This window comes from Schistocerca cancellata, chromosome 2 (genome assembly GCF_023864275.1).
Source record: "Schistocerca cancellata isolate TAMUIC-IGC-003103 chromosome 2, iqSchCanc2.1, whole genome shotgun sequence".
Taxonomy (NCBI): Eukaryota; Metazoa; Arthropoda; class Insecta; order Orthoptera; family Acrididae; genus Schistocerca; species Schistocerca cancellata.
In genome coordinates this window covers 971,018,478-971,156,381 of record NC_064627.1, presented here as the reverse complement: position 1 = coordinate 971,156,381, position 137,904 = coordinate 971,018,478, and the positions used below count along the sequence as shown (strand labels likewise).

General features: G+C 41.3%; 1 protein-coding gene and 1 non-coding gene across 2 annotated transcripts; both read left to right on the top strand.

Annotated features, from left to right (window-relative positions):
* Window positions 1–18,753: 18,753 nt before the first annotated feature.
* Window positions 18,754–117,567, top strand: LOC126162931 (serpin B6-like). The gene is made up of 9 exons (XM_049919754.1): window positions 18,754–18,824; window positions 70,010–70,099; window positions 82,162–82,341; window positions 84,587–84,794; window positions 92,800–93,014; window positions 93,484–93,669; window positions 105,441–105,579; window positions 117,104–117,226; window positions 117,380–117,567. Exons 2-9 carry the CDS (start codon window positions 70,022–70,024, stop codon window positions 117,403–117,405), a joined length of 1,155 nt encoding a protein of 384 aa, XP_049775711.1. The 5' UTR covers window positions 18,754–18,824; window positions 70,010–70,021; the 3' UTR covers window positions 117,406–117,567.
* Window positions 117,568–133,194: 15,627 nt separating this feature from the next.
* Trnas-uga (transfer RNA serine (anticodon UGA)) lies at window positions 133,195–133,269 on the top strand. Its single transcript has one exon. It is a non-coding gene; the product is annotated as a tRNA-Ser (tRNA).
* The last annotated feature ends 4,635 nt before the right edge of the window (window positions 133,270–137,904 follow it).

Below are 137,904 nucleotides of genomic sequence, written 5' to 3'. Positions count from 1 at the left end.
CTACTAGGAGTGCCAGTCTCGCAATAAGGCTGAATCGTGACTGGATAACTCAGTGTTTATGAACCTGAAATTTGGGAATATTTTAGTTTAATGAAATAGCATGGTCGCCCGTCCACTTACAAACGACAGATACGAAAGTTACTATCTTTAGTGAAAATATGAATTTTCGTAACAATTACTGAAAATTATGTAGGCAGTTAAAATGAAAGATGTTATAAGATGTTTGAAAGTTGATTAACATGCGACTGAACAGTCCTAATAAATTGTCATTTACTATGACATCGAACGTGCTAACGACACAAATACAGAGATAAAATTAAAAAGTAATGTTATTAGAGGTTTGAATTTTACTTTTTCCAGAATAAATATTGCAGTATTAATTAGTGGTTTCTCACGGAAGTAATGAATACAATGAAATTCAAAAAGATTTTAAAAAATAGTTGCAATTAAGTTTCGAAGTTTGTTTCCAATGGAACAGCAAAATTTTCAGATTAATTTTCGAGCTCTTTCACGAATTTAGTATGCAAGTCTCTCTCACTAATGTGACACTCAGTTATTATTTAAAACTGGCTCGGAATTTAAACCAACCAACCAAAAATTATTTCATTCAGTAAAATCAATCAGCGACACAGGCAGACCTTAATTTCTAAACTTATGAAATGGTACAGTCTTACTTTGTGCCTACAGCAGCTCCACTTCAATGTAATGATTTGACGACGATTTAGGCAAAAGGCTCTTCTCCTTATGAACAGAATTAAATACATTTGGTCACACAGTATTCTTCCATCAGTACACTTGAAATTCTTCCCAAATAGTTAGTCTACTGTGGCCCAACTATTTATCACAATGAAGTTGACAAACTAAGTTTCATGTGCACTTTTTGTAGTTACTTATATCCTACTTCATTTACTGTCATCTTCTAAAAATGTCTCCATGCTCTTGTGTACCAGTGATGTATTATTATACATAGCAAAATTCCTAACTGTGGCACCACATCTACTGCATTTTTACAATACTGTCTTAAAATTATTTGTAATAAGTTAGTCTTATAATACTTCAAAAATTAGTGTTGACAATAAAATTACGATAATCTGAAATTACTATATAAGCTATGGAACGAAACGTACCTGAAATACTGTCTTGTAATGTTATACATGTCCCATGTTTCATTGTTTTGTACTTGCAATAAATTCAGACATATACATACTGTGTTGAATAAAATATAGAGAAATAAAAGTGCATACATAACAGCCTAAGTAACTGCATTCTGAATTTGAAATAATGTTTGTTTGAATATCCCAAATTTTATTTATTTATATATATATATATATATATATATATATATATATATATGTCTATATATATATATATATATATATGTCATAACTTGAAAAACTCTTGTTTGCCAGAAAAAGTATTTCCCAGTGTAGCGTTTTGTTAGTCTTACTGTGAGGTTACCCTCATGTAAGCGATTTTATGATTTTATTCGTCATTTTTAAATAGCACAATATGTTTTCATTAATGACTTCATGCACTGCAAATTACTAGTGTTTGTCATGGTAAAGTCACTATCTATATACGCTTCAATGGGATTTAGTGTTAGAGTGTGGATAAAATATTTTTGTCCTCTTCAAAACGTCTGTGTCGTCTATCATTTTGATCCTCTAAGTAAGTTACAGATTTATACATGTTATGTCTAATAAAAACTATCTTTCCTTGGAGGAGAAAGTAATTAGAGATCGAGACATTGCATTGGTATGGGTATCCACTGTCAATGCTCATTCCACTACTAATCCATGATTGGCTGAATTGAAATAAACAGGAAAATGTTCAAACGTGTGTGAATTCCTAAGGCAACAAGCTGCTGAAGTCATCGGTCCCTACACTTACACGCTATTTAAACCAACTTATGCTAAGAACAACAAACACAACCATGTCCGATACAGGACTCGAACCTCTGGCGGGAGGGGCTTCGCAATCCCTGACGTGGCACCCCAGAAAAATCAGTGGCCGACTAAGATGCTTACGCAACACGGAAGTGTGTCGAGCAACAATATTCAAGAGAAAAAGATCAAGCTCTGGGAGCAATGTTTGCGTAACTATATCATAGCCAGTGGTCCAAGTTCCACCCCACAAAAGGTTGAGAGTATCAGTCATCCAAAATTAGGAAGAAAGCGGGCAGCGCAGAAATAAGTGCAGACAACACCATATGGGACACTTCACTATCAGGTGCGAGATAGAAATTACAGACGTCAAAATCAGGCGACGTCCTCACATGAACAGCAACAGCCTCCAAAGTTGTATCAACTGCAGGTATTCTCTGTAGAGTGTCCAGAATGAACATGCAAAATTCACCAGACACTTTGTCATAGTCTTCTCTGTTCCAAAAGTAAACCTGATAGCTGCAAAGGGTACTGGGAGGTCAATGCAGAAAGTAGGGGAAATGTACAAAGTACAGAATAGCTCAGTCAGATGGTAGAGAAAACCGCTCCATTTCCACTGGAGGGTCACACTACCGGTATCCTGTGGGGAATTTGAAATGGGCAATGGAGACAAGTCATTCTCTAGGGTCACCTACTGCCAAAGGGTGCCGATTACAGCATTTTTTTTTAGGTTCTTCAAGCTTTGACTGGTGTTCCTCTTGCGACAAATTTTCGAAGAGATCTTTGTGACAAGTATTAAATTGCCGTTCAATCGAGTGCTTTCTTAAATACATGAGGTTCCGATGACATACTAAACATTTGGCATGATTTTCGACAGCAGTACAAAAGAAATTAATTTCCCATTCGGGTTTAAACAGTGTAAATAGTACCTCTCCTTTTTTTTCTGCTGCTGTTGACCATCCATCTGGATCCACTGTAGCCTTAGTCTGTTGAGTAACGGCTTTGTGTGGTATCAACGCTTTTGACTGCTGCTGGCACGGTGGTCTGTCTTCCGTACGAATCGCGCGTACAGCGGTATGACGAGGCGCTGCGTGCAAGAGCGTACGGTCAGCTAAGCGACGTGACCACTGCGACAACATACGAATTCGCCCGGGGCGCTGGCCTCGGGCGATCGCGGGCGCTAGCGCCCCAGGGGCACAGTTTGGACGACCCTGAATTAGAGCGTGCAACAGGTCTAACTACACTTGCCCGTCCTCGTACAGAGCATTGGTTAGCGGTATATGATACGTCAGATTAAATTGCCGGAGGACAATTAAACAGTTTAAAGAAGGGCAGCTCGTTTCTTTCATCTCCAAATAGGGCAGAGAGTGTCACGCATATGATATACGAGTTGGGATGGCAATCGTTAAAACAGTGTTTTTCATTGCAGCGAGAACTTATCCCTAAATTTTCATTGCCAACTTTCTCCTCCGAATACGGAAAGATTTTGTTGGCTTCCAACCATATATGGAGAATGGATCATCTCAATGAAATAAGAGAAATCAGAGCTGGCACGATAAGATATGTGTGTTCGTTTTTCCCGAGCGCTGTTCGACGGTAGAGCGCTAGAGAAATACACTGGAGCGCCAAAGAAACTGGTATACGCATGCGTATTCAAATACAGAGACATGTAAACAGGCAGATTACGGCGCTGCTGTCGGCTACGCCTATGTAAGACAACAAGTGTTTGGCGCAGTTGTTAGATCGGTTTCTGCTGCTACTATGGCAGGTTATCAAGATGTGAGTTTGAACGTGGTGTTACAGTCGGAGCACGAGCGGTGGGGCACAGCATCTCGGAGGTAGCGACGAAGAGGGGATTTTCCCGTACGACCATTTCACGAGTGTACCGTGAATATCAGGAATCCGGTAAAACATCTAATCTCCGATATCGCTGTGGCGGAAAGAGATCTTGAAAGAACGCGACCAACGACGAATTAAGAGAATCGTTCAACGTGACAGAAGTGCAACCCTTCCGCAAATTGCTGTAGATTTCAGTACTGGGCGATTAACAAGTGTCAGCGTGCGAACCATTCAACGAAACATCGCCAGTATGGGCTTTCGTAATCGAAGGCCCAATCGTGTACCCTTAATGATTGCACGAGACAAAACTTTACGCCTCGCCTGGGCCCGTCAACACCGACATTTGACTGTTGTTGACTGAAAACATGTGCCTGTTCGGACGAGTCTCGTTTCAGATTGTATGGAGCGGATGGACGTGTAAGGGTATAGAGACGAACTCATGAATTCATGGACCCTGGATGTCAGCAGGGGACTGTTCAAACTGGTGGAGCCTCTGTAATGGTGTGGGGCGTGTGTAGTTGGAGTGATATAGGACTCCTGATACGTCTAGGTACGACTGTGAGGTCACACGTACGTAAGCATCCCGTCTGATCACCTGCATCTGTTCATGTCCATTGTGCATTCCGACTTGGGCAATTCCAGCAGGACAGTGCGACACCCCACACGTCAGAATTGCTACAGAGTGGCTCCAGGTACACTCTTCTGCCTGGCCACCAAAGTCCCCAGACATGAACATTATTGAGCATATCTGGGATGCTTTGCAACGTGTTGTTCAGAAGAGGTCTCCACTCCCTCGTACTCTTGCGGATTAATGGCCAGCCATGCAGGATTCATGGTGTTATTTCCCTCCAGCAGTACTTCAGACATTAGTCGACTCCATGCCACGTCGTTTTGCGGCACTTCTGCGTGCTCGCGGGGGCCCTACACGATATTTGCAGGCGTACCAGTGTCTTCGGCTCTGCAATATAGCTTGAAGATGGTTCGATGACCCAACAGCCAGGCACTAATTGTGAACTGCTGACTAGTCATGTAGAATATCTTATCATGACCATCACTTACATATCTGCAACTATCCCGAGTGATTGTTAGATGATTCAAGTCCAATGACGACAGTAGGTCTCTGGAACGTTTTTACCAGCGAACTAAGGTTTTAAGTTGTCAGTAACGCCTGGGGATGGGTCTGATGATTACAGAAGGCCCCGAGTGCAGGTTTGTTCACGTCCTTTACTGTGAATCTCGCCTGAAAAATACCATTGTTGTCAGTTTCGTTTATCACGCGCTCTCTTTACATATTATTACGAGCTCGACTCCTTTCTGGCACTTTTTCAAACTATGGACTTGGCGAATCTTTGAAAATTTATCACTAGTGTTTTAAGTAAAGTTAAATAAGTAAAATAGAGCGAGTAAATACATTTACGTATCTTGGATAGACTATACAACAGAATAGACTACAAAAATCTGCAATAGATGCACGAATTAATAAAATTGAAAGAGCATATGGTTTGATCAAAAATATTTACAACAGGAAACGTATATGTAGAAAAACTAAACTAAAACACTACATCACATTGGTACGACCAGAATATTTATGTTGTTGTTGTGTTGTTGTTGTCTTCAGTCTTGAGACTGGTTTGATGCAGCTCTCCATGCTACTCTATCCTGTGCAAGCTTCTTCATCTCCCAGTACGTACTGCAGCCTACATCCCTCTGAATCTGCTTAGTGTATTCATCTCTTGGTCTCCCTCTACGATTTTTACCCTCCACGCTGCCCTCCAATGCTAAATTTGTGATCCCTTGATACCTCAGAACATGTCCTACCAGCCGGTCCCTTCTTCTTGTCAAGTTGTGCCACAAACTTCTCTTCTCCCCAATCCTATTCAATACTTCCTCATTAGTTATGTGATCTACCCATCTAATCTTCAGCATTCTTCTGTAGCACCAGATTTCGAAAGCTACTATTCTCTTCTTGTCCAAACTATTTATCGTCCACGTTTCACTTCCATACATGGCTACACTCCATACTAACACTTTCAGAATCGACTTCCTGACACTTAAATCTATACTCGATGTTAACCAATTTCTTTTCTTCAGAATCTCTATCCTTGCCATTGCCAGTCTACATTTTATATCTTATCTACTTCGACCATAATCAGTTATTTTGCTCCCCAAATAGCAAAACTCCTTTACTACTTTAAGTGTCTCATTTCCTAATCTAATTCCCTCAGCATCACCCGACGTAATTCGACTGCATTCCATTATCCTTGTTTTGCTTTTGTTGATGTTCATCTTATATCCTCCTTTCAAGACACTGCCCATTCCGTTCAACAGCTCTTCCAAGTCCTTTGCTGTCTCTGACACAATTACAATGTCATCGGCGAACCTCAACGTTTTTATTTCTTCTCCATGGACTTTAATACCTACTCCGAATTTTTCTTTTGTTTCCTTTACTGCTTGCTCAATATACAGATTGAATAACATCGGGGACAGGCTACAACCCTGTCTCACTCCCTTCCCAACCGCTGCTTCCCTTTCATGCCCCTCGACTCTTATACCTGCCATCTGGTTTCTGTACAAATTGTAAATAGCCTTTCGCTCCCTGTATTTTACCCCTGCCACCTTTAGAATTTGAAAGAGAGTATTCCAGTCAACATTGTCGAAAGCTTTCTCTAAGTCTACAAATGCCAGAAATGTAGGTTTGCCTTTCCTTAATCTAGCTTCTAAGATTAGTCGTAGGGTCAGCATTGCCTCACGTGTTCCAACATTTATTTATATGGATTATTTCATATTATTTTATATTATATATTTACTTATATGGATCGGAATGTCTAACGATGAACTACAAGATGGACAGAGTAGAGGTACTGGAAAGAAGGATTATTAGAAAAATAATGGGTGTAATAAGAACTGCAGATGGTTAGAAAATCAGAAGTAATGAGGAGATCTACAAAAATATAGAAAAATGTCTGAAGTAATGGCCCAACGACGATTAACCTTTTTCGGAAACCTCTACCGAATGGATATAAATAGACTAACACAACAAATATTCTTATATTTCCGGAAGAAGAAATCGACAAATAGCACGGATTACAGAAGGAAGGAAAGGTCTAGAAAGAAACAGCATCAAGGAATCAGAAATAGCAGGAAGAAACCATTTTAAAAATAAAATACTAAATCTGAAAGGCTTTCAAAGCAGAAGAAATAAAAAATCGGGAACAACAAGGACAGAAGACATGAAGAGACTTCATGGGGAGAAAATGAGGGAATACTGGAAAAATAGGAAACAACAACAAAGGAAGAAGAGGAACAGAAATTGTTAACGTGATCCTAGTTGGTCAATAAGATTGTAAAAAAAGGAAAAAAAGACCCTTTCAATTTAGCAACAAGCATTCGTCTTGCAGTTTTCACAAATGAGAATCAAACAGAAAGAAAACTGATCTCCCTTTACAAAACTAAAGGAAATCGTGATTGGTCTTTCCTTCTTACTTTTGGAAACCTTGCTTCTGCCAGCAAGCTCCCAGCATCTTTAAACAGTGAATGTTTAACGATGCACCAACTCGACTGTTCCGCAAAGGCAGACATAGTGTCTTCTGCGAATATTCGGAGCAACTTGTACGAAATATTTCATTGTCCGTTGAGATTCCTTTCATGTTTTTTTAAATGATCAGTTACGGTTGCACGTGAAGCATCTTCAGATCTGTAGGTAATAGTAAAATAAGTGACCAATAAATAATCTACACCATACAACGTTGCTATTACATTATATGTAAAACCAAATATACTAGAATGTACGCGATTGTACCGATTACGAGAGTAACACGTCCAAGTTCTCACAAAATTTACGTGGTCCCCCACCAGATAATGTACTACCTACGCAGCGTCCACACTATCCATTCAGCCCGCATTACAACTGTCAACGTATGGCTGGTGCAACATTCGGAAGGATAGGGTTGACGAAAGACCGTGACCTTCTTGAGGGAAACTTTGAAACGTTGGAACTATGTGTGAAGTAACTTAGGAAAATCATTAAAAGCTTTAATTTGGATGACCGTAAGTCATTGTTTCAAATTATGAATGAAGTACCATAATCACCCACGTGTGAGTATGAATGTAGTCTGACTCTTCATATGAATTGATAACCCTCAGATTACGAAACATCAGTATTTCCGACGTACCGGAAGATAATGAAGCAGATAAGGATAACAGCGTCACTGATAAGCTGTGACAGGAAACGACTCCAGTCATTCAGCACAATCGCATCTGCGCTGCCACAGAGGAAGCCATGCAAAAGACTTCGTCAGAATCGACACCTTATTGCCAGCCTTCGTCAAAGGTAACACACCTTCTAATTTGCGAATTTATCTTTTATGTAATACGAAGTTGTCATTTCCAAAATATTGCAGTACAGTGGACGCAACAAAAAGGAACATAATCGAGGTGTAAGCATTTATGTGCACATCCTCGTATAGAGGGTTTCCATAGTTAAAGTTCCAGTTTCAAAGAGAACCCCTGGTCAGAATTACGTCAAATTTGAGCAGGAAATTATTGACACGGTGGGAAACGTCCAGGAAACAAATTAACGAAAATTTGACCGATAGATGACGCTGTAAGCACCACAACATGCACACCAACACACGCTCGGCACAAAGCTCTTCCTCAGTTTCTGTCCGAGACAACCACCATGACTATCTCCGTGAAGAATCGCACTTTGCTGATAAAGCTCTTTTACAAGAACAGTGACTGTACGTCAGTAGCCCTGAAGAAGTTTCGGACACTCCAAAAATGGTTCAAATGGCTCTGAGCACTATGGGACTTAACTGCTGAGGTCATCAGTCCCCTGGAACTTAGAGATCTTAAACCTAACTAACCTAAGGCCATCACACACATCCATGCCCGAGGCAGGATTCAAACCTGCTACCGTAGCAGTCGCTCTGTTCCAAACTGAAGCGCCTAGAAGCGCTCGGCCATAGCAGCCGGCCTTAACTAACAATTCCACAGCTGTTCACTACCGAACTTGTGCAGTCATGCACACTAAATAGAACGGATGGTAGTAATGTGCAACTCAAGCCGCAGCCGACGAAATGCAATTCATATGTCATTTGTAGCCGCCTCCATTTATGTCAAGATGCTTGCAGCGTCTGTATTGCTAAAATTTTGGTTAATTTTTCCTTCCATCGACATGTGCAGACTAAAGCGACGAATGGAAATTTGTACGAAGGCTGAGATTCGAGCCTGTGTCTCCTGCTCAACACGCAGACGCTCAAAGCACTACGCCATCCGGGCTCGGTGACTCTGCATAACTGCACTGACTGCTCTAGTACGCCTGCCTCCCCAACCCCTTTTACGCCTCAGCCCAGATTCTGGGGTTGTCGCCCAGGCTGGAGGTAGTTTACTGATGTTTCAGGGATGTTTTTCGTACCACGACTTGTAACGTCTAGAGAAACAAAAACAATATATTATGTAGTAATTAGAGAATTAGATGTATCATATTGTGTCATTGCATAAAATTATGTATTTTTTTTATTATTTATTTTTGAAAACGTCTGCGTCGGCGAGTAATAAAACCGACACAGAAGATAAATGTTAAACAGAGATTAAAAAAGGAACTAGTATATAATGCGTGATGTAGATTAATGTCTTTGTCTTCTTAAGTTGGAAGTTGTGCGAGTAAGATCTCCTGTTGTTGTCGTAGAGAACGCCAATGTAGCACTCTTTTGTCGAGACTAAGCAATGTACGCCATTACGTGTGAATTCACAAAGGTCTGTAATCACTGAGATATTTAAAGGTTTTAATAGAGTTGTATAAATGAAAACTTGTATTATTTATTGTTAAGCTTGCTTGCATATTATCCCATCCTGTTGAGACATTTTTCAGTTATATAAATATTATCTGTGGTGCTGAGCTGCGTGGAGAACGAAGAGCCGCTACCGCGGCGTATTTAAACGACTTACAATATAGTCGACCATACCGCAAGGAAGCGGTAAAATAATAGTAAAATAATATTATTTCTTTTAGCTCCCAGACTGGCAGTGAAGATCAGCAGATTTTATGATGTATTGCAGGTTGACGCGGGCTGCTGATAGGATATAATTTACAGTGCAAATAATTTAATGTACCTTCAGAATCTGATAGGAATCTTGCTGTACTCCGTTCTGATCTGGCAAACTTTATAGTGACAACGTATTTTTTAATGAGAGTCTCATGTTCTTGGGCTAGTCGTGGTATGAAATAGCATTTTAACGAGAAATAAAATCCACTGCGAACTTGTGTTTTCGAACGATCATACGAACTGTAACATCAGTGTTCAGAACAAAGTAATTTCAACTTTTAATCACTATGAAGTAGGGAAGATATATTGATTCTTAGCATGAGTTGCAGTTACGAAAAATCGTTCCTTAAATTGTAGGCCAGATACAGAACAATAAGACTTCCATATATACATTTTATTCCGCTAAAAGGTAATGATGATAAAGAAAAGCAAAGCACAGCATTGATAAAAGTATTTCACGTAACTCTTTTCGTAAATGTGTTGTTACAAAGAGAATAAATAAACCAAAGAGCAACAATTTTACAATTCGCGAGAGAGTTATACGCGAAAGACTTGAGCCCACTCATTGAGTTCACCACGTAAGTGAAACAGGTTATTTATTTCTATGCACTCCTTGTTCAAATGTTGCCCTTTCTTCCACATCTTCACAGAGTATAATAACGATATTTCCAAGCATTTGCCTCTTTAGAGGGCTTCACGTATGGTTTTACATACACTGGGGCACCCTACCGCGTCCCTAGATCTTATTCTCATAAAAAATGTCTGCGATTGTTTGGAACAGTTGGTAAAACGCCGCAACGAACATCCCGTCAGTTTATTAGCTCTAAGGGATCTTATTACCAATGAGTGGCTTCTGGTGTATTTGGTACACATGGAGAATCTTTTCAAGGCTAGAGGCGGATTTACACAATATTCGCGTGATAACCTTCAGGAGCGATTGACATTTTGATCGATGCGCTTCTGACCAGTAATAAAGAACTTTATACTGATACAACGAAACCGGGCACCTATTACTCGACATTAAGGACGCTATTACACTGGTGTGCAAAACGTAAGCATGAAAGTAACTTTCCCATCGTGTGTCACTCGCCCGTAACAGTTTGATGAAACTTGGACCATATGTAGAAAGAACAGTTAACATATGGTGAAGGAGGCAGCTGAGAGAAATGTGCAATGAGACGAAGAGAAATGACACGTTTATTCTAACAAAGAGAGATTCTCAGAGGTTGGATCGAGTTTTTGGAACCATCTATACACTGATGTAAGGTATCACTAACTGCCTGATGCTCTACAGCTGTAAATATGGAAACGCTATACAGAGAGGTTGTGTAGTGTGAAACGTCCCTTAGAAAAATTATGATTGACCGTGCTGGTAAACCTCTTACGCTATTTGATTTTCAAACATCTGAGCAAAACTGAACGTACTCAGACATTTCTCTCTTTACTTATTCTGATCATCATTAAACTGACACACAATATTTTTAGCGCAACGCAATCTTTCAATAATCCCTACAAAACAATGGCCCTGACTAACAATAACCTATACCTTTCATCAATCACTTGCCTCACAAAAATCTTCGTTACTCGATCTATTTCAATACAGTGAGCGCCAATAGTGCCAGCTAAAAAAAATATTCTAACTACTGAAGGCACTAACTACTGAAAGGCATAGTTAGCAAATGAAAGATTTTGATAGAGAACAATGTATTTACCTTAATAATGTTCAAAAGTCATCATATATATCAATACATGACAACCATCTTTACAAATTTCCTTTTTCTGGCAGACACCAGACACACGTCCAGATACTCCGCTTATAGCAACCTCTCAAAACTCTGGCATCTCTCTCTCTCTCTCTCTCTCTCTCTCTCTCTCTCTCTCTCTCTCCATATCCACCATTGCTGGCGGCTCACCTCCAACTGCCCAACGCTATGCGCTGTTAACATCCAACTGCCCAACACTACACTAGCGAATGTTCCAACAATGAGTCCAACCAGCCACAGACTGCACACAGCACAGTCAGTGATTTTCATACAGAGCGCTACGTGGCGTTACCAACATAAAAAACTAAACAGCCTACTTACATAGTAACGTTTAAAGTATAATCTTCAAATGCGAAAGCTTGTTAATTGGAATCTAATCAGGTACTTACAAAATTATTTATTTTTATATTATTATAGAATGATTTTGATCATTATTTTTATTCAGTTACTTGCTTTAAATGTATTTTTTTTGTTTCTATTCTTTTGTAACGTCATATTAATCATCATATTAACTGTTTCAATTTCTCTCATTATTTCTTCCTATCATTCTTTTTCCAGTTGGAATATTTTTGCTTCTGAATTTAATTATTTTAATCTATGAATGATTATATTTATACATTTGAAATAGCGGACCTGTTAGTTGAAAAACGAAAGACGAAATAATATGTTTCTATTGCCTGTGAATTAGTGTAAGAAATGTATTTTTTTCGTTAGAAGATATAAATTTTTCATATGGAAATCGTTAAGCAAACATTAAAAACAAAACATCAATTCTTATTGCACTGTGGACACAATAACGCAGATGAGGACTTAAAGGAAAGAAGGCTTTATAAGTAAAACGAAATTTCAACAACAACAAAATACAATAATGAATATATTAAAATGAGAGAAAATATAAGATTATAAAATGGAAGAAACAAAATCGAAATTGACACAGAATAATAATTTAAATTACGCGAACAACTGTTACAAGTGGAAAAAGAACGAAAGAAATAAAAATAAGAGTAAATGAAAAAGTTAATGTGATGATTAGTATGATTTCATAGAAGGAAAAGAAATAAAATATGAACTAATTAAGTGAATAAATATAATGATGAAAATAAATTCAGAGAAGATTTAAAAATAAAAAAATTCAGATCAAGTGACGAGATTCGAACCCAAAATCTTTTTCTTGTGTACACTGCATATTAACATTTATGCTGCGCAACCATACACTTCACGATATCTACTTTTTACGTATGTAAAGTACCAGGCAAAATTCCGAAGTTTTTTTCGTCGTTTACTGACAAACCAGGGTCCAGTTTCAAAAAGTTGATCCCACCGCTTTGGACCTCTGTTTGTAAGACAGTAATTGCATGGAAGTCAACGTGATTTATTACTTTCTTCTGGACGTTAAAAAAAGCGGGACATGGTTCGTAATAGGCAACGTGATGACAATCACCACCGACAGCAGTGTATGCTCTTCAAGTGCTCCCAAGCGGGCTACAAGTTAGATAAAGATTTCTTATGGTAGGCCGTTCCATTCTTCCACCGCTGCTGTTCAAAGTTGCTGTTTGTAAGACAGTAATTGCATGGAAGTCAACGTGATTTATTACTTTCTTCTGGACGTTAAAAAAAGCGGGACATGGTTCGTAATAGGCAACGTGATGACAATCACCACCGACAGCAGTGTATGCTCTTCAAGTGCTCCCAAGCGGGCTACAAGTTAGATAAAGATTTCTTATGGTAGGCCGTTCCATTCTTCCACCGCTGCTGTTCAAAGTTGCTGGATGACGGTTGGTACATCTGGATGTGCTGCAATATGTCTGCCCCACGCTTCCCACACGTGCTCGATGGGATTTAAGTCGGGGCGACGGGCAGACCATTCCCCGAGTATCATCTCGTTCCAAAAGCTCCTCCACCTGAGCTATTTGCAGCGGTCGCGCACTTTCATCTGTAAAAATGGAGTCAGCGCCGAATGCACCCCTGAAAAGACGCACATGTGGAAGGAGTGCAGTCTCTAAATAACTTTGACCTCTGACTGTACCGTGTTCAAACATATGTAGGTCAGTATTATGCCTCCCCACACCATAACACTTGTACCACTAAAGCGACGTACCCTAAAGCGATGCCGGCCGCGGTGGTCTAGCGGTTCTAGGCGCGCAGTCCAACCGCGCGACTGCTACGGTCGCCGGTTCGAATCCTGCCTCGGGCATGGATGTGTGTGATGTCCTTAGGTTAGTTAGGTTTAAGTAGTCCTAAGTTCTAGGGGACTGATGACCACAGTAGTTAAGTCCCATAGTGCTCAGAGCCATTTGAACCATTTTGAACACTAAAGCGATGATCGGCAATGTTCCTGAGTCCATTATGTACCCTCGTATGGCGCGAGGTGGGATCACGTAATGCATGAAGGGCCACTGCCGAACATGGTCACTTTGATGATCAAGCCATTAAGGTGTGGGAAAACATAATGTTGCATCGGCGTACTCGCATCCAAATCTTTGAGCACAGTATACTCACATCTAAACATTATTGTGACACTTTCGTCCCATAGTTTTGCACACCAACCTATGTTCTCCGTATATGCACTGACATACCTTAACATAAACACTGTCTGACAGTAGGTTAATAACATGGACATTATTACACTGGCGTTCAAATGAGAAGCTAGGTAATAATTACAAGAGACGTATTAATACAGCGCTTCCTATCAAAGTTAACTACACATTGTCTTAAAACTCACGTGCACATCACTTTCGTGAAGGGCGTATCGCAGAATAACAAATGGGAACTTAGTAACAGAACACCATGCACTAATACGGTATCTGACCTTCGTTTGCCTGCCATGGTGCAGTAATTCGAGATGGCATGGGCTCGTCAAGTTGTTGGAAGACCCCAGCAGAACTACTGAACCATGCAGCCTATAAAGCCGTCTGTAATTGCGGAAATGTTGCCGGTGCAGGGTTTCGTGGACGGACTGACCCCTGGATTACGTCCCATAAATGTACAGTGAGATTCGTGTCGGGTGATCTGGGTGGTCAAATCATTCGCTCAAAGTGTCCAGAACGTTCTGACATGGCGTATTGTCATTCATAAAAATTCCATCGTCGTCTGGGAATTTGGAGTCGATTAACAGCTGCAAATGGTCTCAAAGTAGTCCAACGTAGCTATTTCCAGCCGTTGATCGGTTCAGTTGCTCCAGAGGACGCAGTCCATTCCATGCAAATACAGCGCACACCTTTACGGAGCAACCATAACCTTGCACAGTGCCTTGTTAACAACTTGAGTCAGTGGCTTCCGTGGAGTCTACGCACACTTGAAGAACCCCACAAGCAGCTCTTACCAGCTGAAATCGGGACTCACCTGAGCAGGCTACGGTTTCCCAGTCGTCTATGTTTCAGTCGATATGGTCACGAGCAGAGGAGAGGCACTGCAGGTGATGTCGTGCTGTTACCAAAGGCCCTCGAGTCAGCCGTCTGCTGCCACAACACATAAATGCCACATTTGGACGCACTGTCCTGAAGGATACGTTCGTCGTGCGGCCAGCACTGATTCTGCTGTTATTTCACCCAATGTTGCTTGTCTATTAGCAATGAAAACTCTTGGTCGTTAACTGAAGGGGATATATATATATATATATATATATATATATATATATATATATATATATATATATATATAATAGAGAGAGAGAGAGAGAGACGTTCCACTGCACCAGGACATACGGATAATTCTGACGTAAATTACATACTACAGAACTGAAAGCATTAATTAGACCAGTTTAGCACATAAGGCGTCACATTTATCAGCAGTGGCTGCCGTGAGGCCATCGCAGCTGCACTGAGTGCAGCAATCAGCCAATGAAAGCAAGTGCTGGGTTCTCTGGGGCTCTCCACAGTAGCACAGAATAGACACTGATGTGGATCCCCATTTTTGAAGATTTGCCATGTCTCTTGTCGTTCCTGTCCGCTGTGTGTTAAGGCATTTTTAGAGTTATCAGCTTTCGTGATGGCCAGGGCGCTAGTTTTCTGAAGGCTCCCTCCAGCGATGGGCTTTTGAAGTACAAGCTAAGTTTGTTCTTCGCTGTCCTCGGTTGCTCGTAGGAAACGAATTCTTCATAACAGCTTTTGAGTATCCGGTCGAATGTGAACAAATGTCAGATAGAAACGCAGTAATATGGTGGTTCTTGTCACTAATAAGAGTTTCTCTTTGCAATTGGGACTCGGTGTTTCAGGTAGCGAACTTCAGTCTCTGTAAAAGCGGCACTTTGTTTTCTCATTGAACTGTACAGTTCTCTCCGTCTTGGCTACTCATTCTCCCTCCTCCCCTCAAATACAGGCTTGATGAAACGAGTCGTTGTCTATGAGAAGCAAGGGTATACCACCTCCATTATGACAGGGTTTAGTAAAGAATTGCTGTGATTACCTAAGTCTTTAAATACTTTTCAGAAATGGTTCGCTGAATATATTTATAACTGTGCTGTGTGCCAGGGAGTTCCTGCTGTGTCAGAAGTCTAAAGTGCTTAACACAAGGAGAAGCTAACCCTTAATCACGCAGGTAAAGAAAATATATATTCTAGACGAGATCCAAGTATGTGTAAATTTGAAAATCAATGATCAAACTCATGCACAAAATAGAAAGTTCCTTCGTAATTTTAGCCACATTCTGCATATAGCTAACAAAAATCGCTGTAAATATTCTACTCGTAGCTTTTACAGTGAAAAGCAGGATTATTTGTATCGTGTATACTCTGGGTTGAAATTTAAAATTTTTGAAACCGTAGTCACACTTTACAGTACCATACATTTAAATAATTACGTGTGTATACTCATTTTATTAGTTCTTATTTCCGTGTAGGCATAAATATACGTGGATAATCTCTCCAATAGAAAGGCGAAAGTCCCGTGTTCTAGTCTCGGTCCGGCACACTGTTTTAATCTGTCAGGAAGTTTCAATCTCTCCAATAGTTAGACAATCCTCAAAATTATTCTTTGGTCGACGTCATATCATTGCCCATCTTTTCCCGCTGTAAGAGCGCCGAGTAATTATCAAAGTATCGCCGGCCGTTGTGGCAGAGCGGTTCTAGGCGCTTCAGTCTGGAACTGCGCGACCGCTACGGTCGCAGGTTCGAATCCTGCCTCGGGCATGGAAGTGTGTGATGTCCTTAGGTTACTTAGGTTTAAGTAGTTCTAAGTTCTAAGGGAACGGATGACCTCAGATGTCAAGTCCCATAGTGCTCAGAGCCATTTGAACCATCAAAGCATCACGAATAGTGTAACTTTGAAATAACTATGAACGCTAGTGTATCGTCTGTTTTCACTACCGTTTTCATGTGTTTATCACCTTGTTCTGCACATCTCTCCTTGCATTATGTTACATTCACATTACTGTGTTTCCGTTTCGTGGCAGTAATATAACGTGCTTTTTATAAAGTTTAACAGTCGAAATTGGTTTTTCAAGCCGAATTAACTGTGTAACTAAGAGAAGGTCTTAATAAATACACTGTAAATGGCAAAACGTGATCTTGATTCTAGAAATTCACTGTTGTACGGGCTAAGAACAGCATTAGGGACTTAATCTCCCATCGATAATGAGGTTATCAGAGATACAACACAATGGGGATCGGGTAGGGATGAAGAGTCATTTCGACCATGGAATTTAACGAAGAAAACTACCAACGCTTCCAGTGAGTACCTTTAAGGTACCACATAAAAGCGAAAACTTGACGAGTGCTAATCTCAAATGCATTTTCAATGAATTAATTAGTGCGTCACGGTGTTCATGCTATTGAGTGTTATTGACAAGGGATTTAAGATGGATTCCGTATTCCTGGATTTCCGGAAGGCTTTTGACACTGTACCACACAAGCGGCTCGTAGTAAAATTGCGTGCTTATGGAATATCGTCTCAGTTATGTGACTGGATTTGCGATTTTCTGTCAGAGGGGTCACAGTTCGTAGTAACTAACGGAAAGTCATCAATTAAAACAGAAGTGATTTCAGGCGTTCCCCAAGGTTGTGTTATATGCCCTTTACTGTTCCTTATCTATATAAACGATTTGGGAGACAATCTGAGCAGCTGTCTTCGGTTGTTTGGAGATGACGCTGTCGTTTAGCGACTAATAAAGTCATCAGAATATCAAAACAAACTGCAAGACGATTTAGAAAAAATATCTGAATGGTGCCAAAATTGGCAGTTGAACCTAAATAACGAAAAGTATGAGGTCATCCACATGAGTGCTAAAAGGAACTCGTTAAACTTCGGTTACACGATAAATCAGTCTAATCTAAGAGCCGTGAATTCAGCTAAATACCTAGATATTACAATTACGAACAACTTAAACTGGAAAGAACACATAGAAAATGTTGTGGGGAAAGCTAACTAAAGGCTGCGTTTTATTGGCGGGACGCTTAGAAAATGTAACAGACTTACTAAGGAGACTGCCTTACACTACGCTTGTCCGTCCTCTTTTAGAATACTGCTGCGCGGTGTGGGATCCTTACCAGGTAGGACTGACGGAGTACGTCGAAAAAGTTCAAAGAAGGGCAGCACGTTTTGTATTATCGCGAAATATGGGAGTGAGTGTTACAGAAATGATACATGATATGGGCTGGAAATCATTAAAAGGAAGGCGTTTTTCGTTGCGACGGAATCTTCTCACGAAATTCCAGTCAGTAACTTTCTCCTCCGAATGCGAAAATATTTTGTTGACACCGACGTACATAGGGCGGAACGATCACCACGATAAAATAAGGGAAATCAGAGCTCGTACGCAAACATATAGGTGTTCATTCTTTCCGCACGCTATACGAGATTGGAATAATGGAGAATTGTGAAGGTGGTTCGATGAACCCTCTGCCAGGCACTTAAATGTGATTTGTTGAGTATCCATGTAGATGTAGATGTAGATGCTCTCTTTGGAGAAGCTGTTTGGTTATTATTACAGCACTGTGAAAGTAAGAAACACGATGAAGTGATACTGTGAAGCAGACAGTGTGTTACTTGAAACACTGAGACACCTAGAGAGTTTGACACCGCTTGACCGTCAGCTTCATGTAAAACATAAAAGGCTAAGTCATAACCCAAATGTATTTCGGTCGCTGACAATGCGTATGCGTCAATCGAAATGAATACTTTTCACGGTCTTGTAGCTTCGGCCTTGGCAGAGAACTCTGCTCGGGAAACGATGACGTCACGATTGCTGGAGTAAAACGGCAGAGCTAACTAGTGGGAGGATGCTTAAATACAGGAGCGCGGCTCAACACGACGCAGTCCTGTTCCGCCGAGGCAGGTCAGCTGGAGTGGATTCCACAGGTACGTACCACCACGTCTTGCTTCGTAAATGTAAGAATACAAACAAAACCCACGTTTCTCTTCACAGGACACCCACAAGTATTCATTGTCAGTGATAAAATTTATTGTTGACAAACAAAACCGTCAGTCTGCGTTCCGAACTCACCGCTCTGTCTAGCACAGTTGTATCGGTATGCGCCTACGCGTGCACACTAAGAGTGCTGGTCGGCCCGCTGGTCAAGGTGTGGCGGTTCCATTACAGATAGTACACTACGTGGTCAAAAGTATCCGGACACCTGGCTGAAAATGACTTACAAGTTCGTGGCGCCTTCCATCGATAATGCTGCAATTCAGTACGGTGTTGGCGCACCTTTAGCCTTAATAACAGCTTCCACCAGCATATACGTTCAATCAGGTGCTGGAAGGTTTCTTTGGGAATGGCAGCCCATTCTTCACGGAATGCTGCACTTAGGAGAGGTATCGATATCGGTCGGTCAGGCCTGGCACGAAGTCAGCGTTCCAAAAAATCCCAAAGGTATTCTATAGGGTTCAGGTCAGGGCTCTGTGCAGGCCAATCCATTACAGTGATGTTATTGTCGTGTAACCACTCCGCCACAGGCCGTGCATTATGAACAGGTGCTCGATTGTGTTGAAAGATGCAACCGCCATCCCCGTAGTGCTCTTCAACAGTGGGAAGTAAGAAGGTACTTCAAACACCGATGTAGGCCTGTGCTGTGATAGTGCCACGCAAAACAACAAGGGATGCAAGCCCCCTCCATGAAAAACACGACCACACCATGACACCACCGCCTCCGAATTTTACTGTTAGCACTACACATGCTGGCAGATGACGTTCACTGGGCATTTGCCATACCCACACCTTGCTATCGGATCGCCACAATGAGTACCATGATTCGTCACTCCAAACAATGTCTTTCCACTGTTCAATCGTCCAATGTTTACGCTCTTTACAACAAGCGAGGCGTCGTTTGGCATTTACCGGCGTTTGGCATTCACCGGCGTGATGCATGGCTTATGAGCAGCCGGTCGACAATGAAATCCAAGTTTTCGCACGTCCTGCCTAACTGTCATAGTACTTGCAGTGGATCCTGTTGCAGTTTGGAATTACTGTGTGGTCTTCTGGATAGATGTCTTCCTATTACACATTATGACCCTATAACACTACTGCTCCGCTTGTTATACCGGCATGCAGTTTACCTAGTGACGACAAGGTTTATTTTTGTCACAAGGCAGTCACGTATAACACTACAGCGGTAGTAAATTTGCCAAATGTGGCCTAAACTTGCAGTAAATGTTACCATGTGAGAGAAATTTAGAAATTTGACCGAGTTTATCTAACGGAAAATTGGAATCGAACCTTAACTGTAGGTAGCTTTAGGTAGATGACAGAAAGAAATAATTTTGCAAGGAGTCACAGTAAGAGATTACTGTTAAATGAAATAGTTATACAGTCGCCAGCCTAATTAGGCATAACAATGAAAAAGCATTATTAATCAAGAACCTATTTTTACTTCTTCAAGGCAAACTTTCATTAAATGCACTATGAAGTGTGTAACGGAACTGAAATGATGGTGGGCTGACAGTAATTTGGAGCCCGCGCGTCGGAAACGGGCGCGCTTGTGTGAGACTGCCAGGGAGTGCACCCTGATGCCATCTATTGGCGAAACTGGGAATTAGCGCTGTCAGACAATGCACTAAGCTCTCAGAGTCAAATGTATTCTTTTTCTTGGTAATTATAAGTTATTACTGTATAATTTAATGTTGTAAAACGCTAGTAGTAAATTATTATGACTGGTATGGACTCCAGGGTAGTAAATATAAATATTCTTAAATACTAAATGATTTCGGTAAAAAGGTGGTAGGGGAACGCCCCCACTCTTGGTGATACGAGCGTAGCTAGGGGTAGCTGGAGACACAGGGACTGAACAAGAGATGGCCTGGGGAGTGTTGACGTGATCGGACGTGCGTAGCTGTGCTCAGGCAAAAGTGATTGTGCAACAGCGAAGAGGCGAATATCGTCGCCGTTTGTGGAGTAGAACGCGACGAATGGTTGTCGAAGCCGCCTCTATGCCACTGGGGCTGATTGTAAGAGTTCCTGCGCCCAGAATTTATGGCGGACGTGCAGTAGCTTATACGAGTGCTACAGCTCGTAGTTCCAGCCGCCATTAAGGGCATGAGGCGTGAAGAGCTGCGTTAGCCACGTGCATCTCACCACCAGCACCGACACGTCTACCCAAGGCAAGACTGCTTGCAATTGTTAAGTCGAACTTTGTATACATGTAAAAGGAGAATACCAGTTTTCTTTTATGCAAGTGCAGAGGACAGAATATAGTAATGAGTAAAATTACGACGCATGTTGTTCATTGTAAAGTGTAGTAACCTCAAACATAGTATAGTGAAATCAGACTGAGGCCACCATCGCCTCTTTCATTTACAATTCTTTTGGTTGTAGAATACTTTAGCGTATAAGAATGTTGAAAAGAGCAATGGTCACACTAGAATGAGTCGCCTATTTACAGTTACTTAAATTTTTCTGAGCAACCTTTCAAGTAAAGTCACTTAACTAATTCTGTATCAATGGTCCAAAGAGTAATATCCAGAATAATTAAATAAGTTGAAGGATAGAATTTTGTTAACCAAAGTTGCATAACCTGTCTTGGTAGTAATTACCAAGCCAACTCACAGAAATTGAGAGAGTATTTGCTTTGTAGAATCATCTAGAATGATCAGAAATAGTAATATTCAGAATTAAGTTTAAATTCAACTCAAGCCATTTCACTTTGAAACGAGCCCAAAAATTGATTTATTCTTTTGCTCCTTCAGAGCTGGCGACCGTAGTTATAAGTATTTTCAGGAGGATTCGACGGTAAGTCTGCTGCTCTTGTCGTGCTGATAGGATTATCCACTGCTGCTAGCAGTGGTGATTGGATACATAAGCTCACTACCAAGTTAAGTGGGTCAGGTAGGCAGTGTTACCGTGTGAACTGTAAGGCACTGTAGGCCGTGGATCGAACCCGTTGAATCATCACAGCTCTTAGGGAAATAGTCCGGTTAGGAGTGTACTATTCATTAGGTAAATACTGGCGAGTAACGGTCAAAAATGTATACGCAAGTGAATTTAGCAAGGTCCACGTAGCACCTAGTTAATGTGGTGCAATGGCGAGGGTAGGAGTGGAGTAAAAGTGAGCTGAGCTTGTGGCAGCTGTACTGGATTCAAATATTAACTACGTGAATTCACTACTGCCTCTTACCATTGGGACTGAGCTATTTACAGTTGAAATACGTAGCAGTAAGCGCAAAGGCGTGACAGCTACAAGTCCGTATTGGTTTTACACATACGGAATTGGGAAGTGGGTCATTCCGTCAGTGGAGGGGGTTAAAACAACCGAGTCAGTGGAGAACATACCCCATTTACTGATGGAAAGATTCAGCAGTTCGGTCGCATGTGGCGACCGTGACAGGACTAACCAAGTTTGTAGAATAATGGCTGCAATAAAAGTGTTTTATATAAACTTGTAGTTTCAAGAAAATTTTAAATTTAAAATTCTGTTGTAGACAAATATACCACAATTGGTAAGTTCAAGAAGACAACCTGCAAAGCAGCAAAAGAAAGTCCAATAGTAGGAGTTAAACAAGTAATACTTGGTTTAATAAACATTTCTATTAGGCACGAAATACAACAGCATAGGATGGAGTCGAATAGTAACAAGCAAGACGAAAACATTACAAGGTCAGACCCAGAATTAGGGACCATAGATACTGTTGTAGGGTTGGAAAATCTTATAGATGAATCCACACCCATAAGACAGGAGGAACGGGAAGTGAAACCAAAGGTAGTGAAAAGTGAACCCAATGTATCTGTGGATGCAAGTCACAAGGGAGAGGATATGGAATTAACAAGTTTGTTAAATAGGATGATGGCACAAATTCAAGAAGGGAATGCTAGTTTGAAAGCAGAAATGGCTAGTCATATATCCCAATTGGATGAAAACCTATCTGGTAAAATAAAAGCCAATTTAGATATTTTGAATACGCAAAGCCAACGTATCACAGAGGTAAACAAATCAGTAAATAGCATTAGGGCTGAAATAACAAATGTTCAGAGAAAAGTCACAGAAATAGAGAAAAGATTTGATACCGAAATTCAGAGAATAGAGAAATCAGTGGAACCTTTTGTTAGTGAAAAATTAGAACCGATAATTGAAAGTAAATTACAGGTGATAGTACCAGTTCTAAAGAAAGAGATTGTTAAAGAAACGGCAGCTGATATTGAAACACTGCGCAATACCATGTTGAGTTTTGATGCATGTGTGCAGGAGCAGGAAAATACACTGCGTAATGAGATAAAATTAAGTCAGCAAGTTCAGAATCAGACGTTTCTTAACTGTAGTGGTATCCCATTGGTAATGCAAAAATCGGAAATACTGAGTAGGGAGGAAAAATACGATCCTCAAAAGAAACAAGGTGGATGGCATCCAATGGATTTTATAAAAAATTGTGAACGTGTCTTACCAACAGACATGTCGGATAAAGAAAAAATTAATTTAGTAATAGACGCTTTAGCAGGTCATGCTAAACGTTGGGGATTGAATTTGGATATCGACAATTTGAAGTTTACAGACTTCAAAGAAAAGTTCCTTGAGGAATTCTGGAGCACACAACAGAGAGATAGGTTGTGGAGAGAATTCGTTGTCGCCAGAATGCCAGAACATGGGCGTGGGCTCATGAAAAAATACTGTGAAGGATGGTTCAAGCGTTTGGAGTATCTTAAAGATCGTAGATCAGAATCGGAGATAGTGTGGGAGTTGTGGAAAAAGCTACCTGACGATTCAAAGCGTTATGTAGGAGGCACTCATCGAACATTCGATGAATTTTTAGAAAAAATCGAGAATGAAGATAGGTGGCGTGAAACTAGAGAGTTTCGAGGTTTCAGAAATCAGAATGAAATAGTAAAAGGTGGTAGGAATGAACCGCAAATTAACATGATGAGAGGAAGAGGTCAAGAAGGTAACTCTCAGCGAGGGAGAGGACACTATCAGGGAAACAGGATGCATTATCAAAATCAGGAAAACTAAATACCGCGCAGGTCAAGGGCCTAACGCGCGCGGAAAGAAAGAAATGGCCCAAATATAGGGAAGATCGGAGTAGGCAGTACTATAGTAGGATAGTGCGTCGTTCGCCTGAAGAGCAGTTACATAAACGAAACTTTGCGAAGTATAATGCAGGGATACAAACAGAGGAGAGAGAGCAGGGAGGAATTATTAAGGGAAATGAAGTAGGAAAAGAATATCGGTCGGATGTGAAGGCTCACGTGAATGAAATAAGTACAATTCGCGGTCAGAGTGACGAATTGATGAAGGAAGAGTCAGAGAAGGCGTTGTTTGTCGGTAGGGATGGCAACTGTGCAGAGAGGCAGGGGCAAGGGAGGAGTGATGTGACTTATGGTAAAAGGTTCGTACGAATAGTCGACGAATCGCATCGAGAAGTAATTAAAGAGGAAAGGGTGGATAAGAAAAAGGGGCATAGTGCAGAGACGCATGCCGATTCAGAAATTACCTCGTATGCAGAATATGTACATCAGCTCAAAAGCCAGCCAGCACAATTAGAAAGATCTTCCACTCAAGTGATTAATTTGGACCCGAATATGACAGTGTTAGAGAGCCATACCGATTATGATGTGTACCTAGTGACAGGAAGAGTACATGACTGTGATGAAGATTCTTTTAAAGAAATTAGAGAAAGTGTATCTAACCAAGGGAAAGAGTGTTGTGATCCCTGTAGTACTGAAGCAAATGAGTTGAGTGAGACTGGAATTCCATTAGTAGGGGAAAATAATGAAAGTAAGAGTGGCGAATGCACTGTCCAACAAAGGGAAAGTATTGAAATGGATTATAATTTGCGAGAATTATTTGAACCCGAAGAAGGTCATATTTCTAAGGAGGAGGAATTATCGTCAGAATCATCAGAAAGCATCCAGGGAGAAAAAGAAATAGAGGAAGTTTCCGATTCCGCAACCGAGAGTTCAGGCATGACAGATTCGAATGAGAACGTGATGGCATTAAAGAGCCTAGACGAAGGACTATTGGAAAAAGTGGTGAAAGAATTTAGGATGAAAAGGAGAAAGAAACCTCCGGATGGAATGGTCAGTATAAAAACCGGAAAAATAATATGGCAAGACTTGGCGGTGGAAAAGGATTTATTATGGGAAGATAAAGAAAGTATGAAAGAGGACAATAGGATGTAAACAATCCTACCTATTAATGTATGTGGGTACGATTTATATGTATTGTTGGATACGGGTGCTCAAATAAGTGCTATTTCGCACGCATTTTTTGAGATGATCAAAGAGCAACGAGGAGTAGTCATGATGCCAGTAACAGGTGTTAAAGTGATAGGGGCGACAGGGAAATGTAGTAAACCTGTTAAACATCAAGTGATGATGGAATTTAAGATAAAAAACAAGCTATTTTCTAATGCATTTTTAGTAGTTCCAGAGCTCAGTGCTGAGATCATTTTAGGCATTGACTGGTTAATAAAACAAAAAGTAATTATAGATTGTGACAGAGGGATAATAGTTTGTAAAGTTGATAGTGCGGTATTAGAAATACCATTTGAATCATCTAGAGTAATGGAAGAGAACCAGCTGAGATGGGTAGAATTTAGAGATGATCATGATTCAGGAATAGGTCAAAAATTCGATTGGTTTCTGGTGAGGCAGATAGTTGAAGATGGAAATAAGGAGACACTCCTTCGAAATGTAGTGGATAAAACGGAAGGACTATCTGATGCCCAAAGGGAGGATCTATGGCAAATTCTGAAAGAAAATCAGGAGGTATTTTCGGACAAACCGGGATGAGTGATAAATTATAAGTACTGCATGGAGGTAGAGGAGCATGAACCTTTCTTTAAACCACCATATAATGTACCCTTGTCTAAGAAAGAAGCAGTTCAAAAAGAAATAGATAAAATGGTTTCATGTGGGGTCATTGAACGGAGTTCTAGCCCATATAATAACCCATTGGTGATAGTAGGTAAGAAGGATGGAAGTGTACGAATAGTGATAGATGCTCGTACTCTGAATAAAGTAGTGAAGAGGGAGTTGGATCGTCCAGAGAACATAGATAATTTATTGCAGAAGTTTAATGGTGTAAAGTACATGACTAGTTTAGACCTAACGGCAGGATACTGGCAAATCCCATGAAGTGAGGAGTCTAGGAAGTACACAGCATTTTTATTCAATGGCAAATGCTACCATTACACAGTGGTACCATTTGGCCTAAATACTTCCGTTTCAGTGTTCATTCGGGCTTTAGACAAAATTTTAGGGAGTGAACTTAGTTCGCTAATCACGGTTTATGTAGGTGATCTGTTAATTGCTACAAGGACATGGGAAGAGCACATGGAGTTATGCGACAGGGTGTTCAAAGCTTTAATTAAAGGAGGAATGACCCTGAACCTGAAAAAATGCGAGTTTGTGAAGAAAGAAATAAAGTTTTTAGGTCACATAGTAACACCAGAGGGAATTGAAAAGGATCCCAACAAAGTCAAAGCAATAAGAAATTGTCCAGCTCCCAAGAATAAAAAACAACTAAAGTCGTTTATAGGACTTTGTTCCTTTTATCGTAAGTATGTGGATGATCAGGCGTTCAATAGCCCACATCTGAACAACCTACTTAAGAAGAACAGTGTGTATATATGGACTGAGGAATGTGAAACAGCATTCAACCGGCTAAAAGACAATTTGGCTAAAAACATAAAGTTATGACACCCTGACCTGTGAGAACCATTCCACATGGCAACAGATAGTTCAGATTATGGATTGGGAGTATCCATATTTCAGGAGGTAATGATAGATGGGGAAAAAACTCATAGACAAATAGCATTTGCGAGTAGAACCATGTCTAAGTACGAAAGAAACTATACAGTTTCAGAGAAGGAGGCTTTAGCTATAGTATGGGGTTTCAGGAAATTTCAACTTTTCTTATGGGGACATAAGACTGTGGTCCATACAGACCACAAAGCTTTAATATTTTTGAAGGACTGCAGATTGTTACATAACAGGTTGACCAGATGGGCGCTGTTTTTACAACAATTTGACATAGAGATCAAGTATGTTAAAGGGAAAGAACATGCAGTACCGGATGCTTTGTCGAGATTACCGAAAGGATGTGAGACACTAGAAAGTGTAAAGAATAGGGAAGATGTTTTTGAGGTGAATTACTTCAAAAAAGCGGAAGGAAGAGAAAAAAATAGGGAAATATGTCGCAATATGCGAAGATATCAAAGTGATGATGATGCACTCAAGTCGGTAAAGGTCAAGTTTGACAATCCGGACGCAACTAACATAAGGGCTTCATATAAAATACATAAAGGTGTACTGTATCTTCAAAGATAAATAATCCAGGGAAGTGGAGAGTATGTTGGCCGGAACAACACACTGAAGTGCTGATAGATTATGTTCACTTGGCATATGGCCATTGTGGTGTACGGAAGTGTACCGATAAGTTAGATGAATGCATTACCTTTAACAACATGGCACGAAGGGTAGCACAGAGGATAAGATCTTGTGATCTATGCCAAAAGGCGAAAGTAACAAATGCAACTAATCAAGGGCCCATGCAATCAATAAAACCTGATGAAGTATTAGAAATAGTAGCAGTAGATATCTTTGGACCATTACCGAAAACCATGGGGGGTTTTGTGTACATATTTGTAGCAGTTGAACTTTTCTCAAAGTATATAAAGCTTTATCCCTTGAGAAAAGCTACTGCCAGAGCTGTGTATGATAAAATGGTGTGTGATTATTTTGTGAAAGTAGGGAAGCCAAAGAGAATACTATCAGATAATGGTGTTCAGTTTTGCTCAAAAATGTGGAAGGATGGGATAACTGAGAAACAGGTAGAAGTGGTACATATCTCAGCTTATCACCCATCAAGCAATCCAGCAGAAAGATATATGCATGAGATAGGTCGGTTATTTAGGACGTACTTCCATAGTAACCACAAGAAGTGGGGCATGTATGTGAGTGAATTCGAAGAAATCATGAATTCATTAACAAACGAGAGCACTGGATTTACTCCAGAAGAAATCCTGAAAAAGACAAGGAGTAAAAGTCTAGTAGAAGACCTACTAGAATTTCCAAATAGAGTTGAATTAGATTATGATAGTAAAAAGAACTTAGTAAAAGACAAGATGAGAAAACAAGCAGATGCGAGAATTCGTCATCACGACGAAAGAGTAAGGAATCCCAAATTCAAAATAGGTGATCTCGTTCTTGTAAAAACACATGAAAAGTCAAGTGAAATTAATAACGAGATCAGCAAATTTAAATATATATATAATGGACCATTTAAAATAGTGTCCATACCCAATGTGAATGCTTATTATTTAGAGTACCCATTAACAGGCAAACGCCTGGGAGTAAGAAACATAGTGGATCTCAAAAGGTATGAACCACGAATTCTACCAGATTGAAAATAAATATATAAATAAATATTAAAGTAGACCAATACGTAAATAGTTGTGCTTCTTTTGTTCTATGTGAAAGGTAGATGCTGATTAAAATATATTGCAGTATTCTAATGAGACTTCTAGTTTAAGTAGAGACTAAACGGACTGGGAAAGACTGAGCTTCTAAGAAAGCCTTAATAGATGTGTAAATAAGTGTTGTGGAAGAGGTAGAAAAGTGAGGAGGTAAAGTGAAAAGGACGGGCTACAAAGTAATAGGCGCATAACGTGTGTTTTACTTGCCTGAGATAAAAGAAGTGTATTTAAAACTTTGTAAAACTTTGAAAAAAAAAGATGTTTAAAGTGTACTGTGTTTAGAAGTAAGAAAATTGGAAAGAATATATGTAAATCACTTATGTAATGTTTAGCAGGAAAGAGAGAAAGAATTGGTGTTTCATTTTAAATATGTAATATAAGTATCGAGGTGTATCAGTAAGAAAGGGAAAACCCTTGGTAAAAAGCTTATCGAACATTTCAGATTCATTATAGGAGAGACTTCTTATTGAATTATCACTGTAAGATACTTCAATAAGAAGTGGGGCATGTGTAACGGAACTGAAATGATGGTGGGCTGACAGTAATTTGGAGCCCGCGCGTCGGAAACGGGCGCGCTTGTGTGAGACTGCCAGGGAGTGCACCCTGATGCCATCTATTGGCGAAACTGGGAATTAGCGCTGTCAGACAATGCACTAAGCTCTCAGAGTCAAATGTATTCTTTTTCTTGGTAATTATAAGTTATTACTGTATAATTTAATGTTGTAAAACGCTAGTAGTAAATTATTATGACTGGTATGGACTCCAGGGTAGTAAATATAAATATTCTTAAATACTAAATGATTTCGGTAAAAAGGTGGTAGGGGAACGCCCCCACTCTTGGTGATACGAGCGTAGCTAGGGGTAGCTGGAGACACAGGGACTGAACAAGAGATGGCCTGGGGAGTGTTGACGTGATCGGACGTGCGTAGCTGTGCTCAGGCAAAAGTGATTGTGCAACAGCGAAGAGGCGAATATCGTCGCCGTTTGTGGAGTAGAACGCGACGAATGGTTGTCGAAGCCGCCTCTATGCCACTGGGGCTGATTGTAAGAGTTCCTGCGCCCAGAATTTATGGCGGACGTGCAGTAGCTTATACGAGTGCTACAGCTCGTAGTTCCAGCCGCCATTAAGGGCATGAGGCGTGAAGAGCTGCGTTAGCCACGTGCATCTCACCACCAGCACCGACACGTCTACCCAAGGCAAGACTGCTTGCAATTGTTAAGTCGAACTTTGTATACATGTAAAAGGAGAATACCAGTTTTCTTTTATGCAAGTGCAGAGGACAGAATATAGTAATGAGTAAAATTACGACGCATGTTGTTCATTGTAAAGTGTAGTAACCTCAAACATAGTATAGTGAAATCAGACTGAGGCCACCATCGCCTCTTTCATTTACAATTCTTTTGGTTGTAGAATACTTTAGCGTATAAGAATGTTGAAAAGAGCAATGGTCACACTAGAATGAGTCGCCTATTTACAGTTACTTAAATTTTTCTGAGCAACCTTTCAAGTAAAGTCACTTAACTAATTCTGTATCAATGGTCCAAAGAGTAATATCCAGAATAATTAAATAAGTTGAAGGATAGAATTTTGTTAACCAAAGTTGCATAACCTGTCTTGGTAGTAATTACCAAGCCAACTCACAGAAATTGAGAGAGTATTTGCTTTGTAGAATCATCTAGAATGATCAGAAATAGTAATATTCAGAATTAAGTTTAAATTCAACTCAAGCCATTTCACTTTGAAACGAGCCCAAAAATTGATTTATTCTTTTGCTCCTTCAGAGCTGGCGACCGTAGTTATAAGTATTTTCAGGAGGATTCGACGGTAAGTCTGCTGCTCTTGTCGTGCTGATAGGATTATCCACTGCTGCTAGCAGTGGTGATTGGATACATAAGCTCACTACCAAGTTAAGTGGGTCAGGTAGGCAGTGTTACCGTGTGAACTGTAAGGCACTGTAGGCCGTGGATCGAACCCGTTGAATCATCACAGCTCTTAGGGAAATAGTCCGGTTAGGAGTGTACTATTCATTAGGTAAATACTGGCGAGTAACGGTCAAAAATGTATACGCAAGTGAATTTAGCAAGGTCCACGTAGCACCTAGTTAATGTGGTGCAATGGCGAGGGTAGGAGTGGAGTAAAAGTGAGCTGAGCTTGTGGCAGCTGTACTGGATTCAAATATTAACTACGTGAATTCACTACTGCGTCTTACCATTGGGACTGAGCTATTTACAGTTGAAATACGTAGCAGTAAGCGCAAAGGCGTGACAGCTACAAGTCCGTATTGGTTTTACACATACGGAATTGGGAAGTGGGTCATTCCGTCAGTGGAGGGGGTTAAAACAACCGAGTCAGTGGAGAACATACCCCATTTACTGATGGAAAGATTCAGCAGTTCGGTCGCATGTGGCGACCGTGACAGGACTAACCAAGTTTGTAGAATAATGGCTGCAATAAAAGTGTTTTATATAAACTTGTAGTTTCAAGAAAATTTTAAATTTAAAATTCTGTTGTAGACAAATATACCACAATTGGTAAGTTCAAGAAGACAACCTGCAAAGCAGCAAAAGAAAGTCCAATAGTAGGAGTTAAACAAGTAATACTTGGTTTAATAAACATTTCTATTAGGCACGAAATACAACAGCATAGGATGGAGTCGAATAGTAACAAGCAAGACGAAAACATTACAAGGTCAGACCCAGAATTAGGGACCATAGATACTGTTGTAGGGTTGGAAAATCTTATAGATGAATCCACACCCATAAGACAGGAGGAACGGGAAGTGAAACCAAAGGTAGTGAAAAGTGAACCCAATGTATCTGTGGATGCAAGTCACAAGGGAGAGGATATGGAATTAACAAGTTTGTTAAATAGGATGATGGCACAAATTCAAGAAGGGAATGCTAGTTTGAAAGCAGAAATGGCTAGTCATATATCCCAATTGGATGAAAACCTATCTGGTAAAATAAAAGCCAATTTAGATATTTTGAATACGCAAAGCCAACGTATCACAGAGGTAAACAAATCAGTAAATAGCATTAGGGCTGAAATAACAAATGTTCAGAGAAAAGTCACAGAAATAGAGAAAAGATTTGATACCGAAATTCAGAGAATAGAGAAATCAGTGGAACCTTTTGTTAGTGAAAAATTAGAACCGATAATTGAAAGTAAATTACAGGTGATAGTACCAGTTCTAAAGAAAGAGATTGTTAAAGAAACGGCAGCTGATATTGAAACACTGCGCAATACCATGTTGAGTTTTGATGCATGTGTGCAGGAGCAGGAAAATACACTGCGTAATGAGATAAAATTAAGTCAGCAAGTTCAGAATCAGACGTTTCTTAACTGTAGTGGTATCCCATTGGTAATGCAAAAATCGGAAATACTGAGTAGGGAGGAAAAATACGATCCTCAAAAGAAACAAGGTGGATGGCATCCAATGGATTTTATAAAAAATTGTGAACGTGTCTTACCAACAGACATGTCGGATAAAGAAAAAATTAATTTAGTAATAGACGCTTTAGCAGGTCATGCTAAACGTTGGGGATTGAATTTGGATATCGACAATTTGAAGTTTACAGACTTCAAAGAAAAGTTCCTTGAGGAATTCTGGAGCACACAACAGAGAGATAGGTTGTGGAGAGAATTCGTTGTCGCCAGAATGCCAGAACATGGGCGTGGGCTCATGAAAAAATACTGTGAAGGATGGTTCAAGCGTTTGGAGTATCTTAAAGATCGTAGATCAGAATCGGAGATAGTGTGGGAGTTGTGGAAAAAGCTACCTGACGATTCAAAGCGTTATGTAGGAGGCACTCATCGAACATTCGATGAATTTTTAGAAAAAATCGAGAATGAAGATAGGTGGCGTGAAACTAGAGAGTTTCGAGGTTTCAGAAATCAGAATGAAATAGTAAAAGGTGGTAGGAATGAACCGCAAATTAACATGATGAGAGGAAGAGGTCAAGAAGGTAACTCTCAGCGAGGGAGAGGACACTATCAGGGAAACAGGATGCATTATCAAAATCAGGAAAACTAAATACCGCGCAGGTCAAGGGCCTAACGCGCGCGGAAAGAAAGAAATGGCCCAAATATAGGGAAGATCGGAGTAGGCAGTACTATAGTAGGATAGTGCGTCGTTCGCCTGAAGAGCAGTTACATAAACGAAACTTTGCGAAGTATAATGCAGGGATACAAACAGAGGAGAGAGAGCAGGGAGGAATTATTAAGGGAAATGAAGTAGGAAAAGAATATCGGTCGGATGTGAAGGCTCACGTGAATGAAATAAGTACAATTCGCGGTCAGAGTGACGAATTGATGAAGGAAGAGTCAGAGAAGGCGTTGTTTGTCGGTAGGGATGGCAACTGTGCAGAGAGGCAGGGGCAAGGGAGGAGTGATGTGACTTATGGTAAAAGGTTCGTACGAATAGTCGACGAATCGCATCGAGAAGTAATTAAAGAGGAAAGGGTGGATAAGAAAAAGGGGCATAGTGCAGAGACGCATGCCGATTCAGAAATTACCTCGTATGCAGAATATGTACATCAGCTCAAAAGCCAGCCAGCACAATTAGAAAGATCTTCCACTCAAGTGATTAATTTGGACCCGAATATGACAGTGTTAGAGAGCCATACCGATTATGATGTGTACCTAGTGACAGGAAGAGTACATGACTGTGATGAAGATTCTTTTAAAGAAATTAGAGAAAGTGTATCTAACCAAGGGAAAGAGTGTTGTGATCCCTGTAGTACTGAAGCAAATGAGTTGAGTGAGACTGGAATTCCATTAGTAGGGGAAAATAATGAAAGTAAGAGTGGCGAATGCACTGTCCAACAAAGGGAAAGTATTGAAATGGATTATAATTTGCGAGAATTATTTGAACCCGAAGAAGGTCATATTTCTAAGGAGGAGGAATTATCGTCAGAATCATCAGAAAGCATCCAGGGAGAAAAAGAAATAGAGGAAGTTTCCGATTCCGCAACCGAGAGTTCAGGCATGACAGATTCGAATGAGAACGTGATGGCATTAAAGAGCCTAGACGAAGGACTATTGGAAAAAGTGGTGAAAGAATTTAGGATGAAAAGGAGAAAGAAACCTCCGGATGGAATGGTCAGTATAAAAACCGGAAAAATAATATGGCAAGACTTGGCGGTGGAAAAGGATTTATTATGGGAAGATAAAGAAAGTATGAAAGAGGACAATAGGATGTAAACAATCCTACCTATTAATGTATGTGGGTACGATTTATATGTATTGTTGGATACGGGTGCTCAAATAAGTGCTATTTCGCACGCATTTTTTGAGATGATCAAAGAGCAACGAGGAGTAGTCATGATGCCAGTAACAGGTGTTAAAGTGATAGGGGCGACAGGGAAATGTAGTAAACCTGTTAAACATCAAGTGATGATGGAATTTAAGATAAAAAACAAGCTATTTTCTAATGCATTTTTAGTAGTTCCAGAGCTCAGTGCTGAGATCATTTTAGGCATTGACTGGTTAATAAAACAAAAAGTAATTATAGATTGTGACAGAGGGATAATAGTTTGTAAAGTTGATAGTGCGGTATTAGAAATACCATTTGAATCATCTAGAGTAATGGAAGAGAACCAGCTGAGATGGGTAGAATTTAGAGATGATCATGATTCAGGAATAGGTCAAAAATTCGATTGGTTTCTGGTGAGGCAGATAGTTGAAGATGGAAATAAGGAGACACTCCTTCGAAATGTAGTGGATAAAACGGAAGGACTATCTGATGCCCAAAGGGAGGATCTATGGCAAATTCTGAAAGAAAATCAGGAGGTATTTTCGGACAAACCGGGATGAGTGATAAATTATAAGTACTGCATGGAGGTAGAGGAGCATGAACCTTTCTTTAAACCACCATATAATGTACCCTTGTCTAAGAAAGAAGCAGTTCAAAAAGAAATAGATAAAATGGTTTCATGTGGGGTCATTGAACGGAGTTCTAGCCCATATAATAACCCATTGGTGATAGTAGGTAAGAAGGATGGAAGTGTACGAATAGTGATAGATGCTCGTACTCTGAATAAAGTAGTGAAGAGGGAGTTGGATCGTCCAGAGAACATAGATAATTTATTGCAGAAGTTTAATGGTGTAAAGTACATGACTAGTTTAGACCTAACGGCAGGATACTGGCAAATCCCATGAAGTGAGGAGTCTAGGAAGTACACAGCATTTTTATTCAATGGCAAATGCTACCATTACACAGTGGTACCATTTGGCCTAAATACTTCCGTTTCAGTGTTCATTCGAGCTTTAGACAAAATTTTAGGGAGTGAACTTAGTTCGCTAATCACGGTTTATGTAGGTGATCTGTTAATTGCTACAAGGACATGGGAAGAGCACATGGAGTTATGCGACAGGGTGTTCAAAGCTTTAATTAAAGGAGGAATGACCCTGAACCTGAAAAAATGCGAGTTTGTGAAGAAAGAAATAAAGTTTTTAGGTCACATAGTAACACCAGAGGGAATTGAAAAGGATCCCAACAAAGTCAAAGCAATAAGAAATTGTCCAGCTCCCAAGAATAAAAAACAACTAAAGTCGTTTATAGGACTTTGTTCCTTTTATCGTAAGTATGTGGATGATCAGGCGTTCAATAGCCCACATCTGAACAACCTACTTAAGAAGAACAGTGTGTATATATGGACTGAGGAATGTGAAACAGCATTCAACCGGCTAAAAGACAATTTGGCTAAAAACATAAAGTTATGACACCCTGACCTGTGAGAACCATTCCACATGGCAACAGATAGTTCAGATTATGGATTGGGAGTATCCATATTTCAGGAGGTAATGATAGATGGGGAAAAAACTCATAGACAAATAGCATTTGCGAGTAGAACCATGTCTAAGTACGAAAGAAACTATACAGTTTCAGAGAAGGAGGCTTTAGCTATAGTATGGGGTTTCAGGAAATTTCAACTTTTCTTATGGGGACATAAGACTGTGGTCCATACAGACCACAAAGCTTTAATATTTTTGAAGGACTGCAGATTGTTACATAACAGGTTGACCAGATGGGCGCTGTTTTTACAACAATTTGACATAGAGATCAAGTATGTTAAAGGGAAAGAACATGCAGTACCGGATGCTTTGTCGAGATTACCGAAAGGATGTGAGACACTAGAAAGTGTAAAGAATAGGGAAGATGTTTTTGAGGTGAATTACTTCAAAAAAGCGGAAGGAAGAGAAAAAAATAGGGAAATATGTCGCAATATGCGAAGATATCAAAGTGATGATGATGCACTCAAGTCGGTAAAGGTCAAGTTTGACAATCCGGACGCAACTAACATAAGGGCTTCATATAAAATACATAAAGGTGTACTGTATCTTCAAAGATAAATAATCCAGGGAAGTGGAGAGTATGTTGGCCGGAACAACACACTGAAGTGCTGATAGATTATGTTCACTTGGCATATGGCCATTGTGGTGTACGGAAGTGTACCGATAAGTTAGATGAATGCATTACCTTTAACAACATGGCACGAAGGGTAGCACAGAGGATAAGATCTTGTGATCTATGCCAAAAGGCGAAAGTAACAAATGCAACTAATCAAGGGCCCATGCAATCAATAAAACCTGATGAAGTATTAGAAATAGTAGCAGTAGATATCTTTGGACCATTACCGAAAACCATGGGGGGTTTTGTGTACATATTTGTAGCAGTTGAACTTTTCTCAAAGTATATAAAGCTTTATCCCTTGAGAAAAGCTACTGCCAGAGCTGTGTATGATAAAATGGTGTGTGATTATTTTGTGAAAGTAGGGAAGCCAAAGAGAATACTATCAGATAATGGTGTTCAGTTTTGCTCAAAAATGTGGAAGGATGGGATAACTGAGAAACAGGTAGAAGTGGTACATATCTCAGCTTATCACCCATCAAGCAATCCAGCAGAAAGATATATGCATGAGATAGGTCGGTTATTTAGGACGTACTTCCATAGTAACCACAAGAAGTGGGGCATGTATGTGAGTGAATTCGAAGAAATCATGAATTCATTAACAAACGAGAGCACTGGATTTACTCCAGAAGAAATCCTGAAAAAGACAAGGAGTAAAAGTCTAGTAGAAGACCTACTAGAATTTCCAAATAGAGTTGAATTAGATTATGATAGTAAAAAGAACTTAGTAAAAGACAAGATGAGAAAACAAGCAGATGCGAGAATTCGTCATCACGACGAAAGAGTAAGGAATCCCAAATTCAAAATAGGTGATCTCGTTCTTGTAAAAACACATGAAAAGTCAAGTGAAATTAATAACGAGATCAGCAAATTTAAATATATATATAATGGACCATTTAAAATAGTGTCCATACCCAATGTGAATGCTTATTATTTAGAGTACCCATTAACAGGCAAACGCCTGGGAGTAAGAAACATAGTGGATCTCAAAAGGTATGAACCACGAATTCTACCAGATTGAAAATAAATATATAAATAAATATTAAAGTAGACCAATACGTAAATAGTTGTGCTTCTTTTGTTCTATGTGAAAGGTAGATGCTGATTAAAATATATTGCAGTATTCTAATGAGACTTCTAGTTTAAGTAGAGACTAAACGGACTGGGAAAGACTGAGCTTCTAAGAAAGCCTTAATAGATGTGTAAATAAGTGTTGTGGAAGAGGTAGAAAAGTGAGGAGGTAAAGTGAAAAGGACGGGCTACAAAGTAATAGGCGCATAACGTGTGTTTTACTTGCCTGAGATAAAAGAAGTGTATTTAAAACTTTGTAAAACTTTGAAAAAAAAAGATGTTTAAAGTGTACTGTGTTTAGAAGTAAGAAAATTGGAAAGAATATATGTAAATCACTTATGTAATGTTTAGCAGGAAAGAGAGAAAGAATTGGTGTTTCATTTTAAATATGTAATATAAGTATCGAGGTGTATCAGTAAGAAAGGGAAAACCCTTGGTAAAAAGCTTATCGAACATTTCAGATTCATTATAGGAGAGACTTCTTATTGAATTATCACTGTAAGATACTTCAATAAGAAGTGGGGCATGTGTAACGGAACTGAAATGATGGTGGGCTGACAGTAATTTGGAGCCCGCGCGTCGGAAACGGGCGCGCTTGTGTGAGACTGCCAGGGAGTGCACCCTGATGCCATCTATTGGCGAAACTGGGAATTAGCGCTGTCAGACAATGCACTAAGCTCTCAGAGTCAAATGTATTCTTTTTCTTGGTAATTATAAGTTATTACTGTATAATTTAATGTTGTAAAACGCTAGTAGTAAATTATTATGACTGGTATGGACTCCAGGGTAGTAAATATAAATATTCTTAAATACTAAATGATTTCGGTAAAAAGGTGGTAGGGGAACGCCCCCACTCTTGGTGATACGAGCGTAGCTAGGGGTAGCTGGAGACACAGGGACTGAACAAGAGATGGCCTGGGGAGTGTTGACGTGATCGGACGTGCGTAGCTGTGCTCAGGCAAAAGTGATTGTGCAACAGCGAAGAGGCGAATATCGTCGCCGTTTGTGGAGTAGAACGCGACGAATGGTTGTCGAAGCCGCCTCTATGCCACTGGGGCTGATTGTAAGAGTTCCTGCGCCCAGAATTTATGGCGGACGTGCAGTAGCTTATACGAGTGCTACAGCTCGTAGTTCCAGCCGCCATTAAGGGCATGAGGCGTGAAGAGCTGCGTTAGCCACGTGCATCTCACCACCAGCACCGACACGTCTACCCAAGGCAAGACTGCTTGCAATTGTTAAGTCGAACTTTGTATACATGTAAAAGGAGAATACCAGTTTTCTTTTATGCAAGTGCAGAGGACAGAATATAGTAATGAGTAAAATTACGACGCATGTTGTTCATTGTAAAGTGTAGTAACCTCAAACATAGTATAGTGAAATCAGACTGAGGCCACCATCGCCTCTTTCATTTACAATTCTTTTGGTTGTAGAATACTTTAGCGTATAAGAATGTTGAAAAGAGCAATGGTCACACTAGAATGAGTCGCCTATTTACAGTTACTTAAATTTTTCTGAGCAACCTTTCAAGTAAAGTCACTTAACTAATTCTGTATCAATGGTCCAAAGAGTAATATCCAGAATAATTAAATAAGTTGAAGGATAGAATTTTGTTAACCAAAGTTGCATAACCTGTCTTGGTAGTAATTACCAAGCCAACTCACAGAAATTGAGAGAGTATTTGCTTTGTAGAATCATCTAGAATGATCAGAAATAGTAATATTCAGAATTAAGTTTAAATTCAACTCAAGCCATTTCACTTTGAAACGAGCCCAAAAATTGATTTATTCTTTTGCTCCTTCAGAGCTGGCGACCGTAGTTATAAGTATTTTCAGGAGGATTCGACGGTAAGTCTGCTGCTCTTGTCGTGCTGATAGGATTATCCACTGCTGCTAGCAGTGGTGATTGGATACATAAGCTCACTACCAAGTTAAGTGGGTCAGGTAGGCAGTGTTACCGTGTGAACTGTAAGGCACTGTAGGCCGTGGATCGAACCCGTTGAATCATCACAGCTCTTAGGGAAATAGTCTGGTTAGGAGTGTACTATTCATTAGGTAAATACTGGCGAGTAACGGTCAAAAATGTATACGCAAGTGAATTTAGCAAGGTCCACGTAGCACCTAGTTAATGTGGTGCAATGGCGAGGGTAGGAGTGGAGTAAAAGTGAGCTGAGCTTGTGGCAGCTGTACTGGATTCAAATATTAACTACGTGAATTCACTACTGCGTCTTACCATTGGGACTGAGCTATTTACAGTTGAAATACGTAGCAGTAAGCGCAAAGGCGTGACAGCTACAAGTCCGTATTGGTTTTACACATACGGAATTGGGAAGTGGGTCATTCCGTCAGTGGAGGGGGTTAAAACAACCGAGTCAGTGGAGAACATACCCCATTTACTGATGGAAAGATTCAGCAGTTCGGTCGCATGTGGCGACCGTGACAGGACTAACCAAGTTTGTAGAATAATGGCTGCAATAAAAGTGTTTTATATAAACTTGTAGTTTCAAGAAAATTTTAAATTTAAAATTCTGTTGTAGACAAATATACCACAATTGGTAAGTTCAAGAAGACAACCTGCAAAGCAGCAAAAGAAAGTCCAATAGTAGGAGTTAAACAAGTAATACTTGGTTTAATAAACATTTCTATTAGGCACGAAATACAACAGCATAGGATGGAGTCGAATAGTAACAAGCAAGACGAAAACATTACAAGGTCAGACCCAGAATTAGGGACCATAGATACTGTTGTAGGGTTGGAAAATCTTATAGATGAATCCACACCCATAAGACAGGAGGAACGGGAAGTGAAACCAAAGGTAGTGAAAAGTGAACCCAATGTATCTGTGGATGCAAGTCACAAGGGAGAGGATATGGAATTAACAAGTTTGTTAAATAGGATGATGGCACAAATTCAAGAAGGGAATGCTAGTTTGAAAGCAGAAATGGCTAGTCATATATCCCAATTGGATGAAAACCTATCTGGTAAAATAAAAGCCAATTTAGATATTTTGAATACGCAAAGCCAACGTATCACAGAGGTAAACAAATCAGTAAATAGCATTAGGGCTGAAATAACAAATGTTCAGAGAAAAGTCACAGAAATAGAGAAAAGATTTGATACCGAAATTCAGAGAATAGAGAAATCAGTGGAACCTTTTGTTAGTGAAAAATTAGAACCGATAATTGAAAGTAAATTACAGGTGATAGTACCAGTTCTAAAGAAAGAGATTGTTAAAGAAACGGCAGCTGATATTGAAACACTGCGCAATACCATGTTGAGTTTTGATGCATGTGTGCAGGAGCAGGAAAATACACTGCGTAATGAGATAAAATTAAGTCAGCAAGTTCAGAATCAGACGTTTCTTAACTGTAGTGGTATCCCATTGGTAATGCAAAAATCGGAAATACTGAGTAGGGAGGAAAAATACGATCCTCAAAAGAAACAAGGTGGATGGCATCCAATGGATTTTATAAAAAATTGTGAACGTGTCTTACCAACAGACATGTCGGATAAAGAAAAAATTAATTTAGTAATAGACGCTTTAGCAGGTCATGCTAAACGTTGGGGATTGAATTTGGATATCGACAATTTGAAGTTTACAGACTTCAAAGAAAAGTTCCTTGAGGAATTCTGGAGCACACAACAGAGAGATAGGTTGTGGAGAGAATTCGTTGTCGCCAGAATGCCAGAACATGGGCGTGGGCTCATGAAAAAATACTGTGAAGGATGGTTCAAGCGTTTGGAGTATCTTAAAGATCGTAGATCAGAATCGGAGATAGTGTGGGAGTTGTGGAAAAAGCTACCTGACGATTCAAAGCGTTATGTAGGAGGCACTCATCGAACATTCGATGAATTTTTAGAAAAAATCGAGAATGAAGATAGGTGGCGTGAAACTAGAGAGTTTCGAGGTTTCAGAAATCAGAATGAAATAGTAAAAGGTGGTAGGAATGAACCGCAAATTAACATGATGAGAGGAAGAGGTCAAGAAGGTAACTCTCAGCGAGGGAGAGGACACTATCAGGGAAACAGGATGCATTATCAAAATCAGGAAAACTAAATACCGCGCAGGTCAAGGGCCTAACGCGCGCGGAAAGAAAGAAATGGCCCAAATATAGGGAAGATCGGAGTAGGCAGTACTATAGTAGGATAGTGCGTCGTTCGCCTGAAGAGCAGTTACATAAACGAAACTTTGCGAAGTATAATGCAGGGATACAAACAGAGGAGAGAGAGCAGGGAGGAATTATTAAGGGAAATGAAGTAGGAAAAGAATATCGGTCGGATGTGAAGGCTCACGTGAATGAAATAAGTACAATTCGCGGTCAGAGTGACGAATTGATGAAGGAAGAGTCAGAGAAGGCGTTGTTTGTCGGTAGGGATGGCAACTGTGCAGAGAGGCAGGGGCAAGGGAGGAGTGATGTGACTTATGGTAAAAGGTTCGTACGAATAGTCGACGAATCGCATCGAGAAGTAATTAAAGAGGAAAGGGTGGATAAGAAAAAGGGGCATAGTGCAGAGACGCATGCCGATTCAGAAATTACCTCGTATGCAGAATATGTACATCAGCTCAAAAGCCAGCCAGCACAATTAGAAAGATCTTCCACTCAAGTGATTAATTTGGACCCGAATATGACAGTGTTAGAGAGCCATACCGATTATGATGTGTACCTAGTGACAGGAAGAGTACATGACTGTGATGAAGATTCTTTTAAAGAAATTAGAGAAAGTGTATCTAACCAAGGGAAAGAGTGTTGTGATCCCTGTAGTACTGAAGCAAATGAGTTGAGTGAGACTGGAATTCCATTAGTAGGGGAAAATAATGAAAGTAAGAGTGGCGAATGCACTGTCCAACAAAGGGAAAGTATTGAAATGGATTATAATTTGCGAGAATTATTTGAACCCGAAGAAGGTCATATTTCTAAGGAGGAGGAATTATCGTCAGAATCATCAGAAAGCATCCAGGGAGAAAAAGAAATAGAGGAAGTTTCCGATTCCGCAACCGAGAGTTCAGGCATGACAGATTCGAATGAGAACGTGATGGCATTAAAGAGCCTAGACGAAGGACTATTGGAAAAAGTGGTGAAAGAATTTAGGATGAAAAGGAGAAAGAAACCTCCGGATGGAATGGTCAGTATAAAAACCGGAAAAATAATATGGCAAGACTTGGCGGTGGAAAAGGATTTATTATGGGAAGATAAAGAAAGTATGAAAGAGGACAATAGGATGTAAACAATCCTACCTATTAATGTATGTGGGTACGATTTATATGTATTGTTGGATACGGGTGCTCAAATAAGTGCTATTTCGCACGCATTTTTTGAGATGATCAAAGAGCAACGAGGAGTAGTCATGATGCCAGTAACAGGTGTTAAAGTGATAGGGGCGACAGGGAAATGTAGTAAACCTGTTAAACATCAAGTGATGATGGAATTTAAGATAAAAAACAAGCTATTTTCTAATGCATTTTTAGTAGTTCCAGAGCTCAGTGCTGAGATCATTTTAGGCATTGACTGGTTAATAAAACAAAAAGTAATTATAGATTGTGACAGAGGGATAATAGTTTGTAAAGTTGATAGTGCGGTATTAGAAATACCATTTGAATCATCTAGAGTAATGGAAGAGAACCAGCTGAGATGGGTAGAATTTAGAGATGATCATGATTCAGGAATAGGTCAAAAATTCGATTGGTTTCTGGTGAGGCAGATAGTTGAAGATGGAAATAAGGAGACACTCCTTCGAAATGTAGTGGATAAAACGGAAGGACTATCTGATGCCCAAAGGGAGGATCTATGGCAAATTCTGAAAGAAAATCAGGAGGTATTTTCGGACAAACCGGGATGAGTGATAAATTATAAGTACTGCATGGAGGTAGAGGAGCATGAACCTTTCTTTAAACCACCATATAATGTACCCTTGTCTAAGAAAGAAGCAGTTCAAAAAGAAATAGATAAAATGGTTTCATGTGGGGTCATTGAACGGAGTTCTAGCCCATATAATAACCCATTGGTGATAGTAGGTAAGAAGGATGGAAGTGTACGAATAGTGATAGATGCTCGTACTCTGAATAAAGTAGTGAAGAGGGAGTTGGATCGTCCAGAGAACATAGATAATTTATTGCAGAAGTTTAATGGTGTAAAGTACATGACTAGTTTAGACCTAACGGCAGGATACTGGCAAATCCCATGAAGTGAGGAGTCTAGGAAGTACACAGCATTTTTATTCAATGGCAAATGCTACCATTACACAGTGGTACCATTTGGCCTAAATACTTCCGTTTCAGTGTTCATTCGAGCTTTAGACAAAATTTTAGGGAGTGAACTTAGTTCGCTAATCACGGTTTATGTAGGTGATCTGTTAATTGCTACAAGGACATGGGAAGAGCACATGGAGTTATGCGACAGGGTGTTCAAAGCTTTAATTAAAGGAGGAATGACCCTGAACCTGAAAAAATGCGAGTTTGTGAAGAAAGAAATAAAGTTTTTAGGTCACATAGTAACACCAGAGGGAATTGAAAAGGATCCCAACAAAGTCAAAGCAATAAGAAATTGTCCAGCTCCCAAGAATAAAAAACAACTAAAGTCGTTTATAGGACTTTGTTCCTTTTATCGTAAGTATGTGGATGATCAGGCGTTCAATAGCCCACATCTGAACAACCTACTTAAGAAGAACAGTGTGTATATATGGACTGAGGAATGTGAAACAGCATTCAACCGGCTAAAAGACAATTTGGCTAAAAACATAAAGTTATGACACCCTGACCTGTGAGAACCATTCCACATGGCAACAGATAGTTCAGATTATGGATTGGGAGTATCCATATTTCAGGAGGTAATGATAGATGGGGAAAAAACTCATAGACAAATAGCATTTGCGAGTAGAACCATGTCTAAGTACGAAAGAAACTATACAGTTTCAGAGAAGGAGGCTTTAGCTATAGTATGGGGTTTCAGGAAATTTCAACTTTTCTTATGGGGACATAAGACTGTGGTCCATACAGACCACAAAGCTTTAATATTTTTGAAGGACTGCAGATTGTTACATAACAGGTTGACCAGATGGGCGCTGTTTTTACAACAATTTGACATAGAGATCAAGTATGTTAAAGGGAAAGAACATGCAGTACCGGATGCTTTGTCGAGATTACCGAAAGGATGTGAGACACTAGAAAGTGTAAAGAATAGGGAAGATGTTTTTGAGGTGAATTACTTCAAAAAAGCGGAAGGAAGAGAAAAAAATAGGGAAATATGTCGCAATATGCGAAGATATCAAAGTGATGATGATGCACTCAAGTCGGTAAAGGTCAAGTTTGACAATCCGGACGCAACTAACATAAGGGCTTCATATAAAATACATAAAGGTGTACTGTATCTTCAAAGATAAATAATCCAGGGAAGTGGAGAGTATGTTGGCCGGAACAACACACTGAAGTGCTGATAGATTATGTTCACTTGGCATATGGCCATTGTGGTGTACGGAAGTGTACCGATAAGTTAGATGAATGCATTACCTTTAACAACATGGCACGAAGGGTAGCACAGAGGATAAGATCTTGTGATCTATGCCAAAAGGCGAAAGTAACAAATGCAACTAATCAAGGGCCCATGCAATCAATAAAACCTGATGAAGTATTAGAAATAGTAGCAGTAGATATCTTTGGACCATTACCGAAAACCATGGGGGGTTTTGTGTACATATTTGTAGCAGTTGAACTTTTCTCAAAGTATATAAAGCTTTATCCCTTGAGAAAAGCTACTGCCAGAGCTGTGTATGATAAAATGGTGTGTGATTATTTTGTGAAAGTAGGGAAGCCAAAGAGAATACTATCAGATAATGGTGTTCAGTTTTGCTCAAAAATGTGGAAGGATGGGATAACTGAGAAACAGGTAGAAGTGGTACATATCTCAGCTTATCACCCATCAAGCAATCCAGCAGAAAGATATATGCATGAGATAGGTCGGTTATTTAGGACGTACTTCCATAGTAACCACAAGAAGTGGGGCATGTATGTGAGTGAATTCGAAGAAATCATGAATTCATTAACAAACGAGAGCACTGGATTTACTCCAGAAGAAATCCTGAAAAAGACAAGGAGTAAAAGTCTAGTAGAAGACCTACTAGAATTTCCAAATAGAGTTGAATTAGATTATGATAGTAAAAAGAACTTAGTAAAAGACAAGATGAGAAAACAAGCAGATGCGAGAATTCGTCATCACGACGAAAGAGTAAGGAATCCCAAATTCAAAATAGGTGATCTCGTTCTTGTAAAAACACATGAAAAGTCAAGTGAAATTAATAATGAGATCAGCAAATTTAAATATATATATAATGGACCATTTAAAATAGTGTCCATACCCAATGTGAATGCTTATTATTTAGAGTACCCATTAACAGGCAAACGCCTGGGAGTAAGAAACATAGTGGATCTCAAAAGGTATGAACCACGAATTCTACCAGATTGAAAATAAATATATAAATAAATATTAAAGTAGACCAATACGTAAATAGTTGTGCTTCTTTTGTTCTATGTGAAAGGTAGATGCTCATTAAAATATATTGCAGTATTCTAATGAGACTTCTAGTTTAAGTAGAGACTAAACGGACTGGGAAAGACTGAGCTTCTAAGAAAGCCTTAATAGATGTGTAAATAAGTGTTGTGGAAGAGGTAGAAAAGTGAGGAGGTAAAGTGAAAAGGACGGGCTACAAAGTAATAGGCGCATAACGTGTGTTTTACTTGCCTGAGATAAAAGAAGTGTATTTAAAACTTTGTAAAACTTTGAAAAAAAAAGATGTTTAAAGTGTACTGTGTTTAGAAGTAAGAAAATTGGAAAGAATATATGTAAATCACTTATGTAATGTTTAGCAGGAAAGAGAGAAAGAATTGGTGTTTCATTTTAAATATGTAATATAAGTATCGAGGTGTATCAGTAAGAAAGGGAAAACCCTTGGTAAAAAGCTTATCGAACATTTCAGATTCATTATAGGAGAGACTTCTTATTGAATTATCACTGTAAGATACTTCAATAAGAAGTGGGGCATGTGTAACGGAACTGAAATGATGGTGGGCTGACAGTAATTTGGAGCCCGCGCGTCGGAAACGGGCGCGCTTGTGTGAGACTGCCAGGGAGTGCACCCTGATGCCATCTATTGGCGAAACTGGGAATTAGCGCTGTCAGACAATGCACTAAGCTCTCAGAGTCAAATGTATTCTTTTTCTTGGTAATTATAAGTTATTACTGTATAATTTAATGTTGTAAAACGCTAGTAGTAAATTATTATGACTGGTATGGACTCCAGGGTAGTAAATATAAATATTCTTAAATACTAAATGATTTCGGTAAAAAGGTGGTAGGGGAACGCCCCCACTCTTGGTGATACGAGCGTAGCTAGGGGTAGCTGGAGACACAGGGACTGAACAAGAGATGGCCTGGGGAGTGTTGACGTGATCGGACGTGCGTAGCTGTGCTCAGGCAAAAGTGATTGTGCAACAGCGAAGAGGCGAATATCGTCGCCGTTTGTGGAGTAGAACGCGACGAATGGTTGTCGAAGCCGCCTCTATGCCACTGGGGCTGATTGTAAGAGTTCCTGCGCCCAGAATTTATGGCGGACGTGTAGTAGCTTATACGAGTGCTACAGCTCGTAGTTCCAGCCGCCATTAAGGGCATGAGGCGTGAAGAGCTGCGTTAGCCACGTGCATCTCACCACCAGCACCGACACGTCTACCCAAGGCAAGACTGCTTGCAATTGTTAAGTCGAACTTTGTATACATGTAAAAGGAGAATACCAGTTTTCTTTTATGCAAGTGCAGAGGACAGAATATAGTAATGAGTAAAATTACGACGCATGTTGTTCATTGTAAAGTGTAGTAACCTCAAACATAGTATAGTGAAATCAGACTGAGGCCACCATCGCCTCTTTCATTTACAATTCTTTTGGTTGTAGAATACTTTAGCGTATAAGAATGTTGAAAAGAGCAATGGTCACACTAGAATGAGTCGCCTATTTACAGTTACTTAAATTTTTCTGAGCAACCTTTCAAGTAAAGTCACTTAACTAATTCTGTATCAATGGTCCAAAGAGTAATATCCAGAATAATTAAATAAGTTGAAGGATAGAATTTTGTTAACCAAAGTTGCATAACCTGTCTTGGTAGTAATTACCAAGCCAACTCACAGAAATTGAGAGAGTATTTGCTTTGTAGAATCATCTAGAATGATCAGAAATAGTAATATTCAGAATTAAGTTTAAATTCAACTCAAGCCATTTCACTTTGAAACGAGCCCAAAAATTGATTTATTCTTTTGCTCCTTCAGAGCTGGCGACCGTAGTTATAAGTATTTTCAGGAGGATTCGACGGTAAGTCTGCTGCTCTCGTCGTGCTGATAGGATTATCCACTGCTGCTAGCAGTGGTGATTGGATACATAAGCTCACTACCAAGGTAAGTGGGTCAGGTAGGCAGTGTTACCGTGTGAACTGTAGGGCACTGTAGGCCGTGGATCGAACCCGTTGAATCATCACAGCTCTTAGGGAAATAGTCCGGTTAGGAGTGTACTATTCATTAGGTAAATACTGGCGAGTAACGGTCAAAAATGTATACGCAAGTGAATTTAGCAAGGTCCACGTAGCACCTAATTAATGTGGTGCAATGGCGAGGGTAGGAGTGGAGTAAAAGTGAGCTGAGCTTGTGGCAGCTGTACTGGATTCAAATATTAACTACGTGAATTCACTACTGCCTCTTACCATTGGGACTGAGCTATTTACAGTTAAAATACGTAGCAGTAAGCGCAAAGGCGTGACAGCTACAAGTCCGTATTGGTTTTACACATACGGAATTGGGAAGTGGGTCATTCCGTCAGTGGAGGGGGTTAAAACAACCGAGTCAGTGGAGAACATACCCCATTTACTGATGGAAAGATTCAGCGGTTCGGTCGCAAGTGCAATGAACACACCCAAATGGACAAATTACACAGTCGGTAGTAGTAGTTATCACTTTAGTAGTTAAGTAGTCACTAGATTTGCAAATGAGCCCTTCTCTTGTTTACTTTAATCATTACTTTTGTTTTTAACTAATATTGCTTAAACCTGCCCTTCACTAACCATACAAGCACATAATAATAGTCAAGTACAATTAATACACACTTTCACTATACAGAAGCGAATAGGACACACAGTATACACACCTTCTATCTTTGTTTCTCAGTGATTACTTCAATAATCATTAGCTAGAAACCTACTAAGCTGATTTATTCTTTTTGTTATGATGGAAAAGAAATGTGATCCCACAAAGTAGCCCTTTCATAGCAACAACAAAATTGTATACACTTTCAAATTTATGTGTCATTAAGGTAGGATTGGTTTACTCTTTCAATTTTAGATAATTAAGTTTGCACTATTTTAACACTCTTTACCTAGACAATAACCTATACAAAACAGACAATTTCCAGTAAAATTTTACGTCAAACAACCTCTAGACAAAATCTTTATAGTACCACTTGTGAAACTGTAAACATTACTACTCTCTTTTCCAAGTAATATTCTTTCCCAAACTGATTTTTAAGTTCATTTTCTAGTTAAGTTTCAAAACATTCAAATATGCACAGTCACTGTTATAAGCATGAGAGACAAGTAATTCTTGCCCAGCACATTAAGTGTACTGGCATAAAACTTTGCCACAAGTCAAAAAAATGCACCATAGAATTGTTAATGCTTTTTATGTAAAGGAAATTCTCGGATTTCATTACTTATCGGAGAGGATCCTTCTTGGAAAAGTGCATAGGACGGACACTTTGATCAAACACATTTTTGTACATGAGGATTATATTTCCATAGAACCAAACACAACATTACTGGTTCACACATTAATACATTTCTGACCTTTCGTGAGTGTGACGAAGTGGTTGCGCAATCGAGGTGGCGAGTATGTGGCGACTGGGTGGTCTTTCCATTGGCAAATAATAAGCTCTATTTACCTCTTCTTGGCGTTGTTAATAATAATTTTAGAGCTTTTCCCAAATCGAGAGCACCATTTTACAGCCGCAAATTAAATCCGATGCCATTCCATTCCACTTGTAATACTATAAGCCTCACTCGGCACCTGCGCTGTTTGCTCGTCAGTTACTTGATGTCGACTGCCCACTGTGCTCTCTCGTTTGGCGTCCAAACGAGCGCCACATCCACCTTTTCCTAGCGCGCCAACTCGCCTCCGTTGCAGAGGGGAACTACATTGGGTTTTTCTTTATATAATGCGAAGTCCCTATGTATTAACCAGTTACAGTGTAGTTACCAATAAACATATTGTAAAAAATCTCGTCATTTAAGCATATTAAGAAGTCAACACAAAAAATCATAATTAAGTGCTACTCTCGTCCAAATAATACAAAGAACTTGACTTGCAAAGGGTAAACATGTCACAAAAAGCTTTACATTTCTTTAAAGTAAGTCAGAGACATTACATAGTAAAGAATATATGCTTTGTATTACTCATAATAAATCAATACAAATTATTTACAGTATTAAACTGTGGTGTTACAACCCTCTTCAACTGTCGGCGGTCTCTGTCAGTCAACAGACGAGGTCGGCCTGTGCGCTTTTGTGCTGTATGTGTCCCTTCACGTTTCCACTTCACTATCACATCGGAAACAGTGCACCTAGGGATTTTTAGTAGTGTAGAAATCTCGCATACAGACGTATGAAACAATTGACACCCAATCACCTGACCACATTCTAAGTCCGTGTGTTCCGCGGAGTGCCCCATTCTGCTCTCTCACGATGTCTAATGACTACTGACGTCGCTGATGTGGAGTACATAGTGTATGTACCGCGCGCTCCGATAATTCTGCAGTCTTTCTCACACGATTTTACGGGACCCATTCAGTAAAACAAACTGGGTTTTGCGTTACTTACAGCGTTATATGTCAGTTTTTTGGCGAAGTGGTCACCATTTCATTAATAGTCATAGTTACTATGATACAGGGGTTGGACAAAATAAGTAAACATCGCGAGAAATGCATGCTTGAACATAAATGCAGGAGCTAGCCAAGAATGCAGGTTGCGCTGCTGTATTTGACCACAAACGGTGTCTTTTAGAATGTCTTCAATAGGTTGAAGTGTCGGTTGTGTTCAAAACAGTGTTCTGCGTAGCTGTGAGTGTGTATGCCGGAGGTAACTGAATTCTAAAGTGGACAAATTGTTTGCGCTCTTGTGGTATGTGCTTCCGTAACCAAGGCAGCCGAAGGGCTTGGTGTTTCAAGAGGCACCGTATGGAAGATTTATGCCGCATACAGGGGAAGCGGAAAAACATCATCCGCTAAGTCACAACGCGGAGGGAAGTGTGCGGTGAACGATCACGACGTACAGTCATTGATGAGGAAGATTGTGTGGAAAAGTAGTAGGACGACAACTACAGAAGTCACTGCAGAACTGAATGCCACAATCAAAACGACACAAAGGTAGTTCCAGAAGCAGGGAATTACAGGGCGAGCTTTAATACTGGAGATACTCAACAGTGATATAAATGTCCATATCGTAAATACGATATGGGCTTCCACTTACGAAGTAGGGAAGCGCAGCAAATGCTTGACATCACATGGCGAGGAGAGCAACTGAAACATTGCCCAACACCAGTCTACCTAGGCGTCACACTGGACAGGGTTCTAACGTGCAGGCAGAAATGCCTAAACGTGAAACAGAAAGTCACTGCTCGCAAAGGGATACTTAAGAAGCATATTGGCAGCAACTGGGGAGCCAACCCGCAGCTCCTAAGGACTTCTGCACTTGCGCTTTGTGTATCAGCCGCTGAGTATGCTGCTCCTGTGTGGAACGCTTCAGCTCGTGCTAAGCAAGTCGATATTGCGGTCAACGATACTGCCAAGATCGTCTCAGGATGCCTGAAGCCAACACCAGCGCAGAAATTGTATCCGATTGTTGGAACAGCCCCACCCAACATCCGGAGGGCCACTGCTGCAGACAGTGAGAGAACGAAGCAGGAGAATGACCGTCGACATGCCCTGTATGGTCATCAGGCAGCAAGATCCCGCCTTAAATCCCGCAAGAGTTTCCCAGCTAGGACTGCGCCACTGGAGGGAGCACCAGAGGCAATTCATCTTGCAACACGGAAGAGCCCACTGCCCGTAGACGTCTCACCAAAGCAAGAACTAGCCCCCTGGCGCAAGCCTATAATACCCTGTATGGAGGTCCCTCAACCGCCTAAGAGTGGGCGTCCCCCTATGCAAGACCAACCTGAAGAAATGGGGAATCCTTCCAGCGAGCGCAGACACCTCTTGCGACTGCGGGGCTGAAAAAGAAAGATCCAAGCCACCTACTTGTATGCGCCCTCTTGGACAACCCGTTTACGAAGGAAATGACAAAGCTATCGCAGCTGCTATTTTTTGGAAATGTTGACCCGACACGGAAATGAATGATAAATATGGTGTGCCAACTCATAAAACCTGGACTATGAAGCAATAGAAGTATATCATTTGGGTGAATTACTCTTGTTTCACAATGTTTCCCACTTCCCACCAAGTTTAAACTCCAAGAATGCACATGGCGGTCATTAAGTGATGATCTGGGTAGACATAGGACTCCATAGCTACTCTGCGAGGTCGTATCAGTGCCAATGATATGTGACCATTCTGCCTGATCGGGACGATCGTGTGGTACATTATTCGTTCCCAATGGTGAGCTGCGATCCAAATATTTCACTCTGGCTTCGTAGCTGGCACGCTCGATCGGAACTTAGTGCGCTAAGAAAATCGATTTTCTCAAGACTGTAGATGGAGACCTCCACCGAAGAATAATTCAATATGTTAACTACTCGTAAATTTCATATGGAGCATTCGATGATGTAACATACACGAAACGCAAAATCATAGCGACCTCTATTTTTCACTGCAATATTTTCGATTATCGCGCATTGCCTTACTTAAATATGAACTATCACGATAGCTATGACAATGAAAGAAATAATGGTCACTTGCGAATGTAGCTGACGTACAGGACCGGAGTATCTAACCGGGCGGGGGTTTCAGGGGGCACCAAATTCATATTCTTGAATAGAAAATCCTTGTTTGACAAAGAGTGTAGCATCCAGTGCACGTTGGTTTATCGATTATTCATATGATTCAGAAACGCAGTCCTGTTGCTTTTGAACATTTTTGATCACATTCTAAGTATATTTCTGAACGAATCATAAGCTGATTTCTGAGTGCGTTCATTGTATACGGGACTTCTCTGCCAGGGGAATCCCCGTTGCATCCAGAAATAAAAAACTTTCCCGCAGATAAAAGTGGACATTCTACACGAGCTGGGCCGAATAAACTCGAACGTGTGAATGCCAATCGTTGTTTGTTTACGTGGTTGATTGGGTGTACGAATGTTCAACGTCGCTATAATTATTAGCGAAATCCACAGATTCAGACCACCAGAGTGGAGATAAACGACTAACAAGAATAACAGGTAAGAAGGATTACGTATTATTTTCTCGATGTATCCAAGAAAAATAAATTTTGAAATAAATTTTTTGCCACATCACTACTCTACTCAGGGCCAATCGTACAATTCCCGGTTAGCGACCGCTTAAGATCTGTTTTCGGAATAGCGCGGAAAACGCATTGTACGAACATATGTTAATACCTAACGGTAGAATAACTGCGGGATAACTTAAACCGGTGATTCTGGCAGGGTTAGTGAAATTAATTAAACAAAAGAATTAATAAAATGCACTTACTTCAAATACATATCCAATGCAGAAAATACTCCAAAAAGTTTGAAGTTCAGTACCTGTTCTTCCATGTCGGCATTGGTCTGGGAAGAAAAAAGAAACATTAACGGAAATGGTGCTGTTGACAGCGAAGAATTATCTTTTTATAAAGAACTATGGCTTTCGTTTGCGTTAAAGGGTATAACTGATTATCGCATACCAGCCGCTCTCAGCAAATGTTCATATTATTTGACGTGAGAAATCTGGAAGAAACAACAAAAACAGAGCTTCCGTGGAAGAAAGCACTATACTGACAGGGGATGTGCTGCACTAGGAATTACGGTGAACGCTAACACAATTATCTTCGTCAAATCTTTCGATTCTACAGACAGTCTCTGAAAATGAGGCACTTCGATTACTACTCCAATACTTACCCAGCTTAGATACTTCTCCCAGTCGTAAGTGGATACATTTTAGCCAGTCGCCTCCGCCAATATAAGAAACTGAAAGAAGTCGAAGACTGGAATTCGACTTGTAACAGCAGAAAGAAACGGAGACAATAAAGAAAAATAAGTCGCACTACCCACTGTCAGTCTTATGCCATGATGGTGAATAGCGACAGCAGATTTGGACTAAAACATTTGCTTGATGGTTGCCATACTGTGGTCAATCTAAGTACGATATCATTGGCACAAATTTTGAGTGTGGTTGTCGGTTATGAAATGGGTCAGACTGGAGCCAGCCTGTCGGTTTCATTTTAAACACATATACTAGCTACTCAATTAAGTGATAAGGAGATATTTTCGTTTTTCGTGTTTACACACTGTAGATTTTAATATTTAACATACATGATGATTGCAGGGGTTACAATGTTCGTAATAAAATATTTACCATTAATTCTTGTGCCGGATATACAAGTGGTGTAAGCCAAGCCATCGGCACCGAGGCCTAGTGGTAAAGGGGGGTGGGGGGGGGGGGAAAGAGGAGGTCGCACTTACAACTTACCCAGTGTCTTCAGATAAGATAGACAGGCATGCTGCCAGCCAACTCGTCTGGCACTCCCCCCCCCCCCCCCCCCCGCCCCACCCTTTCCACCTTCCTATGTAGGCCACTCCCGGCAGCTACTGACCACTTGCTCGGTACTGCCGCTTTGTCCACTTTGCAAAACAAAGCGACTGTTCCCTGAGAATCTGGGTAGCTGCGTGGACTGCAGATATTGCATGGGACATTGGAGTGCAATCACACATACATCAGGCCCACTTCAGAATAATTTCACCGTCCTGCACATGGCGCCACTTTGTCGAGTGAAGACGACACTTCTGTAGAATATAGGCGGACCTTTGGGGTCAGGTAAGAGCTTTCAGCAACCGCGGCAATGTGATCACGCTTACAGTAGCAGTACATCCACTTCGGTATTTCACCGCTGCGCCATACTGTTGCGAAGACTCGGAGACTAATGATGCGAGGTTTGATGTGGTAAATAGGGTACTCGTTTAATCCGACAGAATCTAAAAAATTAGTCAGAATGGCAGAACGATGATCGCTTTTTAAAGGGGAAGATGTACGAGTTGTCTTGCGTTCGTCTCAGCCGCCATCATTTTTAGGGTGTGGGTCTCCTACAGAATTGTTGAAAGTGAAAAATTAAGAGATTGGCTCAAGGAAGAACAAATTTTTCGGAAGAGTCAGGGAAGTGCTTGTTACGCGGCCTCTGACAGGCCATCTTTCAAACTTTCCTTCTTTTTGGACAACTAGCAATTTTTGGCGGCTTCTCTACAGAGTACTTAGAGGGACGCCGTTTTTAATATCACTGTTCGTCGTGATGGGTACCAAGGTGGGGCAGAGTTTTACTTATCGTCTAGATGGGGGCTGGCACGGAACAGAGTCTCACTCTTTTTCTGCCTCGATACCGGCATGCGAGGTATGCGACTTCTGCATGCATCCTTAGGCAGGATTTGCGGTGCAGACATCTTCTGCAGCCGCCTGGGTAGCAGGCCATCTTCTGGTAACTCGACGTTGGTAAATTCAGGCTGCACCACGAGGCGAAACGTGAGTGACTGTGCAGGAGTTTTTAATTACACTTTCGCTTTTGATGGCTTACTCACTACAGTTACTTGGGTATCCTACATGTCAGATCGATCCAACCACCATGACTGATCCGAAACTGTGTACTTGATTCACACTCAACTTAGTCACCAGGTTGTTTCTTCCATTCCCCATCGCATTTGCTGCACAGTTTTTGTAAATTGCTTTAATCATACACTGTGTGAGAGCGCTAACCACTAAATTTGTTAATCGTATGCTGTTTCCCCTGGGATGTGTTGCACACTACTGGCCATTAAAATTGCTACACCACGAAGAGGACGTGCTACAGAAGCGAAATTTAACCGACAGGAAGAAGATGCTGTGATATGCAAATGATTACCTTTTCAGAGCATTCACACAACGTGCTGACATGAGGAATGTTTCCAACCGATTTCTCATACACAAACAGCAGTTGACCGGCGTTGCCTGGTGAAACGTTGAAAGGAGGAGAAACGCATACCATCACGTTTCCGACTTTGACAAAGGTCGCATTGTAGCCTATAGCGATTGCGGTTTATCGTATCGCGACATTGCTGCTCGCGTTGGTCAAGATCCAATAACTGTTAGCAGAATGTGGAATCGGTGGGTTCAGGAGGGTAATACGGAACGCCGTGCTGGATCCCAACGCCCTCGTATCACTAGCAGTCGAGATGACAGGCATCTTATCCGCATGGCAGTAACGGATCGTGCAGCCACGTCTCGATCCCTAAGTCAGTAGATGAGAACGTTTGTTAGAAAACAACCATCTGCACGAACAATTCGACGACGTTTGCAGCAGCATGGACAATCAGATCGCAGACCATGGCTGCGGTTACACTTGACGCTGCATCACAGACAGGAGCGCCTGCGATGGTGTACTCAACGACGAACCTGGGTGCACGAATGGCAAAACGTCATTTTTTCGGATGAATCCAGGTTATGTTTACAGCATCATGATGGTCGCATCCGTGTTTGGCGACATCGCGATGAACGCACATTGGAAGCGTGTATGGTATGGGGTGCCATTGGTTACACGTCTCGGTCACCTCTTGTTCGCATTGACGGCACTTTGAACAGTGGACGTTACACTTCAGATGTGTTACGACCCGTGACTCTACCCTTCATTCGATCCCTGCGAAACCCTACGTTTCAGCAGGATAATGCACGACTGCATGTTGCAGGTCCTGTACGGGCCTTTCTGGATTCAGAAAATGTTCGACTGCTGCCCTGGCCAGCATATTCTCCAGATCTCTCACCAACTGAAAATGTCTGGTCAATGGTGGCGAGCACCTGGCTCGTCACAATACGCCAGTGACTACTCTTGATGAACTGTGGTATCGTGCTGAAGCTGCTTGGGCAGCTGCACGTATAAACGTTATCCAAGGTCTGTTTGACTCAATGCCCAGGCGTATCAAGGCCGTTTTTACGGCCAGAGGTGGTTGTTCTGGGTACTGATTTCTTAGGATCTATGCACCCAAATTGTGTGAAAATGTAATCACATGTCAGTTGTAGTATAATATATTTGTCCAATGAATATCCATTGATCATCTGCATTCCTTCTTGGTGTAGCAATTTTAATGGCCAGTAGTGTAATAAATGATAGTCTAAGCAAACTACCTGTCAATTCCGTATATGGAGATGAATACTGCACCCGATGAGGAATAACTGGGCGGTGGTCTTCAGGGTCTGATCGTGGCGTTTCCTTTTTTGTATGGAGGTGAACCCCTTTATTCCCTTTATCATTTCTGACGTCAACAAGGTACACGCTACTCACCGTCTATTAAGTGTATTTGGAGGGTACCTTAGATTCAGATCAGAGGCACTTTTTAGCCATAGACCAGTGACGCCTGACTTAGTGCGCGAAAATGCAGCAAGGAAGTTACATATAACAGCGAAGACCTTTGCCTCGTATGCATGCAGCACCGACTGCCGGCACTGACAGCCAACTGCCACATCACTTTTATAAAATTCGTGAGGTGGGCTTCATAATACGCGGCGCAGATCAGAGATCATTCAATACAGTGTCAGAAAATGGAGTAGAAGTGAAATTAACGTCGAATTCCGAGTCATATTCAACACAAATGGAGAACAACTTAAGTTCTTAGAGAGTTCTAGCAATTACACTAGGGTAACTGCCATAGGAATATTCCGATAGCATAAAGGAACTTTCAGTCTGCAACTCCCAGGAACTAAATTACGACCACAACGCAAGAACTCGAGAAACAGCTTTGAAACTGTACCCGCCGCTGACTTTGGTTAATCTTATTTTTACGAACTTCCAGCTTACTGGTATAGCTGTGGGTCAGTAAGTTCTGTTAATCAGTAAAATGAAAAGTCAGTCCAAAGTTGCAAATTTTACTTTTCTTCTTTTCTTTCTTTTTTTTTCTTTTATTATTCACTCTATGACTAGTTTCGAGCAGAGACCCATTTTCAGATCTTCATAACATAGTCAAAAATGGTATTTCCGAACATGTGGAAACCATGTCAAAATAGTGCAACGAGCAGTTATTCCTTAACCATAGCGCTTCGTTCTTAGTCTTCCAGTCTTAGGTTCTTGTACATATTATAAATCGTCCGTCTTTCCCTACAGCTTACCCTAATTTATCACTGAATGCTACGAATGGGTTATGAGTTTTCTTGAAACTGCGATATCACTACGTCTGGAGGAAACGTAATGTAATCGGCCGAGTTTAATGTCGGTACTGTGTTAGTAATATTTCCTGCCGTTTCAATAGATTCCTAATCTACCTGTGTATCTGACTCATGATAGCGATCATAAAATAATTTAGATCTTAAACAACCTGAGAAACAACGGCATACTGTCTTCGGTTAGTTCGTCACTGCGCGGGCGTAAAAAGTAAATGTTCATTTCTTTACTAGGAGGAATAAAATAATTTTGATGAGTTAAATAGCTGACGGGCTGTTTCTTTTTCTTTGAAGATCGTTAAATTAAAACCAGAGTTTAAGGCTAGTGAAGTGCTTTTACAGGGTGTTCCGAAATTCCGGTTAGAAACTTCTATGACTTGTAGAGGGGAGTGAGTAAATAATATTTTGAATTCTAACCCGAGTCCGGGAACGTACGGTTCCCGTGCTAGAACTATTAGAAAACATGTTTGTAAGGCGGCCACTTTTAAATGTAACTGTTTAGGCGTGACCCAATACATCATTTGTTTTTCTGTTCCACTCATTAACGACGAAAGAAATCGCTCGTGCGCTCTTTGACAGGTTCTCTTCAGCGTGATGCAGTACGGGCTCTTCCAGTTCGGGTGTGTGGTGGAGCACGAAAGTCACGCCTGCTGACGGTGAAGGTGCCCTTTCTCGAAGCCGTTGCGTAATTGTGGCGAAAAGCGTATGCTATGGTGTAACGTTGCTACTTTAATTTTGTATGCTGATGTGTAACGTTGTTACTTTAATTTGGTATGCTGAAATCGGAGCTAATAGACAATGAAAGTGGGTTAAAAGCCGTGATCTGTCTGGGGACGTTAACCGTGGATTACTGGGCAACTGTTTCATCAGATATTTAGTCTAGGTTTACCAAGCAGACTAACATTAATGATAATCTTTTAATAGTCATACAAAACCGGTAATATATATATATATATATATATATATATATATATATATATATATATAAAGGAGAATTTAAATAAAAAGAAAGAAATCAGTTTATATTTGGAAATTTTTTTTAAGATTGTTCATTGAAATTTCAGCATATTATACGTGAGTTATAACTGAGCTGGTGCCTTATTTACGATTGAAAAATGTGAGATTGAAATCTTACGGAACACATAAAATATGGACCCAAGATTGGGAGACTGGATACAACACTGCATTCATAAAATAACACACGAAGAACATTGAAACATAAGCAAGAAGAAATTAACCACAACCAACAGATTCAGTTTTTACCCAAAGAAATTACGTTCATACCACAATCCTGTCCGTCATGTAATTACCACACACTGGTATACTAAATTCATATTAACTCTTTGTGAAATCTTCGCAAAAAGAATAGCTGAGGGCTACTTTGATGATTACACCACATGCTTCACGTGGTCAACTTGGTTTACACAAAGCGTACAACTCCACAATAATTTTGATAATTAAAATAAATTAGATCGAAAAGCAATTGACCAAAGAAAAACCTTGAACTGGTTACTAACGTCTTACTATTAATCTGATGGGTCAAACAGTTATGTAAGCACGTGGTACTGGTCTCGCAAAGTACACTCCACGTGGGTTGAACATAAAGAAAAGTTGCTATATTCCAAAATATTGTCAAGACGAGACGTTATAATCACACAAACATTCGCATTTAAGATTGATGAACTTAGTTAGAGTTACTGATCAACACGTGGTTCCACTTTACTCACAAAGTAGTAACAAAGCAACTACCGCAAAATAATCTGAATTTAACACGAGAATTACACTCCGCTGCACTTTAAGATAGCATTAGATATTTTAGAGCTAAACCTGAAATCAAGGTGATTAAATTTTCAGTTAGGCTGAACTTAAGAAATCCATTGTCCTACGGACTTAACAGACACGCGCTTAGCCGGAGATCTTACCACTTCAGACGCTCGCCACGGCCACACTGCAACTGCCCTACTACCGAGCGTGCTTCCTGAGGGTGGCTAACAAAGACCAACGGAAGTGGCCAGAGGGGCAGCTTCCTATACCAACATGACAACGGACGGACAGGACCATACTAAGGATAGAAACCTCTTTGCTTTTAGGAAGCGTAGCTACCTGTTCCGACGTTGGTCCTACTGTTCTCTAGCAGACAGCCTTGTCTGCTACCCTCAAGCATGCAACTAGAAATACATATGCTCATTCATCCTCTCACACAAAAGGGAAGGGGGATGACAGTATCTTATCATATACAGCATATAAAAGAAAGCGGATGTATGTTCCGTATGAGACTGTGTGACATGAATTACATATAAGAATTACATATAAACTGTGCTTTAAAGTGTAGTAGTGTCACAGATCGTTCTTGTTTATGTGTAAAAGTAACACGTTCCACTGCTCAGTCTCCTCCCAGATAGAAACGCCACAGTACATTTAGAAGAGGAATTTATTCCATAAATGGCAACAGATTTAAGAATTTAAACATGTAAGGAATCCAACAGAGACCTTTCAATGGAGTCGGAGAACGATCTTGATAAAGGCGATGAACCATGAGCCGCTCTTCCATTACTGTGAGCTTCCCCTTTCAGAAGGATCAAGTCACTGCACTGTGTTCTGCAAACGTGTACACAACCATGTTGCTCTTACACTGACAGATAGGCTCGAACCAGGTCAGAGATGTAGGATATACGTCATATGTCATCAAATGATCAGACGTAACCACTTCTCCCCCCCCTCCCTCCCCCTCTTGACTACACCGTTGCATACTTACCTAGTAAACCTATTTTCAAACGGCCGTAGTTCCGGACATGCGTTCCTATTCAAAATATTATTTACTCACCCCCATCTGCAAGTTCTAGAAGTTTGTAACAGGAATTTCCGAACACCGTGCACATTGTCTTGGAGTGACGGGCAAGTATGTCAACGTGCAGACAGATTATACAGAAAAGATGGAGTTTCCTGCTTTTGCGCGTTTAGTGGTAAGTACAAATATAGCAATACGTTTAAGTTACTATGTCGTTGCGAGTGGGACGTCACCTGGAGCAGGAGCGTTGCCGCGTATTATCTGGAGTCGTGCTGTGCGGCCCCGGGAGACCCGCAACCCGCATCGCGTCATTAGCTGGGATTTCAAGGACTCGGTTGCGTCACAAGCCTACAGCCGTTTGCGGTCAGGAAAGAGGTCATATGTCACTTCCACGAAAAAAACAAGATGAGCTGTAGCCGGCGTTTTAAAATACCGTAGCGCTGTAGGCGGACTGCAATTGTGTTTCGCGGCAGCGCAGACACAGGATCACCGCGAGCGCGTCGAGGTACGTACTGCAGGCCGTGAGCGTGTTGAGGTACGTAGTGTGGGCACAAGGTACCAGCTGAATGGAGCACATCGTGGCCTGCCATCGATATGTACGAGTCAGATGTGTTGTATGTAAGTAGCTTGTCTTCAGAGATTGAATACCCTGGCACATAGTTAACGAGAACATTAAGTTAAAAAAAATGTTATGGAGCCCTTAACTCCTGTCCGCCGCTCGTGGTCTCGCGGTAGCGTTCTCGCTTCCCGAGCACGGGGTCCCGGGTTCGATTCCCGGCGGGATCAGGGATTTTCACCTGCCTCGAGATGACTGGGTGTTTGTGTTGTCCTCATCATTTCATCATCATCCAGGAAAGTGGCGAAATTGGACTGAGCAACGATTGGGTAATTGTTCGGGCGCTGATAACCACGCAGTTGAGCGCCCCACAAACCAAACATCATCATCATCATCATCAGCCTTAACTCCTGCCTCTTGTTCTTTAGAGCGAAGAGAAAATCTCGACCGAGTTACATCCAATAACGCCCTCCTGAATACTTTTATTTTCCATATTTTGCCACTCTCAACAATTGATCGCACATTACGCCTAGGAGCAGCTATAGTTTGAGATATACTCAAGTCCGTGCATATTTTAATAATCCTACTTAATGCTGCTAGGCTTACAAACTCAACCATTTTCTGTAATGAGACAAGCCGCCAGCGGCATGTACAAGGTCTGTTCAATAAATAAACGGAAATAATGTATTAAAAAAGATTATAAAACTTCGACAAAGTTTATGATATTTTTTTCTTTTTTTGTGTAGTCTCCTAGAATTGTTATCGATGGGCCTGGCACGCCAGCCTCACGAACGCGGTGCTGGGAATGAGTTAAAAACGATGGCGGCATCCTAGACAGTTTACACCAACGTGGAGTAGCGGTGTGTCATTAGATCTCAAGGGTTCAGGCTAATCGAAATTCGCCGTCGGATGTCAGTGCAACAAGGGGAGAATTTTTGTTTAGTCAGAACCAAGTGCACGAGGGATGTAACGAGTGTTGAACATTCACCACGACCAGAACGTTCTGTGTAGTCACGGAGAACAACATTGCGAGAGTTTGTGAGTTGATAGAGGAAAACAGGCATATTACGATTAGTGATTTTACAGCAACAATGAACATTAGTGTCCGACATATTATTCGTGTCGTACTGATATTCAAGAAACTGTGGGCGAGATGGGTTCCAAAACATTTGACATCAAAAATGAGAGAAAGACGCATGGATGTGCGCAGGGTGCTTCTGCGACAGTACGAGGCGGAAGGGAAGGCACCTCCTCACCCTACTGTAACGGGAGGTGAAAGTTGGGCGCATCTTTAACCCACTAAAAGAAGGCCTTGTTTTCTGATGACTAGGAAGTCCAGGAAGTATTGCATAACTGGTTACACTCACGCCCCAACCAAAAACGCTTTGCACGTGGGATTCACAACCTTGTACAGTGCTGGCAAAAGTGCATGCAACTTAAGGGGGATTACGTAGAAAAATAGACAAATGTTGTATTTCATTCACGTAGTACAGCCTTTAAAAAAAATCCTTTTTTTGTTGTTGTATGACTCTCGTACCAGTTTGCATTCACAGCCGCGTGTGGTAGCCGCTCCGTCTTGGGCACCTTGTCACGGTTCGCGCGGTTCTCCCCATCGGAGGTTCGAGTTCTCCCTCGGGCATCGGTGTGTGTGTTTTCCTTAGCGTAAGTTAGTTTAAGTCAGATTAGGTAGTGTGTAAGCTTAGGAACCGTTGACCTCAGCAGTCTGATCCCATACGATCTCACCACATATTTCTAATTTTCCAATTTTACATTCACACACACAATCTTAATACTGTGCGCTTACTAAGTGTCGAAAGTCTGTTAGTACAATGACATCTGCCATAATATTAAAATAACAGTTCATTCCGAATCAAAACAAAGTTTCTTTTACGGTGTGTGACGCATTTCTAAATTAAAACATTTTCCAAGGATACGTATGGCTCCCAGGGGTGCTTCTGGTTTAGTTTCTCTTCTGCCATTTACTCACGTACGTCATACTATTCACCAGTGTCTGTAGTACAGAACAGGATTCAGGGCGAGAAATAGTTGCAACACAGAAGTTTTTAAATCGTGCTTCATTATCTATTATCTGTTCCACATTTCGACATGTGTGCAAAAATCGTTGTATGTTTGTGTACAAGTTCCTCATATCCTAAACCACTGTGTCGACTTCAACCAAACTAGATACACCTGCCGGTTACAATCTACCTATATCCAGAAATAGGTGGGGGTCGTGAGTTAAAATGTTTCGCGGCAGAAGCATAAGTCGCTAACGTGTAGAATAATGTCAAACAAATTTTGTATATGCATTACACATAATTTGTATAATGTAATTATTTCTATAAAAATACTGTTGGTATAATATACTCTTATCCCCTCTAGTGGCACACATGGACGAATGCGGTGAGAAGCCATGACACGTACAAATACTCGAGAAGGACCGATATTTGTATCGAAACCATAGTTTTCGGAGTAGGGCGACACCTGAAGCAATTTCCGCCAAACTTGGCACACAAATCATTTGGTAACTAGAAAAAAAGAAAAATATTGTGACAGTAAGACACACTTATCAATCCTATGTCTGAGGGCGGAAAATGAGTGGTATAAAAACACAATTAAGGAACGCCTGGAGCGATTTCTATCAAATATGCCATGTACATGTCTCAGTATGTGTATAAAAATACTGTAGGAACAAGACACGCTTATTGCCCATAGAGATGGGGTGGGAAACAGACGGGGTGACATGAAAAAATGTTCAAGAACTACCTCTCGGCATTTCTTTCGTGTATTTAGTTGGCTTGGAAGTGTAATCGGTCTCTTACTTGTGTTGCTCATTGCGTCAGCAAAGTTTCGATAATGAACGCTACAGCTTAAGCCAACAAGTTTGTCTGAGTGTTTCGGTGCCAAAGCTCGTGCCACACGACTGAATAACACAGACACATTTAACCATCTCTCAGTAGTCGCATACCGTAATACCGTGGAGCATCAGACAATTGCCAAAGACTTTTTGAATACATCTTACCTAGACAGAACTACGTTTCCTCAGGATTCAGATAAAACAGTAGCGCGATATTACCTACAAATACATATGACAGATGTGCACAAAGTGTGTGAAACATATGCGTACGCAAGCGAAGCTACGTGAAGTACCCTTCACGATGTAAATAAGACTATTTGAGGCAACCACTTTTTTTGTGGTGCATTTCATGAGAGTACTGTAGAACGAAAATCCGCTCAGAATTTACTATTCTGGGGCAGTTCTTATAATTTTATTCATAATGTCATTCCATGTTATACACTGTCGAAAAGCCATATCATGTAGCAAAAATTGACGTAATTTAAGTGTGACATGAAGTCGTGCAGGATGCAGGCGATAATTATTGTAATAATCATTAATTCTGCAGTCAGGCTAACTTTGTAGCAATGGTAAAAGACAGATATCGGGCAATAAATGGCTTTATTTCTAATATGACGCGTTTCTGAATTTATCTATCATCATATATTTACAAAAAATCAAATCCAAAAATATTTATAAAATATAGTCATGGATAGCTTCAGCACTCCACTTTGAGTGAAATCACCTGGTGCGGACGAAGAAGACATTTTTCCACCTTGTGGTGTTACAAAATGTATAGTGGCGCCAAAGATCATCAACTAATGTGCATTTATTATGCCGTGTGTCTAATGGCTGTGAACCAACTTATTATAATAGAAATATTTTCTTTACAAATTGTAATGACGAATTTTCAGTGACAAAAGGTTGCACACAACATTTGTTTAAATTCAAGAGTACTGCGTGGCCTAACAAATCGTCAAAAGCTACGTACAATCACAACAACTATGCCTTACGACACGCGAAGTAAAATTAAAAGACAAAATATCAATACAAACATATGCCACCAACTTAAATACAGTTAGTAAGACAGGTGAAGGGGAATACAATATTTTCGTTAAAAGTAGAGCAGTCTGTCTGTCATACTCAAATACGGTACCAGAAAGTACCCAGTATGCGCCACTGCGCTTACATCTAATAGAAGAATTTTGTGCTAATGAGTACAACCACTTTTTTTTATGAAACATGGGAAATACTCCGTATAACCAAAATCAGTCGTGGGCAATTACACGTCATCTCCATACAAAACTAGTAAATATGATCTGGTTCCATGTGCTGTCAAACGTTAAAACAGCAGCGTCTTTGACCCTTTACAAAAACTATAAACTCAAAGTCTCTTCAAGTACATAGTGTAATCGTACATCTCAACCCGTAAAATACAAAAACACAGGCTATAGAAATTAGTGGGGTAGGGGGTACTACGAGGAAGAAGAGGAGGAAACTGGTATTTTATAAAACAGAGGAAACCTTGAAACTTCCTGGCAGATTAAAACTGTGTGCCGCACCGAGACTCGAACCCGGGACCTTTGTCTTTCGCGGGCAAGTGCTCTACCAAATGTCTCCGCAATATCCTTTCTTTTAGGAGTGCTAGTTCTGCAAGGTTCGCAGGAGAGCTTCTGTAATGTTTGGAAGGTAGGAGACGAGATACTGGCAGAAGTAAAGCTGTGAGGACGGGGCGTGAGTCGTGCTTGGGTAGCTCAGTTGGTAGAGCACTTGCCTGCGAAAGGCAAGGGTCCCGAGTTCGAGTCTCGTCCGGCACACAGTCTTAATCTGCCAGTAAGTTTCACATCAGCGCGCACTCCACTGCAGAGTGAAAATCTCATCTTTCTAGAGGAAACGTTACTTGATGCCATGTACCGTCAAACTTTAAAATCGTAGCGTCTCATGAACCTTTACAGAAGTTGTAAACTGAAAGTAAAAAATACAAAATGTAAGCGTGCATCCCAACCATAAAGTATAAACCCGGACAGAACAAATGAGGGAGGGATAAAAGGAAGGGAGAAAGGGAAGAAGAGAAGAAGAACAAGGGAAGTGCATTATAAGAAAATTAAACGGAAAACGGCTCGATTATCAGAATCAAACGTTGCTACCACACAGACACACTGATAACAAATCTTGGAAAATACTACAGAACGGTTTCCTGTGGGAGCTGACCTGTTTATTCAAGACTGCGTGTTGGTTGACATTAATATGCTTGTAAATCACAATTTTTTCCAAAATGTTTAGGTCTAAACTTTTGGCTCTGTGTGTAAGGTTGTTAGAGATTTTTCAATCGTATCTAAACGATACTTCTTATGACTGAAATAACAACCCACAGCCGTAGTATTTTTATTAAGCGTTCCCTGAATCTGGTTAGCAAGTCACGCCCTCTCTGCTCAATACAAACACCATCACAGGATCCACAAATTATTTTATACATTCGCAACTCTGTAAATTTATTCTGCCTTTTGTCAACAGACGTATAGAAAATTGTCTTCAGTTTCTTGTACGCGTGGGACCCAAATTGTATATCGGCTTATTTAAACGCATTCTCAGTTCGTTCACAGAAATGCCCCGGATAAGATAGAGATGTAAATTTATGCGGACTCTCGGAAGGATCATGCATAGATTATTCCTTCTATAGAAAACCGATTCACAAATGCTCTGTATGGGACTTCCAGTGTAACCATTTTTCAGACCTATTGGTGTGATTATATCAATTTCTTTTTTAAGGCAGGTTGAGCTTAAGTTTAGCTAATGTGATGAATACTGACAGGAAAAAAGGACTCTTATGCGTGCGTGAGCGGCAAGAGTCCACATTAAAAATTACATCAGTGGAGGATGGTTTTCTGAAAACGTCTAACCAAAAACAAGTACATTAGCTATTAATATTCATGTTTAAGTAGTTAAGGCTTCTATTTGATTCGAACACTAAAGTGCAGCATGTAGCTGAATGCAATAAATTGAACGAGTCTGGCAAGTTCTGATTCTGTTCCTCTAAGTGCCACAAAAATATTATCAGACACTGCCATAATTCTTTGCAAAACAGTTAAAAACTAGCATTATGTGTAACAAATGTAACATTTCAATAGTTTACGCGATTCTTTGCAAATCAAAGAATCACATGTTTTATATATATATATATATATATATATATATATATATATATATATATATATATATTGTGTGTGTGTGTGTGTGTGTCTGGTTATATATACATACAAAAATCGCGTCCGCCGTTTTCATGATAGCATCAGTTAGATGACTGATACTGTGTAGCCTCTTTGTTACTAAAACCTCCGTCATTACGGTTGCCTATGTCTCAACTCGTAGCGCATGTATCACTATAAATACTCGAATAAAGAGCATGTCTGCCACGTTGATGCTACAGTGGCCTATTATTTGCAGAGAATTTCCTTCCTAGTTAGTTAACGAAAAGTCAACCAAAAGGCCAGATAGGCAGCAACCCATTGTGAAGCCATCCTTTTGAAGATAAGTCTTACCATTAAAAGTGAAACAGTTAAAGGCTAGCGTTATACGCAAAAATTCTAATACTTCAATAGTTTCTCCTACCGTAAGTTTCATACGCTTTACAAGATCCAATCTTATGATGTTCAGAGTCTCTTCCTCTGGAACACTAGTTTACAAACTGGTTTTGTCCAGGGATGCCATTACTGTCGCATGCGAAATTTTAGTTTCTTTTAACATCGCTATCTTATAACTGATTTTTATGGACGATGTTTCCTGAAAAGTGAATGCCGCTATTAGCTTAGCATTGTAAAATCTGTTAATTTTGTAAGGGGGCGGTATTTTGCCTCCTTATATGATCAATTAATGTAATTAATTTGGTCGATTAGATTAACATATTCATAATATTTAGGATCGAAGATTAGGTGGGATTATCAGTTTATTAATGGTATTGGTTGATAATGGACAGCCTCACCCTAACAACTGTAGTACAGCGTGCTTTACAAAACTAATTTGTGCACTGCCTTGGAAGCAAGGGAGGATGAGGAAGCTACGGACATCGAGCAGGTTGGGGGTGAGGTGGGAGTTGTTTATCAGTATCCAAAAGGCGGAATTTTACAGCCTGCCGCAAAGCTGTCCTGTGGAGCGGCCCAGCGAGCATCGTCTCCTATTATCGGGGGTGCCGGCGAAAGTTGAAAGGGGGCAGTAAAGAAAGCGAGCTAACAAGTATTGCGTGCAGTTTTTTCAGCTCCATTGGAATGCGTCTCCTGTCGCCACACGGAGCCAACGGTTAAGAATTCTTGCTATGCAGAATGCAAAGCACTGTACTGCTGCTGTATACAGAATGCCTTTTCGGGCACATAGTGCTTTCAGTTATTCGGGAAGCTTCTAGATCACTCATTATGTACAACTCGGGCCAGCGGTTTCATGTCTACAGACTGGGAGAGAAAATTAGGTTGTAACGAAGGGCGTCATTGGCTTAGTCGGGAGTCCGCATTAGCGAACCTAAATTTGCTAATATCGAGGCAGAATGTATTGTGGGATCTCTGCGGTGGGTGTCCAGCCGACACATGTTGCTGTAGAGCATATAGCTTCTTAGATACATTTCTGACAGAGCGTCCAGCCATCACTTTCAAACTTAGTCAAAGAAAGTTCTAATTCGGTCACTTTAAATCATTTTCTTTCTCCGTGGGGCTTAAGGCATTCTGAAATTCTCACGTATGTCCACTTACTTGAGGTGAGAGTCTGCTCCTGTCTTGACTCATTAACGGACTCTGTAGATCATTAACATCACATGTAGAACTTTATGGATGTAATTAACGTCCTGTGTGTAGTTATTTCACATCTGCACATCACACTTCATCTCCGCGATAACTCCAGCCTTCCACAGATTGACGTGACAGACATGCTGTCCACTCCACTATTTATGATGATATATTGTTCCACGCCTAGAGAAACAGAAAACCGTAGTGATAAATGTTTTCAGTTCCGCTAGATTGTTGTGTGAGCTCTCTTCTTGTCAGCGCCAGTCAGGGTGGCGGTTTTTACTAACAAAGAGGCTAGACAGTATCAACCATGTAACTATTCCTGTCATGAAAACGGCGGACGGAATTTTTGCATAGAGGATAAGTGTTGTGTTAATTTTTAACTTTGTCGACCAGTACAATTAACCGAACGCTGTAATTGTACAAATTCTGTATTTCAATTCCCTTGATTTTTGTAATAAATTTCTTGATAGAAACCTACTATTCTTATCTAACTAGAATTAATCTTTACCCCTCTGATCCCAAACAGGTCATTTACTAACATTAACCAGTTAGGATCAGTTTTATAGTTTTTTTCTTATGTTGTGTGAGGATTTACAACCGTATCAGGGCTTGTCAGATCGCCATACATTAAAATCTTGACCCATTCCCAATGTCATAAATTTATAATTTTGATCTTGGCATCCATCTATGATTAGACACATTAATAAATAACATTTATGGAGCTTTATTTGTGACTGAAGAACTAGCAGTTTTGAATTCATACGGACTTGTTTGCATATTCGAGCACAAAAAGAAAGCTGAAAAAAAAATGGTTCAAATGGCTCTGAGCACTATGGGACTTAACTTCTGAGGTCATCAGTCCCCTAGAACTTAGAACTACTTAAACCTAACTAACCTAAGGACATAACACACAACCATACCTGAGGTAGGATTCGAACCTGCGACCGCAGCGGTCGCGCGGTTCCAGACTGTAGCGCCTAGAACCGCTCGGCCACTCCGACCAGCAAAGTTGGAGAAATCCCACATTTCTTCAACTCGATACCAAATTAACGAAGAGGGTTCCTTATAGCTTCCACTGTGTAGTTAGAATTCAAGACTTTGTTTCAGATACATCTTTAAACGCCATATTTCCGGGTACATGTAGTACATTTTGCGTCAGGTGATTTCGATAGAAGTGGAGTTCTATAGCTGTCCATTACAATGTTTTGTAAAATGTTTTTGTATCTGATTTTTTGTAACTATGTGATGATGGATAAATTCCGAAATGCATCATATTAGCAATAAAGTCATTCCTTGCCTATTGTTTGACTTTAACTGTGCGACTCAGTCAGCCTGAATGCAGAACACTTTATCACATTTACATTATTTTATGCCTAGCTGGGTAATTAGGGAGGGAAAGTTATAATACACCTTCAAATAAAAATGATGGTTAGTCGTTTATGAACAAATTCCATTAAAAACCGTTTAGTGAGTGGTGTCATTCCATTATAAGCTAAATTTAAATTTAATTCTCTGGCCTTAAGAGCACATTCTGTCAAGATAAAGACCGCCTCTCCTCCACTTTCCGACCAGTGATTTGCTATGAAATTTTCTTTCACCACCAGATTTCTGAACTTTTCTCTATGACTCTAACGCCACCGTACGTGGGTGAGCTAGTGACATCGGCTACAGAGATTGTAACGGATCTGCAAACGTATAACTTCGTTCCCTGTCTGATGTTTTACTGTGATCTCTTGACATGATATACACGATAATTTCTCGTTCTTCTCTCACAGACTGCAGCTCTTGTAACAACCTTTCTCTGTGCAGATAAACATAAAAATGGCAGATGGAGAAGCTAACGTCGTGCTGCAGACGATGTCTCAAGCAAACTCCTTATTTACTTTCGACCTCTACAAGGTAAGTTTTTGTGACATAAAAAGGTGTTTCGCAAAGCAAAATATTATGTGTAATTCATGAGGAAATAAATTAATAAAAAGTTGTTATTCTAATTTATCGTTACTGAACATCAACTGATGAAATGTCCCCTCTATATTTTTTCATGAATTATGTTCATGTCTCCAGGTTATTGCAGCATGTTCTCTAATATCATCCACCCAACTTCAGTTAGGCTATCTCCTGGTTCTTTTCTTACCTGTCAGCATAAACCATTAACCTAGCTTCAGGCCCTGCCAACACCACTTCACTCTCTTAGTTGTAATAACGTCTCCCAGTCGTGTCTGTACCTTGACCCAATTGGTTATTTTCTCAAGTAATTCTCAACATGCACCGAGTGAGGAAGAAATGTGGTTGCCACACTCGACTCAAATATAGAATACGCCCAGTTTTAAATCCCCGTCCGAAAACTCAGATTTAGGTTTCCCGTAATTTCCCAGAATCACTTAAGGTAAATGCCAGAATGGTTCCTTTGAAAGGTATCGGCCGATTTCCTTCCGATTCTTCCTCGATCTGAGCTTGGGTTTCATCTTTAATGACTTACTTGTCGTCGGGTACCATCTCCCTTCCTCCTCTCCTCCTCAACATGTATTTATCCATTACTATTTGAGTAAACGTCAGTTTCCAGATGCTTTTCACTCTAACAGTCCATGTGGAAGTGCCTTACGTCAGGACTGCTAGTATAGTTTTCACACGCATTAGAAACACAGTTTTGAATAGTCAATTTAACTCGCGAAAACCGAGGGAGGTAGCGCAGTGGTTAGCACACTGGACTCGCATTCGGGAGGACGACGGTTCAATCCCGCGTCTGGCCATCCTGATTTAGGTTTTCCATGATTTCCCTAAATCGCTCCAGGCAAATGCCGGGATGGTTTCTTTGAAAGGGCACGGCCGACTTCCTTCCCTAATCCGATGAGACCGATGACCTCGCTGTTTGGTCTCTTCCCCCAAACAATCGAATCCAAACTTGCGAAAAATCACTCTAGGTCGTTTCTATTCCTTTCATTTTACTGTCCATCCAGCTTTCCTCCGTCACCGCAAAAAAATTTCCACAACTGTCTCTAGAACACCATGCTTAATTTACACCATTTTCTTTTCATTAAATAGGTTATACTTGATTCTGTTTTTCATATAATTGATTTTCAGGGCTATTTTCAAACACGCTGTGTTTAAATCGTGTGCTGATTATTAAAAATTATGCACGAGTGTCATAATGGGAAATGGTACAATTTCATGACCAAAATTAGGATGCTTCTTGATAATGAGGGATCTGCAAACTACCTTGAGGAGTGTTGAGATTGGTTTTGGCGACTTTAAATCTCCTTGCGAAACTCCGGTTCGGATTTGCAGTCGATAGGAAGTTTAATGGAATCAAATGAAACTGTATGGTTCCAGAGACCTTTTCATGTCTCAAACATCTACGATGTAGACTGGCGACAAAAGTCACGGGATACCCTTAATATCGTGTCAGTCGTGGGTTTTCCCGGCGTAATGCAACAACCCATCATGGCATTGACTCAGTAAATCATCGGACGTCCCCTGAAGACATACTGAGCTATGCTGCCTCTACAGCCGTCTATAACCGCGAAATGTTGCCAGTGTACACTTTGTGCACGAACTGACATCTCGATTAGGTCCCACAAATGTTCGATGGGAGTCATGTCGGGCGATCTGGGTGGCCAAATCATTCGCTCTAATTGTTCAGAATGTTCCTCAAACCAATCGGGAACGATTAGTTGGCGCGTAGTAAAAAGTCCGTCGTTGTTTGGAAACAGGGAGTCGATGAATGGCCGCAAATGGTCTCCAAGTAAGTTAACATAACCATTTCCAGTCAGTGTTCCTTGTACGAGGGCAGTTCAATAAGTAATGCAACACATTTTTTTTCTGAAACAGGGGTTGTTTTATTCAGGATTGAAATACACCAGGTTATTCCCCAATCTTTTAGCTACACAACACTATTTTTTAACGTAATCTCCATTCAATGCTACGGCCTTACGCCACCTTGAAATGAGGGCCTGTATGCCTGCACGGTACCATTCCACTGGTCGATGTCGGAGCCAACGTCGTACTGCATCAATAACTTCTTCATCATCCGCGTAGTGCCTCCCACGGATTGCGTCCTTCATTGGGCCAAACATATGGAAATCCGACGGTGCGAGATCGGGGCTGTAGGGTGCATGAGGAAGAACAGTCCACTGAAGTTTTGTGAGCTCCTCTCGGGTGCGAAGACTTGTGTGAGGTCTTGCGTTGTCGTGAAGAAGGAGAAGTTCGTTCAGATTTTTGTGCCTACGAACACGCTGAAGTCGTTTCTTCAATTTCTGAAGAGTAGCACAATACACTTCAGACTTGATCGTTTGACCATGGGGAAGGACATCGAACAGAATAACCCCTTCAGCGTCCCAGAAGACTGTAACCATGACTTTACCGGTTGAGGGTATGGCTTTAAACTTTTTCTTGGTAGGGGAGTGGGTGTGGCGCCACTCCATTGATTGCCGTTTTGTTTCAGGTTCGAACTGATGAACCCATGTTCCATCGCCTGTAACAATCTTTGACAAGAAATTGTCACCCTCAGCCACATGACGAGCAAGCAATTCCGCACAGATGGTTCTCCTTTGCTCTTTATGGTGTTCGGTTAGACAACGAGGGACCCAGCGGGAACAAACCTTTGAATATCCCAACTGGTGAACAAATGTGACAGCACTACCAACAGAGATGTCAAGTTGAGCACTGAGTTGTTTGATGGTGATCCGTCGATCATCTCGAACGAGTGTGTTCGCACGCCCCGCCATTGCACGAGTCACAGCTGTGCACGGCCGGCCCGCACGCGGGAGATCAGACAGTCTTGCTTGACCTTGCGGCGATGATGACACACGCTTTGCCCAACGACTCACCGTGCTTTTATCCACTGCCAGATCACCGTAGACATTCTGCAAGCGCCTATGAATATCTGAGATGCCCTGGTTTTCCGCCAAAAGAAACTCGATCACTGCCCGTTGTTTGCAACGCACATCCGTTACAGACGCCATTTTAACAGCTTCGTACAGCGCTGCCACCTGTCGGAAGTCAATGAAACTATACGAGACGAAGCGGGAATGTTTGAAAATATTCCACAAGAAATTTCCGGGTTTTTCAACCAAAGTTGGCCGAGAAAAAAAATGTGTTGCATTACTTATTGAACTGCCCTCGTAAATACGGTCCACACTATTATGGAGCCTCCACCAGCTTGTAAGACCTTATTGAGAATTTTCGTCAGTGGCTTCGTGGGGTCTGCGCCACGCTCGAAACTTACCATCAGCACTTACAAACTGAAATCGGGACTCATCTGGCCAGGGCGCGATTTTCCCGTCATCTAGCCCTGGAGAGGCAGTGCAGTGGATGTTGTGCTGTCAGCAAAGGCGCTCACGTCGGTGATCTGCTGCCACAGACCATTAACGCCAAATTTTCCCGCTTTGTCGTAACGGGTACTTTTGTCACACGTTCCATACTGATCTGAGGTTATTGCACGCACTGTTGCTTGTCTGTTATCACTAACGACTCTACACAAACGCCGGTGCTGTTGGTCGTCACGTGAAGGCCATCGGCCACTGCATTGTCTGTGGTGAGAGGTAATGCCTGAAATTTGGTATTCTCGGCACACTCTTGACACTGTCGATCTCGGAATATTGAATTACCTAACGATTTCCGAAATGGAATGTCCCATGCGTCTAGCTCCAACTACCATTCCGCGTTGAGAGTCTATTAATGCCCATAGTAGGGCCATAATCACGTCGGAAACCTTTTCGTATGAATTACGTGAGTATAAATGACAGCTCTTCAAATGCACTGCTCTTTATTTCCTTGTGTACTCGATACTACCAGCATCTCTATATGTGCATATCGCTGTTCCATGCCTTTTGTCACCTCATTGTATATATCCAGTGTTATTGGAAACTGGAGCGTCAGTGTCTAGTACAGTATATTCATGAGCCTACTAACATATGCTGAATAAGTGACTTTATCAAGGACTGTTACCAGTTTATTGACACTGAATCAAATTTATCTAAAAAAAAGATGAGTTCCCTCCTCCAGTTCATTGATCACTTCGTTCTCTAACTTTTTTCGCGAAATGGAAATGGTCCGTTTGTCGATCAATTTAGTAAGATAACCTTTCTCTATTTTTCTTTAAAATCGACTTTTTTCGTTCGGTAGGTGATAATTGTTGTGAATATTATATAAAATACTGAGATGAAGTTACTGGACCTATTTTTTTCTTGCCTATGCACTTCATCAGAACGCCTTACACCAGACATTTTCGAGCCTATTCTGTCATATCCGTATGATGGTTCATCTGAAGCTCTCGTATTCTCCTTAATAACTGCCATTCTGCCCAAGTGATTTTCATTTCATTCGTTCCTGCTAGATCCTATGGTAAGTACCTAAGTACTTATTCTTAAACAATTACTCCTCTCGTATACATATGTATAAACTTCGCTTTCCAAGAAGCAGATCGCGTTGCTTGATTTAATATGTTATGGCCACGTATAGTTAAATTACTATAATTGTACTAAATAAATTATTATAACATTTCTTTCTAGTCTTGTCTATTTTTATACTTTTTCGTTAGAAATTCAAAATTTGAAATACACCGTAACAAAGAGTATAATTTCTGTACTCATATATATAATGTAGCGGTTTCATTACTAATTTAATTCGATTCTTATACAGTTTATTTGATTTTTTTCTGTAAGAATATGTTAATGCAGAATACCTATTTCTACCGAGCAAATTCCATTAATGTATAACCTTCGTTCTTTCTACTACGATACGCTAAAATTTTACCACTACAGGACCGTTGTTTATTTCTCAACCTGATATTTCAATGAAGCCACTCTATTAAGATACTGTAGTGAGATTACGTGTCAGGTATGAGATTCTGTAGCTCTTCGTGGAGGTATTTACCTAACAAAATGTGGGCATGGACTTGGATGATTTCCATGGAACATATTTAATTTTTAAAGTGTTACTATTCTGTATGAGACTACCTCATACCCTGAATGTTCATAAAATCAAAAGCAAACCGCCTTCGGGCATAAATCGCGATTTTATTTCAATGTGAGCTTCGTGAGCTCATCTTCAGGTACTTGATAAGTCTACATCAACTTTCAAATCTAGGCTAACACTCATTCTGCTAAGATTTTTTTTATTTTACTTATTTATTTATTTTGAGCCATCAGTCGTCTGGCTGATTTGATGAGGCCAGCCACGAATCCTCTCCTGTGTCAACCTCTACATCTAGGAGTAGCACCTGCAACCTTCGGCCTCAGTTATTTGCTGGATTCTCACTTATTTGCTGGATGTATTAAAATCTCTGTCTTTCTCTTCAGTTTTTCCCCTACACCTTCCTCTAGTGCCATTGAAGCTATTCCCTGATGTCTTACCGTATATCCTATCATCCAGTCCCTTCTTCTTGTCAGTGTTTTCCCTATATTCCTTCCCTCGCCACTTCTCTGGAGAACCTCGTCATTCCTTACCTTATCAGTACACCTACTTTTCTACATTCTTCTGTAGCACCACATGCCAAATGCTTCGATTCTTTTCTTTTCTGGTTTTCCCAGCGTTCATGTTTCACTACCATACAATACTGTGCACCAAACAAACGTACATTCTCAGAATTTTCTTCCTCAAATTAATAATACTAATTATTACTAATATTATTAATATATTAATTAATTTATAATTTACTACTAGTGGACTTCTCTTGGCCACGTTCGCATTTTCTTCCAGTGCTGGTCTGCTTTTTATGTTCTGTTGCCTAGGTAGCAGAATTTCTTAACTTCATCTACACTGTGATCACCAATCCTAAAGTTAGGTTTCTCGCTGTTCTCATTTCTGCTGCTTCATATTAGTTGCGTCTTTCTTCGATTTACTCCCAGTCCCTATTATGTACTCATTAAGCTGTTCATTCCTTTCAATAAATCCTGCAACTCTTCTTCACTTCCGCTGAGGATAGCAATGTCGTCAACGAATGTTATCTATGATATTCTTTCACCTTTAATTCCTCACTGATAGCCTTTCACCTTTAATTCGACTCGGAACTTCTTCCATTGCTTCTTCAATCTATAGACTGAGTAGTAGGGGCGAAAGACTACATCATGTCTTACGCTCTGTGTGATCCGAGCGCTTCGTTCTTGGTCTTCCACTCTTATTATTCCCAATTGGATCTTGCACATATTGTATATTACTCGTCTTGCTCGATAGGTTAACACTACTTTTCCCAGAAGATCCAACATCTTGCGCCATTTGACACTGCCGAACGCTTTTTCCAGATCGACAAAATGGTTCAAATGGCTCTGAGCACTATGGGACTCAACTTCTGAGGTCATTAGTCCCCGAGAACTTAGAACTACTTAAACCTAACTAACCTAAGGACATCACAAACATCCATGCCCGAGGCAGGATTCGAACCTGCGACCGTAGCGGTCTTGCGGTTCCAGACTGCAGCGCCTTTAACCGCACGGCCACTTCGGCCGGCCCAGATCGACAAATCCTTTGAACGTTTCTTGGTTTTCCTTTAGTCTCGCTTGCATTATCAACCGGAACGACAGAAGTCCTTGCCTGGTACACTTGTTGTTGTGGTCTTCAATCCAGAGACTGGTTTGATGCAGCTCTCCATGCTACTCTATCCTGTGCAAGCTTCTTCATCTCCCAGTACCTGCCGCAACCTACATCCTTCTGAAGCTGCTTAGTGTATTCATCTCTTGGTCTCCCTCTACAATTATTACCCTCTACGCTGCCTTCCAATACTAAATTGGTGATCCCTTGATGCCTCAGAACATGTCCTACCAACCGATCCCTCCTTCTAGTCAAGTTGTGCCACAAACTCCTCCCCAGTTCTATTCAGTACCTTCTCATTAGTTATGTGATCTACCCACCTAATCTTCAGCATTCTTCTGTAGCACCACACTCTTCTTGTCCAACTATTTATCGTCTGTGTTTCACTTCCATACATGGCTACACTCCATACAAATACTTTCAGAAACGACTTACTGGCACTTAAATCTATACTCGAAGTTAACAAATTTCTCTTCTTCAGAAACGCTTTCCTAGCCATTGCCAGTCTACATTTTATATCCTCTCTACTTCGACCATCATTAGTTATTTTGCATCCCAAGTAGCAAAATTCATCTACTACTTTAAGTGTCTCATTTCCTAATCTAATTCCCTCAGCATCATCCAACTTAATTCGACTACATTCCATTATCCTCGTTTTCCTTTTGTTGATGTTCATCTTATATCCTCCTTTCAAGACATTGTCCATTCTGTTCAGCTGCTCTTCCAAGTCCTTTGCTTACCTTTCCTAAAACCAAACTGATCGTTATCCATCACATCCTGAATTCTCTGTTCCACTCTGCTGTATATTATTCCTGTCAGCAACTTGGATACAGGACTGTTCTTCGGAATTGTGTGGATGATGCTTTTCCGAAAGTCAAATTGTATATCGACAGATTCATACATTCTACACACCAACATGAATACTCCTTCTATGCCCTATTCGCCCAATGATTCTAGAAATTGTGGTGAAAAGTTATCTATCCCTTCCGCCTTATTTGATTGTAAGTCTTCCAGAAATGTTTTAAATTCTGATTCTAATGCTGGATCCCTTATCTCCCCTCTATCGACGTCTGTTTCTTCTTCTATCACGTCATTAGACAAGTCCTCGCCTCATAGAGGTCTTCAGTGTATTATTTCCACCTATTCGCTTTCTCCTCTGCATTTAACAGTGGCATTCCCATTTACTCTTAATGATACCGCCCTTGCTTTTAGTTTCAGCGAAGGTTGTTTCGTTAAGACTACATAGGGGTAATGAAAAATGACGAACTGAATACAAGTTTTTGCAAAACTAAGACAACATTGATAACTTACTGTTTCCAACATTGGTTACATGATTTTGAAGTACAGATGAGCAGTCATATTTATGTACATCTATACACTATACAGTGTAGGCTGTACTGTAAACAGTAAGTAATTTTTCAATATTGTCATAGTTTTGCAATAACTTGTACACACAGTGTGTCTCTTTGTGATTACGCGTACGTTATCTTAACAGTACGGTTATTAAACTAAATTTGAAAAATGATGTGGACTTATCAAGTCTCTGAATATGAGGCCTCATGGCTCGAAATGCATCGTGCACTGAAATAAAATCTCAATTTGAGACTGAAGGCGGATTGTCTTATTTAACGAAAGTAATATTATCGCCGAAGAAACACTGACGGCAGTGGATAAAATTTAATCATCCACGTTGTATCTAATTCCCTCATTTCAACATAGCCTACACATGAATTTCCTCGCGTCTCTGTTCCTCAGTAGAAAACATCTGTCTTGACTTTATTTCTGTTCGCCTTCGATTGTTTGTCACACTTCTTCCAAAGCTCACGTATCACATTTGATTATCCTTGATTCCGTTCCCAGTTCCGATAACGTAACTTCACGTCCCAGATTTTAGCAATTTATTCGTCGTAACTAAATTATAGTAAAGCAACAAGATTTTTGTGGTTCATGGTGTGGGTTCCTGTAGTCAGGTCCTAGCTCATGAACCACGGGCAACGTATGAGTGGCCAAGTAAGTGGTCCCGACAGTCGGGATACCAGGTACTTTGGAATAAGGCTGGGCATCTCGGACATATTCTGAGCCGTGGTCACCTTGGTGCTCATACGGCAAAGACTACCAAATCCACCGGTTAGTCCCTCAACCGTTAGGGGTAAAACTCAATGGGACTCGGGGCAGGTAAGGCTAGCAACCTGCTTCCCTGGTACTTTAAATATGATGCTGGCAACAATCAGAGCAAAATGCCTCGGACCTTTGGAGGTGACGGAGTCCCACCTCTAACTGACAAACCAGGGTCTCCTAAGATACGACTTGGCAAACAAATGGTAATGAGATGGGGAGCTATTAATATCAATGGGGGCTACTCTGGGAAGAAGGTAGAGCTGGCAGAGGCTGCAAGTAAGATGGGGCTGGACGTTTTAGCTGTTAGTGACATTCGGGTAAGGGGTGAAAAAGAAGAGGAAGTGGGAGAATACAAGGTCTACCTGTCAGGAGTCAAAGCAGGAATAGCACAATTGGGTGTAGGGCTTTACATCAGGAAAGAAATGGAGCCCAGCGTAGTTGCAGTAAGGTATGTAAACGAACGACTGATGTGGATAGATTTGACAATATCTAGCAAGAAAATTAGGATTGTGTCAGTATATTCGCATTGTGAAGGGGCAGATCAAGATAAGATGGATAGTTTTTATGAGGCACTCAGTGATGTAGTTGTTAGAGTAAAAGACAAGGACGGTGCTCTGCTCATGGGTGATTTTAATGCCAGGATTGGAAATCGAACAGAAGGGTATGAAAAGGTTATGGGTAAATTTGGAGAGGATATGGAGGCCAACAGGAGCGGGAAACAACTCTTGGATTTCTGTGCCAGTATGGGCTTCGTAATCACAAACTCCTTTTTTAAACATAAGAACATTCACCGGTATACTTGGGAAGGTAGGGGAACCAGATCTGTCATTGACTATATAATAACAGATCAGGAATTCAGGAAGGCTGTGAGGGACACGCGTGTATTCAGGGGATTCTTTGATGACACTGATCATTATTTAATCTGCAGTGAAATTGGGATTGTGAGGCCGAAAGTGCAGGAGGTCAGGTCCATATGTAGGAGGATAAGAGTGGAGAAACTTCAGGATAAGGAAATCAGGCACAAGTACATAACAGCAATCTCAGAAAGGTACCAGTTAGTTGAATGTAGTCAATTACAGTCATTGGAAAAGGAATGGACAAGGTACAGGGACACAGTACTAGAAGTGGCTAAAGAATGTCTTGGAACAGTAGTGTGTAAAAGTAGGATGAAGCAAACAGCTTGCTGGAATGACACAGTCAAGGCAGCCTGTAAAAGGAAAAAGAAGGCGTATCAAAAATGGCTACATACCAGAACTCAGGAAGACAGAGAAAGTTATGTTAAAGAAAGAAACAAAGCCAAACAGATAATTGCAGCATCCAAGAAGAAATCTTGGGAAGACTTTGGAAACAGGTTGGAGACTATGGGTCAAGCTGCTGGAAAATCATTCTGGAGTGTAATTAGCAGTCTTCGAAAGGGAGGTAAGATGGAAATGACAAGTATTTTGGACAGGTCAGGAAAACTGCTGGTGAATCCTGTGGATGCCTTGGGCAGATGGAGGGAATATTTTGAAGAGTTGCTCAATGTAGGTGAAAATACGATCAGCAATGTTTCAGATTTCGAGGTAGAATGGGATAGGAATGATGGTGGAAATAGGATCACATTTGAGGAAGTGGAGAAAATGGTCAATAGAATGCAGTGCAATAAAGCAGCTGGGGTGGATGAAATTAAGTCGGAACTCATCAAATACAGCGGAATGTCAGGTCTTAAATGGCTACACAGGATAATTGAAATGGCCTGGGAGTCTGGACAGGTTCCATCAGACTGGACAAAAGCAGTAATCACACCAATCTTTAAACATGGAAACAGAAAAGAGTGTAACAACTACAGAGGTATCTCTTTAATCAGCGTTGTGGGTAAAATCTTCTCAGGTATTGTTGAAAGGAAAGTGCGAGTATTAGTTGAGGACCAATTGGATGAAAATCAGTGTGGGTTTAGGCCTCTTAGAGGTTGTCAGGACCAGATCTTTAGCTTACGGCAAATAATGGAGAAGTGTTATGAGTGGAACAGGGAATTGTATCTATGCTTTATAGATCTAGAAAAGGCATATGACCGGGTTCCTAGGAGGAAGTTATTGTCTGTTCTACGAGATTATGGAATAGGAGGCAAACTTTTGCAAGCAATTAAAGGTCTTTACATGGATAGTCAGGCAGCAGTTAGAGTTGACGGTAAATTGAGTTCATTGTTTAGAGTAGTTTCAGGGGTAAGACAAGGCTGCAACCTGTCTCCACGGTTGTTCATATTATTTATGGATCATATGTTGAAAACAATAGACTGGCTGGGTCAGATTAAGATATGTGAACACAAAATAAGCAGTCTTGCATATGCGGATGACTTAGTTGTGATGGCAGATTCGATTGAAAGTTTGCAAAGGAATATTTCAGAGCTAGATCAGAAATGTAAGTACTATGGTATGAAGATTAGCATCTCCAAAACGAAAGTAATGTCAGTGGGAAAGAAATATAAACGGACTGAGTGCCAAATAGGAGGAACAAAGTTAGAACAGGTGGACAGTTTCAAGTACTTAGGATGCATATTCTCACAGGATGGCAACATAGTGAAAGAACTGGAAGCGAGGTGTAGCAAAGCTAATGCAGTGAGCGCTCAGCTACGATCTACTCTCTTCTGCAAGAAGGAAGTCAGTACCAAGACTAAGTTATCTGTGCACCGTTCAATCTTTCGACCAACTTTGTTGTATGGGAGCGAAAGCTGGGTGTATTCAGGTTACCTTATCAACAAGGTTGAGGTTACGGATATGAAAGTAGCTAGGATGATTGCAGGTACTAGTAGATGGGAACAATGGCAGGAGGGTGTCCACAATGAGGAAATCAAAGAAAAACTGGGAATTAACTCTATAGATGTAGCAGTCAGGGCGAACAGGCTTAGATGGTGGGGTCATGTTACACGCATGGGAGGAGCAAGGTTACCCAAGAGACTCATGGATTCAGTAGTAGAGGGTAGAAGGAGTCGGGGCAGACCGAGGACAAGGTACCTGGCTTCGGTTAAGAATGATTTTGAAGTAATAGGTTTAACATCAGAAGAGGCACCAATGTTAGCACTGAATAGAGGATCATGGAGGAACTGTATAAGGGGGGCTACGCTCCAGACTGAACGCTGAAAGGCATAATCAGTCTTAAATGATGATGATGATGACGATGATGAACAAGATTTTTAGGTCCTAGTTATTGTATTTTTAGCTAAACTTCGTGATGTAACCTTACGGAGTATATGGATTTACTAAACATTTCTGTGATTGTGTTTCAGGAAAATTTTAGAATCCCTGAATAACGCTTTAAAGGAGTTAAATATTCAATTGCAGGATTTAGCAAACGGAACAGATAATGTATTCTTCTCGCCTATCAGTATACAAGTGATCCTAGCACTTGTCTTTCTGGGTGCTCGTGGAGATACAGCCAAGCAGATAGCGAGAGGTTTGCGTCTACCAGACGACAGAAACGTGACAGAGGATGGATCCAGTGCTATAATGACGCGCCTACAGGTAAATATCGTTATCAGATCCTCTGAAGTTATATTTTTGTCGAAATTGCGTGGCTATGGCAACAGTGTCTCTTTGAACTTCTGTCACTAGAGACTCGTTATCTGTATTTAAAATGTCGCTAAACACAGTTATCAATTACGTCTTATCGATATATGAATGGATCAAAGAACACTGACGGTGAATTTAATTACCTAGAGTAGCACACAAAATCTCGGTTCTCGGTTCTTTTGCCACTACCCGCCGCATTTCACGGGTTTTGCTTGGTTAAACAAAGTGATTGCTTCTGCGGAAGTGATAAGGTGGCTATAGTAGTTACTTAACGGCGTAGCTGTACTCCGTCATCAATCGTTGTGCAAATTGTACCGCAATCAGGTGGTGCTGGGGGTGACAGATGACGATGGTTTGATTTGGTCATGGTAATATATAAACAAAAAAGTGTTTACAGCATTTAATGCAATATTTGCTACTCTTGTGTGCCAAAAGTTGAAGACGTCGTCTCTGCTATTTCTGACGTGTTCTGACATACTGTTTTTGTTTTTCCATCGAAATCCAATGAAATCACCCGCAGGAAATACATTCTGAATGTTTCAGAACCGCCTAATTAGTCACTCATTAAGTAGCTGAACAATTAATTTAACAAAGTCAAATTCTGTACCGAACCAGTATTTAAAAGCTAGAGTACCACAAAAAGGGTGCAATATTCTGGAAAATACACCAAGGCTGTTAGACTTTGAAATTGAGAAAGCTTTAAAGAAAACAATGGTTCACTTATTACCGGCTGCCAGAAAGTCAGTCCGAAACGGTAAAAAGCGCCTTTTCTGTTTTAAACGGTACAGACACTTCATTTGATAAAAGGCGAACTTTTCGTTTGAATACGACAATGCTTGAGCAGATAAAATAATTTCGCCTGTGCAACTTAAAGAAGACACTGCATATGGTTGCCTGTGACTGGTACAATTATAGTAACAGATGGAGGGAAAACTGGACGAAAATAGTATTGCGCTGACAATAGATCAGCATGTACTAGTGGTATAATTCCATTATAGAGAAAGCAATAAAAGAGTTGGTGAGTAATATTTTCCAATGAATTACTAAGTGGTTCTCAGAAAATGGACTCTCTCTAAATTTTGATAAAACGTCAATTCCGTTCTTTAGAACAAACAGTCATAGCAACAATTGATGTAGTACTTCAGCACGAGTCAGTAAATAGGGTAGATAGCTCCAAATTTTTTGGGGTACTTACTGATGAAAACTTGAACTGGAACAAGTACATTATTAAACTTCTAAAACAGTTATGTCCAGCTACTGTTTCTCTTCTTACAACTGATAATCTTGTCAACAAACATATCAAACTCCTGACATATTTTGCACATTTCCACTCAGTAATGTCGTACGGAATAATTTTCTGAGGAACTCACAACTTAGAAAGTATTGATTACACAAAAGCCAGCAGGAAGAATAAAATGTGAAGTTCAACCACGGGCGTCATGTAGGTACCTTTTCAAGGAGCTAGACATTTAAAATGCGCCGTCGCAATACATATACTCGCTACTGAAATTCGAAATAAATAATCCATCACAATTTGAGAAGAACAGTGGTCTACATACCTACAGTACTAGATGGGAAAATTACCTTTATTACCCTTTATTAAAGCTATCAGTAATCCAGAAAGGAGTTCAATATGCAGTAAAAAAATTTATCGTTTGCCCAATAAGATAAAATATCTGACAGGTAGCGAAGCACGTTATAAATCTAGTTTAAAACCGTTTCTCCTGGGTAACTTCTATTCCATTCATGAATTTTTACTTCAAATCTGGTAGCCCGTAATGAAAAATAGAAAAATAAATACATTTTGAGTATAGTTGCATGAGTAGGAATAAAAAATAGTAATGTGTTCATTAATGTTAACAGTAATCGTGCATACATATCCTGTAAATTGACTCGTTCCACGTCATTTCGATGAAAGAATCGTTCAAATTATTTGTAGAACATGTAACTAATTAGCTATTTAATTATCATGCGCTGTGGAAGTAAACAACGTGACACATTGTCTTCAAACTTCGATTTTATTCCATTTAAGCTTTTTTCCTTTACATCAGGCTTGCCACGACGAAAACACTGTCATACGATATAAATGAGAAATGTAATGCTTCGTCTCGACCCTTATTAAGCAAAAATAAAAATTATGGCTAATACCATTTAGTACTTCAGCTTTTAACAATTGTTACTTTTTTTTGTATTTCAGGAAAACAATGACGTGCTGCTTAGCATAGCTAACAGAATATTTATTAAAAATGGTTTTGACGTTAAGGAAGAATTTAACAATTCCGCTGTTAAACTGAAGGCTGGAGCAGAAGTAGTGGATTTTTCACAAGAAGAACAAGCACGGAAAATAATAAATGACTGGGTAGAAAGTAAGACAAATCAGAAGATAAAAAATCTAATCCCTCCTGGTAAGTAATTTTTCTCATCCAGTCACTATTCACACTTAGCATGACACTGAAAAAAAATTCAGTTTTCTTTAGCTTTGTTCTACATCTACATCTACATCCATACTCCGCAAGCCACCTGACCGTGTGTGGCGGAGGGTAGCTTGAGTACTCCCTTCTATTCCAGTCTCGTATTGTTCGTGGAAAGAAAGACATTACAAGTTCAAACAAAGGGGAGAACAAAACATTTAAAATTCTTAGTTGAGGCAGTGTTGAATGAAAATTAGAACAACCACAGAATTGATACATAGGTGCTGGACAAATCTTAAGTCTTAATAACTTGTGAATTTAACAAAACCAAACAGATAAAAAAATTACTTTTGTATTTTAAGGAATAATATGTTAGCAGTGGGCCTCAAACCGGTTTAGAACAACAGTGCAATTGGAATGTCCCTGCAATAAGCAGTTGATCTGCTGCACTATTGTTGATCTTTTAATATTACGAACACCAACTGTATTCCCGTTTATTTGGAGAAGATGTACACGGATTTCTACACGGGTACGGGCAGCTTTCAAGAACGCCCCACAAGGGAAGAAATGATAACTATAAAAAAAATAAAGAAAACTCTCCCTGTTATATACATTTGTTAACATCTCCCTTCTTTCCCTTCTTCCTTTCTTAGTTTAGGTAGAACTGCTGGGATAGGCGTAGTTAGAGGCCAGCGCCTGAAGTTGTTCATAGGGTTTGTTTTTAGGGTCAGAGTGGTGGTAACTTCTTTATGGGTTCCTGTATAACCAGGAAAGCGAGGAAAGAAAAAAGTGTTAAGCGATTAGTTTCAAAGCGCGAGGTCAATGGATCGAATTTTCCTGCCTACATTTCTTCGTTAGGCTACGTAGTAACGATATGACCCAGTAAGTTGGCTGACTGCGAAATCGTTTTTCACTTAGTTAAACACTCCATCAATAACTATTCCGCAGGTTAAAAAAAAACTCGGCAATAGTCCAAAAGACTAATTGTCGGTAAATTCATATTTTAGCTCTAACGTCCTAGATTTTTCCATTGTAAATTAAGTGCGAAAGGGTGTACTTGTGTGTGTGTGTGTGTGTGTGTGTGTGTGTGTGTGTGTGAGGAGGGGGGCAGTATGTTTCTGTTCTACATACACTTTTACACTTTCCTTCTGACACACTTTGGCTGTGTAACATGACTAAATTAGCAATTAACAACCCCTCAATCAAACTTACTCCATCAGCACTGCAGTAATCCACACTATCAGTAACCGCTCTTTAACTGTCTGCATCCTGTATGACACGACTCCTAAACATATGAAATATAGTAATACACCGGGTTCATAGTTTTCATCTTCTATTTGTAATACATACAACATGTCAGCAGATAGTAGTGTTCCCACCTCCACATAATGAAATTTATAGGTGTTTTGCTGGACTTTACCACGCGAAACGAGCCTTAATGATTTGGCCTAGAATCCTACTTCATGACAAACGAAGCCTGCATATAAGTTCAACAGTACTACGTAATATCTATGTCATCTTTGTTAACAATCCCCTACCACTTGCTTATATGTGTAAAATTTAAAAAAAAGAACTGTAGGCTGACAGAATTCCCGCCAGTCGACGTAACTTCAGAATGGCGGTAGTGTCACATATGCTCCTTATAGTCTAAAGAGCCAAGATGATAGCACTTGTGAGTTGTAAACTCCTAGCCCACTTACTCTACTTTGTGTGTACTATGTCGTGGATACCCCAAGGCCAAGGGTAGAGTGCACCAGCAACAACAAGCAACTTTCATATGCTTTTTGTATGCACACACCAGAACCCGTACTAACGGAGGAAATTTAGTGGCATACGTTTATCAAAGTATCTGCTCCGATGTCTTTAAAGCGCAAACAATTCATTCCACCGGGCAGCTGTACAGAAGAATAGAAGTAACAAACGAGTTAATTCCGATCACGTTTTAATGTTGGAAGATACCACTTTTCTTTTCAAATAGAACTGAGACAAAATTTCGACAAAGAACTATGAGCAATTTAGACTTCGGTACAAACGCATACAAATTAGTATAATAAGATCAGCCATATGCTGCGAGACGTAATACTTTCCATCTCATCTATCTTAGCCTAGAGTACTGCTGTGCGGTATGGTAACCTTGCCAGATACCTATTAAGAGAAGCACACAACCGATTCACACTCTCCATCCCCTCCTAACTCATGCTTACGCATTCTCTATAGTAACCGTCCCCACGTACATTATATTATCCTATCACAAGAAGTGTACAAATTTGTGTAATCAACTTCTACGTTAAATAACTAAAATTACAGACTGGCAAACAATAGTCTGCATTAGAACTCCCCCCCCCCCCCCCCCCCCCCCCGTCAAACGCAACTTACACTATGCAAAAAATGCTTTACGAACCATGGTGCGCATTAGAACACTCACATGTAATATTGACCAGTTCCACTTTGTAGCAAGAGTGCATTTGCCTATTTAAAAATTAGTAGTAATGTATAATGATAAATGTTACACATTTAGTCATATGATAACGACAATATGACAACGACAGGCACTCACAAGGCTGCCAGATACCGCCATCGGGCAGCTCTGTCGATTCAGCGGCGGCGGAGCTAACCTTCCACACAGTAAAGATGTGATATGAACGGCATTCGTGCTGACGGCAGCTTTAGCCGTATCTCCATCACTCTATCATTTTCCTACACAATCAGTCAATTTATGTCGAAAGCAGGCAGTGTGTTTCCCACTACTGCCACTGCCAGACAAAATAACCGAAAAAATCGTAAAAATTATGATCAGTGGAAACCCACCAACTGCAGATTACTTAGAACAGTCAGACGTCAAAAGAGGAGATGGGAGATATGATGCTGCGAGAAGAATTTGACAGAGCAGTGAAAGACCTATGTCGAAACAAGGCCCCGGGAGTAGACAACATACCGTCAGACATACTGGTAACCTTGGGAGAGCCAGCCACGACAAAACTCTTCCATCTGGTGTGAAAGATACATGAGACAGGCGAAATACCCTCAGACCTTAAGAAGGATGTCGTACTTCTACTTCCAAAGAAAGTAGGTGCTGACAAGTGTGAATCTTACCCGAATATCAGTTTAATAACTCAAGGTAGGATACGGACTAGGTATTAAAATCCATGGAGAAGAAATAAAAACTTTGAGGTTCACCGATGACATTGTAATTCTGTCAGAGACAGCAAAGGACCTGGAAGAGCAGTTGAACGGAATGGACAATGTCTTGAAAGGAGGATATAAGATGAACATCAGTAAAAGTAAAACAGGAATAATGGAATGTAGTTGAATTAAATTGTGTGATGCTGCCGGAATTAGATTAGGAAATGAGACACTTAAAATACTAAAGGAGTTTTGCTATTTTGGGAGCAAAATAAATGATGATGGTCGAATTAGAGAGGATATAAAATGTAGACTGGCAATGGCAAGGAAAGCGTTTCTGAAGAAGAGAAATTTGTTAACATCGAGTATAGATTTAAGTGTCAGGAAGTGGTTTCTGAAAGTATTTGTATGGACTGTAGCCATGTATGGAAGTGAAACGTGGACGATAAATAGTTTGAACAAGAAGAGAATAGAAGCTTTCGAAATGTGGTGCTACAGAAGAATGCTGAAGATTAGATGGGTAGACCACATAACTAATCAGGAGGTATTGAATAGAAATGGAGAGAAGAGAAATTTGTGGCACAAGAAGGGATCGGTTGGTAGGGCATATTCTGAGGCATCAAGGGATCACCAATTTAGTATCGGAAGGCAGCGTGGAGGGTAAAAATCGTAGAAGGAGACCAAGGGATGAGTACACTTAACAGATTCAGAAGGATGTAGGTTCCAGTAGGTCTTGGGCGATGAAGAAGCTTGCACAGGATAGAGTAGCATGGAGAGCTGCATCAAACCAGTCTCTGGACTGAAGACCAGAACAACAACAACAAGTCAAGGTTGAAAATACTGACACAGGTTCTCTACCGAAGAACGGAAAAACTCGTAGAAGAAGACCTCGGGCAAAATAAATTTGGATTCCAGAGAAATGTAGGAGCACACGGGGCAAATTGACCTACGACTTCCGTTAGAAGATATGTTGAGGAAAGGTAAAAGTACGATGGCAGTTATAAGACTCGAGGGGAATGAAAGGGAAGCAGTGGTTGAGAAGAGAGTGAGACAGGCTTGTAGCCTATCCACGATGTTATTCAGTGTATACACTGAACAAGCAGTAAAAGAATTAAAGTCCAAGGAAAAGAAATAAAATCTTTGAGGTTCGCCGATGACATTGTAATTTTGGCAGTGACAGCAAAGGGCTTGGAAGAGCAGTTGAACGGAATGGACAGTGTCTTGAAACGTGGATATAACATGAATATCAGGAAAAGCAAAATAATGATAGTGGAATGTAGTGGAATTAAATCAGATGATGCTAAGGTAATTAGATTACAAAACGAGACACTTAATGTGGTGATGAGTTTTGCTATTTTGGCAGTAAAATAGCTGATGATGGCCGAAGTAGAGAGGATATAAAATGTAGATTGGCAATGGGAAGAAAAGCGTTTGTGAAGAAGAGAAATTTGTTGGCATCGAACATAGATTTAAGTGCTAGGAACATGGGAAACAGTCTAGATAAGAAGAAAATAGAAGTTTTAGAATTGTGCAGCTATAAAAGCATGCTAAAGGTTAAATGGGGAGATCACACACCTAAAGAAGAGGTGCTTAACAGAACTGAGCAGAAAAGAAATTTCTGGCACAACCTGACTAGAAGGAGGGATCGGTTGAGAGCACACATTCTGAGACATCAAGGGATCACCAAATTAGTATTGTAGGGAAGAGTGGGAGGTAAAAATCGTAGAGGGAGACCAAGAGATGAATACAGTAAGCAGATTCAGAAGAATGTTGGATGCAATAGTTACTCTGATATTAAGAGGCTTGCACAGAATAGAGTAGCCTGGAGAGCTGCATCAAACCAGTCATTACAAAAGACCACATCAACAACAAGAAGCTGTTTAAAAGGAAGTAATCAGATGTGTCTATACTGATTTGGAAGTAATGTCACCCGACGTTCGCGTCATCAAATTAACTTGTCACCTAGAACGGCGTATAACTCGTTATAAAATGCAGGCCAGTGTCCTGACGTTGGACTCTTCAGTCCTTCTGCAGTAATTTTGACATGTATAGCACGCAGTGTGGAGTAAGTCCATGCATTCCAGCAGTGAAACAATGTTTCCAGTGTTTACGTTACAGGATATGTCGCAATATCGTTGGTGTCTATGAGGCGATCAACACTCTAAAGCCGTCGACACACGGACCGTGCTGTCGAACGTTAACGTTGAGCGTGCTGCTGAACGCTTAGGAACGATGCGACTTGTGCATACGGTACGTGGGCCCCAAAGTGGTGTACGCGATCGCAACGCACTCCAGCGGCAGTTGTTTCTAGTAGTTCGTAAATCACACTATTTACTCAACGGGCGTGCGTAAAATTCCCACGTTAGCTCTATTAAAACGCACATTTTCTCCATCGTCCACGAAAGGGAAAGTACCATGTCCAATCAATAAGGACACAGGCTTATAACAGTTGCATTACAAACAGCGAGGTACAAGTTAGAATACTTCTCTGCATACGATGAACATTATTCCATCATTCCCACATTTTAGTAAAACTCCAGGGTCAGGCTTACTTGATCACTGTTCCTACCCAGTAGCAGAATCCTTGCAACATGTGAATTACGAAGCGTAAAAGAAAAAGGAACAAAATAACTTTATACAAGTAGCGCAACCTGTCCTGTAGATTAAGCCAATCGAACAAAGTCACCCCTCAAAAAAAGGTGAACTTATATTTACATAACATCAAATATTATAGCGTATACTTATATTAAACTAATAATAAAGTATCAGAACCTAATAATGCGAATGTTAGGGGAAAAAAATTTTGTAGTGTTAAGACGCGAACCACCGCCCCAACAAAAAGAGCTTCTTCGACAGAGACGCTAACCATTACGCTAAACCCCTTACACTCTTGGGGTACTTAATCATATTGTATTATGGCTTGCTAAAACCGTTAATCGTAGATAATTATGTTACTGATTGAAATTTAATTATAACAAATTGTACCAAGAACAATGCGTTTTTGGTGGATCTTCAGTGCGTCGCTGCCTTCAAATAGCCTACTCTCATAATACGCAAGTTACAATAATTCTTTTGCCACGAATACGATGTTCCTCACAAGTTTATTGGAATGAATCACACAACTAACAACGGGTATTTCTGTGATTCCCAATTTGCTGGTGCTCAGAAACGGCATATATTCATATAGGTTTGAAATGAACGCCAATATGGCGCCTCACAACTCTGTACTGATGAGAGACGGCGTGCGTGTGACGTTGTGGCGTTGTGCCATCTCATTGGTCAACGCTCAGACGCACGCTCAGAATATCTGACATGCCAGATATTGCTCTGCACGTTCGGAAAGACTCCCGAACGTGCTATTCCACGCTATGACGTCAGATACTCGGCACGCTCAACGCTCAACGTTAGAATGCACGGTCCGTGTGCCGACGGCTTAAGGAATAGTGCCCCAAAGCTAGTATCACTTATATACGATACGGTTATGGGCACGAAGTCACGGTCAAATGATGTTGTTCGGGGTTCAGTGATATTTTGGGCTGAAAGCTGTGAATTTAATGCTTAACTGGACAGAAGAAATACGAAGTTAACGAAATACAAGGTCACCTTAAGTAAAATCGTCGACTGATGATCAACTAATACAGTTTAACGTCATTTAACATTTTACAGCGGAGTAATAGCTCCGTTATTTCAAATAAAGGAAGTTTAGTAAGACAGCTTTAACAGTGCTGCAGCAATATGGGGTACTTCGATCCAGCGGAATAGACAATTTTTGGTCAAAAGCTCCAATACAGATAGAGCTAACCGAGATGATGTAAGTGGAGGAGGAGTAGCATTTCTGACAAGAGACAATCTAATCCCTCACTAGATAGCCTTAAATTTAGATAATTTGTCACTCCAAGCTTCGGTTTCTAGGACTGAATTGGGCAATATTTGAGGTGAGTTGCATGTTAAGAAAAAGCGCAAATATGTTCGCATGCCAAAATTTTTGGGTAAATTTTTAAAGGTACCGAGGAACGTAAAAGGAGGGAGCTGGTATATGACTTTTCAGTCAGGCTCTTCTAAAGTAAACAGGAACATATTAAAATTTTTGTGCTCCGATAAGAATATTTTTCCGCTGGTTTAAATATTACCGAACTCTTGCATAACCTCACAGCTAAATATCGTAGATAGATGCTGTGATCCCCCCCCCCCCCCAATCCCAACTGTCACCCGAGGCAAAAAATAACAAGTCGAAATAACATTTTTACTGGGTATGCAAACTCGTAACTTATTTCGTTACAGGTTATTTTAGCCTTCGTTCAGTGGTTGGAATAAGGAACTGTAGTACGATGTTTCTCAGTGGAACGATGTCGGGATGGATTCCAACATCAGGACGTCCGGCCGGGGATTTGAACTCCACCTGACGAATGCGGAGTCCATTCTGATAACCACCGTAAGGTATTTGATCTGTTTGACAATGAGGTAACTAAGACGTAACCCTCACCTTTGGACTCTCTGGCTGGGTAACGGAAATCGTTACGTCAGTAAATATATTACTGGAAAGTTATTTTTCAGACAATATCGCAGACACTGCAACAGTTGTCATTTACGTGAGGAAATATATTTGTATTGTAGTCATATGAGAGAGAAAAACGCGCATGAGTAGCGTAAACCATAACCACATCACCTAAATTACCGTTGACGTTGCAGTTAATTATAAAGTAAAAAATCTTACTGATCTTTCTTCTGAAAGTTTTCGACAAGCAATTAGCGTGACGTATTTACAACGGTGCATGGTTGAGTACTGGCGTTCTGCTTGCACCAGGGAACGAAATAAATATCGGATTAGTAATCTTAGTGCAATATCACTTTCATAAGCAGGCGAATTCTATTTCAGGTGTTCTGAGTCAGCTGACCCAGATGGTGTTGGTGAATGCCATTTACTTCAAGGGTGATTGGCTAAAGACTTTTAATAAAGAGTTAACCATATCAACACCATTTCATGTTGCCCCAGGATCAACAAAAGATGTGGACATGATGAATATTAAGGAACAGTTCAAATACTCTGACGTACCTCAACTGGAATCTCAGGTTCTGCTTCTCCCGTACAAGGTATGGTACTAAACATTTACCTGTAATAACTATTCGCTAAATTACAAGGTTTAGAATACTATTACAAAGGAACAGATCTTCTATGAGTTCCTATCACTAGTTATGATCCTTTCACGTGTGAGACACGGATGACAAAATTGCTCTTCCGGAAATAAATGTAAGGTCATTGTTGCATTATTGGTGAAAAGCAAAAACAGAAACTACGGAAGTGGAAAAATTAACCTCGTTTTGATATCATAAAGTCTACACTCCGTCTCATAGTTTAATTTTTCCCATCTCTATTTTGCTAATTGAATGTATTATCTTAAGTGTGTGTTATCTAAAAGGCGTTCCCGCTTCTGTACCTTGTGTGGAATTGTGAGCTTTCGACGGCGCAGAATTAGTGTGGAATTGTGACCTTCATACAGAGCAGAATACTTGTGAGCCAAGTAACATTTGAAATTCGCTAATTTTCTTTTTCATGCAACAGGGGGAGAGGGTGAATATGATGATAATACTACCGAGACAGCAAAACGGCCTTCCGAATCTTGAGAAGAAACTTGTCAACATAAACCTTCAAGAAATTCTATCCGGAATGAGCAAACGGGAGGTGGTTGTGTTTTTACCAAAATTCAGATTGGAGTATGAAAAGGAGCTTTCAGCAACGTTACAAGCAGTAAGTGAATACAAAAGTAATTTAAATTACTAACAGTATTTAGATGACTCGAGTAGTTACATGAAGCAAACGTTCAAAGCTATGTCGACACTAACCTGTAACTTCCTAATAGAATACCTGCATAAAGTGTTTATTTGTTTATTTAAACTTGAAGCCTACATCCACAGTTATTATTTACTGAATGTATTCCAGTATTCCAGTGTCTGTCTTCTCTACAGATTTTACCCTCTACAGCTTCCTCTTTTAGCATGGAAATTATTCCCGAATATCGTATCATCCTGTCCCTTCTTCTTGTCAACGTTTTCCATGTACTCCTTTACTCTTCGATACTGCGCAGAACCCCCTCATTCCTTATCAATCCACGTAATTTTCAACATTTAGTCTATAGCACCACATCTCAAATGCTTCGATTCTCTTCTGTACCGGTTTTCCCACCGTCCATGTTTCACTACTATACAATGTTGTGTTCCAAACATAAATTCTCAGAAAGTTCTTCCTCAAATTGAAGCTTATGTTTGAAATTAGTAGATTTCTCTTGGACAGGAATTTCCTTTTCGGCAGCACGTCTGCTCCTGATGTCCTTCGTCTCCGTCAGTCATTATAACCAAGTAGTGGAATTCCTTAACTTCACCTACATCGTGACTATCAAGCTGATGTTAAGTTTCTCGCTGTCCTAATTTCTGCTGCTTCTCTTTACTTTTCTCTTTCTTCGATTTACTGTCACTCCATACTCTGTACTCAATGGACTGTTCATTCCGTTCAGCAGATCATGTAAATCCTTGTTAACTTTCACTGTGGATAGCAATGTCGTCAGCGAATCGAATCGTTGATATCCTTTCACCGGGAATTTTAATTCCACTCCTGAACCATGTTTTATTTCCATCATTCTTTGTCCGATGTATAGATTGCACAGTAGGGACGAAAGGCTACCTCCTTCACATACCCCCTTTTTAATGCGAGCTCTTCGTTCTTGGTCATCCAGTCTTATTATTCCCCCATGGTTACTGTACACGTTGTATATTACCCGTCTCTCCCTATAGCTTACTCCTACTTTCCTCATGATTTCGAACATCTTGCACCACTTGACGCTGTCAAATACTTTTAGCAGGTCGACAAATAATATGACCGCATCTTGAGTTTTCTTTACTCTTGCTTCCATTATCAACCGCAACATCAGAAGTGCCTCTGTGGTATATTCATCTAACCTGAAGCAAAACTGGTCATCATCTGATTATCAGTTTTCTTTCCAGTTCTTCTGCATATTATTCTTATCAGAAACTTGGCTGCGTGAGCTGTTATGCTGATTGTGCGCGACTTTCCGTTCGTGACAGCTCTTGAAATCTTCGGAACTTTATTGAAGATATTTTTTCCGAAAGTCAGATGGTACATCACCAGACTCATACATTTGACACTACAAAGTGAATAGTCGTGTTGTTGCCATTTTCCCCAATGATTTTGGAAATTCTGATGGTACGTTATGTACGTTATCTATCCATTCAGCCGTATTAAATCTTAAGTATTCGAAAGCTCTTTTACTTTCTGATTCAAATACTGGATCCCCTAGCTTCTCTAAATCTACTACTGTCTCTTCAGACAAATTTTCCCCCTCACAGAGGCCTTCAATCTACTCTTTCCATCTGGGCATAACGTTGAAAAGCGATATGAGGTGGAACTAGGATGTGAAAACTCTGGTAGGAAAGCCAGACGGTCGATTTCGGGTTATTGGGAGAATTTTAGGAACCGGTGGCTTACTTGTGAAGGAGACAGCATGTAGGAAGCTGATGCGACCTATTCTTGAGTTCTGCTTGAGTGTTTGGAATACGTACCAGTTCGGACTGAAGGAAGACATCGAAGCAATTCAGAGGCGGGTGGTTAGATTTGTTACCGGTAGGTTCGAACAACATGTAAGTGATACGGAGATGCTTCCTTAACTCAAATGGGAATCCCTGGAGGCAAGGCGACGTTCTTTTCTATTGAGAAAATTTAGAGAACCGGCTTTTGAAGCTGACTGCCGAGTGATTCTACTGCCGTCAACATAAATCGCGTGTAAGGACCACGGCGATAGGAGACGAGAAATTAGGGCTCATGCGGAGGCGTACAGACAGTCGTTTCTCCCTCGCTCTGTTTTCGAATGGAACAAGAAGGGAAGTGACTAGTAAAGGTACGGGGTACCCTCCGCCCCACACCTTAGGGTGGCTTGTGGAGTATCTATGTACATGTAGATGTAGATGTACGAGGGTATTTCGGAAAGTAAAGATACACCGTACGCCAGAGGAACAGAAGAGTTTTGGCGAGCAAGTTGGCAACACGGGTGTTAACCTTGAACCGGTAGCTTTCTCCTCGCGGTCGTTCGGTAGTTGAACGTTACTTCTGGTTGGAGTAGGTCGTGTTTAAAATGTCTGCGCCGATTCAGAATCCCTCCAAATGCGAAGTGCGCTCTGCCATACGTTTTCTTCATGCAAAAGGTCAGCAACCAGCGGATATTCACAAAGAAATTGTTTCTGTTTGTGGGAACATTATGAATCGACAAAATTTAACGAAATGTTGTCGTCATTTCTCTGAAGGTAGGACCGATGTTCATGACGAACAAAGAACAGGTCGGCGATCTGTGGTCTCTGATGCCCTTCTTCGGAGAACGGAGGAAGCAATTCGTGCGAATAGACGTCTCACATTGAAAAAATTGCATCAGATCATACCGGACGTGTCAATGACAACTCTTTATGACGTTGTGACTGTGAAGTTAGGGTACAGGAAATTGTGTGCGCGCTGGGTTCCAAAACTGTTAACGGAAGACCACAAAAAGAAAACGATGGGCTTTGCACTCGACTTCCTCACATGCTATGCTGAAGCAGGTGATGAGTTCTTTGATCACATTGTGACAGGTGACGAGACGTGGGTTTATCACGATACACCTAAATCCAAGCAACAGTCAGTGCAATGGCGCCATTCGAATTCACCAAAAGCCAAGAAATGCAAAACGTCGATTTCAGCGAAGAAAATCATGGCTTCTGTTTTTTGGGACGGACAACGCATTCTTCTGTTGGAATTTATGCCTCCTGGAACGACGATTAATGATGCTGCATATTGCCAGACTTTGAAACGTCTTCGAAGGGCAATTCAAAACAAACGCAGGGGAATGCTGACAAGTGGAGTCCGCTTGCTTCATGACAACGTTCGGCCTCACACAGCGCTCGTAACCGAAGCACTACTCAAACAATTCAAGTGGGACGTATTGGCCATCCGCCATACAGCCCGGACCTTGCGCCCACCGACTTCCACGTCTTCCGTTACCTGAAGTCACATCTTGGTGGAAAATCATTCCACGACGATGAAGAGATCAAAGTTGAAGTTGAAATGTGGTTCCGACAACAGGTGGCTACCTTCTGTGACTGAGAGATACAAAAGCTTGTGCACCGACTTAACATATGTTTGGATAACGGGGGTGATTATGTCGAAAAATAACAAATAATCCAGTTAATAAGATGTAACTGACGTTTTCTAAATAAATGTTCTATTTAAGGACTGCCAGCCATAGTATCTTTACTTTTCGAAATGCCCTCGTAAATGTAGATCCGCTCTCTCCTTTGAATTTAAAAGTGGAAATCCGTTGCACTCTTAATGTTACCACCCTTTATTTTAATTGCATCGAAGGCTTTTTTTAACTTTCTGTATGCTGAGTCAGTCCCTCCGAAAATCATTTCTTTTTAGATTTCTTCACCTTTCCTGTTTGTTTCATCCCTCAGCGACTTGTATTTCTGTATTCCATAATTTCTTTGTACTCACTTCTTTCATTGATCAGATGAACTACTTCTTCTGTTGTTAGTGGTTTCTTCGAAGTTACCTTCTTTGTACCTATGTTTTTCGTTCCAAATTCTGTGATTGCCCTTTTTAAACATATCAGCTGCACTGCCTACTAAGCCATTCCTTACTGCAGTACCTATAGCCTTAGAGAACATCAAACGCATCTTTTCATTCCTTAGTATTACCGTAAGCACTTCTTTGCATAGTGATTCTTCATGAGTAATCTCTTAAATTTCTGCCTACTCTTCACCACTACTACACTGTGATCTGTGTCTGTATCTGCTCCCGGATACACCTTACGGTCCAATATCTGATTTTGGAATCCTTGTATGACCACGATGTAAAGTAACTGAAGTCTTTCCGTATCTCTCGGCTTTTTCCAGGTGTATTTCCTCCTCTTGTGATTCTTGAACAGAGAGTTCGCAGTTACAAGCTGAAATTTATTCCAGAACTCAATTAGCCTTTCTTCTCTCTCATTCCTAGTACCAAACCCATATTCTCCAGTAACCCTTTCTTCTAATCCTTCCCCTGCAACCGCATTCCAGTCGCCCAAGACTACTAGATTTACGTCTCCCTTTACGTATAGAATTGCCTGTTCAATATCCTCGTATACTTTCTCTATCTCCTTATCTTCAGTTGGCGACGTTGGCATGTAGACCTAAACTACCGTTGTTGGTGCTGGTTTGCTGTCGTTTCTGGCGAGATAAACTACCACTAAACTCTTCACCATAACACACTGTCTGCCATTCCTTCCATAACTGCCCACGTCACGTTGGGCCGACTCCACTGTAGCTTGAATGGATTTTTAAGTTTGTTTTATATGCCCGACTTCTAATTTCACCACACTAGTCTCCAGGGTTGAGCAGTTATTGCCCGATGACGACACGCAATACAGTTTGTTAAAGAGGAGTTCGCCGTTATTAATTATGTTTTTAGATTTAATTTTATTACTCGTACAGAGACTCAACGTTCCTTTGTTTAACAGCGCGTCGTCAAAATAAGTATGAAATGCTAATGTCTTTGAAATTCATAATGTCGACTATTGAGTTAAAGTTCGTACCTATTTTGCCATTTTAGAGAAGAGAAACCTTAAGCGCTTCTGCTTTTATATCTCAGTATCAAATGTTCACTAATTTCAATTTACTTCCTATCTCAGTTCAGTATTTAACACAAATTATATATCAATGTCATTTCAGAGATATTACGTCGGTTCCACACTAACGGAATAACACATAATTGCCATTTAACATCAATTTTATTAATAATCCTTTTTCTTATGACGTAAATGTTAATGAATGATGACTATCTAGGAGGAAAGAGGGAGTGATCCTAATCATGAGATAATAGCTTTTAATGAGCCCGCAATCGTTAATTAAACAGAAGTCACATTCAAGGATGATAAGCGAACAAGTTTCGTTACGTCCGCTTTCACGTATCTGTCAAAACTAATCCTGTCGCCCACAATTCAAATTAACACTGACGTTAACCCCTTTTGTCGGAACATCGAATCGTAACTATTATGTGAAAGTTTATTCTAGTCCCCGAATTAATTCATTTCAGAAACGCGCACGATCGAACAGCAGAACAGAACACAAACGGCTTGTTTTAACACCCGAACAACGCAATGACGTTACATTACGACAATGTCCACCCAATGATCATCTCTTTGACTTTATCTTCTCTATTCCGCTTAGTTAAATTATTCCTAATTACAATTTATTCAGCCATTTAACGAAAACATCTAACAAAAAATAAAATAAATTTATCCTAACGTAAAAGATCCGTTAAACTTCCTATTCATAACGAATCCTAATCCCGTTATAACGTTTTCTTTTGCTGTTGATATTACCGTATACTCATCTGACCAGTAAGCCTTGACTTCTTTCCGTTTCACTTCACTGCTCCTCTCTGTATCTAGATTGAGCCTTAGCATTAAGCTTTTCAGATTTTCTAGCTTCCCTACCATTTCCAAACTTCCGACATTCTACGCCGCGACTCGTAGCTTGTTATCCTTTCGTTCGCTATTGAGTCGTTTTCTCAAGGTAATCTCCGCCTTGGCAGTTCCCTCCCGGAGATCCGAATGGGGGACTATTCCAGAATCTTTTGGCAATGGAGAGATCATCATTACAGTTTTTCAATTACAGGCCACATGTCCTGTGGATACATGTTACGTTTCTTTACTGCAATAGCTTCCATAGCCTTCTTCATCCTTCTGCTGATCATTGCTGATTCTTCCGCCCCTTATGGGAAACGTCCCACCCGACGGACAAGAAAGTGCGCTGAGTCTGTGTCGGCTACACCGCCCTTCCTGAACAAACCGTTGATAGAATGAGGGTGACTTCTTATACCGGAAGTATTCGGCCGCCAATGCTGATTTTTATTCAAAATTGAAGAGGTGACAGGGGTCAAACCCGGGCTTGAGAACGTTTTGATTACTAATCGAAGACGCTGCCGCTTTTTTTTTCATTTTGTTTCTTATTGTTCGTTGCATTTTTTCGGGCTGGACGTACCATGACTTCGGTTCAAGTTCATTGTTGATCTATTCACTCAGTTTTTTTAATACAGAGAGAAACTAACCCTCGGGTCAAACATGCTGAGCTACCGTGGTGACTATGCTAGACCACTAGAATAAATCCCTTTAGCCAACTTCCCACTTACTAATAAATTCACAGATTCTACTTTTCTTTGTTCGTTTGCTAGAGTGCATCTCATATGTGGATGGTTGTTTCTGGTGTTGGATCCGCCCACTTGCTACCTCTGGTCTGCAGCCATTGTCTACTGGATTCCTTGGGCATAGTGCAGCGCATCAGCTACGTTACTGTAACAAGCGATTCCACAATCCTTTGAAACGTCTCAGAATCTACAGTTCTGTGATCGCTTGCACAAACGCAATGTAAATTCTAGATTTCAGTTGTCTTCTCCGCATCTACACTCCTGGAAATGGAAAAAAGAACACATTGACACCGGTGTGTCAGACCCACCATACTTGCTCCGGACACTGCGAGAGGGCTGTACAAGCAATGATCACACGCACGGCACAGCGGACACACCAGAAACCGCGGTGTTGGCCGTCGAATGGCGCTAGCTGCGCAGCATTTGTGCACCGCCGCCGTCAGTGTCAGCCAGTTTGCCGTGGCATACGGAGCTCCATCGCAGTCTTTAACACTGGTAGCATGCCGCGACAGCGTGGACGTGAACCGTATGTGCAGTTGACGGACTTTGAGCGAGGGCGTATAGTGGGCATGCGGGAGGCCGGGTGGACGTACCGCCGAATTGCTCAACACGTGGGGCGTGAGGTCTCCACAGTACATCGATGTTGTCGCCAGTGGTCGGCGGAAGGTGCACGTGCCCGTCGACCTGGGACCGGACCGCAGCGACGCACGGATGCACGCCAAGACCGTATGATCCTACGCAGTGCCGTAGGGGACCGCACCGCCACTTCCCAGCAAATTAGGGACACTGTTGCTCCTGGGGTATCGGCGAGGACCATTCGCAACCGTCTCCATGAAGCTGGGCTACGGTCCCGCACACCGTTAGGCCGTCTTCCGCTCACGCCCCAACATCGTGCAGCCCGCCTCCAGTGGTGTCGCGACAGGCGTGAATGGAGGGACGAATGGAGACGTGTCGTCTTCAGCGATGAGAGTCGCTTCTGCCTTGGTGCCAATGATGGTCGTATGCGTGTTTGGCGCCGTGCAGGTGAGCGCCACAATCAGGACTGCATACGACCGAGGCACACAGGGCCAACACCCGGCATCATGGTGTGGGGAGCGATCTCCTACACTGGCCGTACACCACTGGTGATCGTCGAGGGGACACTGAATAGTGCACGGTACATCCAAACCGTCATCGAACCCATCGTTCTACCATTCCTAGACCGGCAAGGGAACTTGCTGTTCCAACAGGACAATGCACGTCCGCATGTATCCCGTGCCACCCAACGTGCTCTAGAAGGTGTAAGTCAACTACCCTGGCCAGCAAGATCTCCGGATCTGTCCCCCATTGAGCATGTTTGGGACTGGATGAAGCGTCGTCTCACGCGGTCTGCACGTCCAGCACGAACGCCAGGTGGAAATGGCATGGCAAGCCGTTCCACAGGACTACATCCAGCATCTCTACGATCGTCTCCATGGGAGAATAGCAGCCTGCATTGCTGCGAAAAGTGGATATACACTGTACTAGTGCCGACATTGTGCATTCTCTGTTGCCTGTGTCTATGTACCTGTGGTTCTGTCAGTGTGATCATGTGATGTATCTGACCCCAGGAATGTGTCAATAAAGTTTCCCCTTCCTGGGACAATGAATTCACGGTGTTCTTATTTCAATTTCCAGGAGTGTATTTATTGTCTAGCCGGGTTGGCTGCATGCTGACGTGTGGTCGAATGTCTCGCGAAGTCTTCCTTGATCTTGTAAAGGTACATATATTAATCCTAAATGTGAAGTATCGAATCTTCTCTCACGCTCTTTCGCTACAGCGCAGCGTCAGCGGGACGCTGAAGCCCCATCGTTCTAGAAGGGAGAGACGCGCCTGGACATCTTCTAGCGCGAAGAACTGAGTCAGTCGAACAGAGCAGGGTAGGTGCCTATAGCTAGTTTCCACGCATCTCGCGTAAAAAACGTGAATTTGTTTTGTGATAGTGCCGAATATAATCAGTAGAACCAGATCATGATTGCATGGCAGATCCTGAATGTATAAAAGTGATTAATTTTGAATTCAGATTTAAATTTCGAATCGAGGAAATTGTTACGTAATGAAAAGAGATTGTACAGTAATGAACCGTCCATGGTAAACACATACCAATTTGTGAAAAATGAGCGCACGGCATGTGTAGAGTGAGTGCAATCAGAACCAGTAGGGACCTATTGTATGAATTTAAAGTTGAATAAAATTAACTATGTCATACAAGTATATTTATGGAGTGTAGCCATGTATGGAAGTGAAACGTGGACGATAAATAGCTTGGACAAGAAGAGAATAGAAGCTTTCGAAATGTGGTGCTACAGAAGAATGCTGAAGATTAGATGGGTAGATCATATAACTAACGAGGAGGTATTGAATAGAATTGGAGAGAAGAGAAAGTGGTGGCACAACTTGACTAGAAGAAGGGATAGGTTGGTAGGGCATATTCTGAGGCATCATGGGATCACCAATTTAGTATTGGAGGGCAGCGTGGAGGGTAAAAATCGCAGAGGGAGACCAAGAGATGAATACACTAAACAGATTCAGAAGGATGTAGGTTGCAGTAGGTACTGGGAGATGAAGAAGCTTGCACAGGATAGAGTAGCATGGAGAGCTGCATCAAACCAGTCTCTGAAGACCACAACAACAACAACAATGTCATACAAACGTATTCACAGGTTACAACCTCATTGTTGCTATTAGAGTATCTCGGAAAGGACGGAACCATAGTACAGTGTGGGAAAACAGATAAGGCGTGCATGGTAGGCCCACAGTCAGAATATTAATTATTGGCACATGTGCAATGGGAGTAAGTTCGCCCTCTATATCTGGCTTTTCGACAATTTCCTATGCCTAATTTTTCTAATCAGTGATATTCACTAACAAAAGCAATAAAATAAGAAGGGCGGTTTGCAGCCTTTCTGGATATTGCGGCTTCAGTGACGTCCAAGATGGGCCAGATCCTCGGCGCTGTTTTGGGATCCTGCGTCCTTAATGCTTGACGGCCTGGAGTGGCTACAATGCCGCAGCCGCAACTATCGTTCATCTGTGTCTTGATTTTGTACATATAAGTACCATAGGAGCCGTGACCTGTCAGGTAATTTAAAGTGAGACATGAAGTCGCGCAGGAGGCCCGCAGCCATGACGTATAGTTGAGGAAATGTATGTCACTGCTGAATAGGTCGCTAAAATAACTGGTCATGTTATGTAAATTGGAAGTGGAAAGTGGATAAAGGAATCAAAAGGAGGGAACTATAGATGTTAGCTGCATCGTGACTTTATGTCGTTCTTTCGGGCATGTCCGAAGAACAGACATCACGCATTCATATAATAATTGTTCACTTGCTATTTAGAAACCCTTGTTTGTTGACTCGTTCCAGGCACAGCCTATCGCGCGAACAACTGCTAAAGAAAAGTACAGCCATTAGTACAAGTGCAATTGACGATAATAACTAAATTTCCGCAAGGTATTACAAAGAATACTCAAAAAGTGAGATAGCAAAAACAACCCGCCTGCATAGCCGGGTGGTAACGTGCTTGCTTCCCATACAAGGGGGCCTGGGTACGATTCCAGGCCGGGTTGGAGATTTTTCTCCATTCGTGGACTGGGTGTTGCGTTGTCCTCATCATCATTTCATCCTCGCCATCGGCGCGCAGGTCTCCAATGTGGCGGCGAATGAAAGAAGCCTTGCACTTGGCGGCCGAACTTTCCCGACTGGAGCCTCCCGGCGAACGATGCCATACACTCATTTCCATTTTACGAAAAAGAAAAGTCTCCCTACCAAGTATGGAGTCACATGTGTCAGCTGTCAGCATCCCTACTCGTCTGACAGAAAGACGGCGTTACAAAACTTAACAGAAATTGCCACCAGGTGGTGGGGACGTATAAGAATAGTGGCACTATTTGTTCCCAAAAAATAACTGCAAATACTGATGCTGAAACCAGAAACTTAGTTATAGTAGTTGTTGGGTCTGCAGTTAATTCGATCTTGAAACTCAGTTCTGTATCCTTACAGCCAGTTCTCTCTTCTGTTGAAAGTGTCTTAAAATGATTTTCCCCTTCCGTAATGCCCATAAATTTTATATATGACCCTTCCTTCACAACTCTTCTTAAGCTCTTCACAGTTTTTCACGGTCCTGCTACCTTTGTAGTCCCACAGGCTTCTACGGTCACGTGTTGAAAAATAACGACTCCGATTTCTTTCTGAGAAAACTCCAAGCTTTTTAAATAACACTTATTTTACTAACATTCTACATCTATGTCATTGATATCTACATATTTATTTCTCAATATAATTACATTGATGAAAAACACATTTCTTCCAAAGAGAGACCAGTTTGTTGACACCGTCCCTGTAGAATATTTGACATTTTTGAGGGAGCTACTTTCTCGCCTCTGCTTGCAACGCTTCGTCAATCTCAAAGTGAATACCTCGAAAGCGTTCTTTAATTTCTGGAAACAGACGAAAATCGGATGGAGCCAGGTTGGGACTGTATTGCGGATGATCGGTGACAGCGAAACCAGTGCCTCTGATTGTAGCAGATGTCACATCCTGTGTAGCCTGCTTTGTAATGCTGAAGGAGAAGGCGTTCTATGTGTGGACGAACTCTACAAATTTGTGCTTTCAGAAACTCTATTACAGCGCACTGTTCCTCACGCACCGATATGATTAAGTTACCACCTCCAAGTTACGCGCTGCATTTCAGAGCTCTCAAACGACAGAGGATTGGAACTTGCACCAGCGAAACTGGAAAGTCCACCGAATAATGTGCATGATACGTAATAACTCAAGCGATACTGGGAACAGAATAATAAAGTCGGAGGCAATACCTTTCAGCATGCGCTCGTGTCTATCATCTTACGTCTCTCTCCCACACATCTCTTTTTTAACCTCCCTTATTTCCACACTTAAAGGCCGGAAAACGTCCTGAACTAACACTCCACGACACCAATCACCTTCGTAACGCGAGATAGCTTCGTTCTCTTTTCCAGCTGCTTCAGTACGAGGATATGGCATAGCTGACTGCCAGTTTGATTTACACCAAAAGGAAGTGTTGTGTGAACACTCGATTGCTCTACAGAGCCTTTATTTCAAAAGAGATGTGGGGTATTGTGCTCTATTCACACTGATAACAATCTTGAAATATTGAGGGGAAGAGTAATACCCAATCCATGTTGTGTTTCTTCATTCTTCTTTAGTGTTAGTTACTAGTACCGATATAGAATATGGCGTCTTTTATCTTAGACATAGTTAAAAATTCGCTTATAACCTCTTCCTGATTCCAATTTCAGCTTGGTGTGACTGACATGTTCGATGCCAGCAGGGCAAATTTGAGTGGTATTAGTGATGAGCCACTGGTAGTTTCCAAAGTTCTGCACAAGGCTTTTATAGAAGTCAATGAAGAAGGCACAGAAGCAGCAGCGGCAACTGGTAAGTAAATTGGGTAACACTTCTTTGGCATAACTCCACGTGCAGTGTTACGTCGTCGTCAACGAAATTCTTCCTACCACGGTTATTAAGACGGTTCGAATATGCATCACTTTATGAGCATTCTAACCTTTCACCACTGACAAATGAATTATGATCTCTGTTCCAAGTTACTAATCATAGGGCTATGTGACGATTCCGTCAACTGACTATCCACTACTGTTAACTACTACTACTACTACTACTACTGCTACTGCTACTACATTCGTCAGGCTAGAAAAAAGTTAGTAAGTCTGTTGTGGATGTTTGTTTCGCAAGTCAAAACGTTACATGCTCAGGTAGCGTCGTGTCTCTAGGTCAACTACTTGAGGATGCTCAAGAGTTGACGCAACCGCCTTCATCGCGATAGCAGCAGCTTTTTAAAGCAACTAGTTACTGGCACAAAAATCAGACAAAATATCTGTATACCTGTACATCACCATTATCTGTGACATTACTCGCCCAATCTCGCATCGCGCAAAAAACCTGATTTGCAAACTTTCACACTCATTAACTATCGAAGTTGCTGAATCAGTTATTAGCTTCGAATTTTTCTTTTAAGTCACCTAAACAATTGTCATTTTTAACGTTTTATCGTTATTCCATGAGGTATGGCTTTACAAAGTTAGCGTTGTCAAACAGTGACGTAAGAAGTCTACCCAGTCTGCAGACTGATGCGAGAGTTCGACCATCAGTACAAAATAAAAATTGGTCAAGCCACATGCTTCATCTCTGTATTGTATATGGAAGCTGCTAAAAGATGGAAGGCTATCTGACGTGATGTAGCATCAAGAATCTGGTTTGATCTTGAGCTGCTGCATTTTGTGGAAGACATAGGATAGGACGTTTCACTATTATGTGTCGAAGAAACTTTCTGAGCTTTTGACTGCGTCTCCATCTAAATAAATACTCTGCAAACCACTGTGCATTTCATGGGAGACGGTACTTAGACTTGTACGAGTTAGTTTGCTTGAGCATCATCAGTTTCGTCATTGAGGATTCATATGGAATGCTGTTACTGGGGACGAGTATGCCTTAATCTTACGGTCGTAAAAAGAAATTAACGGCTGAGATCTTACAAGAGACATTTACTTGAACAAATATCAGCTTTTCAATACAAAATTTTGCATGTGATGTCTCAACAAGGGTAGTGTGCACTACAAACACCTCTATATGAGTGTCGTATCTGGTATTTGTTACGAATAACAGGTACACCTTTTGGCCGTAATGAGATAAATCAACTGACAGACCTACAGTGCATGTTGTTACTGCACGATAATGAACCCTGCTGATTTCATTAACAAAACTACTCGGGATTATGTGTGCAAAGTCATTCCTCACGCACTTGTTATTCTGATCTTATGCCGTCAGATGTTTACTTTTCCCAATCCTTATCTAACACCCGTCAAGAAAATTGGTTTCCAGACGAAAATACGCTTCATATTTGGTTTGATGACGGCTTTGACTCAAAGAGGTCGATCATTACAGGCATGGAATTGGTAAACTACCTGAGCTTTGCCAGACGATTTTATTGTTGATGATTAATTTCTCACTGATGTTTTGGGTTGTGTTGAATAAATTCATGGAAATCTCTATTGCAATGTGCACTGCACTAATAAAAATACAACTTACCTCAATGTTTTAATAAAACGTGAAGCATTTGTAACTGTACCGCGACTTTATTGCGGTGAGTTAGTAAGATATTACTCACTTTGGTCTTCGAAACTGTGTATTTACTTACTGACCTCCTTCATACTCAAATAGTGTGGTAATGTGGCATTTCAAAAATAATACTCTCACCTATGTTAAGCACTGTCGGGCATGGCTAACCCCTGGATGGGTGACCGTCCGGTCTGCCGGGCGCTGTTGGCAAATGGGCAGCACTCAGCCTTTGTGAGGCAGGTTGAGAAACTACGTGACTGAGAAGTAGCGGCTCCAGTCACGAATACTGACAACAGCTGGGAGAGTGGTGTGCTGACCACACGCCCTCCATATCCACATCGATTGATGTCTTTAACTGAGACTGACATGACGGTCCCTCACTACCGTTAGTGTCTTGGACCTGTTCGGACGGAGTTTATTTTATCTTTTAGAAGTGGAAAGAGATGTTATCCATTGTTCAGTATCGTTAGTTTGTCGCCCTTACACTACGAGCTGCCGCGCGGGATTAGCCGAGCGGTCTCAGGCGCTGCAGTCATGGACTGTGCAACTGGTCCCGGCGGAGGTTCGAATCCTCTCTCGGGCATGGGTGTGTGTGTTTGTCTGTGATGTACAGGCGCTAGCAGAGCCAGGATGGGGAAGGTTTAGGCACATTCATTTGGTCCAAGCCTTGTTGACACAAATTTATTATTTAACAATAATTGGTTTTACATGCAAGTTAATACAATTAACAGTTTAAAAGGAAATTTTAGCAATAAAAAATTTTTTTAAAACATTCTATAGAACAACATGCAACCCCACTCTGAACCATTACATGAAGGTACTGTTAGTAAAAGGTATATAATATTGTACAATAGTGCAACATGTACAAATACTAACAACTACACCAGAAAAATATTGAACTTGTGATTCCTACTACATGTAAATCAAACCTTTAAAAAATCCAATTTGGCAAGAGTGCAACAAATTCCCTACCGCCTGCTTAAAAAGAAAATGTGGCAATGATAATCAGGCTTTTTTTTTACCTCCAGATTTCACTTAAGCTTACGTAAACCCTACTCAAATGTCACTTATTTTTCTCTCATGCGACATCAGTTCACCTTTCGTGACAAATGCACAAATTTTCTAAATTATTTTATATCAGTTAAGTAAGCTACAAGACAGAAATAACATTAACGACAGGTGACATGAGTAAACACTGTAAAGTTTTCAATTTCACGACGGTTGTGTTAACTAGCAAATTTTCATTTAAATACTCGCCCCACGTGTTCCAAAATCAGTTCAGTCAGTCTCGAGCAGAAACACAACTTAATACACAAATAAGGCAATATCACGGAATAGATGGGTTTATCCCAAACAATATTAGTAGAATTAAGAAATTTGCAATTTAAACGCATCAATTTTAGCAAAGTCTAATGTAATAATAATTTGGACAGAACTTTCATAAAATGATCGATGATAGTGGATACTGTGCCATACACTATGAAACAAATTAAGAATTATTCACAGTAAACACCTGGCACATGATGATGTTCTCTGAAGTATTTCAAATCACAAAATGTTGGCTACAAGTACCAACCACATAATAAAGTAATGATCATGAAATATAATAAAAGTATATGAAAATTTCGGCCTTAGCCAGGTGACGAGAACCACACCAATGCAGTTTCCTGTTACACTCGAGTGCTAGGCCCAACAAACAACAGCTGGTCATGGAGAATCACGCTAAGCAAGCGAGCATTCCGTCCTCCCCACATGCTCGCAAACAGCCACACTCATCGCAGTCCTTAACCCACAGGCACCAGTTGACTCCCCGCCGCTTCCGTCTACATCTACATCTACATCCATACTCCGCAAGCCACCTGACGGTGTGTGGCGGAGGGTACCTTCAGTACCTCTATCGGTTCTCCCTTCTATTCCAGTCTCGTATTGTTCGTGGAAAGAAGGATTGTCGGTATGCCTCTGTGTGGGCTCTAATCTCTCTGATTTTATCCTCATGGTCTCTTCGCGAGATATACGTAGGAGGGAGCAATATACTGCTTGACTCTTCGGTGAAGGTATGTTCTCGAAACTTTGACAAAAGCCCGTACCGAGCTACTGAGCGTCTCTCCTGCAGAGTCTTCCACTGGAGTTTATCTATCATCTCCGTAACGCTTTCGCGATTACTAAATGATCCTGTAACGAAGCGCGCTGCTCCCCGTTGGATCTTCTCTATGTCTTGTATCAACCCTATCTGGCACGGATCCCACACTGCTGAGCAGTATTCAAGCAGTGGGCGAACAAGCGTAGTGTAACCTACTTCCTTTGTTTTCGGATTGCATTTCCTTAGGATTCTTCCAATGAATCTCAGTCTGGCATCTGCTTTACCGACAATCAACATTATATGATCATTCCATTTTAAATCACTCCTAATGCGTACTCCCAGATAATTTATGGTATTAACTGCTTCCAGTTGCTGACCTGCTATTTTGTAGCTAAATGATAAAGGATCTATCTTTCTGTGTATTCGCAACACATTACACTTGTCTACATTGAGATTCAGTTGCCATTCCCTGCACCATGCGTCAATTCGCTGCAGATCCTCCTGCATCTCAGTACAATCCTCCATTGTTACAACCTCTCGATACACCACAGCATCATCTGCAAAAAGCCTCAGTGAACTTCCGATGTCATCCACCAGGTCATTTATGTATATTGTGAATAGCAACGGTCCTATGACACTCCCCTGCGGCACACCTGAAATTACTCTTACTTCGGAAGACTTCTCTCCATTGAGAATAACATGCTGCGTCCTGTTATCTAGGAACTCCTCAATCCAATCACACAATTGGTCTGATAGTCCATATGCTCTTACTTTGATCATTAAACGACTGTGGGGAACTGTATCGAACGCCTTGCGGAAGTCAAGAAACACGGCATCTACCTGTGAACCCGTGTCTATGGCCCTCTGAGTCTCGTGGACGAATAGCGCGAGCTGGGTTTCACATGACCGTCTTTTTCGAAACCCATGCTGATTCCTACAGAGTAGATTTCTAGTCTCCAGAAAAGTCATTATACTCGAACACAATACGTGTTCCAAAATTCTACAACTGATCGACGTTAGAGATATAGGTCTATAGTTCTGCACATCTGTTCGACGTCCCTTCTTGAAAACGGGGATGACCTGTGCCCTTTTCCAATCCTTTGGAACGCTACGCTCTTCAAGAGACCTACGGTACACCGCTGCAAGAAGGGGGGCAAGTTCCTTCGCGTACTCTGTGTAAAATTTAACTGGTATCCCATCAGGTCCAGAGGCCTTTCCTCTTTTGAGCGATTTTAATTGTTTCTCTATCCCTCTGTCGTCTATTTCGATATCTACCATTTTGTCATCTGTGCGACAATGTAGAGAAGGAACTACAGTGCAATCTTCCTCTGTGAAACAACTTTGGAAAAAGACATTTAGTATTTCGGCCTTTAGTCTGTCATCCTCTGTTTCAGTACCATTTTGGTCACAGAGTGTCTGGACATTTTGTTTTGATCCACCTACCGCTTTGACATAAGACCAAAATTTCTTAGGATTTTCTGCCAAGTCAGTACATAGAACTTTACTTTCGAATTCATTGAACGCCTCTCGCATAGCTCTCTTCACACTACATTTCGCTTCGCGTAATTTTTGTTTGTCTGCAAGGCTTTGGCTATGTTTATGTTTGCTGTGAAGTTCCCTTTGCTTCCGCAGCAGTTTTCTAACTCGGTTGTTGAACCACGGTGGCTCTTTCCCATCTCTTGCGATCTTGCTTGGCACATACTCATCTAACGCATATTGTACGATGGTTTTGAACTTTGTCCACTGATCCTCAACACTATCAGTACTTGAGACAAAACTTTTGTGTTGAGCCAACAGGTACTCTGAAATCTGCTTTTTGTCACTTTTTCTAAACAGAAAAATCTTCCTACCCTTTTTAATATTCCTATTTACGGCTGAAATCATCGATGCCGTAACCGCTTTATGATCACTGATTCCCTGTTCTGCGTTAACTTTTTCAAATAGTTCGGGTCTGTTTGTCACCAGAAGGTCTAATATGTTATCGCCACGAGTCGGTTCTCTGTTTAACTGCTCAAGGTACTTTTCAGATAAAGCACTTAAAAAAATTTCACTGGATTCTTTGTCCCTGCCACCCGTTATGAACGTCTGAGTCTCCCAGTCTATATCTGGCAAATTAAAATCTCCACCCAGAACTATAACATGGTGGGGAAATCTACTCGAAATATTTTCCAAATTATCCTTCAGGTGCTCAGCCACAACAGCTGCTGAGCCAGGGGGCCTATAGAGACATCCAATTACCATGTCTGAGCCTGCTTTAACCGCGACCTTCACCCAAATCATTTCACATTTCGGATCTCCGTCAATTTCCTTCGATACTATTGCACTTCTTACCGCTATAAACACGCCTCCCCCTTCACTGTCGCCATATACCGACCCAGCCGTCCTCTACAACTGTTGCTTCGCGCACCAGCGCGAACAGCGCTCAGCCATCACGCCCCCTATCACTGCGGCGAAAACAAGTGAAATAATCTCGCGGGTAAATCAAATTAGCTGAGCCGTGACACGGCTCATTGTCCTTAGGATTATTTAGGTTAAGTAGTGTGTAAGCTTGGGGACTGATGACCTTAGCAGTTAAGTCCCATAAGGTTTCACACACATTTGAACATTTTTGAACTATGAGCTACTGGGAGGAGCAAGACAAGTTTTGATGCATAAGTTTTCTTAAGATTTCCTAATGATTTTAGATGCGAACTGCTAAAAATTTGTCCTTCATCAAGACTGGAACCGCGACGCAAACCAGCCTTCACTTTGCAGATGGCCACCTATTCTTAGAGCTAGCGAAGAGATGAAGTATTTATCTCCACAGGGCTATTACAAATGATTGAAGCGATTTCATAAATTCACTGTAGCTCCATTCATTGACATATGGTCACGACACACTACAGATACGTAAAAAAACTCATAAAGTTTTGTTCGGCCGAAGCCGCACTTCAGGTTTCTGCCGCCAGAGCGCAGCGAGACAAAATGGCGACGGGAGCCGAGAAAATGTATTTCGTGCTTGAAATGCACTCACATCAGTCAGTAATAACAGTGCAACGACACTTCAGGACGAAGTTCAACAAAGATCCACCAACTGCTAACTCCATTCGGCGATGGTATGCGCAATTTAAAGCTTCTGGATGCCTCTGTAAGGGGAAATCAACGGGTCGGCTTGCAGCGAGCGAAGAAACGGTTGAACGCGTGCGGGCAAGTTTCACGTGTAGCCCGCGGAAGTCGACGAATAAAGCAAGCAGGGAGCTAAACGTACCACAGCCGGCGGTTTGTAAAATCTTACGGAAAAGGCTAAAGCAGAAGCCTTACCGTTTACAATTGCTACAAGCCCTGACACCTGATGACAAAGTCAAACGCTTTGAATTTTCGGCGCGGTTGCAACAGCTCATGGAAGAGGATGCGTTCAGTGCGAAACTTGTTTTCAGTGATGAAGACATTTTTTCTTAATGGTGAAGTGAACAGACTCAATGTGCGAATCTGGGCGGTAGAGAATCCTCACGCATTCGTGCAGCAAATTCGCAGTTCACCAAAAGTTAATGTGTTTTGTGCAATCTCACGGTTTAAAGTTTACGGCCCCTTTTTCTTCTGCGAAAAAAACGTTACAGGACACGTGTATCTGGACATGCTGGAAAATTGGCTCATGCCACAACTGGAGACCGACAGCGCCGACTTCATCTTTCAACAGGATGGTGCTCCACCGCACTTCCATCACGATGTTCGGCATTTCTTAAACAGGAGATTGGAAAAGAGATGGATCGGTCGTGGTGGAGATCACGATCAGCATTTCATGTCACGGCCTCCACGCTCTCCCGACTTAACCCCGTCCGATTTCTTTCTGTGGGGTTATGTGAAAGATTCAGTGTTTAAACCTCCTCTATCAAGAAACGTGCCAGAACTGCGAGCTCGCATCAACGATGCTTTCGAACTCATTGATGGGGACATGCTGCGCCGAGTGTGGGAGGAACTTGATTATCGGCTTGATGTCTGCCGAATCACTAAAGGGGCACATATCGAACATTTGTGAATGCCTAAAAAAACTTTATGAGTTTTTGTATGTGTGTGCAAAGAATTGTGAAAATATCTCAAATAATAAAGTTATTGCAGAGCTGTGACATCGCTTCAATCATTTGTAATAACCCTGTACTTCTGCCCAGGTGGTGACTATGAGAGATAAATCGTAACGTGAAAGACGAGATTAGTTTGCAATTTCCGTGAAAAACGAATTTCCTGGAGTCATAACCAGAAACTGATAACCTTGTGCCATACCTTAAAAGAAAAATCACGACGATTATTCAATTGAAATGACAAAAAAAATCAAGTAAATTTAGCAGGACAGTTCTGTGCATTCAGGAAGTAACTTGTCGATCACAGTGCTGCTAAACTTATTCTACATTATCACCAATATTCAGATGCACTAGCAGCAGGAAGAATATCAGCTGACATCCTCCTTGAATGGGCTCAGACGGTACTATAGGCTGCATCTCAACGACGGGGCTTCCGAGGGTCAGGATACTAAAAGTGACTTTTATTCCCATTTCTATAACTAGGTTTAGGCACTAGAGCATTATTTCTAATAATTCAGATATTCTGACTGCAAACAAATACAGTAAAACCAACACTGGAACATTTATTTTCGTGTCTATCTTAAGTACACCGAAAGCTGAAAAGCTCATTCACCAGACAAGATTCATATTTTTTTTAATGTTCCGGTTGTTAGGGAATAAACATTATGACTAGGCAATACGTCTTTTGGTCATTATAGACTCTGAAAATATTTTTCTACATAACTACCAGTTTAACAAGTCTTGGTTGCAAAATACTAACATAGATTATTTACAGAGGAATGGCCAAACTGTTAGAAGCCGACCACAGGGAAGGTCAGTTTGATTCTAGAAAAATGTAGCGATACGCAAGGCAATAATTACCCTATAACTTATCTTAGAAGATGGGTTGAGGAATGAGAAACCTATGTTTATAGCTTTTGTACGTGTAGAAATAGAGAAAGGTTTTGACAATGTTGAATGGTATACTTTCTATGAAATTCTGAAAGTAGTAGGGTAAAATACAAGGAGCTAAGGCTCTATACAACTTGCACAAAAACCACGAGGCAGGTATAGGAATCGAGGAACATGAAATGGAAGCAGTTGTTGAGAAGGGAGTGAGACAGGGTTGTAGCCTATCCACGGTGTTATTCAACCTGCACCTTGAGCAGGCAGTAAAGGGAACCAAACAAAAATCTGGAGTAGAATTTAAAGTTCAGGTAGAAGAAATAAAAACTTTGAGGTTTGCCTATGACATGTAATTATTTCAGAGACACCAAAGGACTTGGAACAGCAGCTAAAAGGAAAGGACAGTGTGATGAAAGGAGATTATAAGATCAGCATCAGAAAAAGCAAAACAGGGGTAACGGAATGTAGTCGAAGTAAATCAGATGAGTCTAGGGGAATTTTATTAACAAATGAGGCAAAGTAGAAGATAAGTTTTGCAATTTGTGCAATAAAGTAATTATGAAGGTTGAGGTAGAAAAGGATATAAAACGTAGATTAGGAATGGCAAGTATAGGGTTTCTGAAGAAGAGAAGTTTATTAACACCGAATTTCGACTTAAGTGTTAGGAAGTATTTTCTAATAGTATTTGTATGGAGTGTAGCCATGTACGGAAGTGAAACATGGATAATAAACAGTTTACACAAGAAGGGAATGGAAGCTTTTGGAATGTGGTGGTACAGCAGAATGCTGAAGACTGGATAGATATATCACATAATTACTGAGTTGATACTGAACAGAACTTGGGAGAAAAGAACTTTGTAACGCAGCCTGACTAGAAGAAGGGATCGGTTGACAGAACACATTCTGAGACATCAAGGTATCACCAGTTTAGTACTGGAAGGAACTGTGGGAAGGGGGGGGGGGGTAAAATCGTAGACGGACACCAATATATGAATACATTCAGCAGATTCAGAAGGACGTAAGTTGCATTAGTTGTTCGGAGATGAAGAGACTTGCACAGGATAGAGGAGCATGAAGAATTGCACGAAATCAATTGTCGAACTGAGGATCACAAGAACAACAACAAGCAGAAGAAATTGTCATTGGCACTAGCACCAAAAGAGAGGAACATAAATGAAAAGATAACAACACAGTACTGATTGCAAAACGCGAACATTCTCAGAGAGAATTGGTAAGCTACTAGTAACAGAGTTCCAAATCAAGATAGTCTACTGGGCTTCGAAACCATACGCCAGAAAGCGGGCTCGGTGAGTGAAGCAAATCAAGTCAGCTAACATGAATTGTGAAGCAGTTGTCACCAGAACTTGTAACAAGAAACACAGAACGCTGACAGTACTGTCAGGAATCAGTCACCCTTAAGCAAAACTGTCTTTCAGTCTACAAATACTGAAAGAACGAAAATAATCATCTACTCGTAGTGATTATGATATTACCACTTCTGATGCTCCGTCAATAGACGCGAAAAGCATCTGTGTTGAAGAGCTTTCCAACTTGTAATACGCTTAGGACAGAGATAACCAAGCGTCGCGTGGTGTTAATTTTCTACGCAGCATTACACAGTTGGCGCAGAGTGTTATTAATTTAGTTGTTAATGATTTTGTACAAACAACGCCTCTAAGCCGCCACAGTATTCACATGAGAATAATTGAGATGTGGATATCTGTGTCATTTGAGGGTCTTTGTTGGAAAATTGTGGTGTGCGTACTGTAAGACCTTCGGTACACGCACACCCACAGATTATTTGACTTGTCGCTCTAACGAAGTAGGCGAGTGTCAGCAATATGTCTCGTGGTCTTATCGTGGCGTGTTTATCTTCTGCCGTTAGGTCAGACGATAGAAATGCCACTTGCACGCTTAGAGTAGCAGATTGACGGTGACCAACTTTAAACAGAACTTGATTAATTTTCACACACATTTATTAAAATAATAAAAATCATAGATATTACGTAACTAGATTCTGGATGCTGTTTACAATTGTCAATCTGAAGTTCCTTTGGTCTTGGTACGTTAATCTTATTCTCACATATCTCTGATACTTGACAAAGTGTCTAGTCATTTATCTTCATGGCTATGTACAGGAATATGGTAATCTTATTAGGCGCAGACTGAAACTTGACTACAGACTAATGCAGACTATTGCAGACTATCGCAGACTGATGCAGACTGATTAATCGGAGGTCTGTACACTCGTTATAATACCTCGCGCGTTCAGGTATCACTGCGCGTGTGTGATCCGCGAGGAGAAAAGGTTCTACGTTAGCAGCAATCTCATTGGCTGCGTTACATATTAATACGCGGATCGGCGGAAGCAGAATTTGGTCCGTCTCTAAGACAGCGACATCTCGTAATGTACGCGCTGACTACGCGGAACTGTGTACACAACAAAAATGATACCTGTATTATAGACTAGCTTGTTCAGTTTGCATTGTGTATTGCGTCAACTAGCTAGCGCATTCAGTGAATGTCTGGATACAACAGTATCGGCGTGAGGAATCATTTAACATTTGTGTACTTGCGAAAAATTGCGGAACTGACTGTTATGAACGCGCAGTGAAATCCTAATCTGATTTACTGACGTCATAAAATTTTATTGCCCGTGGTTTCCAGACGCTCATACTATTGTTTCAGGACGTACCACTAAATGAGTTAAATTTATTTTCATACTTCTACTTGTAGGTGTACAATAGTACATAAGATTGGACATAAAATAGTGTATTACATTCTCATGTATTTTCTGTATTTCCAGCTGTCGTGATGGTCGGCTACTCACTGTCCGTTCCTGCACCCGACCCCCCCATCATCTTCAAGGCAGACCACCCGTTCGTGTTCCTTATACTGGACCAGCAAACACACACTGTGCTGTTTGCAGGTCGCTACTCAACTCCTCCTTCATAAATTCTGATGGACGAAGACTTCCATGAAAGCTATTTTACTTTTGAGAAATACTTATTGTGTTAAAAACAAATGTGTGTTTTCCATGACGTGTAATTATTCCTGCAAACACACACTGTCCTGTTTGCAGGTCGCTACTCAACTCCTCCTTCATGAAGTCTGACGGATGAAGAATTCTGTAAAAAATGTTTTTTTCTTTGAAAAAGATGTAATGTACGAAAAACAATGTTTGTCCATCATGAACAATTATTCCTAAACAACAAAAGGGGATGCGCACGTTATAGCATTTTCTCCCGAATCCTAAGTGAAAGCCGAAATTTTCTACTGAAGTATGTGAATAAAGAATTCTACAGTAAGTGTGATAAGATTACTTCAAAAGATCTCTAATGGAGAAATAGTATTTAAGGAACTATTTAAAAGAAAGGCTCAGTGTTTCTTGTTTTTATTTTTTATGTTCTTTTTTATTTATTTATTTTTTGACAAGTTACATCCACCATGATTTCCTTTTCCGTGCCAGCCACTTAATCTGAGAACAGCACACACAGATGCATGCGTTCCGGTGTCAATATTCCCCTACAGTATGTAACCTGTAAGACTTCCTTTTATCATGGAACACATATCCTGTAACGGTGTCTCTTCTTGTAATTAGCGTTCTTCAAAATGGTTCAAATGGCTCTGAGCACTATGCGACTTAACTTCTGAGGTCATCAGTCGCCTAGAACTTAGAACTAATTAAACCTGACTAACCTAAGGACATCACACACATCCATGCCCGAGGCAGGATTCGAACCGTAGTGGTCGCCCGGTTCCAGACTGTAGCGCCTAAAACCGCTCGGCCACCCCGGCCGGCAATTAGCGTTCTTCCCGTATTCCTTTCTTCATCGATTCTGCCGATAACCTCATCTGCTAACTTAATTTTCAGAATCATTTTATGACACCCTATCTCAAACGCACGTATTCTGTACTTTCCTGGTTTTCTTTTGAGAGGAATGCTCTTTTTTCCCTTTGCTAACCTGTTTCTAACGCCCTCTTTTCTTCGAGCGTTAAGCTTTTTTTTTCCAGGTGGTGGGATTCCTTCAGTTAATCTCCTGCGTAGTCCTCCTCTTCTAAATCTATATCTACGTGGTTACTCTGCTATTCACTATAAAGTGCCTGGCAGAGGGTTCAATGAACCATCTCCAAGCTGTATCTCTACCGTTCCACTCTCGAAGGGCACGCGGGAAAAACGAGCTCTTAATTTTTTCTGTGCGAGGCCTGATTTCTCTTATTTTATCGTGATGATCATTTCTCCCTATGTATGTGGGTGGCAACAGAATGCTTTCGCAATCGGAGGAGAAAACTGGTGACTGAAATTTCATGAGAAGATACCGTCGCAACGAAAACGGCCTTTGTTTTAACGATAGCCACTCCAATTCATGTATCATGTCTGTGACATTATCTCCCCTATTTCGCGATAATACAAAACGAGGTGCCCTTCTTTGTACTTTTTCGATTTCATCCGTCAGTCCCACCTGATGCGGATCCCACACCGTACAGCAATACTCCAGAATAGGGCGGAAAAGCGTGGTGTAAGCAGTCTCTTTAGTATACCTCTTGCACCTTCTAAGTGTTCTGCCAATGAATCGCAGTCTTAGGTTTGCTCTACCCACAATATTATCTATGTGATCGTGCCAATTTAGGTTATTTGTAATTGTAATCCCTAAGTATTTAGCTGAATTTACAGCCTTCAGATTTGTGTGACTTATCACGTAATCAAAATTTAGCTCTTTTAGTACTCATGTGAATAACTTCACACTTTTCCGTATATAAGGTCAATTGCCATTTTTCGTACCATACAGGTATCTTACCGAAATCATTTTCCAATTCGTTTTGGTCATCTGATGACTTTAGGGAACGCCGGATATTACTTCTGTTTTACTCGATGACTTTCCGTCTATTACTGCGAACTGTGACCGTTCTGACAGGAAATCACGGATCCAGTCGCACAACTGAGGCAATACTCCGTAGGTACGCAGTTTGGTTAGAATATGCTTGTGAGGAACGGTGTCGAAAGCCTTCTGGAAATCTAAAAATATGGAATCAATTTGACATCCCCTGTCGATATCACTTATTACTTCATGAGTATAAAGATCTAGTTGTGTTTCACAAGAACGATATTTTCTGAATCCGTGCTCACTATGTGTCAATAAATCTTTTTCTTCGAGGTACTTCATAATGTTCGAATACAGTGTATGCTCCAAAACCCTACTGCAAATCGACGTTAGTGGTATAGGCCTGTAATTCAGCGGATTACTCCTACTTCCCTTTTTGGGTACTGGTGTGACTTCAGCAATTTTCCAGTCTTTAGGTACGGATCTTTCTGTGAGCGAGTGGTTGTATGTAACTGCTAAATATGGAGCTATTTTATCAGCATACTCTGAGAGGAACCTGACTGGTATACAATCTGGACCGGAGGCCTTGCCTTTATTAAGTGATTTAAGCTGCTTTGTTACACCAAGGATATTTACTTCTATGTTTCTCATCTTGGCAGTTGCTCTTGATTGGAATTCATGAATGTTTACTTCGCCTTCTTTGGTGAAGGAGTATCGGAAAACAGTGTTTAATAATTCTGCTTTAGTGGCACTGTCATCAGTGTCTTCACCGTTGTTATCGCGCAGTGAAGGTATTGCTTGCGTCTTGCCACTGGTGTGCTTTATGTATGACCAGAATCTCTTTGGGTTTTCTGCCAGATTTCGAGACAGAATTTCGTTGTGGAAATTATTAAAAGCATCTCGCATTGAAATATGCGCTATGTTTCGAACTTTTGTAAAACTTTGATGTCGACTTTGCTCAGTAGACGTTTTTCCTTACCATACTTCTTGTAATTCTTTCTTGTACTCAAACGGAGTAGTAGCAGTGTCGTTAACGACTCTTGTCGCTAATATCCCCCCCCCTCCTCTGAATTTTAATGCCACTTCTGAATATTTCTTTTACAGCTGCTGCACTTCTTCGATGTACTGTTTGATATGTAGAGGAGAAATGCTGCGCCTTTGTCTTACGCCATTTTTGATGCGAGCACGCGGGCACTTCTCCCTTGGTCTTACATTCTTATTATTCCCTCTTGTTTCTTTTGCTTACTGTATGTTACCCGTCTCTAACTCTTTTCCGATAACTTCAAACATCTTGGCTTATTCAAAAGGTCGGATGCTTTTTCTATCGCAACAAATCGTTTTGTGAGCTTACTGTGCGTTGGGGAAGTATGGACTTCTTTCAAAAGGAAGTGAGAAACGTAAAGGATAAGCAGAACAGAAATACTCGTAGGCAATGTAATGTCGAAGAGGTCAAAGTTAGTAACGCTGTCTATCTTTAATATACATGCAAAGTCGTCACATGCAGCATACTTACATAAAATCAGTGCTATGGGAAGGTTGTGTCCTCATATCTAATATAGTATGGATTAGGGAAATAAATAGTTCCAAGAAAGTAACAGATTACTTCGAAGATGAGTTATTTTTACGCTTATTGCGTCCAGCTGCGCAACGGGACAGTCTCCTCGGGTATGCAAGTATAAATTCAGAAGGCAGAAATAGTTAACTAGCTGAAAGATCATTTAATAAACTATTAACTTACTGCCGTACATATTATCATAGTAGACTAGCGAAGCACGGCAACCACAACTCAGATATTGGCGTCCAGTTCCTGATATTTAGCTAGCATATATACAGCTGCTGTTGGTTATTGGTTATAATTCTCGCTGCCTACTCTGCAGTTGAGCGCCAGTTTATCAAAGTAACAGTAAATACCGTAATGAGCTCCGTGGCAAGAAAAAGTGATGGCTCACGTAGCGTGGCACATTTAAATGAAGAATAAAGCAAGAATACAAGATAACGCACTCCAACAAAAAAAAGAAACTAAAAGAAGAAAACGATGCGCCACGAAGGAATAATCTGAATTGTACGGAAATCGGTAGATGTGATATAATACATATAGGACAAACAAATAACAGTTTTAGAAAAATTGAATGATTTATTCAACAGAAAGAGCTTGTAACCTCCCCACACGAAAATATTAATTAAGATGATGAACCAAGTGTAACCTCCCCACGGAAATATTAATTAAATATGAATATAACCTCTGAACAAAATTGGTTCCCATTTATAGTCTCCGTGCAGAAATGCATTCACACTCAATGTAACCACAAAATTCTTTTCTCATTTAATGTTAAGTTCGAAACAGAAAAATTCCGAAACTACAAAATAATAAAAAAAATTCAGTAACCTGGTAGATTTTATGACGACAGCAGCGCTGCGCCTCGGCCCTCCATTCTGAATGAACAAAAAGCAAAAATTCTTACCTCAATAAAAACTGCCAATATATCTGCTCTTACCTAAAACATTTTCGGCACAGCTCCGTGCAATGCTGGCCTATGTTTTGTGACTCGTGAAAGGAATTAATTATTCACTGGATAAAATCTTTAAATTGAAATGAATGCTTTTTTAAAAAAAATTACTTTATATTATCAAAATTATTATTGGGGCATTTTTTAAAAGAAATTGGACGACAGTTAACATACATTACTAGATATGCGCAAGGCTGCTTCTTTACCGTCTACAATAATACTCATCCTCCAGAGTCCCGACCAGGACAGACTGCACACAAGCGCAGACACGCGCCGACTACTGCCGACTCACGCAGACTACTGTCGACTAGCGACAAGCAACAACTAACTACATACTGCTCTCTGGTCAGAGACTCTCCTATGCCTTGCCTATTGCAGGCAGCGCATATAGCGCATACCTCTTACAAGCCTCACAAACTGAGTAAGTCGATAACGCGTTGGTCTGAAACTTCCTGGCAGATTAAAACTTTGTGCCAGACGGAGACTCGAACTCGGGACCTTTGCCTTTCGCGGGCAGATGCTCTACCACCTGAGCTACCCAAGCACGACTCACGCCCCCTCCTCACAGCTTTACTTCTGCCAGTACCTCGTCTCCAAACTGTACAGAAGCTCTCCTGCAGGAGAGCTTCTGTAAAGTTTGGAAGGTAGGAGACCAAGTGCTGGCAGAAGTAAAGCTGTGATGACGGGGCGTGAGTCGTGCTTGGGTAGCTCAGGTGGCAGAGCACTTGCCCGCGAAAGGCAAAGGTTCCGAGTTCGAGTCTCGGTCCGGCACACAGTTTTGATCTGCCAGGAAGTTTCATATCAGCGCACACTCCGCTGCAGAGTGAAAATCTCATTCTGTAACGCGTTGGTCTACTACTGTCCAGGACGTCTCCAGATAGGTATTAGAGTTTGAATCTCATTGACTGGAGTAGAACTGTCTCTAGTGATGAGTCCCACTTCGAACTGAGCCGCGACGACCAGCCGAGATGTGCCTGGAGACGCCTCAGACTGTAGTGAGATACCAGTCTGACTGTCGCCCTCATTGCCTGGGACGCCATTTTTTTTCATAGCAGGACCTCTTTCTTTGTCATACAGAGCACCTTTACAGTACAGCGGTAAGTCGGCGATATTCTAGTCGCGTTATGTTGCCCTTCATGGCCAGGTATCCTGAGCTTAACATTTCAGCAAGATAACGCTCGCCCCCATACGACAATAGTTCTACTGTTGGTCTTCGTGCTTGCCATATCAGATCTTGGCCAGCAAGGTCGCCGGATCTCGCCACAATTGAGAACGTTTGGAGCCTTATGAGCAGGGCCCTCCAACCAGTTCATGATTCTGACGATCTAACGCACCAATTGGAAAGAATGTGGCATTATATACCCCAGAAGGGTATCCACAATAACTCCATCGATCAATCCCCAGCTGAATAGAGGCATGCGTAAGGGTTAGAGGTGGATTTATGCATGACTTGCTCAAATTGTGGAGCTCTTTCTCTTTAACAAATCATTCAATTTTTTCATATTCTAATCATTTGTTTGTTGTACATGTGTATCACAGCTATCGATTTCACAGGTCTGCAAAAAATTTTTTTGTCAGCTGCATGAGATCTTTTTACTGAATTATACATATTAGAATGCGCTGATTTCAGAATTGACGTCCATTTTTTTTCTATCACATAAGGTTTTTTGCAAATTGAAACACAAAAAATTGTCAAAAGCACTCGTTTATTCAAAATTATCAAACATAATATTTTTTACAACCAATGAAACATTATTTTGAGACATATAGTAACAATATTATACTTATTCATGTTTTTTATGAAATTTTTTCTTCTTTTCCCTGATACTTCGCCGAGTCCTTTTCCGATTTCCATCTTTAGTTTACCGCTTAAGCATCCAACAGTGGTCAGCAAGCATAGTGACATCCCAACTTCCTTGGTACCGTCTCTTGATATCACGGCCATCCTGGTGAAACCGCTCCCCCTGTTCTTCACTGTAAGCTCCCAGGTTCTCAGGAAAACTGTGGTGTCACCGCCAGACACCACACTTGCTAGGTGGTAGCCTTTAAATCGGCCGCGGTCCGCTAGTATACGTCGGACCCGCGTATCGCCACTGTCAGTGATTGCAGACCGAGCGCCGCCACACGGCAGGTCTAGAGAGACGTCCTAGCACTCGCCCCAGTTGTACAGCAGACTTTGCTAGCGATGCTACACTGACAAATACGCTCTCATTTGCCGAGACGATAGTTAGCATAGCCTTCAGCTACGCCATTTGCTACGACCTAGCAAGGCGCCATTACCAGTTTATACTGAGATTATATAATGTATCAACAAGAGCGATGTTCTCCAATTATGGATTAAAGTTAAGTATTACATAAACTCCGTACTTTATTTATTAGACTCAACTCCTTTAATCTGTTCCAGACCTCACGCCAGCCTGCGTGAGCTTAAACGCGTGCTATTCGGCTACAAGTCATAGTGGATTGGCTGTCGGGTCAGTCCACTACAAAAACTGTCTATGTGGGAGTGTAAAAAATGGACCTTCAAGCTCATCTTACAGCCTTGAGCTTCGTATGCTGCTAGCATCCGTAGAACAATGATTTTGTAGTCAGGATCCTTAGTATTTCCCAAAAACGTTCGCACTACATCCTTGAACGATACCCAAGCTGTTTCTTCGTTCTCATTCATACTTTCCACAAAGAGGGTGCCAGTTAAAAGTTTTCTTATGTCGGGGCCAGTGAAAACTCCCTCTTTCAGCTTTGCTTCTGACAGCTTTTATTTGTTAATCTGGAACCCAACAGTTCGGATGTAACTTTTGAAAGACCTAAACCTCTTTCTAGATAATTGAGCTTACTTTGGGAAAATAGCTGAAGCCTTTCATCTTCGTCTAAAGGAAAATCTGAGCTTGATTCACCCTGAGGAGGTAACGTAACTTCGTCCTCCAACTCACTCGGGTATTCATCCAAACTGGAAGGTGGCTGTGGAATAGGTATTTCAGAGCTATGGGGCAGTGGACGTACAGCTGAATCAAGGTTCGGATATAATATGCTTCTTTCGTTTTTTGAATTGAATCCCTTTACGTCAACTGAACAGATGTAGCAATCAGTGATATGGTTTTTCTGCTCACACCATATCACAGGAATTTCAAATCGAATTACATTTTTCTTAACCTTAAACCACAAACGAAGATCTTCTTCACATCTTCTACACACCTTATGTAGGGCCCATGGTTTATCTTAATCACCAAGTTTTGATTTAAAGTAAGCAAAATAAACTGTCCTCACAAAATCATTTATGGTTCGCTGTTGACTTTTGATAGTGTATTCACCACAGATATAACAAAAACTGCTTGGAGAAATAACACAACATCGTGTAGCCATGACTAGACAGAAACAAAAGCACTGTTCACTTGAATAGCAATATGTCTACTGAGAGTTTCTCTTGATTTCATACGAGATACAAATCCTTCATTTGACATGTCCCAACACCATAAAACTGAACAATAAGATTGTTTGCATTTGCTTCTGCCGCCCAGGAGTTCACGGTAAAACCCGCAAGTGATGACAAAGAATAGTTAACATTGTAATTAATTTAAATTTAAGTTTATTTTATCAATTATAATTGGTATAATTTTTAATAATTATTAAATTAAAAAAAACATATCGGTATAAATACTGCAATGTACATAAAAATCTGTGTGATAGAATTTTTTGGATATTTTTCCTGTTTTTTGGAAGGTCAAAATCTATTAGAAAATGTTAAAAACTCCTATGCAGTTTTTCGTCCCACTCGGATCGTTCCTGCGTTGTGCATCGCTTTTTTTTGTCTTACAGTGTATTTCGACGATGACTTCGCTTACGGAAGCCTAATGATGCTTAACATTATTGTACACGAAAACGGCCAAAGCTGAATTCGCGACTGGACAACAGAATGAACAATACTTATAGTCAAATGGCAGAACTTTCATTTAAATAATTTCTTTATAACGCTTGCGAAGACAGATAGTGAGTGCTTGGTACGATATGGGAACTCTTCAGCATACAACGGCACCACTGCTCTAATAGTTTGGAGACATGTGCCATTAACTATATTAACTGTCTTATACGTCGTGAACGCTTAAATAGCTTAACTAACAAGTTATCTGATTGCTACAACAGCAAAACACTGACTGACTAATGGGCTTCAAGCGCAAAAGTAAAGGTAAGAACCATGCGTGAGTTACGTACCTGCTTACATTTGATGTAATGGGGCCGACGTTTGTAGAACTTTTCATGGTGCGGCAGCGGTTCGTGGCGGTGCTATCTTCATACTAGTTGACCAAGCCCCACACATGTTACGTTGTTGAAGTTTCTTTCAAATACTACGCAAGAAGGTGTGTAGCTCTATAAAAACTAAATAATAAACTAAGTTAAGTCCCAATTCGGAGACTATAAACGATAAAAATTACTTGCAAATATCAGGAAATTGACCATATTGTCCGGTGTAGCTTGGTGAAAACCACACCTACATACATTTATTCATTATGGATTTATTTCAGGTGGCTTGTCTTTGCTGCCTCAGCCTGTATATTGGAACAGCTTAGTGGAGGATCTCAAAGAAAGTAAAATAAATATTTCAGTTCACAGAAGGCGAGATAACACGTGAAAGAAACGAAAGATCCGACTAAGAGTTACCTTTCACTATAAAATTGATTCTGGCGTGGCCGGACGGGGTGACCGAGCGGTTCTAGGCGCTACAGTTTGGAACCGCGCGACCGCTACGGTCGCAGGTTCGAATAATTCCTCAGGCATGGATGTGTGTGATGTCCTTATGTTAGTTAGGTTTAAGTAGTTCTAAGTTCTAGGAGACTGACGACATCAGAAGCTAAGTCCCAAAGTGCTCAGAGCCATTGAACCATTTTTGATTCCGGTTCAAAATCTCAGTGCTTATTTTTGGAAATCGGGACCCTGAAAATTCCTCTGGTCTTAGGATCTTCAACGATCAAGTGCACCTTCTACTTCCCCCATCTGACAGCACCAAATATCTTAATCCAGAACCTGTCCCCCAGCCGCAATGAGATCAGCAACCTGCCAACATCATAGCAGCGAGCTAGCTTCCCATCGGCGAGCTTCACATTACATTACTGGACATTAAAGTGGCTACACCAAGAAGAAATGCAGATGGTAATCGGGTATTCATTGGACAAATATATTATACTAGAACTGACATGTGATTACATTTTCACGCAATTTGGGTGCATAGATCCTCAGAAATCAATACCCAGAAAAACCACCTCTGGTCATAATAACGGCCTTGTTACGCCTGGGCATTGAGTCAAACAGAGATTGGATGGCGTTTACAGGTACAGCTGCCCATGCAGCTTCAACACGATACCACTGTTCATCAAGAGTAGTGACTGGCGTATTGTGACGAGCCAGTTGCTCGGCCACCTTTGACCAGACGTTTTCACTTGGTGAGAGGTCTGGAGAAAAGTGCTGGCCAGGGCAGCAGTTGAACATTTTCTGTACCCAGAAAGGCCCGTACAGGACCTGCAACATGCGGTCGTGCATTATCCTGCTGAAATGTAGGGTTTCGCAGGGATCGAATGAAGGGTAGAGCCACGGGTCGTAACACATCTCAAATGTAACGTCCACTGTTCAAAGTGCCATCAATGCGAACAAGAGGTGACCGAGATATGTAAGCAATGGCACCCCATACCATAACGCCGAGTGATACGCCAGTATGGCGATAACGAATACATGCTTCCAATATGCGTTGACCGCGATGACGCCAAACACGGATGCGACCATCGTGATGCTGTAAACAGAACCTGCATTCAAAAATGGCTCTGAGCACTATGGGACTTAACATCTATGGTCATCAGTCCCCTAGAACTTAGAACTACTTAAACCTAACTAACCTAAGGACATCACACAACACCCAGCCATCACGAGGCAGAGAAAATCCCTGACCCCGCCGGGAATCGAACCCGGGAACCCGGGCGTGGGAAGCGAGAACGCTACCGCACGACCACGAGATGCGGGCGAACCTGCATTCATTCGAAAAAATTACGTTTTGCCATTCGTGCACCCAGATTCGACGTTGAGTACACCATCGCAGGCGCTCCTGTCTGTGATGCAGCGTCAAGGCCTTTACAGCCATGCGGATAAAATGCCTGTCATCTCGAATGCTAGTGATACGAGACCGTTGGGATCCAGCACGGCGTTCCGTATTACCCTCGTGAACCACCGATTCCACATTCTGCTATCAGTCATTGGATCTCGACCAACGCGAGCAGTAATGTCGCGATACGATAAACCGCAATCGCGATAGGCTACAATCCAACCTTTATCAAAGTCGGAAACGTGATGGTATGCATTTCTCCTCCTTACACGAAGCATCACAACAACGTTTCACAGGGCAACGCCGGTCAACTGCTGTTTGTGTATGAGAAATCGGTTGGAAACTTTCCTCATGTCAGCACGTTGTAGGGGTCGTCACCGGCTCCAAGCTTTTGTGAATGCTCCGAAAAACTAATCATTTGCATATCACAGCATCTTCTTCCTGACGGTTAAATTCCGCGTCTGTAGCACGTCATCTTCGTGGTGTAGCAGTTTTAATGGCCAGTAGTGTATTATTCGCGCGCTTCTGGCTAGGCCGAATTTGCGCAGCGTGAACCTTCTCATGGAGGAGGTCGTTGAGCGCCCATAAATTAGGTAAACGGGTGTTTTGCCTAAAAGCAAGCACAAGGGCGGCCAATGTTCGTTCTTGTGCCATGTGCAAAGCTGTATTGAAAGCATACCCCAACAAGGTCGTAAGTTGTCCCAACGGATATGATCACTGTGGTGAAAGGCAATGAGGGCCGCACGCTAATTTCGGTTGCCTCGTTCAGCGGGCGAATGATTTGGATAATACGCCGTTGTTGTGATACCAGGCTGAAAACAGAAATTTCGAAAAACAGCCACGGTGAAGTTCGGAGCATTATCAGAAACTAGCACCCTACATGGACCAAATGTTCCAAATATTGACTGAAGGCATTTAATAGTAATTTGGAACATAGTACCAAGTGTAGGATCAACCAAACGCGTAAAGGCGTTCACGCAATCACGCAACAGTTTCCCTGTCGTGTGTCGTGAACTTGGGAAACGCCCCACATAGGTCTTATTGACGTTCGTCCTCTCCATGGGTTGATTGTTTACTTTCAATGCGAGGAACCTTTGCCGAGTATTCCGTGCTGGTTTACCAACTGCAGCTCGAAACGAAATCCCTAATATACCTTTCCATCTCCTAATCTTCTTCCTTGTCTTAAGGATGCCCAGGTCACCGCCTAAAAAGGTTTGGTGGTAATACTGGAATATATTTAGCTCCCGCAAAAGCTAAAGTCCCTTCAAAAATTAAAATATTGTACCAGCTGTACACCACCCAGAATCTATAGCCGATACGACTGAATAACCCACGTTACCACAGACAGGTCTTCATTCCACCAGATAACAACGTCAAATGTCACTTGAGCACACCACTCGAAAAGAATCTGTCTCCACTTGACTCCATCAGTGTTCCGCCACTGTCGAACTCTCATTGGCTGACCGGCCGGAGTGACCGAGCGGTTCTAGGCGCTACAGTCTGGAGCCGAGCGACCACTACGGTCGCAGGTTCGAATCCTGCCTCGGGCATGGATGTATGTGATGTCCTTAGGTTAGTTAGGTTTAATTAATTCTAAGTTCTAGGCGACTGATGACCGCAGAAGTTAAGTCGCATAGTGCTCAGAGCCATTTGAACCATCTCATTGGATGAAGGTTATCCCCACCGAAAACATCTTTCTTATGTTCTACAGACATGATTTCGACTAAAGTTGACCACTTTCCGCTCTAAACAAATCTATTCAAATACTGTTGAAACAAATAAATTTGTAAACACTTGTTCACACTCAGATCATTTACAATTAATAAAAATTGTAGTTTCTTGATACATAAATAAGCTAGAGTTTTGGTGCAAGTGCACTTACGTTAAATGGCAAGCAGACGACGTTAAATATTATGTAAACAATTATTTATTTCTACTTGATACAAGCGTCTTCTGTCATATTTTGAACACTGGTGTCAGCTAACATATGCGATTGACCACTTTTAAACTGCATTGGTTTTCTTCATATTGGCTGTAATTACATCTCAGTAAAGTTACTAGCAAAAATGATACCATATTTTTAAATAACTATACAAGTATGACAAGATATGATGTTTTCATGCTGAATTCATTTACTGTGTTGCTGTGGCGGATACGACGTTCTGAGAACAATTTGCATAATAAAAAGATACAAATACTTAATTAATCAACAAATAAATTAGCTAGAGACGAGTAGCTTTCAGAGATGATAGCTATAGTCCAACACTGTCATTTGACATATCATTACTTGAACTCACACGAAGCGTTTAAAAGCATCCATGGTCTAGGGGAGGCGGAATGGTAACTCAGCATGTTCGAGCAGAGGGTTATCTGCCTTCTGTAATAAAACAAAAAAAATTGAGTGAATTGCATAGCGATGAACTTGACGGGTGTCATGTGGTGTCCGCCCGGAACAAATGCAATGAACAAAATGAGATTAAAAAATAGGAGGGGGGGGGGGGGTTACAATGTCTTTGAGTAGCTGTAAAGACATTCTCAGTCCCGCGTTCGAACTCCACCACTACTTACATTTTGAATAAAAATAATTAGCAAAGGTGGCCAGAGACTTCCATCATAAGAAGTCTCCCTCATTCAACCAAAGGCGTTTTCAAAGAGAAAGGAGGAGCGGACAGAGTTTCAGGGTACTCTGTTGTCCTTGGGGTAGGAAACTGCCCCTAAAGGCGGAAGAGTCAGCAATGATCAACAACATGAGGATCATAAGGCAATGGAAAGCACTGCATTAAAGACACATAATGTGTATCCACAGGACATATGGCCTGTAACTGAAAAAGGGTCATGATGATATCTCCATCGGAAAAAGATTCTGGGTTAGTCCCCCTTTCAGATCTCCGGGAGGGGACTGCCAATGGGGAGGTTACCATGAGAAAAAGATTGAGTAAACAATGGAAGGACATCGTTCTACGAGCCGGAAGGTGGGCTGTCAGAAATTTGAATGCGGTGGGGAAGCTCGAAAATCTGTAAAGGGAAATCACAAGGCTCAACATATGTATAGTGGGAGTCAGTGAAGTGAAATGGAAAGAAGGCAAGAATTTCTGGTCAGATGAATGTAAGATAACATCAACAGCAGCAGAAACGGGTACAACTGGAGTAATTTAGCGAGTGAGTTACGGTCGCCATTTCAGTGGTACGGTTGTTCTCATCAGACTCGACAGTAAGCTAACACCGACGATTGTTCATCTATACATGTCAACATCGCAAGCGGAAGACGAAGAGACAGAGAAAGTACATGAAGATATTGATCGTGTAATTCAGTAAGTAAAAGGAGATGGAATGTGGTTGTAGGGGAAGGAGTAGAAGAAAGGAGTGAGAGAGAATATGGGCTTGCAGGCAGGAATGAGAGACGACCAAGGCTAATTGAGTTCTCCAATAAATTTCAGCTCGTAATAGTGAATATTCTATTCAAGACACACAAGAGGGGGAGGTATACTTGGAAAAGGCCGGGAGATACGGGAAGATTTCAGTAGATTACATCACGGTGAGGCAGCGATTCCGAAATCAGATACTTAGGAACAGAAATAGACTCAGATCACAATTTAGTAGTAATGGATAGCAGGCTGAAGTTTAAGAGACTAGTCAGGAAGAATCAACGCGTAAAGAATGGGAAACGGATGCACTAAAGAATGAAAAGATACTTGAAGTTCTCTGAGGGTCTAGATACAGCGAAGATGTTTGGTTTGTGGAGCGTTCAATTGCGCGGTCATCAGCGCCTTTACAAAGTCCCAATTTTCACACAGTCCACTTTTTTCACAATCTAATCCAGCTACTGTCACGAATGATGATGAGGATGAAATGATGAGGACAACACAGACACCCAGTCCCCAGGTAGAACCAGATACAGCGATAAGCAATAGCTCAATAGGTAGTTCAGCTGAAGAGGAATAGATATCTGTAAAAAAGGACAATCACAAAAGTTGGAGAGATAAACATAGGCAAAAGAATGGTAACTGCGAAGAAAGCATGGGTAACAGAAGAAAAACTTGAGTTGATCGATGAAAGAAGGAAGAACAAAAATGTTCAGGGATATTCAGGAATACAGAAATACGAGCCACTGAGGAATGAAATAAACAGGAAGGGCAGAGGAAATGGCTGCGTGAAGAATGTGAAGAAATCGAAAAAGAAATCACTGTCGACAGGACTGACTCGGTACGCAGAGAAGTAAAAACAACCTTCAGTGAAATTAAAAGCAAGGGTGGTAACATTAAGAGTGCTATGTGAATTGCAGTGTTAAATGGAGGGAAGCGAGCAGACATGTAGAAAGAGTACATTGAAGGGGGGAAGACTGCAGTGTTCTCCATGCCAGCTCGGACGGATCTGTTCCACGCCAGCTATTCCTACGATCGTCAAAGAATGTAAATATGTTGGTGATTTCTTAGAAGCTCGAAACCAGTCATCTACAAGATGAAAATAAACGACTTAAATATGATCACGACTGTGATTATTAAATAAGTTATAATGTTAACAGATCGCTGTGTTTCCTGGAACAATGTCCCACTAAATTTAAATTGAAGAAACGACTTCAGCGTGTTCTCGCCATAGAGATGGAAACGAACTTCTCCTTCTTCATGACAACGCAAGACCTCACACAAGTCTGCTCACCTGATAGGAACTCACAAAACATCACTGAACTGTTCTTCCTCAGCCACCCTAAACCCAGATCTCCCACCTTCCGACTTCCGTCTGTTGGCCCAGTGAATGAAGGATGATCTCCGCAGGAAGCAACACGTGAATGATGGACAGGTTATAGATGCAGCAAAACATTTGCTCCGAAGTCGATCAGTGAAGTGGGCCTGCAGGCTCTCCCAGTAAGGTGACGTAAGCCCGTCACATTGTACGTAGATTACGTCGGAAAATAGGGTTTTGCAGCCAAATCAGTGGTGAATAATGTGTATTATTGGAATACTGAATAAAACCAAGCTGCTTTCACAAAGAAAAGTGTTGCATTACTTATCAAACGCCCCTCGTACTTAAGGATAACTATGAACACTGTACAATAGAACACTAAAGTGTACACACACACACACACACACACACACACACACACAGGAAGCGTGCAAGGGGCACACATTTTCAGCTGTCCACATCGAGGTATATCAACAACATCTGTCGGCAGCTGAGGTTTTCAGTTAGTCATCATTTATTCCAGGGGAAAACTACTCGGTCATCAACAGTAACTGTTCTTTTGAGAACAAGTTACTGTCTTCGTATATATATAGTTGAAGCCTACCCAGCCATTGACCTTCGTCTGTGCGAATGCGCACAGGTTGCCCAAACTCTTACGGGAATCGCCAAAGCGTGCGCGAGTAATGAGGGGGTAGGCAAATGTCTATAAGGTACAATACATATGTAGAATGCTGGACAGTTGGGAATGTGAGTCTCACGGGAAGCGTGCAAGGGATAAGTCCCTGCAGCCGCGCTATTCATCTGTGTCCTCGGTGGCTCAGATGGATAGAGCGTCTGCCATGAAAGCAGGAGATCCCGGGTTCGAGTCCCGGTCGGGACACACATTTTCAGCTGTCCACATCGAGGTATATCAACAACAGCTGTCGGCAGCTGAGGTTTTCAGTTAGTCATGAAGTGAACAGCTACTGAACAACAAGGTGAGTCGTACCATGGGTGGACAAGACCGGCGCGATAAGAAAACGCTTGTATTACGAAATAACAAATGTTTCTTATAAAGTAAGAAGTTTCACGCCCCACCACCGTCAGGACAGAAGTTGGCTGCTAATACACTACTGGCCATTAAAATTGCTACACCACTAAGATGACGTGCTACAGACACGAAATTTAACCGACAGGAAGAAGATGCTGTGATATGCATACGATTAGCTTTTCAGAGCATTCATACAACGTTGGCGCTGGTGGCGACACCTACAAGGTGCTGACATGAGGAAAGTTCCCAACCGGTTTCTCATACACAAACAGCAGATGACCGGCGTTGCCTGGTGAAACGTTGTTGTGATGCCTCGTGTAAGGAGGAGAAATGCGTACCATCACTTTTCCGACTTTGATAAAGGTCAGATTGTAGCCTATCGCGATTGCGGTTTATCGTATGGCGACATTGCTGCTCGCGTTGGTCGAGATCGAATGACTGTTAGCAGAATGCGGAATCGGTGGGTTCAGCAGGGTAATACAGAACGCCGTGCTGGATCCCAACGGCCTCGTATCACTAGCAGTCGAGACGACAGGCATCATATCCGCATAGCTGTAACGGATCGTGCAGACACGTCTCGATCCCTCAGTCAACAGATGGGGACGTTTGCAGGACAACAACCATCTGCACGAACAGTTCGACGACGTTCGCAGCAGCATGGCCTATCAGCTCGGAGACCATGGCTGCGGTTAACCTTGACGCTGCATCACAGACAGGAGCGCCTGCGATGGTGTACTCAACGACGAAGCTGGGTGCACGAATGGCAAAACGTCATTTTTTCGGATGAATCCAGGTTCTGTTTACAGCATCATGATGGTCGTATCCGTGTTTGGCGACATCACGGTGAACGCACATTGGAAGCGTGTATTCGTTATCGCCATACTGGCGTATCACCGGGCGTGATGGTATGGCATGCCATCGGTTACACGTCTCAGTCACCTCTTGTTCGCATTGACGGCACTTAGAACAGTGGACGTTACATTTGAGATGTGCTACGACCCGTGGCTCTACCCTTTATTCGATCCCCGCGAAACCCTACATTTCAGCAGGATAATGCACGACCGCATGTTGCAGGTCCTGTACGGGCCTTTCTGGATACAGAAAATGCTAGACTGCTACCCAGACCAGCACATTCTCCAGATCTCTCACCAACTGAAAACGTCTGGTCAATGGTGGCTGAGCAACTGGCTCGTCACAATACGCCAGTCACTACTCTTGATGAACTGTGGTATCGTGATGAAGCTGCTGTACACGCCATCCAAGCTCTGTTTGACTCAATGCCCAGGCGTATCAAGGCCGTTATTACGGCCAGAGGTGGTTGTTCTGGGTACTGATTTCTCAGGATCTATGCACCAAAATTTCGTGAAAATGTAATCACATGTCAGTTCTAGTATAATATACACTCCTGGAAATGGAAAAAAGAACACATTGACACCGGTGTGTCAGACCCACCATACTTGCTCCGGACACTGCGAGAGGGCTGTACAAGCAATGATCACACGCACGGCACAGCGGACACACCAGGAACCGCGGTGTTGGCCGTCGAATGGCGCTAGCTGCGCAGCATTTGTGCACCGCCGCCGTCAGTGTCAGCCAGTTTGCCGTGGCATACGGAGCTCCATCGCAGTCTTTAACACTGGTAGCATGCCGCGACAGCGTGGACGTGAACCGTATGTGCAGTTGACGGACTTTGAGCGAGGGCGTATAGTGGGCATGCGGGAGGCCGGGTGGACGTACCGCCGAATTGCTCAACACGTGGGGCGTGAGGTCTCCACAGTACATCGATGTTGTCGCCAGTGGTCGGCGGAAGGTGCACGTGCCCGTCGACCTGGGACCGGACCGCAGCGACGCACGGATGCACGCCAAGACCGTAGGATCCTACGCAGTGCCGTAGGGGACCGCACCGCCACTTCCCAGCAAATTAGGGACACTGTTGCTCCTGGGGTATCGGCGAGGACCATTCGCAACCGTCTCCATGAAGCTGGGCTACGGTCCCGCACACCGTTAGGCCGTCTTCCGCTCACGCCCCAACATCGTGCAGTCCGCCTCCAGTGGTGTCGCGACAGGCGTGAATGGAGGGACGAATGGAGACGTGTCGTCTTCAGCGATGAGAGTCGCTTCTGCCTTGGTGCCAATGATGGTCGTATGCGTGTTTGGCGCCGTGCAGGTGAGCGCCACAATCAGGACTGCATACGGCCGAGGCACACAGGGCCAACACCCGGCATCATGGTGTGGGGAGCGATCTCCTACACTGGCCGTACACCACTGGTGATCGTCGAGGGGACACTGAATAGTGCACGGTACATCCGAACCGTCATCGAACCCATCGTTCTACCATTCCTAGACCGGCAAGGGAACTTGCTGTTCCAACAGGACAATGCACGTCCGCATGTATCCCGTGCCACCCAACGTGCTCTAGAAGGTGTAAGTCAACTACCCTGGCCAGCAAGATCTCCGGATCTGTCCCCCATTGAGCATGTTTGGGACTGGATGAAGCGTCGTCTCACGCGGTCTGCACGTCCAGCACGAACGCTGGTCCAACTGAGGCGCCAGGTGGAAATGGCATGGCAAGCCGTTCCACAGGACTACATCCAGCATCTCTACGATCGTCTCCATGGGAGAATAGCAGCCTGCATTGCTGCGAAAGGTGGATATACACTGTACTAGTGCCGACATTGTGCATGCTCTGTTGCCTGTGTCTATGTGCCTGTGGCTCTGTCAGTGTGATCATGTGATGTATCTGACCCCAGGAATGTGTCAATAAAGTTTCCCCTTCCTGGGACATTGAATTCACGGTGTACTTATTTCAATTTCCAGGAGTGTATTTGTCCAATGAATACCCGATTATCATCTGCATTTCTTCTTGGTGTAGCAATTTTAATGTCCAGTAGTGTAGATCTTGGGTTAATCACGTCTGTTCCCATCCTCATTTTCTCTTCATGGGTACAGTATTTGCAGCTACTATAACCTTGAGACCTGAAGACCAAACAACCGTAGTCAAAGTGTAACCATTGGAACACTGTCAAATATGTGGGAGACACTGCGGCGGCGCGGTTACGTTCGTCTATTACCTGCACCTACCTGTGAACTCTTTGCAGCAGATCGCCGATAGGAAAGCCGAACAGAAACCTACTGTACTGCAACTCACACCAGGCTGCGTACAACGTAACTATCCTAAGAATCGGGAAAAATCTTACTTTTGAATGAAAGGTGGAAATACTGGCAAAACTTCGGTATATTCTGAACCTTGAGACGTATAAGTTCTCTGCCATGCCCGTGCTAGTCTTAACACAGTCATGCACAAACCCTTTCATTCACGTTAGCAAGTTTATGGTAATGTATTTTCCGAAATGTGAACACCTACGAAGCACGAATTGTTCATAAATGAAAATGATCGCCATGCTATTAAGTTTATCGGTGTCTAACGCACTCAAGCTTTTAGTCACCGATCTGTTCAATATGCCACGCGGAATTACTGTCTTTTCTCATTCACAAAATTACTTAAAAATCCGTATTTCCAAAAAAAAAAAAAAAAAAAAACCGGAATAAATATGCCTTCACTTTAAAACACTTTTGAAACATGTAGCACAGCTAAAACCGGCAAATTATAACTTCCATCGGAGCTCACACTACTCACGACCGGGCCTTTCGGAGGCTGGGCTCCGACTCTCTTAGAGTGTTTTCAGTATTCTGTATGTCCAAGGCGCGAGAAGAATACTCCGTTCTGATTGGTCACTTTTCTTTAAGACCTATAGAAAACTTTATTCTCCCGCGCTAGTCCGCGATTTTCATGATCAACCAATCAACAAACAACACACTTTCGAACTCTACTTTTTCCTGTAATAAATATGTAATATTCTGATTTTTTATTTATACTTTACGTTATTAACTATTTTCATTTGCACTCGAATTAGCTTTCCTCTTGCCATAAACTTACTTAACATTTTATGATACACAATTCCCTGTCGTCTGCATTCACAGTTTCATACTGTCTTAAGACTTTCTCACACTAGTTGGTACAGCGTTCATTAGTAGAACAATGATCTATATACACTCCTGGAAATTGAAATAAGAACACCGTGAATTCAATGTCCCAGGAAGGGGAAACTTTATTGACACATTCCTGGGGTCAGATACATCACATGATCACACTGACAGAACCACAGGCACATAGACACAGGCAACAGAGCATGCACAATGTCGGCACTAGTACAGTGTATATCCACCTTTCGCAGCAATGCAGGCTGCTATTCTCCCATGGAGACGATCGTAGAGATGCTGGATGTAGTCCTGTGGAATGGCTTGCCATGCCATTTCCACCTGGCGCCTCAGTTGGACCAGCGTTCGTGCTGGACGTGCAGACCGCGTGAGACGACGCTTCATCCAGTCCCAAACATGCTCAATGGGGGACAGATCCGGAGATCTTGCTGGCCAGGGTAGTTGACTTACACCTTCTAGAGCACGTTGGGTGGCACGGGATACATG

Coding starts and splice junctions, on each gene's coding strand:
- LOC126162931 (XM_049919754.1), top strand. CDS start 70,022: ATGGCAGATGGAGAAGCTAACGTCGTGCTGCAGACGATGTCTCAAGCA. Junction 82,342..84,586: donor CTATAATGACGCGCCTACAG/GTAAATATCGTT, acceptor TTTGTATTTCAG/GAAAACAATGACGTGCTGCT. Junction 117,227..117,379: donor ACACACTGTGCTGTTTGCAG/GTCGCTACTCAA, acceptor TCCTGTTTGCAG/GTCGCTACTCAACTCCTCCT.